The sequence below is a fragment of the Dipodomys merriami genome, unplaced genomic scaffold (assembly GCF_024711535.1).
Source record: "Dipodomys merriami isolate MVZ:Mamm:240054 unplaced genomic scaffold, mDipMer1.0.p SCAF_5, whole genome shotgun sequence".
Classification (NCBI taxonomy): Eukaryota; Metazoa; Chordata; class Mammalia; order Rodentia; family Heteromyidae; genus Dipodomys; species Dipodomys merriami.
In genome coordinates this window covers 79,868,521-79,978,274 of record NW_027206068.1, presented here as the reverse complement: position 1 = coordinate 79,978,274, position 109,754 = coordinate 79,868,521, and the positions used below count along the sequence as shown (strand labels likewise).

General features: G+C 51.6%; 1 protein-coding gene across 3 annotated transcripts; it reads right to left on the bottom strand.

The window, feature by feature from the left end:
• Positions 1-37,712: 37,712 nt before the first annotated feature.
• Dync2i1 (dynein 2 intermediate chain 1) lies at positions 37,713-108,709 on the bottom strand. 3 transcript variants are annotated; one of them, XM_069997210.1, is made up of 25 exons: positions 108,463-108,709; positions 103,665-103,718; positions 102,340-102,754; positions 99,088-99,179; positions 92,199-92,498; positions 84,491-84,546; positions 82,780-82,834; positions 80,406-80,471; positions 70,176-70,253; positions 69,093-69,312; positions 65,328-65,430; positions 61,681-61,810; positions 58,646-58,757; positions 57,178-57,266; positions 55,031-55,160; positions 50,873-51,045; positions 49,906-50,068; positions 47,807-47,920; positions 47,651-47,712; positions 47,121-47,172; positions 43,966-44,026; positions 41,458-41,557; positions 41,153-41,284; positions 38,545-38,768; positions 37,713-38,254 (listed from the first exon to the last, which is right to left on the bottom strand). In XM_069997210.1, the coding sequence occupies exons 1-25, from the start codon at positions 108,475-108,477 to the stop codon at positions 38,032-38,034; spliced, it is 3,219 nt and encodes a 1,072-aa protein (XP_069853311.1). In that variant the 5' UTR covers positions 108,478-108,709; the 3' UTR covers positions 37,713-38,031. The 3 variants fall into 3 exon arrangements, with proteins under 3 accessions (XP_069853311.1, XP_069853312.1, XP_069853313.1); XM_069997211.1 differs by lacking the exons at positions 82,780-82,834; positions 84,491-84,546 and having other exon boundaries at positions 108,463-108,705; XM_069997212.1 differs by lacking the exons at positions 80,406-80,471; positions 82,780-82,834; positions 84,491-84,546 and having other exon boundaries at positions 108,463-108,708.
• Between the last annotated feature and the right edge of the window lie 1,045 nt (positions 108,710-109,754).

The following is a 109,754-nucleotide window of genomic DNA, read 5'->3' as shown; positions in this document are numbered from 1 at the left end:
ACACACGCAGAGCTCTGACACACGCAGTGCTGACACACACAGTGCTGACACACGCAGTGCTCTGACACACACAGAGCTGACACACACAGTGCTGACACACGCAGAGCTCTGACACACGCAGAGCTCTGACACACGCAGTGCTGACACACGCAGTGCTCTGACACACGCAGTGCTGACACACGCAGTGCTCTGACACATGCAGTCCTGACACGCAGTGCTCTGACATGGGGAGTACTGACACATGCAGAGAGCTCTGACACACATAGTGCTCTGACACATGCAGTGCTCCGACACACATAGTGCTCTGACACACGCAGTGCTCTGACACGGGGAGTGCTGACACACGCAGAGCTCTGACACGCAGTGCTGACACACAGAGCTCTGACACACACAGTGCTGACACACGCAGTGCTCTGACACACGCAGTGCTCTGACACACGCAGTGCTCTGACACACGCAGTGCTGACACACGCAGTGCTGACACACGCAGAGCTCTGACACACGCAGTGCTGACACACACAGTGCTCTGACACACGCAGTGCTCTGACACACGCAGAGCTCTGACACACGCAGTGCTGACACACACAGTGCTCTGACACACGCAGTGCTGACACACGCAGTGCTCTGACACACACAGTCCTGACACACGCAGTGCTCTGACATGGGGAGTGCTGACACATGCAGAGCTCTGACACACATAGTGCTCTGACACACGCAGTGCTCTGACACGGGGAGTGCTGACACACGCAGAGCTCTGACACACGCAGTGCTGACACACGCAGTGCTCTGACACACGCAGTGCTCTGACACACGCAGAGCTCTGACACACACAGAGCTCTGACACACGCAGTGCTGACACATGCAGTGCTCTGACACACGCAGTCCTGACACACACAGTGCTCTGACATGGGGAGTGCTGACACACGCAGAGCTCTGACACACGCAGTGCTCTGACACACGCAGTGCTCTGACACACTCGGTGCTCTGACACTTGGGCAGTGTGGTCCCAGCCTCGCTGGACGCCCGTGTTCATCTCTGTCTGTGGCTCCTTCCCCCCAACCCTCACCACCCTGGCTCCCAGCTGGTCAAAGAGCTTCATGGAAGGACCTCCAGTAGGTCGTGCATCAGTCTTCTTTGTGGGGCTTGGGTGAATGTTCCCGCACAACCCTCAGCACCCGGCGGATAACGGGCACCGTGACGCGGCCCTCAGCCCGCAGGGGCTTCCTGGAGAACCAACCCGTCTGCCGGGGCCTGTGCCGGGGCCTGGGCCTGGGCTCTGGTGCTCACATGGCCAGCACGGAGCTGCAGAGGCCGTGGGTGACCGGCAGGGCGGTCTCCTCCAGAGGAGCTGAGGGCTCTGAGGAGGCCACGCCCTTCCCTGGGCCCCGGGCTCAGCCCAGCCAGGGCGCAGTGGCCTCTGAGGGACTTGAGCCTGAGGCCAAGGGGCAGTACGGTCAGGGCAGTCGCCGTGCACCAGCCGCACCGGGGGCTCACCCACGAGCCCTCCATCCTCCTGCCTCACCGAGACCCCAGGCGACTCGGGAGGAAATCAGACCCGCAGGAGCCTGCTCTAGAAACCACGAGTCCAAGTTTGGAAGAGAGCTAACATGCCTACTGCTCACGCGGCGGAGGGGGGAGGAATCCCAGCCCCTCCCGCTCCACGTCCACCTTCCGATCTTAGGAGATCTTGGCCCTAGAAGCAGTCATTTCTATGCTGCTCAACTGTGATTTGGACGCTTTCCTAGAATTTTATGGTGTTGATTGCAGGATTAGTGTGTTCTATTCTGAGGATTATAAATCATTTTGATAATACAGAAATTATTTATAAGATAATTCACTAAAGCGGAACTTGGCCTGCATTAACAGCTGGACCATTGCTCAACACAGACCCAGCAGAGTATCTTCTGGAATGATCTACTTCATATAATAGATGTCAGAGGCTCAGCACAAAACAAAAGCAACCTCTTTGCCTGTTGCTGGTGGCTCATGCCTGTAATCCTAGCTACTCAAGAGGCTGAACTCCAAAGGATCACAGTTCAAAGTCAGCATGGGAAGAAAAGTTCACAAGACTCTATCTCCAAAATCCCCTCAAAAAGCAAGGTTGGAGGTGTGGCTCAAGTGGTAGAGTGCCAGACAAGCAAACAAGCAGAGCGAGAGTCCACATTCAAATACTAGCAGGAAGAAAGTAACTTCTCTCACAGCTCTGGCTGCCTGGGCCTGCAGGTGTGTGAGTAACAAATGACAGAGGCAAACGAGCCAGTGACTCTCACCTGCCAGCTGCACACACCACCGGCCGAGGGCCGCACAGGTGCACAGGTGCGTTTTGTGGAGTGGATGCTGGTGCTCAAGGCTGGAGGACCGACTCCAGGTCACACAGCTCTGAGAAGTCCCGGCGTAGTTCTCAGATCTGCCATGAGGGGCCACTCCTCTGGCCCCATCAGCCCCCAGCTCACAGCAAGACAACAAAATACATGTTAACCCTTCCGTTTTACCCACACACTCAAACTACAAACGAACACGGTCCCTCCTGTCTACTCCCTACTCCAGAATATTTCATGTTACTTCATTTCATCCAGGAAACTCCCAAGAATAGCCATGTTAATATAGGTGCAGATGCAAGTGTGGATTATGGGTACGTCGGTGAGAGAAAGAGGTACGTCGAGGAACTTGTTTGTGGGACCTAGGGTTGGAAGTTCCAAACCCGTGGGACTGGCCATAAATAGGATATAGTCTACAGGCATAGAAGAACTTTCTTCTTCATCATGGAAACCCTAGTATTTGCTTTTAGGATTTCTCAGCGTGGACAAGGCTCTGACATTTATCAAGAACATCCGCTTGCTTCAAGCCAGCTGGGGGGAGCTCATGGAACAGCACGGCGAGGCTTTGATTGAGGAATGTGCTAGAACCAGGTCACATGAACACGTCTCAAAGTGCTGCTACATACGGGAGGCTGGAAATCAGCCGTGGAGGCTGAACGGACCCGAGGCTCGCCTCCCCAAGGCTCTGCCAGCAGATGCGAAGCTGAGGCTGGCGGTGCCGAGCAGCCCTGCTGTGCCCTGAGGACTCACGTGCACCTCGCTCTCTCTGCCAGGCCAAGGCCCCCTTGGATTCTCCATGTTTATGTTTCTTAGTATAAGATGTGGATGGATCACAAAACCTGAGTCCAAGACAAAGCACAAGATGTCCATCTCAAACCTGGTGATGGCCTGTGTCAACCGAGACCTATGACTTATGGCCCCATGACACGCAGGTGCTGATGGTGTCAGCCAGGACCCTTGCGTGCTGAGGGAGGCCTTGGGTACGGGTCACAGGCGTGCCTGCCCCCCAGGGAGCGGATGCCCACCCAGGCATCACCCCAACGGGCCTGTGCCGGGCGGCCGCACCAGGCTGACGCTGGCTGGCTTAGAGACACAAGCATGCACACACACCCTGAATCTTGAGCCTTGCTCAAATGCCACACCCAGCACACAACTCCCTCCAAAGAGGACGCTCCGCAACGCTAACTGCAAGTGTTCACACCTGGCTCTTGTTCTTGGTTTCTCCAGGTTCGAATGCCCAGATCCGTGTAGGCTGGAGCGTACACTGTACCTCACGCTTGCCGCTCACCTGTGTGAGTGCCTGCACTTCCATCGGGAGCTGGGCACAGGGCCGTGTCGGGGCAGGGTTCTGACCGGGTCGCCGCGTCCGGCTGCTCTCTCTCCAGCCCGATGTCGCGGGCGGGAAGCTGCGGCCTCGTCTCTGCACAGTCAGTGCTCATCCTGCCATCCGAGGCCTGAGCTATGGGGGTCTCACAGGGCCTGAGCCACAGCGGCCGTGCCCTGGCCGGGGCACTCCGGAGCCCGGGGCCCTGGGCACAGAGCGCACAGGCGGGCGGCGGCGGCTCTGAGTGCGGCCCGCTCCTGTTTGCTATGTGTTTCTGTAATGAAACACAGAACCGAGACCAGCGCTGTGAGCCGGCACGGCTGACTCTCACGACGGCCACTGGTCGGCCGCCCTTCGCGCTCACACCCGCCTGAGACCATCAGGGACACAGGGAAGGCGGGCTGTGCCCCGGGGAAGGCGGGCTGTCCCCGGGGAAGGCGGGCTGTCCCCCCGGGGAAGGCGGGCTGTCCCCCCCCGGGGAAGGCGGGCTGTCCCCCCCGGGAAGGCGGGCTGTCCCCCCCCCGGGGAAGGCGGGCTGTCCCCCCCCGGGGAAGGCGGGCTGTCCCCCGGGGAAGGCGGGCTGTCCCCGGGGAAGGCGGGCTGTCCCCCCCCCGGGGAAGGCGGGCTGTCCCCCCGGGGAAGGCGGGCTGTCCCGCGGGGAAGGCGGGCTGTCCCCCCCCCGGGGAAGGCGGGCTGTCCCCCCGGGGAAGGCGGGCTGTCCCGCGGGGAAGGCGGGCTGTCCCCCCCGGGAAGGCGGGCTGTCCCCGGGGAAGGCGGGCTGTCCCCCCCGGGGAAGGCGGGCTGTCCCCCCCGGGAAGGCGGGCTGTCCCCCCCCCGGGGAAGGCGGGCTGTCCCCCCCCCCGGGAAGGCGGGCTGTCCCCCCCCGGGGAAGGCGGGCTGTCCCCCCCCCCCGGGAAGGCGGGCTGTCCCCCCCCCCGGGAAGGCGGGCTGTCCCCCCCGGGGAAGGCGGGCTGTGCCCCCCCCGGGGAAGGCGGGCTGTCCCCCGGGGAAGGCGGGCTGTCCCCCCCGGGGAAGGCGGGCTGTCCCCCCAGGGGAAGGCGGGCTGTCCCCGGGGAAGGCGGGCTGTCCCCCGGGGAAGGCGGGCTGTCCCCCCCCCGGGGAAGGCGGGCTGTCCCCGGGGAAGGCGGGCTGTCCCCGGGGAAGGCGGGCTGTCCCCGGGGAAGGCGGGCTGTCCGTGCTGCTCTCGGCGTCCTGTCCCGTCTCTCGGTGCTGGGCGCAGTGTGATGCGGCTAAGAGAACGCGCCCAGGCCGGCCGGGGGGCTGGCCCCCCTCCTCGGCCGTCTGCCTCAGCACGGGGCCGGCGTGACGGGGCGTGACGGGGCGGCGGCGTGACGGGGCGTGACGGGGCGGCGGCGTGACGGGGCGTGACGGGGCGGCGGCGTGACGGGGCGTGACGGGGCGGCGGCGTGACGGGGCGTGACGGGGCGGCGGCGTGACGGGGCGTGACGGGACGGCGGCGTGACGGGGCGGCGGCGTGACGGGGCGGCGGCGTGACGGGGCGGGGGCGTGACGGGGCGGCGGCGTGACGGGGCGTGACGGGGCGGCGGCGTGACGGGGCGTGACGGGGCGTGACGGGGCGGCGGCGTGACGGGGCGTGACGGGGCGGCGGCGTGACGGGGCGGCGGCGTGACGGGGCGTGACGGGGCCGTGGCGTGACGGGGCGTGATGGAGCGGCGTGACGGGGCGGCGGCCAGCCCGCCCTGCCCCCACCCGGGCCTTGCAGCCACCAAGCTGCGCGGGCCCCGCTCACGGGAGCTCCGCGGGCCGCTCACGGGAGCTCCGCGGGCCGCCGACGGGAGCTCCGCGGGCCGCTCACGGGAGCTCCGCGGGCCGCCGACGGGAGCTCCGCGGGCCGCTCACGGGAGCTCCGCGGGCCGCCGACGGGAGCTCCGCGGGCCGCTCACGGGAGCTCCGCGGGCCGCCAACGGGAGCTCCGCGGGCCGCCGACGGGAGCTCCGCGGGCCGCCGACGGGAGCTCCGCGGGCCGCTCACGGGAGCTCCGCGGGCCGTTGACGGGAGCTCCGCGGGCCGCTCACGGGAGCTCCGCGGGCGGCCGCCGAGCCGCGCACACCCAGGCCGGTAAGCGCATCAAGTAAAGCCAGGGTTCGTTGACAAGGGCGAGCGTGAGTTCCCTGCGCGGCGGAGCACAGCCCCGTCTCAAACACCTGGGAGGAGGGCGCTCTCCACCTCTCCACTGCGGCTCTCCCCGCACAAAGCGGGGCCTCCCAGGCCAGCCGGGAACCTTCTCTGCCGGCGCCTGAGCTGCCAGAGGGAAGAGTACGCTCCGGCCCCAGAGCCGCCGGGACCCCGCGCCGGGACCCCGCGCCGGGACCCCACGCCGGGACCCCACGCCGGGACCCCACGCCGGGACCCCACGCCACCAGGACCCCACGCCGGGACCCCACGCCGGGACCCCACGCCGGGACCCCACGCCACCAGGACCCCACGCCACCAGGACCCCACGCCGGGACCCCACGCCACCAGGACCCCACGCCACCAGGACCCCACGCCGGGACCCCACGCCACCAGGACCCCACGCCACCAGGACCCCACGCCACCAGGACCCCACGCCGGGACCCCACGCCACCAGGACCCCGCGCCACCAGGACCCCGCGCCACCAGGACCCCGCGCCACCAGGACCCCACGCCACCAGGACCCCGCGCCACCAGGACCCCACGCCGGGACCCCACGCCACCAGGACCCCACGCCGGGACCCCACGCCACCAGGACCCCACGCCGGGACCCCGCGCCGGGACCCCGCGCCAGGACCCCACGCCACCAGGACCCCACGCCGGGACCCCACGCCACCAGGACCCCACGCCGGGACCCCGCGCCGGGACCCCGCGCCAGGACCCCACGCCACCAGGACCCCACGCCGGGACCCCACGCCGGGACCCCACGCCGGGACCCCACGCCGGGACCCCACGCCGGGACCCCACGCCGGGACCCCACGCCACCAGGACCCCACGCCACCAGGACCCCACGCCACCAGGACCCCACGCCACCAGGACCCCACGCCACCAGGACCCCACGCCACCAGGACCCCACGCCGGGACCCCGCGCCACCAGGACCCCGCGCCGGGACCCCACGCCACCAGGACCCCACGCCGGGACCCCGCGCCACCAGGACCCCACGCCACCAGGACCCCACGCTGGGACCCCGCGCCACCAGGACCCCACGCCACCAGGACCCCACGCCGGGACCCCGCTCCAGCCTTCCCGGAGTCGGGCCCCGGCCCCCGGGAGCCCTGGGCCCGAGCGGGCTGCCCCGGCTGCGTGAGCTCTTGGCCGGGGAGCAGATGGCCAAAGGGCAAAGCAGCCCCTGGGGACAGATACCAACCTCTGTCCTCTGCACACACGGCACACGGTGCTTCTCTCACAGGGGCGTGTGCTGAGATTATTTCTATCACAACACCGGTAATGACAAGTGGTAATCATCGTAATCCAACGAGACTCAAAGTGTCCTGACACACTGAACTCACACAGCCAGGGCCCAGAAAGGTCAGGAAACGGGCCTGGCCCTGCCCAGCAGGCAGAGCGTGAACCAGACTGGCTGAACAGAGGCAGCTCTCCTCCGCCGCCTTGTGCCTGAGTATGCACTCAGTGCGCAGGGACACAGGTATGGCCTCCAGTCCTGCAGGGAACAGTCTGGCTTGGCTGAGGCAGCTCTGCTTGGAGACTGGACACCCCTCCCCAACCTCCAGCTCCCTAGCCCGCTGCCCCAGGCATGGGAGCCTGGCTGTCCACCCCACCGCCCGTGGTGCTCCGTGGCCTCAGCCCTGGGCTCAGGAGGAGAGAAGACCACTATCTCTCAGGACAGCCTAATACACCGGCACATTTTCCCACCAGGGTTGCGCAGTCTTTCATTTCTTGTTGTGATGTTGCTAGGCTGCTGGTCAGAGCAGCTGTGAAGCCTCAGGAACTATTGTCAGGGAGCCGCAGGCTGTGGACCGTGAGCTCGAGTAGGACCAGAATAGTAACAGCAGTCACGCTGGCATCAAGACCGGCCCAAAAAGCATTATTCGTTTTCAGAGCAGCAACCGACATAAAGTGGATCCCTGATGAAAACTCCAGGCAGTGCTCCGATGAAGAACTAAGGAGACCCTTCCCACACCCCCACACACCCGACCCCCTCCTGCCTCCAGTGACAGCCCTACAACGCTACTTCTTGCCTTGCCAACTGTATATGTATTTATGTTGACTTCCTATCTGGGTAGAAAGGTGTCATTTATACACTTCATTACCTGTCCTTCCCCTCTATGACTAAACTGGATGTTAACTCAGATAACCATCAAACTGTGCACAGTCGATCATGCCTGAAATGCCAGCTACTTCTGAGATGGAGATCAGGGGAAGGCAGTTTGAGGCCAGTCCAATTCGAAAGTTAGCAAGACCCCCACCTCCTCCAGTATCTGGGGGTGGTTGCAAACACTGTCCTAGCTACTATGTGGGAAGCATAAACAGGAAGGTCGATCTGGACATAACAGTGAGGCCTGAGTCTGAAAAATAATGAAAGCAAAAATGACTGTAGCTCTGTATCCAGTGGTGGAGAGCCTGGCCACAGAGCTTGGGTTCCTAGCCCATAAACACGCTGCACACATTCACACACACAGAATAAACAAAAAATAAATCACCGTGACATGATTAGCTAGCACCTAAGCAGCCTGACATTTCTGACATTTGCATTTCCCCTCTGTACTGCTACTCATTCCTCCCAGAGACCCTGAACTCTTTCTTCCTTTCTCTTGCTCCTCTTGCCATTATGGTCTTCTTTGGTTTTTGTTTGTTTTGTTTTTATTTTTTCCAGTCCTGGGGCTTAAACTCAGGCCTGGGCACTGTCTCTGAACTTCTTTTGCTCAAGGCTAGCGCTCTACCACATGAGCCACAGCATTACTTCTGGCTTTTTCTGCTTATGTGGTGCTGAGGAATGGAACCCAGGGCTTCATGCATGCTAGGCAAGCACTGTACCACTGAGCCACCTTCCCAGCCCTCTCGTGTCCTTCTTATAACACTAACACATCCAACTTCAACCCTGTGGGGACACTCTTCTACCTAGGGAGCTCCGATCTCTCTCACACCAGCTCCTCGGGCTGGGCTTACTCCATTATCCATCTTTGTTCCAGGTTTGCTGGGCTGCATTCTTTCTTGGACCTCCATGCCTCCTCTGTTCTTGATTTACTGCCTTGTTTTCTTGAGGTGCATCCTCAAGTAACCTTCTAAAAAGTACACCAGAGAAAAAAGCATCTGAGATTATGAATCTACTAAATAACTAGTCTACTGCCATATCTTATTCATAAGTTGTCTTGGCTTGGGTTGAAAGCCCTTCCTCTTGTCAAATGATCAGGGCGTGCTCCTGTGTCTCCTAGTTCCAGTGCAGCAGTGGGGTCTTGAAGCCATCTACATTTCTCCACCTCCACTCCTGCCCTGGTGTCCTGGGCTGCTGATGCCTGCCTTCTCCTTTATTTTCCTGGGCCCTGGTAGCTCCATTTAATCTGAGAACCAACGTGCTTTAACTCGGAATGTCCTATTTTTTCTGCGATTTCCCTCTATTTTATTCATTCTTTTCCCTTAATTCCTGTCGGATATTGATTGAACTGTGAACTGTTCTTTTAAGTCTTGTCATTTGTTCTACTTTCTAGGATGTTTGCTGAATTTCTCGTTTTGTCAGTTTTGACTGGGGTTTCCTGGAGCCTCTCTGCTTCCCCACGTTCCCCCTGTGTTACACCGTTCCTTCAGGCCATCCACGCCGTTCCCTCTGCTTCCGCAAGGTCATCTTCCTTGTTGTTGTTGTGCGCTGGTCCTGAGTCTTAAACTCAGGACCTGGGCACTGTCCCTGAGCATTTATGCTCAAGTCTGGTGCTCTGCTCCACTTCCAGATTTGGGGTTGTTAACTGAGATGAGAGTCTCACTTTCCTGCCTAAGCTGGCTTCAAACCACTGTCCTCAGATCTCAGCCTCCTGAGTAGCTAGGATTACAGGCGTGAGCCACTGGTGGCTAGCCTAGGTCACACTGTTAAGTGGTTATTGGGGTCTGTTGTATGTTGAGAGCTTTGTCACACATTTCCGACCAGTGCTCAGCACACAGGTATCTCCTTCTGGGCTTTGCATTCCCCAAGAACCATCTCCACTTCCCGTGGCAGAGGCCAGGCCGGGAACCTCTGCCTTCTCCAGGCCAGAAGGCTCAGCGGCCAGGGTCTCACTGAGGGTACACAAAATCATCACAGATTCCCGCGTGTGCAGCCCTGGAGGGGTTAACTTGAGCTGACACATCTGTTTTCAGCCCCCCGACTCCACATTTCCTCTGGAGGGGGCTTCAGCCTTAGCCAGCCTGCTTCATGTAAGCCCGGAGGACAGAGCCATTTTCCTCCGGGTGCGAAGCTGGCTGGCTGCCCCGCTGGCCTGGGCAGGGCTGGGGTGACCTCCTCCTGACCAAACTGCCTTCCGCCCCCGTGCACCCTGCCCATAGCATCTTCACGGTCGAGTCCGGCCTTCTCTCCTTGGAAGGTCTGCATCGCCAGGCCACGGGCTCCTCATTCCCGTGCGCTCCATGCCGGCCCTCTATGCTGCACCCCTCCCCTGCTCTGTCAGGCTGACGGCGTGCCACCCGCACATGACAGCACACAGCTCCCCTGCCCCAGCTCTCTCCCCTCTTATGCCCAGCACTCCACAGCCATCACAGGAGGCTCGCAGAGGTGAGCAGCTCTGGGCCGTGCCTGCCTGTCAGAGGGACTCAGGAGTGTTCAGGAACTCTCAGTCACAGTAGGGGATGTGATGCATTCAGCGAACACGGGAGCAGTGACCACGAGCAAAGACCCATCCACACGCAGGCAGAGAACACGGGACCAGTGAGTGTCGGACAGAGCTGTGCCAAGGAAAGTGGGCTAAAGAGACAGGTGGCACCGATGAGATTTCCCAGGGAAACTTCAGTGCAGGTCTCATACAGGGAGCCAGGCGCTTATGAGGGGCAGTGGGGGGGGGGAGAAGGGGGCAGGGAGGGTGTGGACCTCAGACCCTGCTCTCCACTGTGACTGGGGTGACCTCACCTCCGCCTCAGTGGGCCGGATCAGCTGGTCCCGAGGACAGGAAGGCAGCCGGCAGGACGGGACTACAATCAGCAAGAAGAGAAGCAGCAGCTTCTGGGCACTGGTGATTCACATCCTCGATCCTAGCTACTCAGGTGGCTGAGACTCAGAGGATCACAGTTCAAAGCTAGCCAGGGCAGAAAAATCTGGGAAACTCCATTTCCAATTAACCATCAAAATGCTAGACTGAAGGTTTGGCTCAGGTGATAGAATACCAGCTGTGAGCAAGAATCCAAGAGACAGCACCATGCCTCAGAGCTCAAGCCCCAGTACCAGAAGAAAGAAAAAGAAATAAAGAAGAAAATATAATTTAAAAAAGAAATGAAGAAAAATAAAATAAAAAAAGAAAGAAGAAAAAGAGAAGGGGAAGAGAGAGAAAGAGGGAAAGGAAGGGAGGGAGGGAGGGAGGGAGGGAGGGAGGGAGGGAGGGAGGAGAGAGGGAGGGAGGGAGGGACAGCTTGGACTCGCAGTGAGCACAGTAGGGTCTGTCAGAGTTTGATAGGAGTAAGACTCCATATGATTGAAGCTTTGGTGTGGTGTAGAAAATAATGGTTACAAATTAAACAGAGGGGCTGGGAAGGTGGCTCAGTGGTAGAGCGCTTGCCTTGCATGCCGAGGCCCTGGGTTCGATTCCTCAGTACCACATAAGCAAAAAGAAAAAAAGCCAGAAGTGGCGCTGTGGCTCAAGTGGTAGAGCGCTAGCCTTGAGCTGAAGAGCTGAGGGACAGAGCCCAGGCCCAGAGTTCAGGCCCCATGACCAGACCCAAAAAAAAAAAAAACAAAAAAAAAAAACAAAAAAAAACAAATTAAGCGGACGGACAGGACGTAACTGCAGGGTTGACAGGGCCAAGGCTCTGCAGTGAGAAGTAAGACAGCAGCTGGGATTCAGAATCAGTGAAATGTGGTTAGGTAGCACCGGCAGGCTGGTTCTCTATACCTTTATGAATGTGTCTGAGGCGAAAAGTTTACCAGACAATGCCGTTAGCGGCGACCAGATCACAGTACCCAGAATCAAGTACAAACCAAGGTGTGCTGGCGGACGCCGAATGAGGAAGAAGGGCCCTGGCGGAGCTGTGGTGAGGGAGGGACACACCACGCCACCACATGCAAGCAAGCTGAAAAGCGTGACCGCAGAGTTGCTAGCCTCCTGCTCAGCAAGAGGCGGGAGCAGGGCCTGTGGAGCAGGAAGACTTGAGTGGAGAAAGCGGAGGGTGTTTCTTGCAGTTAGAGTGGAACAAAAATAACATGAGCCATCTCATGGAGGGGAGGTGCGGAGACGAAGCCAGAGAGCGGAGGCAAACACAACCAGTCCTAAACGTGCAGGTCACAGGGCCAGGGCTCAAGGGCTCACTGAAAAGCAAGCTCTGCAGAACCGGGCGTCCGTCCCCATGGCCTTCAGGTATACTGCCCCCCGCCGCTGGACTCGGCGGCTAGACGGAATCCCTGCTATGTAGTGTGAGAAACAGTGTGAACAATACAATCACTAATTATTATTTTCACGTTCCTCCAAGCTTAAGGAGTCAAGAAAAGGCAAGCTTCCTCCAGCACAGATGTGCACCGGAGATGGCAACCTCCCCTCCTCCCCCCCAAGTCCTGTGACCCCCGGAAAAGGTTACCAGAAAAACCACGTCTTCAATCATCTGCATGGCCGGTGTGGACGTCCTCCTCACACCAACACCAAGGCCAGCCAGTGCCGCAAAGATGCCGCCACTTTCTCTGTGAAGGAGGTGCTCTTCCTGGCAGGAAATAACCATGCTGGTCTCACCACCAATCCTCGAATGCTTTTAATTTTGAGCTGATGGCCCCACTAAAATCTAGAAACACAGTCCATGCTTCTAATTTTCTAAAACCTCGCCCCAGCAAGCGAGCGCCATGTCCGTCACCACAGACGCGCCCTGGGGCTGGCAGTCTCGGAACCCACTGATTCCCGAGGACGGACAGGGGCAGATGCAGCCCCCATCTCCTCACAGGAGCGAAGCAGGACCGGCACCGTCGCCACAACGCCTGATGAGGTCTGGGCTTCTCAAGCGACCAGGCTGGCTGTGGCAGGCAGGTGGTGATGCCGGAGACCCTTGGTGGTGGAGTGGGGGGGAGGGGCAGAGGGGGGAGGGGCGGGGGAGGGGAGGGGGGAGGGCGGAAGGGAAGGAGCAGGGGAGAGGGGCAGGGGGAGGGGGGAGGGGCGGGGAGGGGCAGAGGGAGGGGGAGGGGTGGGGAGGGGCGGAGGGGGAGGGGCGGGGGGGCCGGCTGCCGCAGGCCCCTCACTATCCCTTCCCCACTATTCCACACAGGTGCACGCCATTGTCCCACAAGCACCGAGCGGAGCATGGCTGTCTTGCCAACCCTGTCCCAGAATGGGCCCTGCCAACATACAATGTCAGCAACACAAGTGTTTTCCTCATGATGACATTAGGAAAAAACAGCATGAAAATTAAGTCTTCTAATGACTGACATGTTTGGAAGAGCTTTTAATATTGTGCCTGTTTCAGGGTAAAGCTTGTGAAAACATTGATTCTGGGTTCCAGATTCTCTTTTCAAAGCAGAGTTGCTGTTCATGGCAATATGTGGAATGAGTATCTGCTCCTGCTTCTAGAACTTAAAACATCACCCAGTGCTGGTAGGCATGTTCACTTGTGCCACGAGAACAGACATCTTTCTCTGCACCATGGACTGTGCTGCTCTTTGTTCTATTCGCCAGATCCGTCTTGCGCTGTTACCAAATTTAAATGCAAATAATGCTTTCTCTCAAAAGCATTCAGGATTCTGGCATACATCCAATAGCGTGAAGCAGAGGTAACAGGGGCACTATGACCCTCCTGAATGCTGGAGAGCAGCAGACACGGCCTGGCACCACACAGCGGGTGCATGGCCACTGCCCCAGGCACCCCACCGGCCAGGCCAGCCCCCGGAAGCTTCTCTGTGCCAGCTAGTGGCTTAAGGGCTGCCTTCCAGGGAACCTGGCTTTCTCTGAGGCTCTAGCTTGATTTGACAACTTATATAAAAGCAAATGAAATTTGTATATCCACACATTATTGTTAAATAGCTGTTTTCACTGATTATCTATGCAGCTTGGCAGCCTGTGGTGAGAGTTGCTGCGTCCATGCTCAGTTCATAATGACAGGCATCATGCCGCAGCTGATGTTGGGTAATGTGGCCTCTTGTCCTTTTGAGATGGAAATTCAACACAGTGGTGCCATAGAGAGGGGCCGTGGGTGGTAGGAAAGGAAACAGGCTGGGAAAGACCGGACAGACGTCACAGGGCTGCAGAAACTCTGATTGGCAGCGAGAGGCACGTGCCCATTTGGCTACATCTTCCATGTGGGAAAGAAGCACTGACACGGAGAGGCATCCTCTAGTCCTGGGAAGGCTCAGGGCCAGGATGGGCAAGGGATCAGAAGGGGTGAGGAGCCGGGAGGATGCACACACAGCGGAGACAAAGCCCCGGGACAGACGCGGGCCACGGGTCTCCTACATCCCACAGCAGATCCCAAACACTGCCAGGAGCACTGTCTGTAGACAGCAATATAAAAACACTGTCATGTTCTCCAGAGTCAGGATGGAGGGGACGGCACTGACACACAGGACAGGACAGGATGGAGAGGACGGCACTGGGGCACAGGACAGGACAGGACAGGATGAAGAGGACGGCACTGGGGCACAGGACAGGACAGGACAGGATGAAGAGGACGGCACTGGGGCACAGGACAGGACAGGACAGGATGGAGAGGACGGCACTGGGGCACAGGACAGGACAGGACAGGATGAAGAGGACGGCACTGGGGCACAGGACAGGACAGGACAGGATGCGGAGGACGGCACTGGGGCACAGGACAGGACAGGACAGGATGGAGAGGACGGCACTGGGGCACAGGACAGGACAGGACAGGATGCGGAGGACGGCACTGGGGCACAGGACAGGACAGGACAGGATGGAGAGGACGGCACTGGGGCACAGGACAGGACAGGACAGGATGGAGAGGACGGCACTGGGGCTCCATCCAGAGGTGCACGTTCACCGTGTAGCTTCATGACCATGTGTGTCTGTCAGTGTCAAAGTTCTCATTTTCTTCCTCACTAAACTCATCTGCACCAAAATAAAAACATGGTTCCAGGTTGAAACAGATGTGTGTGTGGAAAGAATGGAAACGCATCTGGCTGTGATGTTCAAATGCTTTAGAAGACTTCTTGGGAAGTCTGAGCCAAGAACGGGCCTGGGCAGGTGAATGGCGGAAACCCTCCATGTTGGCCGGTGGCCACCCCTCCCTGTCAGATCGGACTGGACGAGCACACGCTCTACAGACCTGAGGACTTTTCAGGGCCTGGGAGGGATTGGGGCCAAGAGGAGCAAGTGGCAGACAGCTGAGGAGTCCCGGGACGCTCACTCCGAAGCCAGTGGAGCCACAGCCCCAGACCTGCTGGACCCGACTCCCGTCCTACAGAGCACTGTGTCTCCCTGCACTTCACGTGGAGCGAGGTCTCAGAGCCCACGGTGGCTCCTTCCCTCAGGAGGAGTAGAAGGGTGGTCACCGGGAGTGCCTTTCTCCCCCCTGAGCAGGACCGGGGAGCAGCCTGGACGTCATGCCCCAGTTACCCAGGAACCTCCCCAAAGGACAGAGAAGCACGCCTTGGGAGCTCCCTGGACCGTCAATCCTGGGTCCAGTCCTGTTGCAGTATGAAAAGCAGTCGTGTGACACCACGTTTCCCAAGTTCGATGCTTCTTCATCTACACTGACAGGTTCAGGAGGTTGGTGTAGAAAACCCACCCCTGGCCAGATGGCAGCTGGCAGTCGCTCACACCTGTAACCCTAGCTGCTCAGGAGGGCAAGATCTGAGGATCGTGGTTCAAAGCCAGCCCAGGCAGGAAGTCTATGAGTCTTTTATCTCCAATTAACCAGCAAAAAGCTGGAAGTAGAACTGTGGCTCAAGTGGTAGAGTACTGGCCTTGAGCAAAAACCTCAGGGACAGTGTCCAAGCCGTGCGTTTGAGCCCCAGGATCCATACAAGAAAAAAGAGGGGGGGGAGAGAAGGGGTGGGAGGGAGGGAGGAAGGGCAGGAGGGAGGGAAGGAGGGAAGGAGGAAGGGGAAGGAAGCAAGCCCCCTTCTTACTGCCAGTGCCCTGGGCTGTGTTCACCCGCAATGCGGATGCAGTGTCTCAGCCCAGCCCCGAGGAAGGAGCGACCCCCTCCACCGCTAGCAGAGGAGGTACTGGCTATGCCTTACGCACGTCACAACTGTTCAGGGTTGAGGACGCTAGCAGCTCTCAACGTAAATCAAAGCTAACAAGAATCCAAGTGAGACATTGGAGACTATCAAGAAGCGTTCCCGATTATGTTCTCTCCAGGGTCTACGAAAGCCTGCCCCGTGAGATTGGGGTGTGAGGAGGGAACTGGCCATCTGCAGCAACGGGTCCTCACAGCCCACCGCGAAGGGCAGGTGCGGCGGCTGGGCACAGCCAGCGCGGGAGGTGGTTAAAGGGGATCTGCGGAGCATCCTCTGAGCAAGCCGGGGCACAGCCCTGGTCATCAGTTAGAAATCCCAGCGCGAGCATCGGCTCCCTGCAGGGAGGCGCTGAGCCTGCGTCGGGGGGCAGCAGGTGCTGTGAACCCAAGAGCCTGAGCTGGTCTCTGGGAAGACAGTGCTGCTCTTCCTCCCGCCACGTGTGGAAGCAGCTGCGGGCTCCCCGAGGGACCCAAGCACCCGGCACTGTGGAAGACACAGAAGAGAACCCATAAATATTGCAAATTGTGACGCGCCGAGACCACAGCCAGACGCCGACGATTCACGCACCACTGGCCCCTGGACTCCCAGCCAGCCTGACTGCCCTGAGATTAGTCTAGGTCAGAGGAGAGGTTTCTTTTCGTGTTTATGTTTTGAACACATTTCAGACCAGCAAGCAAGCAATCATGCCTTCGAACACCTGGGGAATTTGTTCTTCCCATTATTAGCAGAAAGCTAAGTTTAAGGTTTAAATTTTTCACGAGAACTTGAAAACAATGTAAGGAAACAAGTATCTTCTGCTGGCAGAGCACAGGCTGGATACTGTCCACATAACAGGGCACACAGGCCCCGCAGAGGCAGGGGTGGGCGAGTCCCCCAGGGAAGGGGCCCTCGGGGAGAGCGTGCCCACGGGGGAGGGGCAGGGGGCACGCCAGGCTGGGGCAGGGGGCACGCCAGGCTGGGGCCGGAGCGCCCATCCCCCAGCTGCGTCCCTCCGCACAGGGACCTGCCCCAGCGGGAGCACGGCTCTGAGCGACGGGACCGTCCCCAGCAGGAGCACGGCTCTGAGCGACGGGACCGTCCCCAGCGGGAGCACGGCCCTGAGCGACAGGACCGTCCCCAGCGGGAGCATGGCCCCAAGGGACGGGGGACCTGTCTGTCCCCAGCGGGAGCATGGCCCCGAGGGACGGGGGACCTGTCTGTCCCCAGAGGGAGCATGGCCCTGAGGGACGGGGGACCGTCCCCAGCGGGAACATGGCTCCGAGCAAAGGACAGTGAGGTGCACGGAGCTCCTGTGAACTCCAGACAAGAAGCTTCTCGGTGGATCTCCCTCTCAGGGGCTGCCAGGAGAGTTAACCCGGGAGAGTGAGCGTCCACCCCAGGCGGACTTTGCTGACAGCAGTGTGCCTCAGTGGCCTCAGCCAGGAGCACGTGAGAGGGTGGGGCAGGGGGGACAGGAAAAGGAGCCCTCTGAGGCCTGACAGCACGCAAGAGAGCCTCTCACTGGGCCTGCTGGGTCTGAAAACCCAGGCCTGGGGGTGGACGCAGTCCCCACACAGGGGACAGGGGACAGGTGGACGCGGTCCCCACACAGGGGACAGGGGACAGGTGAACGCGGTCCCCACACAGGGAACAGGGGACAGGTGGACGCGGTCCCCACACAGGGGACAGGGGACAGGTGGACGCGGTCGTCCAGGAGAACGGCACCGGGACTCCCCTCGTCCCTGCACTTTAGGAGCCTCAGGCCTCCTCCTGACAGTGGAGTGTGCCCTGGGTGTGCTTGGTTATACCACATCTCCCCCAGGAGCTTTTCCTCTCTGGGGTCACTTTGCTTTATTGTTGGTCCAGTCTGTACTCGGAAATCTAACATGAGAAGCTGTGTGCCAAAATGAGCTAATAATTGGTCATTCAGAGCATTAGGACCTGAGGTGTGTTCTGTATACTCCAAGTGCCGGAAGCCGTAGAGGCCCAAAGGGATTGCCGGACACACACACAGACACACACACAGACACACACACACACCACACACACACAGACACACACACACACAGACACACACAGACACACAGAGACACACACCACACACACAGAGACACACACCACACACACCCCACACACACACACACACCACACACACATACCACACACACACCACACACACACCACAGACACACACACACAGACACACACACACATACACACACACACCACACACACCACACACACACAGACACACAGACACACACACCACACACAGACATACACACACCACACACACAGACACACACACACCACACACACATACCACACACACACACACCACACACACCACACACACACAGACACACAGACACACCACACACACACACACATATATACACACACACATACCACACACACACCACACACACCACACACACACACAGACACACACAGACACACACACCACACACACACACATATACACACACACACCACACACACACACACACACACACACAGACACACAGACACACACAGACATGGATGAGGGTGAGCCATGGGGGCGGGAAAGGCAAGCAGGGGACTTGGGGCCCCGGCGGCTCCGACTGGACAGGCCGCTGCCCCTGAGGAGCACCAGGCTCAGCACAGAGACACCAGCACACCTGGCTTTGAGGACGTGGACTGCAGTTGCCCGTGGCAGACGGCACACACCAAAGCTGTGAACATGTCTAGGGATGTTTATGCAGTTTGCATGCGAGCTCATAAACCCACCTGTGAGACGTGTACATTTCGCTGAGCATTTGTACGGATCTCAGGCAAGGTAAGTGACGTAAGGTAGCAGAATCTAGGCCTAAAGGGAGGCTCAGACACTGCCAGGGAGGGGGCAGACCTGGGGGCATCCACAGGTGGGAAGCGTGGAGGAAGGGCCCACCCTGGAGATGACCGTGGGCTCCCCGCGGGGGGCAGAGCAGGGAAGCGCCCCCCCAGGGAGGGGGAAGCAAACGCTCCAGAGGCCTGGGGGTGGGGGGGAGGGGGAGGGGGAAGGCAGGGATGGAACTCTCAATCAGTGAGCTGATAAACCGTGTGATAGTCCAGCCTCATTCAGAAAACGTGGCTGCAGGCCCTGCCTTTGTTGTTGTTGTTGTTGTTTGGGGGGGGGGGGTCCGATGGTGGGGCCTGAACTCTGGGCCTGGGCGCTGTCCCTCAGCTCTTCAGCTCAAGGCTAGCGCTCTACCACTTGAGCCACAGCGCCACTTCCGGCTTTTTTCTTTTTGCTTATGTGGTGCTGAGGAATGGAACCCAGGGCCTTGAGCATGCAAGGCAAGCGCTCTACCACTGAGCCACCTTCCCAGCCCAGGCCCTGCCTTTTGTGGGCACGGTGCCTTCTCTAGGAAGCAGAGAATTGGAGAGTGCTGCCCGTCTTCACACCTGGTCTCTGTGGCTGGATCTCATGGACTAAGACCCCCTGGAGACACGTGGAACGCTGCAGCAGTCCTGGGGACCCAGCTGGTGCTAGCTGGTCACAGAACGGTCAGGTGGACAAGCGCCCAGGGGTGTAGACCAGCACCGACACCGAGTCTACACTGCCCAGGGCGAGACCAGCCCAGCCTGGTGGAGCACACACATCATCAGTCCTCGGGAAAGAGGAGGATCTTTGCTGCATGTATGTGGAGCTGGGGGCCACACATGGACCCAGTGACTCCCGTCTCCTGAACAGGCAGCTGAGAAGCTGGCCAACGCTCTGTCCTCAAGTCCTGATGATGGGCTTTCTTTGTGTGTGTGTGTGCAAGTCCTGGAACTTGAACTCTGGGCCTGGGTGCTGTCCCTGACCCTTTTTGCTCATGGCTGGCGCTCTACCGCTTGAGCCACAGTGCCACTTAGGCTTTTTTTTTGGTCAGTCGTGGGGCCTGAACTCTGGGCCTGGGCGCTGTCCCTCAGCTCTTCAGCTCAAGGCTAGCCCTCTACTGCTTGAGCCACAGCGCCACTTCCAGCTTTTTCTGCTTCTGTGGTGCTGAGGAATAGAGCTGAGGGCCTCATGCAAGTGAGGCCAGCGCTGTACCGCTGAGCCACCCTCCCGGCCCCTCTTAGGCTTTTTGAGATTAATTGGTGAGAAGAGTCTCACAGACTTTCCTTTCCTGGGCTGTTTTTGACCCATGATCCTCAGATCTCTGCCTCCTCTGTAGCAAGGATTACAGGCGTGAGCCACGGGCTCCCGACTTGACTGTCTTTCTTTCTTAATGAACAACTCTTATTGAAGTTAACAAACATCATCCACTCTTACCTGGTAAATCTGCTTATTGTCAAAGTTTTAGCCCAGAGAAATCACAACTCTGGTGATTCTTCTCTATCAAGTCTATTCCATCACACCAGCAATTCCAGACAACCACTTAATCAATCATGTAAACCACTTCTAATTGACCTGCACATTCCTCTCGCCGCGAATGTCCTGGGTTGCGGTATTTATAGCCTCTTGTGCCTCTTTTCCCCTCCCCAGGGGAGCGGCCGGGGCTGAGAGAAGGCGCCTGGGATAGTGAGAATGTGAGAAGCCACCGTGAAGAGGGCCTGGCCGAGGCCAGCGGGGCTGCTCCGCCAGGAGAGGCAGCGTCTGCCAGTGCGCGGCGTCTGGGCACTGGAAAGCGGCCGTCCAGAGAAGCCTGGCACCGAGCAGAAGCCGCAGCTGCCTCTGGAGATGCACACTTCAAGAGGGAATCAACGACCACCGCGCACGTTATACACACACAGAAATGTCCTAATGAAACCCTAGTACCACCAATGTACATGAATAAAAATGCAGCCCGTGTTTCTTCAAAAAACGTATATGCAGAAAATTAAATTCCATTCTAGTTCAGAATTTCCATCTACAAACATGTTTAAGAAACTTTGCCAGGCAGTAACTCCACGAGGCCAATCACTGCTGGGCGAAATTCACTGAGCCAGTTTTCTCCGGTGGGCATGGACAGAGTCAGGCCAAGGAAGCGGGCAAAGGTAGGGGCAGGAAACCCGGTCAGCACCAAGACTGGGCTCCAGACGGGGCAGGCGCCTGAGCCGGAGGCTGGCTGCAACTACGGGACGTGTCACCGGATATCCACACAGGTCTATCACAGGAACCACCGCCCGGGACAAGCCCCCGCTATCTGCACACCACATCACAGGACGCCTGCACAGGGCAACTTGACTCCAGCACAGGGAAGCCCTGTCGGAAGCCAGGGCTGCCGACCCCTGCCCTGGATAAACGTCGTTCGCTGTGCCTGGGTGCCCTTCCTACCCAGATCAACTCCAGGGCGTAGGCTGGAATGAGCTCTAAAGGCGGCTGTGGTGGGGGTGTAGAACGGTGGGCAACGCTCTGGGCACGAGGCCCGGGACCATGTGCCCACCACGCCTCAGTGCGGGGCTCACACGGCTTTTCCATACAGCCCCGCCGCTGCCGTCAGCGCCTCTGGGACCCTGGCTCGCTCTTTCTCCACGCTCCTCTGGGCTGTCCTCCAGTAGTTTATCCCCATCTCATCTTGATGGGAAACAGTAGCCCTGAGCGTTCATCTGAAGACTTCTCCCACTACCCGGAGCGCTTGTCCAACCCCAGATTCCTTTGGCGCCCGCCAGAGAGTCCGCTCTTCCTCCTGCTCCTGCCTGTGCAGCAGCTAAATGCATCCAGAGCCCGCAGTTCTCCTCTCCCTTCCATTTCCTGAAACCTCCACGCGTAGAGGCCGTCCACAACAAATGAGACTAATTTCCAGACTTTCTGTATTTGGTGTGTCGCTTACTAGGTATAGCACACTTGTGACATTGGGCAGAAGTGTCACTGAGTAGTAAATGAACATGCACCTACTAGGGGATGTGTCTCATGTATTTTGGTGTCCGTGGGCCGCGTGGAGCAGGGTTTACTTCCCCAGCCTTAGGAGGATGGATCTGATCTCTCTGCAGAGCTGAAGGGAGGGTCTGGGGGTAAGGGCTGCAGGCTTGGGAGGCGTGCCAGGGCCACAGATGCAGGCCAAGGTGCGCCTTTGTGAACACCCAGGGTGATAGGAAACACGCAGCAGAATGAATCAACAGCCTTGGAGTCCATTGGTCCTTACGGCTCATGGCCCTCTTTGGGAAGAAGTGTCCACAGGGACAGACCGCCAGAGCCACCACCCCGAGGACAAACCACAGCCGCTCAGACTGCAGGTCCAGGATGGCACAGCAATGTTGTTGTTTTTCCTATAATCGCTCCCAGCTTCCGCCAGACAACACCGCCTTTCAACAAATTGCGAGTTTTACCTGCCACTTCAGTAAGGAGCATGATTTGCATATTTTCCCAAAGTTAAGGGCAGGGAAAGGCTCAGCAGACCACACCAAGATGTAAACAAAACCAACAGTAACTCACGGCTGACTGAGAGCTCGGGCCAACCAAGCCGCACAGCGCGTGTGCAGGAACTTAAAGTTCTTTTGGTTTTGAAAGTTTATTTATCTGCATGTGGTCAAAACTATGTATACTAGGAGACAGTAAAGAAGGGGTGAAATTGTCCAAAAGAAATGTACTCTTTACCTGACTTATGAAAGTGTGACCCCTCTGTACATCACCTTTATAATAAACAACATTAAATATATACATATTATCCATCCGTGAATAAGGCAAACTTACTCTATCATGAGGAGGGCGTAGAACGTGAGCAATGCAGCCTCCCAGAGCTGTGGGTCCACTGGAGCAGCTGAACCACAGCTAAGAGGGCCAGATTCTGAGTAAAGACATCTTGAATTATAAAGGCATTTTGTATTTGTGTATTATATTATTGGGAGACTATTCAAAAAACAGACACCCTGGCCCTGGGGGTATGAGAACTGCAGAGCACAGTGTAGATCTCAGCAAGTTTAAGTTCTAAGACAATCTCTAGCAAGAAGAAAGCAGCAGCACCAAGGGCTGCCTTCGGTCTCTGTGCTGAATTCCAGTTCTGGAAAACAGAAGACAGACGTCTGTGGACGAGCCACACAGGCTGTCCCTCGTGGCCACGCACTCACCAACAGTCAGGCTGCGGCCTGTGGCTGCTGACCACTCTGTCCCCAGCCACACAGGCCCAGGTTGACAGACAGCTCTGGGCCCCGGGGGTTTACAGGGACGCCAGCGGTCTGACCCCTCTCATTGCCTGAACTGGGTTCTGTCGGAGCCTGAGACGGGAGGCATTCGTGATCAGGACAGAACAGAACTCTCACCTCTCCTGGGTGACTTCAGAGAGTTTCTGGGGGAGCTCAGAAGCCACTCGGTCACATAACTTGTCAGGAGTTGTTTCTCCTGATCGTTTGAAGAAGAACACGATTGCTGGCTGAAATGGGACAGCAACAAACATCACTGTGCACTTTCCATCCTCCCCCTGGGAATCTCACGGCGGGCCCTCGGTGCTCACAGCTTGGCCTTCCTGCGATGTCGGGGCGCAGCGGGCTCTGTCCCACGGCTCCCCCCGCTTCTTTACCAGCCAGTCACCCAAGAGCACACCCGGGCTTCGGCCCCCTCCCTCCCCCCCATCCACCCTCCACCCTGCTTACCAGCTTAGCACTGGATTAAACGATCGCTGGTGTGATGGACATCGTTTGTCCTTATTGTTGTGGGATTTTCCTGGCTTCTCACAAACACTGACTGGGCCTGTGCTCTACAATAAATGCACTGTGTTACCATTCGTGACACTCCGATTCTGCCATCGAGGAGGCCGGGCCTTTGAAGGTGACCTAGATGTGCCCAGGGATTCCTTACAAGCTTCAACATTTACTCCAGACAGCATCTGGCATTGCAAACACAACACTAGAGATTTGACTGGAGTGTTTCACCTTTTGCTATAAAAAGAAAAATTGATCCCTGGTCATTTTAAAAGCCGAATTCAAGCCCTAGAACTGGCAAAAAAAAAAAAAAAAAGAAAAAAGAAAAAGCTAAGAAAGCTGTTTAGAGCAAATGCAGGGTTAATGAACCAGGATTATAAGTGTGTGTGGGCATTCACAAGTGAAGGCTGTGCATGTGTGTTTGTCTGCATTGTGTGAACTCTATACATATAGAGCTGAGTGTGCGTGTGTGTGCATACACAAGTAGAGGCTGTGCATGTGTGCCACGTTCATCTGCACTGTGAAAACTCACATGTAGCGCTGTGTATGCGTGCATATGTGCTAATGTACTGCTTATGTGCTGCACTGTGAACTGTATGTAGAGCTATGCATGTGTGCATGCATGCTTGTGTAAGTGCATGTCTGCTGTGTGCACTGTGTACACTCATGTGTGGAGCTATCCATGTGTGCATGTGTGTTCATGTACTGTGTGTGTGTGCTAGATTGTGTGAACTCATATGTAGCCTATGTGCATGTATGTCTGATGTGTGCACTGTGTGGGCGCACGTGTACTATGTACGTGAGCATGTGTGCATGCATGCTAAGAGGTATCTGAGCAAAGTCCTCAGGAGGGACTTCAAGTGTTCAGGAAAGGGGTCTGGGAAGGTGGCTCAGTGGTAGAGCACTTGCCTCGCATGTATAAGGCCCTGGGTTCGATTCCTCAGCACCACATAAGCAGAAAAAGCCAGAAGTGGCGCTGTGGCTCAAGTGGTAGAGCACTCGCCTTGAGCTGAAGAGCTGAGGGACAGCACCCAGGCCCAGAGTTCAGGCCCCATGACTGACAAAAATAATAACAATAAATAAGTGTTCAAGGAAGGGGAGGTAGGCCATGTGACTCAGGAATACATTTTTCTGAAGACAACAGGAAATCTGTCAAGTCTAGGGAGTGACAAGATCCAATCGGAAGCTGCAGGGTGCTCAGTGATTAATGCGTCCTGTGTTTGTCAGAGAGGATCTGTGCTCAAAACACCGGTTCTGCCGATGCCGAGGCCACCCCCGCTGAGCAGGCTTCTCGGGGATCCGCAGGAGCAGCTGCGGAGACAACAATCCAGGCAGAAGGCTGGGAAGCTGGAGACGCACAGACAAGGTTGGACACTTTCTCCAGGGCTGCCTAGAGTCAGGCCTTGCTCGGCTGGGCTGGGCCCTGGCCGGGCAAACACGCCAGCCAAGGCTCCACGTCCCAGTGGCCCGACTCCAGCTACCTGGATGAAGGCAGGGCCATGTCAGGCTCGGACCCAGCTTGTCCGGGCTCTGCCATCTACTAGCTCATGTGACCCAGGACAAGACACACAGCCCAAGCATCAAGGGTCTCACTGAAACACGGGATACACCAGCATCGGTGGCGTGAACTTGACGTAGGCACCAAGCACAGCTCTGAGCTCCTCTCACAGGCGCTTGCTGCGTAACTCATCTGGGCCTCACAACCGTCCTGCAAGGTGGGGAAGGCCGCCACCCTGTCTTTTGAGATGAAGCTTGCTCACAGGACTCTGTGCTGTGGGAGCTGGCACCTGCCCCAAGGTCTACTTCTGCAGTGCACATTTCTACACCACTCCTGCAGTGCACACTTCTCTTCGCTAATCTTTGTGTGTGTGTGTGTGTGTGGCTAAGGGGCCTGAACTCTGGGTCTGGGCGCTGTCCCTCAACTCTTCAGCTCAAGGCAAGCACTCTACCACTTGAGCCACAGAACCACTTCTGACTTTTGCTGCTTATGTGGTGCTGAGGAACTGAACTCAGGGCCTTGTGCATGGGAGGCAAGCGCTCTACCACTGAGCCACCCGCCCAGCCCGCACACCACTTCTCGTACTGGCTCTGATGGATGAACGTGCATGGCTAAGAAAAGCTAATGAGCAAGCTCACAAGTGCTGCTGGAAAGTTGTCTGCATGGTCGCATCACTCAGTGTGGTACAGGTTTCAAAATCTCCATGTCTCTCCATTCTTTCACCCTCCTATGTAAAGGTCAAGGCCCGCTAATGACAGGATGGTCCCCACGTGTCACCCATGGCGGCAGCCTTCGGGAGCCCCGGGCCGGGTCCCAGGTGGCAACGTGACCAGGCGTGGCCCGGCAGGGCAGCCTCCTTACACAGCTCCCGGCCCCTCTGGGGGCCTGCCCTGCGCGCTGGCCAGCTCCCTGTCCACAGCGCGCCTCCTTCAGGCAGCCACATCCAATCGCACAGGGGCCGCCCCTGGCCAGACTCCCATTCACACCGCGGCCGCCCCCGGCCAGACTCGCATCCACACCGCGTCCTCCCCCGGCCAGACTCGCATCCACACCGCGGCCTCCCCCGGCCAGACTCGCATCCACACCGTGGCCTCCCCCGGCCAGACTCGCATCCACACCGCGGCCGCCCCCGGCCAGACTCGCATCCACACCGCGGCCGCCCCCGGCCAGACTCGCATCCACACCGCGGCCGCCCCCGGCCAGACTCGCATCCACACCGCGGCCTCCCCCGGCCAGACTCCCATCCACACCGCGTCCTCCCCCGGCCAGACTCGCATCCACACCGCGGCCGCCCCCGGCCAGACTCGCATCCACACCGCGGCCACTCTGGGCCGCAAGAGGCATGTAACTGCACTGTGTCCGCAAGCTGGATTCTCTAGGAAGTGTCCATGGCAGGGCTCCCCAGGGAGATTCCATTTCCAGTGCCAAAGGTTCACAAAGCAATTGAGGAAATAAAAGCAGAACACAAGATGGGACCTGAAATGGGAAGCACAGGAAACAGCCTGTGCACACTCAGGAGACGACCCTCAGCGAGCGGGGGCCAGCCAGACGGCCTGTGACGGAGGGGAGGGGCGAGCGGGGGCCAGCCAGACGGCCTGTGACGGAGGGGGGGGCAGGCGAGTCCCACACAAGGCACCCTGGGCATCCGGCTGGAAGGTTTCTGCAGTGAAGGACACAGGCATGAAGCTGAAAACAGCCTAAACTCCAGGAGATCTTTGCCAGCTTTATGTCTGATAAGAACTAATATTCAGAATAAAGAATGAGGGCTGGGAAGGTGGCTCAGTGGTAGAGCGCTTGCCTTGCATGCATGAGGCCCTGGGTTCGATTCCTCAGCACCACATAAGCAAAAAGAGAAAAGCCAGAAGTGGTGCTGTGGCTCAAGTGGTATAGCGCTAGCCTTGAGCTGAAGAGCTGAGGGATAACGCCCAGGCCCAGAGTTCAGGCCCCACGACCAGACCCCCCAAAAAATAAAGAATGAAACCCCCCAAAAATCAATAACTTTATTAATGGGAAATGGAGCTAGAGATTTCTCAGAAGCAGCAAAAACAACCAATAAACACATGAAGAAATGCTCATCTCTGAAAATAAATGCAAATTAAAAAAAAAAAAAAAAGATTTCTTCTCACCCAAGTAAGGCTGGCCACCATGGAGGGTGGCGGGATATGGGGGAAGGAAACCGGAACGCCTTGGTGGGGATGTAAGCTAGTGTATCCATGATGGAAGGTCATTTGGAGATTCCTCAAAGCACAGAGCATAGCACTAGTAGACTACCCATGGTCCAGCGGTGCCACTCATGGGCATTTCTCCAAAGGATCTCACGTGAGGATAAAGACACCTGCATATCCACGTTTCTTGCTGCACTATTCACCAAAGCCCAGATGCCCACAATGGATGAGTAGAACAAGAAACCATGACTCTCTATGGAACGGAGTGGTACGCATCCATCAGGAAGAATACTACGTGGTTTGCAGGGAAATGGAAATGTTCCTGGAAAACCTAGTTAAGTGAAGTAAGTCAGGCTCAGAGAGACAAAAGGTTGATGTTTTCACTCATATGTGGAAACCAGATCTAAGTTACAATCACACAGGAAAGCATGCATAGGGCTATGTACGTATATACACAAACAACCCACTTCCGCACCCAGCAGGGCAGCTGGGACGGGAGGGGGGGGCGGAGGGGCGGGGGTCAGTGGAGAGAGGGCAGAAAGGTAGGCGGAAACAGTCCTAAAGTTCAATGGATATAGGTGAAGACCGAGTCCACTAACTTTAGGGGATGAGTGGAGTTTGGGGAAATGGGTGAGAATAATGGAAGGGTGACATGGATCCAGATGCATTTCATAAACTGAAACCCCTTTGCACAACTAAAGATAATTAAAAAGGGAAGGAAAGGAGGAAGAAAGGAAGAGAAAAGGGAGGAGGGAGGGAGGGAGGGAGGGAAGGAAGGAAGGAAGGAAGGAAGGAAGGAAGGAAGGAAGGAAAGAGGAAAGGAAGGAAGGAAGGAGGGAAGGAGGAAAGGAAGGAAGGAGGGAGGGAGGGGAGGGAAGAAGGGAAGGAAGGAAGGAAAGAGGGAAGGAATGAGAGAAGGAAGGGAAGGAGGGAGGGAGGGAGGGAGGGAAGGAGGGAGGGGGAGAGAGGGCAGACAGGCAAGAGGAGGCCTTCACTCCCAAGCACAGGCAGGAAGCCAAGGAGCAGGCAGGGAGGACCCTGTGCACCTGCTGGGGGCTTTGTACACCAGGACTCCCTGGAATACACAAAATGTCTGATGAAAGTACATCCAAGAGAGAGGGAGGGGGAGGGGGATGGGAAAGGGGAGGGGGGGAGGCAGAGAGAGAGGGGGAGGGGGAGGGGAGGGGGAAGAGAGGGAGAGAGAATGGCCCTATGATGCAGTATCAAGCAAAATGGACAATTCACACTAAGAATTGAGAGGCAAAAGGCTGCGGAGGCCTGGAGTCCCGCGTTACCCGTCATCCCCGCCCCCGAGGGCCTGCCTTGGTGTTAAATGCAGTGCTGCAGAGCGCATTACCTGTCTTCTGTAACATGAGCCTCAGGACATCACCTTTACAGTAACAAGACCATTTTACCTTAAAAGCGTGGCACTGTGGAGTTCTAAGAGGTGTCGCTGGGTTCGTGAACTGGTTAAGCGCGTGGCGTCTGGCCTGCATGCTCTGCGTATCTCTCATTTGTGTGTGTGCTGTGAGCCGTTCTCTCCAGATCGCTCTTCACCGTGCTGGGTTCCAGGGAGGCCGGAGGCCCGCCAGCCCCCCGGGGCAGCTCACTGCAACTGCCCCACGTGGTCAGTTCTGAGACAGGACTGTCAGACCACCTCTGACGGTCTCTGAACACACCTGCGGCCTGGGACTTGTTCTTATCATCACCATCCTGCTCAGTCTCCTCTGTTCCCTACGTACTTCATGGATGTGACGCCTGCATCCGCTCAGCCTTCCTCCCTCCACTCCTGCGCTCCCGCCCCCCAAACATGTTCCTGCTTTGGGACCCGTTTTGGCTTTGCAATGCCCTCACAGGCTCTGCCCCTGCTTAACCTATGACCAAGAGCCCTGCCCTGGAGATGGCTGGAGAAGGACGGCGTGATAAACCCCCCTCTTCCACCCCCAAGTCTGTGTGGCATGCAGAGGCGGGCCGGAGGGCCAGCGTGACTGTCCCTGCAGGTCTGCACCAGACACTGCGGAGACGCTCGGGCGGAGGGCGGGAACGCGTCTGCCAGCAGGCGGGGGAGGCTGCCCTGGAGAAAGCCAGTGACAAAGGCGTCCAGTTTCTGGGAGTTACCTGGTGGGTAAAGACGGGATGCTGGCCGGGTCCTGGCACGGCAGCCCCGCCAGGGGGCGGGGGCCCCCTCCAACCAGGTGCCGACACCGTTTCTAAGTCTCCACCCCGGCCGGCCTGCGAAGTCTGAGGATGAGGACTCAATGTCAGTATTACTGAAATACGGGCATGGGGTTTGGAGGAGGCCGCTGGCGCTGCCGGCGGCCGGACTGGGGACGGATGGCACGTGTTTACTTGTGTGTCTGCACCCAGCCTCCGGAGAGGTGCCCCGGCCCCATGGCGCCCGGGTGGTGTTTAGACTGACTGCGGCAGCTTACAGAGGCCGGCGGCTCGAGCTCCCGGGAGGACACGGCACGGAGTCGTGCAGAACCAAGGCCCGCCTCACGGAAACTATGCAAACGTTTATAAACGCTGCAAAGTTAAACAAAACCCTTGTGCGCGCAGCGCAGGCCCTCCAGCTCACGCTGGCCGCCTCAGCCACTGTGCTGCGGGAGGCCAGGCCCGCTTTCCACTCGTCTCCTCCTGGGGCCTGGGCCTCGAGGAAGTGCCTGTTGAGCTGGACAAAAGAGACGGAGCGCCACTCCAGGGCCGCTCCCGGGAGGACTCACTGGGATGAGGGTGTCACTCCAGGGCTGATCCCGGGAGGACTCACTGGGATGAGGGTGTCACTCCAGGGCCGCTCCCGGGAGGACTCACTGGGATGAGGGTGTCACTCCAGGGCCGCTCCCGGGAGGACTCACTGGGATGAGGGTGTCACTCCAGGGCTGCTCCCGGGAGGACTCACTGGGATGAGGGTGTCACTCCAGGGCTGCTCCCGGGAGGACTCACTGGGATGAGGGTGTCACTCCAGGGCTGCTCCCGGGAGGACTCACTGGGATGAGGGTGTCACTCCAGGGCTGCTCCCGGGAGGACTCACTGGGATGAGGGTGTCACTCCAGGGCTGCTCCCGGGAGGACTGAGATTTGAGGTCAGTGTAAGATGCTCACAAGACCTCCCCTCAATCATGACTCCACAGGGGAAGAGTAAATAGGAAAAAGAAAGCTCAGGCATAAACTGAGCATTGTTCACCCTAGCTAAGACATGGAACCAACCCAGAGGCCCCTCAGTGGACGAATGGATGAAGAAAATGTGGTATATATACACAACGGAATTCTATGCCTCCGTCAGAAAGAATGACACCACCCCATCTGTAAAGAAATGGAAAGACTTGGAAAAACCTATGCAAAGTAAGCCAGACCCAAAGAGACTTAGGCTGCATGTTTTCCCTCACTTGTAACAATTAGAAAGCCTTTAGATAGTAAAAAACAAAACGTTACACTTGGACGTGATTAATTAACAGGACTCTATACATTCACACAGTGAGGACACTGTGTTAGCAGAGGGCCACAGGGGCTCAATAGCTATGTGCACATGACCACATAAAACGATGCTTGATCAGCCGGGCACCAGGGCTCACGCCTGTGACCCTGAGGATCGCAACTGGAAGCAGCCCGGGCAGGAGAGTCCGTGAAACTCTCATCTCCAATTAACCACTAGAAAGCTAGGAGGATGGCTCAAGTAGCAGAGTGCCAGCCTTGAGCTAAAAAAACTCATACCCTGCACTGAAGCCCCTACCGGCAGAGAGAAAAAGAAATCACGAGTTCTACAAACATTATTGTGGGTCTACAATAAACAAAGAATACAGAGAAGTCTGGGATGAGGCCTGGGGACTTCAAAGGGCCATTAACTTGATCTCTACCCACGAGACTTCACATAGCCAATGTGACAGATGTACAAACAGCTGAGGTAGACAGAATTAAAGAGGTGCCAAGTAGAAGGATCTGGGTCTGGGTGATGATGGATGGAGGGCATGGCAGGTCTAAGAACCCTTCAAAAGCTACAGTACTTCATTGCCAACACTCTACCCCTTTGGCCACAGCTCCACTTCCAGTTTCCTGATGGTTAGTTGCAGATTGGAGTCTCATGGACTTTCCTGCCTGGGCTGGCTTTGAACCACGATCCTCAGATCTCAGCCTCCTGAGTAGCTAGGATGACAGATGTGCGCCGCCAGTATCTGGCCTGAAAGGAGTTTTTAAATCACATTTCTCTGTGCCTTTTGGTCATTTTTCCTCAAATGTGTGTAAAATGTAAACCAATCTGAGGGGCACTGCTCTATTGTTGCTGTCAAGTAGCACAGTGAAACAGCTGTATAGAAACCTGACCAGCAGGCCTGCTCACCACGGCGCCCGGCTCAGGTGTGAGGGGCGACCCCTCCAAGGGACCCCCGGGCACCCATGCGGTATCCGCCACAGTTCAGGTGCGGGGTGAAACCGGCGCTGACGGCTCAGGCCTGTCATCCTGGCTACTCAGGAGGCTCAGATCTGAGGATCACGATTCAAAGCCAGCCAGACAGGAAAGTCCATGAGACTCTCATCTCCAATAAACCACCAGAAACCAGAAGTTGGTGTAGTGGTAGAGTGCTGGCCTTGAGCTGAAGAGCTCCCTCCCTCCCTCCCTCCCTCCCTCTTTCTTCCTTTCTTTGTTTTGGGTCTGTTGTGGGGCTTGAACTCTGGGCCTGGGTGCTGTCCCTCAGCTCTTCAGCTGGGGAGGGAGGGAGGGAGGGAGAGAGGGAAGGAGGGAGGAAAGAAAAGAAAGAAAAGAAGAAAGAAAGAAAGAAAGAAAGAAAGAAAGAAAGAAAGAAAGAAAGAAAGAAAGAAAGAAAGAAAGAAAGCCAGCCCTGTCCTGTCTCAGGCAGCACCGGCAGCCACACCCTCTGGGGCGAGGCACAGGTTATTGTTACCGTGGACAGCTTTCCCCCTGGGGCAGTACTGGGGTCTGCACTCAGGGCCATGCTTGGCAGGCAGGCCCACTAGCACTTGGGCCACAGTCACAGCTCTTCCTTGCTTTAGTTGTTTTTCAGGTAGGGTCTACCCCTTTTTTGCCGACCAGACCATGACTCCTACCCTCCTGTTGCCACATCCGGTTCAGGAGAGACTTGACACATGCACGTTGCTTCTCACAAGCTGGTTTGGCCTAGAGCTCAGGGACGGGAAGCAGCTGCTGGAGAGTAGACCCGCGCAGCCTGGACGCCACTGGTCTTTGCTGCCCCCGTGTGGCTAGCTTCATAATCACCCTTCACCAAACAGGTGAGGTCTACAGAAAAGCCATGAATATCAACCAAATTTTAAGATGGAATCTGATCGTTAAAACGTTCATCAGTTTCGGTCTTGAACACCCTAGAAAACCGACAAATAAGAACCATAAACACCTCAGGCCGACTACTGCAGGACTGACCCCAGGACCTCCCTTCGTCCCTGGGTGCCCGAGTGGCAGGTTCTGCGAGGAAACAGCATCAAGTTCAGCCCCTGCTTCAGCCCAGGCTGGCTAAGCTGCACTGACAGCCGGGCACTGTGGCCAGCGTCTGGCTCATGAATGAACAGTCCTCCGACACTCACTCTCCTGGGGTCTCCCCTTCCCAGGAGCCTCTGGAAGTCTGCCCACAGCCACACGTCAGCTTCAGTGACCCATAGGCAGAGGGAAGGACAGAAAATCACCCAGTGGACAGGAACCCACAAGCATGGCCTCCACACCAGCGTCTGTGCATGCTTCCAACAGGCCTGCGCCAAACCCCTAACGCCACCTGTGCATCTGACACAGGCCTGCGTCAACCCTGCAACGCAGCCTGTGCATCACTGACACAGGCCTGCATCAACCCTGCAACGCCACCTGTGCATCTGACACAGGCCTGCGTCAACCCTGCAATGCCTCCTGTGCATCACTGACACAGGCCTGCGTCAACCCTGCAACGCCACCTGTGCATCACTGACACAGGCCTGCGTCAACCCTGCAACACCTGTGCATCTGACACAGGCCTGCGTCAACCCTGCAACGCCTCCTGTGCATCTGACACAGGCCTGCATCAACCCTGCAACGCCACCTGTGCATCTGACACAGGCCTGCGTCAACCCTGCAATGCCTCCTGTGCATCACTGACACAGGCCTGCGTCAACCCTGCAACGCCACCTGTGCATCTGACACAGGCCTGCGTCAACCCTGCAACGCCGCCTGTGCATCTCTAACACAGGCCTGCATCAACCCTGCAACGCCACCTGTGCATCTGACACAGGCCTGCGTCAACCCTGCAACACCTCCTGTGCATCTGACACAGGCCTGCATCAACCCTGCAATGCCACCTGTGCATCTGACACAGGCCTGCGTCAACCCTGCAACGCCACCTGTGCATCTGACACAGGCCTGCATCAACCCTGCAACGCCACCTGTGCATCTGACACAGGCCTGCGTCAACCCTGCAACGCCTCCTGTGCATCTGACACAGGCCTGTATCAACCCCGTAACGCCACCTGTATATCTGACACACAGACCTGGGTCAACCCCGCAACACCACCTGTATATCTGACACACAGACCTGGGTCAACCCCGCAACGCTGCCTGTCCATCTCTGACACAGGCCTGCGTCAACCCTGCAACACCACCTGTGCATCTGACACAGGCCTGCGTCAAACCCGCAACACCACCTGTGCATCTGACACAGACGGCCTCTCGTGATTGGAAGGACACTGTCTGAACTATTCTAGCTCAGATACTCTCATGATAAACACATAGGCTTTGCTGATGTAAATTAACATGCTGTAAATGAAGCAAGCGCAAAGCTTGTCGGGTGGCTGGAAGGTAGACAGAGACTGAAGTGGGAGTCACAGCATGTAGATCCACTGTCACGCAGTGCAGGCTGGTTCCCCATCGGATGAGAGGCAGATGGCAAACACCTCTGGGGCGCCGGATGCCGCAGCTCTGGCGGGAGTGGAGGGGTGACCTGATGTGCTGCCTGCACTCTGACAGGACCATCAGCGGGGCCTGGGGACCATCAGCGGGGCCTGGGGACCATCAGTGGGGCCTGGGGACCATCAGCGGGGCCTGGGGACCATCAGCGGGGCCTGGGGACCATCAGCGGGGCCTGGGGACCATCAGCGGGGCCTGGGGACCATCAGCGGGGCCTGGGGACCATCAATGGGGCCTGGGGACCATCAGCGGGGCCTGGGGACCATCAGCAGGGGCCTGGGGACCATCAGCGGGGCCTGGGGACCATCAGCAGGGGCCTGGGGACCATCAGCGGGGCCTGGGGACCATCAGCGGGGCCTGGGGACCATCAGCGGGGCCTGGGGACCATCAGCGGGGCCTGGGGACCATCATTGGGGCCTGGGGACCATCAGCGGGGCCTGGGGACCATCAATGGGGCCTGGGGACCATCAATGGGGCCTGGGGACCATCAGCGGGGCCTGGGGACCATCAGCGGGGCCTGGGGACCATCAATGGGGCCTGGGGACCATCATTGGGGCCTGGGGACCATCATTGGGGCCTGGGGACCATCATTGGGGCCTGGGGACCATCAGCGGGGCCTGGGGACCATCATTGGGGCCTGGGGACCATCATTGGGGCCTGGGGACCATCAGCGGGGCCTGGGGACCATCAGCGGGGCCTGGGGACCATCAGCGGGGCCTGGGGACCATCAGCGGGGCCTGGGGACCATCATTGGGGCCTGGGGACCATCATTGGGGCCTGGGGACCATCAATGGGGCCTGGGGACCATCAGCAGGGGCCTGGGGACCATCAGCGGGGCCTGGGGACCATCAGCGGGGCCTGGGGACCATCAGCGGGGCCTGGGGACCATCAGCGGGGCCTGGGGACCATCAGCGGGGCCTGGGGACCATCAGCGGGGCCTGGGGACCATCAGCGGGGCCTGGGGACCATCATTGGGGCCTGGGGACCATCAATGGGGCTTGGGGACCATCATTGGGGCCTGGGGACCATCAGCGGGGCCTGGGGACCATCAGCGGGGCCTGGGGACCATCAGCGGGGCCTGGGGACCATCAATGGGGCCTGGGGACCATCAGCAGAGCCTGGGGACCATCAGCGGGGCCTGGGGACCATCAGCAGGGGCCTGGGGACCATCAGCAGGGGCCTGGGGACCATCAGCAGGGGCCTGGGGACCATCAGCAGGGGCCTGGGGACCATCAGCAGGGGCCTGGGGACCATCAGCGGGGCCTGGGGACCATCAGCGGGGCCTGGGGACCATCAGCGGGGCCTGGGGACCATCAGCGGGGCCTGGGGACCATCAGCGGGGCCTGGGGACCATCAGCGGGGCCTGGGGACCATCAACGGGGCCTGGGGACCATCAATGGGGCCTGGGGACCATCATTGGGGCCTGGGGACCATCAGCGGGGCCTGGGGACCATCAATGGGGCCTGGGGACCATCAGCAGGGGCCTGGGGACCATCAATGGGGCCTGGGGACCATCAATGGGGCCTGGGGACCATCAGCGGGGCCTGGGGACCATCAATGGGGCCTGGGGACCATCAGCAGGGGCCTGGGGACCATCAGCAGGGCCTGGGGACCATCAGCGGGGCCTGGGGACCATCAGCAGGGCCTGGGGACCATCATTGGGGCCTGGGGACCATCAGCGGGGCCTGGGGACCATCAATGGGGCCTGGGGACCATCAGCAGGGGCCTGGGGACCATCAATGGGGCCTGGGGACCATCAGCAGGGGCCTGGGGACCATCAGCGGGGCCTGGGGACCATCAGCAGGGGCCTGGGGACCATCAGCAGGGGCCTGGGGACCATCAGCGGGGCCTGGGGACCATCATTGGGGCCTGGGGACCATCAGCGGGGGCCTGGGGACCATCAATGGGGCCTGGGGACCATCAGCGGGGCCTGGGGACCATCAGCAGGGGCCTGGGGACCATCAGCAGGGGCCTGGGGACCATCAGCAGGGGCCTGGGGACCATCAGCAGGGGCCTGGGGACCATCAGCAGGGGCCTGGGGACCATCAATGGGGCCTGGGGACCATCAGCGGGGGCCTGGGGACCATCAATGGGGCCTGGGGACCATCATTGGGGCCTGGGGACCATCAGCGGGGCCTGGGGACCATCAATGGGGCCTGGGGACCATCAGCGGGGCCTGGGGACCATCAGCAGGGGCCTGGGGACCATCAGCAGGGGCCTGGGGACCATCAGCAGGGGCCTGGGGACCATCAGCAGGGGCCTGGGGACCATCAGCAGGGGCCTGGGGACCATCAGCAGGGGCCTGGGGACCATCAATGGGGCCTGGGGACCATCAGCGGGGGCCTGGGGACCATCAATGGGGCCTGGGGACCATCAGCAGGGCCTGGGGACCATCAGCAGGGCCTGGGGACCATCAGCGGGGCCTGGGGACCATCAATGGGGCCTGGGGACCATCAGCAGGGCCTGGGGACCATCAGCAGGGCCTGGGGACCATCAGCGGGGCCTGGGGACCATCAATGGGGTCTGGGGACCATCAGTGGGGCCTGGGGACCATCAACGGGGCCTGGGGACCATCACCGGGGGCCTGGGGACCATCAGCAGGGGCCTGGGGACCATCAGCGGGGCCTGGGGACCATCAATGGGGCCTGGGGACCATCAATGGGGCCTGGGGACCATCAACGGGGCCTGGGGACCATCACCGGGGGCCTGGGGACCATCAGCAGGGGCCTGGGGACCATCAGCGGGGCCTGGGGACCATCAATGGGGCCTGGGGACCATCAGCGGGGCCTGGGGACCATCAATGGGGCCTGGGGACCATCAATGGGGCCTGGGGACCATCAGCAGGGCCTGGGGACCATCAGCCATGCTAGTCGGGCTTTTCCCCGAACTTACCCGAGCCTCTTGTAGAGGTTTCAATGTGGGTAACCTTCCACCATCCACAGCTGGATTTGAGCCCTGGCCACTGTGTCAAGAGACTGGTGTATACAAGCGGGGTGAAGAGACTCAACGAAAGCTGGGAGGGCAAGGGAACCAAACAGGGGGTGGAGACAAGAGGAGGAGAGAGGTTGAAGACTGTCAAATAGGTAAGGCACAACAGCGAACAGAGCAATGGCACAGGCTGAGATGGTTACGGGAAAGACAGAGAAGAAGGGGGCGCAGTGAAGGAGACGGGTTGGCTGGAATGCAACCCACATGTATAACTAATAGAAGCTAAATTTTAAAAACAGAGAGATTGAGCTGTGGGGTGGGGCCCGTTGAGAATGAGTCTGTGCGATTTTAAACGAGGCAGAAGAGAGTACAGGAGCACTCTCCCCATCCCGCCACACAGCTGCTGTGGCTGTAACCCACAGCCACATCAGGGCAGGACTCCACCCCCAGCAGCCACCCCGCAACACCAGGCGGCAGATAGCCCCCTCACCCACAGAGACCCTGGACAGGCAGCCTCTCACACCATGACAAATGGTCCGCTGCTCTTATAACCTGGACTAAGGCAGGCCCTGAGAAACGACGCTGGTGCGAGTTTTATTTACCTGTATTATTTCTACACAAAGACAATTTTAGTACTAAGAGATCATGCAAACTGTGGTCAACTAAACAACAGTCAATCAACAGTAAGGTTATGCCCAAGAAAACACAGTTAGCAGAGCTCACTGCAATGGAGGAATCCTTTTAATCTAGTCATGTGTGTACCATTTTATACATGACTAAGAAAAAAGCCCATTTTTCCATGGACTGTTTAAAATCTAGTGATAAATGTGACAGTGTTTTAGATCTGTTTCAAAAATAACTCCTAGAAGAAAAGCATCTGGACATGACTTAATACTTCCTTTGAAGTTCAGCATACGCTAAAGGGTTCATTTGTTTCCAAAAATAGTGATTTATTTACTGGGACTACCGCAGAAACACTGCTGTAAAGCAAACGTATGTACAGAATATACACACAGACGTAGAGCGGTCCTCCGTGCAGTCTTCACGTGCGCGGTGGCCCGCGCGGGCCCCTCCAGGGGTGCTCGCTGCTCCACAGGCCTTCCTGCAGGAGCAGGTGCAGCTGGCTCTGCTCGTCCGCCTTCGGGACTGTCCACTGCCTCTTCAGGTACTGGATGTCCACAGCGCCAGAGGCCCGGGCCAGAGCCAGGGCCAGGAAGCTGCCACCAGCTTTGTCTGACTCACCCGTGACCGTCATGGCCAGCAGCCTACAGGCAAGAGGGGCAGGGGGAGGGTCAGCACAGCGGTCTCAGCCTCTGTGTACGCGTGACCACGGCCAGGCCAGCGGAGCGGGCGCGCTCGCGCTGGGCATCTGGGCAGGGGACGCGCGGGAGGGCTCTGCACCTCCCCATCTCTGTTTTGCTGTGAAACTAAAACCAGTGGGTTTTCCTGTAAGTATTTCAAAGTAAGCAAGATCCAACTTAAACTTAAGTCACATAACTCTACATAACCTAGCAAGCAGGAAGGCGAGGGAGGCTGCAGCTGGGGCTGGGCTCACCGGTCTGGGGAGATGAGCTGCGTGGCCACAGGACCCAGGTCGCTCTCAAGGAGGTCCCAGATGTAGACTCTGGAGGCAGCGTCCTGAACCAGGAACACGGCGGGCCTTGTCGGGGACCACTGCAGGCTGCAGATGGCGGAGCCTTCCGTGCTGCTGTCCCACTGGGCCAGAGGCCACTCCGACGCCAACTGATGGAGCCTGATGCTTCCATCCGAGCAGCCAGCCTGCAACCAGGGCATGGGGGCTGTTTGCACGGTTCTGTGTGTGTGCGTGTGTGTGTGTGTGTGTCCAGCCTGCAACCAGGGCATGGGGACTGTTTGCACGGTTCTGTGTGTGTGTGTGTCCAGCCTGCAACCAGGGCATGAGGGCTGTTTGCACAGTTCTGTGTGTGTGTGTGTGCGCGTGTGTGTGTGTCCAGCCTGCAACCAGGGCATGGGGGCTGTTTGCACAGTTCTGTGTGTGTGTGTGTGTGTGTGTGTGTCCAGCCTGCAACCAGGGCATGAGGGCTGTTTGCACAGTTCTGTGTGCGTGTGTGTGTGTGTGCGTGTGCGTGTGTGTGTCCAGCCTGCAACCAGGGCATGGGGACTGTTTGCACGATTCTGTGTGTGTGTGTATGTGTCCAGCCTGCAACCAGGGCGTGGGGGCTGTTTGCACAGTTCTCTGTGTATGTGTGTGTGTGTATGTGTCCAGCCTGCAACCAGGGCGTGGGGACTGTTTGCACGGTTCTGTGTGTGTGTGTGTGTGTGTGTGTCCAGCCTGCAACCAGGGCATGGGGGCTGTTTGCATGTGTGTGTGTGTGCATGTGTGTGTGTCCAGCCTGCAACCAGGGCATGGGGACTGTTTGCACGGTTCTCTGTGTGTGTGTGTGTGTGTGTGTGTGTGTGTGTGTGTGTGTATGTGTCCAGCCTGCAACCAGGGCGTGGGGATTGTTTGCACAGTTCTGTGTGTGTGTGTGTGTGTGTGTCCAGCCTGCAACCAGGGCGTGGGGACTGTTTGCACGGTTCTCTGTGTGTGTGTGTGTGTGTGTGTGTCCAGCCTGCAACCAGGGCGTGGGGACTGTTTGCACGGTTCTGTGTGCAGTTCTGTGCGCGTGGGGGGGAGGGGGGCAGTACTGGGCCTCGAACTCAGGGCCTGGCACTGTCCCTGAACTTGCTTGCTACCACGTGAGCTACAGCTTTTCTTTTGGCTTTTTGGAGGTTAACTGGAGATAAATGTCTCTCAAACATTCCTCAAACCAAACCTCAGGTCTCATTTCCCAGATTTCAGGCGTGAGCCACTGGCACCCAGCTTGCACACTGCAACCAGAGCAAATGTTCAGCACATGGCTTTGTCTGGTTTCTAAAACGAGCATTGGGCTTTTGTGTTCTGACCCTAAAGCTAACTCATTAAATCTATCCTCACAAATTACACAGTGAGCAGCACCCTCAACTCAAATGCCGCCCCTCTTGCGGCCCACCACCAGCATAGCTACTGAATACCTGCATCGTTATTATTTTATTTCTGTGCTCACCACCAGCATAGCTACTGAATACCTGCATCGTTATTATTTTATTTCTGTGTTGGCACTGGAACTTGAACTCAGGGCCTGGGAGCTGTCCTTTAGCTTTTTGATCAAGGCTAGAACTCTACCACTTGAGCCATAGCTCCACTACCAGCATTTTGGTGGTTAACAGGAGATAAGAGTCTCCTAAAACGTCCTGCCCAGGTTGGCTTTGAACTACAGCTCTCAGATCTCGGCCTCCTGAGTAGCTAGGATTACAGGCATGAACCACTGGTGCCCGACTAATATCTTTATTTTTTAACAGGCTGGATACTATCGAGTCAAGTGCAAGCCATAAGGCTGGTTACACAGAAATGAATAAATCAACTTTTTAGAGTTAATACATCTGCATCCACAGTATGACTATACATTCTCTTTGAATTAAAATTTCCATGAAACAACACTTAGCTGGTTTAGTTAAGCAAAATTTTAGCTTATGAAGATATCTGATTCATCGTTATTCTTTTTAATCCCTGACATACTTAAAAAAGGAAATAAAATGAAGAGTGGAAGTCAAATTCTAAAAAGGAAATAAAAGGAAAAACAAATAAAATTATGCTGCAAAAATAAAAATGAATGAATGAAAATAGAAATCCATGCTGCAAAACCTCATCAGGAAGAGGGATGAGCAGCCGAATGTCTCTGGGTGCTGCGTCTGGTGTTCTAGGACTGCAGATCACCGCTGCAGTCAACCAACCCCTCCCTAAGTTCACGTCCCAAAAGCCTGGTTCTCGATGGAATGGGGTCGGGAGGTGGTAGGCAACAAATACCACCAAGTGGCTTTCCAGGCTGTGGATTAGCTCAGGGGCGGGGTGCCTGACTAGCACACACAGCTGTGGCTGGACAACTACAAGAAGGTACTTCCTTGTGGCTTAGTGGTGAAGTGCTCGCCTAGCACGCATGAAGCCCTGGGTTCGATTCTTCATTACCACATGCACAGGAAAAGCCAGAAGCGGTGCTGTGGCTCAAGTGGTAGAGTAGCTAGCCTTGAGCAAAAGAGGCTCAGGGACAGTACCCAGACCCTGGGTTCAAGCCCCAGGACTGGGGGGAAAAAATTTACTTTCTTACCAAGAATATTGGTTCTCCAAATGGTGAAAAATCAATCACATTAACTTTCACTGGTCTCATACCATGTTGCTGAGGTTTGAACAGCTTGGGGGACACCTTCACATCTTGTCTTGTGCCATGGCTTATAAAACCCTAGTAATAAAAAAGACCAAGCGTGAAGCAAGGAGAGCATGTGGCCTAAGGCTGGACAAGTTAGGCAGCTTATAATAAAAGGAAAGAGTTCATTATCTTATATAAAGATATGCATCAGCTAACCCTGGGGGAAGAAGAGCGAATACCAAGATAAAATACAAACTACTGCTCACCAGGTCTGTGCCAACAATAAAGTGGTTAGAATCTGAAGGCAGAAACTTGACACTCAGTGTTTGTGTAGGTCCCCAGAATTCACTATCTTTTCGGTGAAGACTGAAAGAAAAAAACAGCAACGATGAACAAGTGGCTTGTTTGGGGGACGAGGCCACACCATTCCTTCACTTAGCACTAGCACTGGGTGCGGGTCCTGCCGGGTCACACTTCCTCTGGATGGTAGGTAGTGTCTGTAGACCTTTCACCCTGATCGCCTATTTTCCCTTCAGCTCTGTTAAATCTGCTGCATAACCATTTGTGGTTTTGAATTGCAGAAGCAACAGCCTCACTTCTAAGGGCTCGAGTTTTTAGGGTGCTAATCAATGCGTGTTTTGTAGCTTGGTGGACTGCTGCCTTTTCTTGCTGGAACCTACGACCCAAGGCCACACAGAGTCCTTCTTGCCAGCAGTGTCCCAGTGCCTCTGAGGCCCCTGCTCTGGAACTTGCTGGAAGGCTCCCCGGCCACACCCAACTTGGGATTTCAAGTTCTTCCAAGACAGGGGAGGGAACTCGCTTTCTCCCACGCTAAACAAGTGGGTTCCAGAGCCCCGGTTCTTGCTCCATGCATCAGACAGATCCCAATGGGACTCACGGTGCAAGTGCACAGTGGAGGTTAGCACAGCTCAGCCTGGCTTCCCGGCCTCTGAGCCGCCGCTGGCTGGAAGCTGGCCTCAACTTCCCTCCGTGCCCCTTCACCCATCTAGAGATCGGGTGCTAGCCTTGAGCTGAAGAGCTGAGGGACAGCGCCCAGGCCTAGAGTCCAAGCCCCACGACTGATTATATCTGTATCTATGCATCTCAAATACCTCTCTGCTCTCCCACAGTAGGTGTCTCAACCTCCACTCCTAAGTCAGCAGCCACACTGCTCTTTTCAAAATACAAATCCCAAAATACACTTTGTTGCTTACTACCAGTTAGTTTCTTTCAGACTGTATAAAATATGCGCCTCTCTCTCAGCCCCGGAAGGCTTCTCTGTCCAAAGCCTTTTCCATCATTATTTTCCACACCGATGGTACATGTGCCTTTTCTGGTCTTTAAAACAGTGGCTGAAGCTCCCTCCTAACTGTCACAGACTCAGTACACTCGGGCCTCATCATTCAGACTCATAAACCCCATTCATCCTTTGGGCCTGAGATTGAAAGTCTTTCCTCGATGCCCCAAGCCCTCCTGTGCAAGCTGCAGAGCTTGCACATGTGTGTTCCAGCTGCTCTCTCTAGCTGTGTTTGTTAGCAAATATATATATATATATATATATATATATATATATATATGTTCAAAAGTATATGACAACTATTTTAAAAAGATGCTAGAAAAATGTAATAAGTAAAAAACTAATATAATTAAATTCATATACTTTATATCAAGTTGTAATATTTTATTCAGTCCTATGAAAGTTGACAGATTTATCCACATACAAAATTTAAAATTAACTTATCAAAAATACCATAAGCAAGCCAGGCATCAGTGGCCCACACCTGTGATTTCAGCTTCTTCACGAGCCTGAGATCTGAGTACCACAGTTCAAAGCCAGACAGCGCAGGAAAGTCTGTGAGATTCTTATTTACAATTAACCACAAAAAGCCAGAAGGGGCGCTGTGGCTCAAGTGGCAGAGCACTAGCCTTGAGCAAAAGAAGCTCAGGAACAGTGCCCAGACCCTGAGACCAAGCCTCAACAGACATACCAAAATAAAGCCATAAACAATGCTAGCAGCAAATGTTTAATGATTAGGGAATACTTTATATGAATTAGTATGCTAACTCAGTGAAATTTTACAAATGTGCTGCAACACATAAGGTGTTCTTTCAAATAAGTTAGAAAGAATATACAAAAATCAAAGTGAACCAGGCACACACCTCGGATTACAGGCAAGCTTGTAATCCTAGCTACTCAGGGGACTGTGTATCTGAGAATCATAGCACAAGCCTGCCTGGGCAGCAACGTCTGTCAGACTGCTGTGACTCGAGTAGTAGAGCCTTGAGCTGAAGAGCTCAGGGTCAGACCGCTGTGACTCGAGTAGTAGAGCGCTGGCCTTGAGCTGAAGAGCTCAGGGACAGCACCCAGACCCTAAGTTCAAGCCAAACGACAGACAAAAGGAAAAAAAAATGAAGTGATGTCAATCCAGGTCAAGCTAGGCTATCACCAAGAAGTGACCATTTCACTGCAGCCCACGCCCGCCCCCCACCCCTAAAACCTCATCTACGTTTAACTTCAGGTTTGCATTAAGATGGAATATGAAAGAAACAAATACATCGATTTGTAAGATAGGAAGCACTTTTTTGATCAAAAAGCTCTGAACTTGGATATACATTATTACATTTACTCATTACTAATAAATGAAATAGTAAAAACAGAATGCAAGAGAGTGTGCCTTCATGACATGTGCAGTGAATCCAACGCTACCTTCTTCCTGCCAGACACGGGTCTTGTTGAGAGGAGGGCAGTGTTAGCGCGCAGAGACCAGTCTCACCTGTTACCCAACTGGATCACAGAGCTGTGCACCAACTTGATCCTCCCTCCAGGCAGGAGACCTGGAAACGACAAGCCAGACCAGACGCCGCTTCATACCAGCTTAGCACAGGCCGACCGAACCTGAAACCCTGACTGTTTCAACGGCTCTGCTCACAAATACCACGAAATGCAACTCCCTTCCCGAGTTGGGGCGTGCAGAGAGTGGGGTCAGGACCTGGGGCCGCACGCTTCAAGTCTGGTACAACCAGGGCACGGCAGCACGCACACTCGACACACTCGACACTCCTGACACCCACGGCAGCACACACACTCGACACACTCGACACTCCTGACACCCACGGCAGCACGCACACTCAACACACTCGACACTCCTGACACCCACGGAAGCACGCACACTCGACACACTCGACACTCCTGACACCCACGGCAGCACGCACACTCAACACACTCGACACTCCTGACACCCACGGCAGCACACACACTCGACACACTCGACACTCCTGACACCCACGGCAGCACACACACTCAACACACTCGACACTGCTGACACCCACGGCAGCACACACACTCAACACACTCGACAGTGCTGACACCCACGGCAGCACGCACACTCGACACACTCGACACTGCTGACACCCACGGCAGCACACACACTCGACACACTCGACACTCCTGACACCCACGGCAGCACGCACACTCAACACACTCGACACTCCTGACACCCACGGCAGCACGCACACTCAACACACTCGACACTGCTGACACCCACGGCAGCACGCACACTCGACACACTCGACACTGCTGACACCCACGGCAGCACGCACACTCGACACACTCGACAGTGCTGACACCCACGGCAGCACGCACACTCAACACACTCGACACTGCTGACACCCACGGCAGCACACACACTCAACACACTCGACACTGCTGACACCCACGGCAGCACGCACACTCGACACACTCGACACTCCTGACACCCACGGCAGCACACACACTCGACACACTCGACAGTGCTGACACCCACGGCAGCACGCACACTCAACACACTCGACACTCCTGACACCCACGGCAGCACACACACTCGACACACTCGACACTCCTGACACCCACGGCAGCACGCACACTCGACACACTCGACACTCCTGACACCCACGGCAGCATGCACACTCAACACACTCGACACTCCTGACACCCACGGCAGCACGCACACTCAACACACTCGACACTCCTGACACCCACGGCAGCACACACACTCGACACACTCGACACTCCTGACACCCACGGCAGCACGCACACTCAACACACTCGACACTCCTGACACCCACGGCAGCATGCACACACAACACTCGACACTGCTGACACCCACAGCAGCACGCACACTCAACACACTCAACACTCCTGACACCCACAGCAGCATGCACACTCGACACACTCGACACTCCTGACACCCACGGCAGCATGCACACTCGACACACTCGACACTCCTGACACCCACGGCAGCACGCACACTCAACACACTCGACACTCCTGACACCCACGGAAGCACGCACACTCAACACTCCTGACACCCACGGCAGCACGCACACACAACACACTCGACACTGCTGACACCCACGGCAGCACGCACACTCGACACACTCGACACTGCTGACACCAACGGCAGCACGCACACTCGACACACTCGACACTGCTGACACCCATGGCAGCACGCACACTCGACACACTCGACACTCCTGACACCCACGGCAGCACGCACACTCAACACACTCGACACTCCTGCAATAACAACACACACACTGGACACTCCACACGCCTGTCCCATGACAGCAAGCTAATCCACACTCCTGACACCAATGGAAAACACTGCAGTCAGTGTCCACAGGGAGGGCCGCAGCGAAAGACATCCTTGGAACACAAACACGGGGTCCCTGGCCTCCCCATCCTCCTCAGTGCTCCCCATCCTCCTCAGTGCTCCTCCATCCTCCTCAGTGCTCCCCATCCTCCTCAGTGCTCCCCATCCTCCTCAGTGCTCTCCATCCTCCTCAGTGCTCCTCCATCCTCCTCAGTGCTCCCCATCCTCCTCAGTGCTCCCCATCCTCCTCAGTGCCCCTCCATCCTCCTCAGTGCCCCTCCATCCTCCTCAGTGCTCCCCATCCTCCTCAGTGCTCCCCATCCTCCTCAGTGCTCCCCATCCTCCTCAGTGCTCCTCGGCCTCCTCACACACCTCAGGGCTGTGTTCCCGGCTGCTCCTCTTGTGCCCTTCCTTCATTTCCCTCACCATGTCTGGGACCCCCGGCCATGTGCACTTTGCTCCCTACCCATCCCACTGCCATGCTGGCTTTTGCTCTTTGCTGAAAATGGAGGAAATAGGGGTTCACGTGTACAGGAACCCACACTCTGGGCACGGTGCTGCCTAGAACTCTGGGGGCCGTTGGCGCGGCAGGGCAGCCACCACCCTCACACGGTGGCGGGAGAGCGTTCAGGCTGGTGTTCACAGATGCGGCCCTGCCCAGCAGGCCTGCCCAGGGTCAGCCCACAGGACTGGCAAACCACGGCCCGTAACTGCTATCCCACACCAGGCCCGTCAGCACCAGCCCCACACAGAGCCTTTCCCAGCCACTACCTGTCCACACTCTGACACAACCTGAAAACAGAGGCTGGAGACAAATACCCAGGTAAGGAAACTGGGCTGGAAGCAGAGAGACCAGAGAGTGCAATTCCTGAGCCCTGGGAACCCACACCCACACCCACACCCCAGGGCATCGTGCAGCGCGTACAACAGCGCAAGTGCAGGGGGCTCCATTTTCCGCCCCCAGTCACTTCTTTGCGCGGAACTCCGTGCCATGTGGACCCGCCATCCCTGGCCTAGGGAGAGCCATACAGGGCACACGAACGAGCGCTAGAAAATCAGAAACACAAGGAAGAGGCCCCAGAGCCAAGGAGGGCGCGCAGCCATCAGCGCCCTGTCTCTCGGAGCGTGGCTCCCGGTCAGGGGCAGAGCACAGTCGGAGCACCCCAGCACCTGCTCAACTGATCATCAAACAGAACTGGCTCAAGTAGTTAATGGTAGTTTTACAAACAGGCATATCCTTAAGCTCTGCTCATTTTAGCGAAACCTAACTAAAATTAACGCTTGAGTTTAATAGTTACCTAAATCACTCATTGAGCCTGCATTATCTGCCTTTGGCAGTTCAACAACCACCTGAAAATAAAATATGAAAAATGAGTGTTGGTACATATTGTAATTCTAAGCATTTTATAACAATCTAAGCGAAGAATAGTTCTAACTAAGGTATTATGTATATTGGGTCCCATAATTGCTTTGGAAAAAAGATCGGTCACTAACTGTAGGACTGATATTTTAACTTTTGTATTTCCTTCCTTTGGATCTAGGGCTACTCTCCTCCCCCAGTGACGTTTCACGCTCACGGTAGGACAGTCCCCACATGCGCTAGCTCCGATACCTTGTTCCAGCCCTCCTTCCATATCCTGAAGGCCTGCAGGAGGTCCCCTGGGTATAAGACCCGCCATCCCCTCTTCAGAGCACTAGTAAGCCTGATCCTAGCAAACTGCCTCACCATCCTATTCTTTCCCGAGCTCCCCGCCCAAATTCAGGTGCTGCTCTCCACCCAACCACTTCCACCCCAAGCCTGTGTGTCCAGCCCTGACCTCCGACTTACCCACATATTGAGAATCCCGCTCTCGTCCAAGGAAGCAATATGGAATGATAAACCTGACATTTCTAAGGAAAACAGAAAGAAAAGAAAGTTACCATAACTTAAGAAGTCACGTTTCCTACCTGTAGCTCGCAGGATTTTACAGGAGAGATCACGTACCTTCCTGAGTCGTGAAAGGAGAAAGCACGAAACTCTGTTTTCTGTAGACAGATGTGGCAACAGGTTCTATGGCCCGAAGAGAACTTCGGTGGTTTACCGATGTGAGGATTCCATCTAGAATTTAAGGCCCACAGGGTCCATGCGTCAGTACAAGTCATAGAACTAGCAAGAAATAACACGAGAAATGAAGGAAAAGAAGGGCCATCTCAGAAATGAAGACCACACAGCAGGGGATGCACGCGGCCTCTGGGGTGAAGTCTGGTCACCCACCAGGAAAACACAAATCCCTACTCAATAAAATCACAAAAAGGCTAAGCCGGGCGCTGGTGGCTCACGCCTGTAATCCTAGCTACTCAGGAGGCTGAGATCTGAGGATCGCGGTTCAAAGCCAGCCCGGGCAGGAGAGACCGTGAGACTCCTATCTCCAATAAACCACCAGAAAACCGGAAGTGGCGCTGTAGCTCAAGTGGTAGAGCGCTCGCCTTGAGCTGAAGAGCTGAGGGACAGCACCCAGGCCCAGAGTTCAAGCCCCACGACCGACAAAAAAATAAATAAATAAATAAAATCACAAAAAGGGCCTGGAATGCCTGCTTAGCAAGAGCGAGCCCCAGAGGTCACACCCTGTGCTGCCGACATCAAGACCCTGAGACACACTCTCTCTCCAGAAAGGCAGTGTGTGGCTGGTGAGGCAGGTGCGGGCCTATGATCCCAGCTACTGAGGAGGCTGAGGGCTGAGGATGGTGGTTCAAAGCCAGCCACGCAGTAAAGTCCATAAGACTCTTGTCTCCCCCCGGCAAATGTGTATAAGAAATCAAGAGTGACACTGTTCAAAAGAAATGTACTTCAGTACCTGACTTACGCAAATATAACCGCTCTGTACATAGCTTTACAATAAAAAAAAATAAAAAAAATTTTTTTAAAGATTCTTGTCTCCATTAACCACCAAAAAAGCCTGAAGGGGAAGTATGGCACAAGTGGTAGAATGCTAGCCTTGAACGACAACAACAAAAAGCTGAGGGACAGTGGTCAACCTCTGAGTTCAATCCAGCACAAACAACAACAACAATATTAATAACAATCAAAAAGAAAATAGGCAAAAGATCTGAACAGGCATAAGCAGTGAAGATATACAGTAGACAAGTGCACGAAAAAATGTTCAACATCACTGTCATTAGGGAGTGGAAGTTAAAAACCACAGTTAGATACTATTACTCATGTATTAGAAGAGCTAAATTTAAAATAAATGATAAACACCAGATGTTGGGAAGAATGCAGAGCTGCTGAAACTCTCGTATTTTGCTTGGGATACAAACTGGTATGCACATTTGGATACAGGCTCTTAGATGCAGATGTGTGAATTAACCGAACGAACACACAAAGTAGGAATGAGATTGTGAAACATGAAGCAACACAAAGGAATCAAACGCCTTAAGACATCCGGAAAAAGCAAAACTAGAGAGCCAGAAGATAGATCCGTGCCCGTGAGAAGTCTCAGCACGGCGTCGTGCGCTCCCGAGGGTGGACAAAGGAGGAGATCAGACAACAGAAAGCGGAGCTGGCCTGCAGGCCCCAGGGCCCCTTCCTGTCGGGAAGGGTGTCACGCCAGCGCTGGAGTCAGGCCTGTCCCTCCGAGCACGTGTCACCTCTCTAACGAGCACACTATAGATAAAGTATTTAGAGAAATTCACAGAAATAGGGCAGATTTGCCATGTGCTGTGCTGGCTATGGTGGGCACACAAAGAACCTTTCACCTGCATAAAACTGAGGGTCCTGGTGGGTTGCATTCCCAGATGCATTCCCATTCACCCCCTCGGCTGCCTCAACCATTGATGACGCCACATGAGCGCACACATGCCAATATGCTTTAACTCAAGACTACAATCACAGTCAATCATCCACCAATATTAAAACTAAACTTTATGTTGTTTAGAAATGTTCAGAGTCTACAAATTAAACACACACAAAAATCCCAAGCACGACTGGCCCTAGGTAAGGGCTCCTTGGACGAACTTTATTTTTCTCTACTCATCTGCCCCATGGCTCAGACCCCAGACGTGACCAATGGGGGGTGAGTGGGGCTGGTCACAGATGACACTGACCAGTGGAGAATGTCGGTGTCCTGAACGTCCAGGAGCAGTCGCTCAGCCGCACATAGTGGTGGATTCTGGAGTCTTCTCTCAAGTCCCACACAACCACTGAGCCATGCACTGTCCCCGCAAACAGCAAGAATGCTTTAAAAGGGCTGAAGCAGCAGCACGTGACCTGCAACAAAAATGCAGACAGCTGATGGCCGGAAAACACAACACAGCAGTCACGGAAGCCAAGTTCACTAAGTACGGTATCTGACAGTTTTCATTTATATGGATGAGTGTCACTACAGAATCTTTCCCTCCAGGAAGCCGTAGGATATAGTACACAAATAAAATTTATAGTGTAGTATATGAATAAAATTTAATTTGTGAGTATTTAAATGAAAATCAGGACACCAAACCCCCATGTAAGATTGTAATGGTCACAACTATAATGTGGTTAGCTACATCTGGGTATACAAAATGTGCTTAATAACCTTTCCCTTCAATGCAAGTAAGTGAACCTCAAAAACGGCAATTGCAGCCTCTGCGACTTTATTTACACCTTATATTGCAATGTTCTTGTTTTCAAGGACTAGCACGAGAGAAGGTGTTCATGTGGTTTTGAAATCAGTGGTTCTGAAGTCAGTCAAAAAGGAAGCAGACGCAAGCAGGCAATGTCACCACGGACCAGGTAGACACTTGTGGTGACGCAGATACGGCAGCGGCGTTAAGTAGCACAAGCCACAAAGTGAATTCGTGGGGTTCCACAGCTGAGCCCGGGCGGCCACTCACTGCCTAACTGTGGGCGACCCGGAGCCGCTGCCTGATAACCCTGGCTTCCTTTCAATGAGCTCATCTTGGAATCTCTAGGTTAAATCAAAACCCCTCCACATGTCCTATCACTCGCCAGAACCAAGGCGGAACCGGACCCCGGCGTCCCCACGGTCTCCCACCTGCCAGCACCAGCACGTACAGCCGCCTCGCCTCAGTGTACCTTGGACTCACATATCAGAGCCTTCTGAGGCCCTGAGGGCTGCCAAATGTCCCACACACAGAGGAGGAGCCTGCTGTCCAGCGGCGGGAAGGACGCCCTCCCGGGGACGTCGTGGACGGAGACCACCGTCTGCCTCTGCACCTGAGAGGCATGTAAGCAGAGCACTTCGCGATCTGGAGGTTTTTAAAAAAGGGGCATTTTAGTCACTTTAACAGAATCCATGTCAAATTAACGCACGTTACTCAAATTCCAGCTTATGAAAAGAACAAGCATGGTCCCTCAAAGCTGAACAAATATGAAATCTGGATTGTTGTCAGGCTGGGGTTTTCTTTGCTAGCCTGGGGCTTGAACTCAGGGTCTGGGCGCTGTCCCTGAGCCTCCTTGTGCTCAAGCCTAGCACCCTACCATATGAGCCACAGCACCACTTCCAGATTTATTCTGAGTTCACTGGAGACAAGAGTCTCCGGCTTTCCTGCCCAGGCTGACTTCAAACCACGATCCTCAGATTTCAGCCTCCTGAGTAGCTAGGATTACCGTGAGAGCCACTGGTGTCCAGTGAAATCTGGATTTTAATAAATGACCACACAGCCTACACTCAAATCTGTGTCGATGCTGACCTTGCTGTTTGAGAACCCTTCCCATACAGTGCAGCCCTGCCCACCAGCTCATCACTCAAAGGCCAAAGAGCTGGAATCTCAGCAGGAACTAACAGGAAATGACCCCAGTCCCTTTGTCTTCACTGCTGTTAGGACTCTCAGTTCTCTTTAGAACAGCCCTCAGAGCACTGCCCAGCAAACAGTTCTGCTCCAACACTTCACGGTTGGCAGACTGCCCTGTCCCAGAGCCCCCAGCAGCCAGCCAAACCTCTCCCAGGCACGAAGAAGCAAAGGACCAAAGACTCAAGAAAGAACTTGACAGCACTGCGGCAAAGTCAGAGAAGAGAGAGCACTGTATACGTCTGACCCAGCTGTTCCTAGGTCACACATGTGTCCATGCATGTACACACACGTAATGGCCTACACCATCCACCCTAGAGGTCCAATTCCCCGCCTTCAGGGAGATCTATCCACTCTGTAATCACTTCCAGCTACCGAACTTCAGAACCCTCCCCTAGCAGACCCCAGGCCCAGAACCCCTCCCCCTGCAGTCCCCAGGCCCAGAACCCCTCCCCTGCAGACCCCAGGCCCAGAACCCCTCCCCCTGCAGACCCCAGGCCCAGAACCCCTCCCCCTGCAGTCCCCAGGCCCAGAACCCTCCCCCATGGATCTGAGGCCCAGAACCCCTCCCCCTGCAGTCCCCAGGCCCAGAACCCCTCCCCCTGCAGTCCCCAGGCCCAGAACCCCTCCCCCTGCAGTCCCCAGGCCCAGAACCCCTCCCCCTGCAGTCCCCAGGCCCAGAACCCCTCCCCCTGCAGTCCCCAGGCCCAGAACCCCTCCCCTGTGACCTGAGGCCCAGAACCCTCCCCCTGCAGACCCCAGGCCCAGAACCCCTCCCCCTGCAGACCCCAGGCCCAGAACCCCTCCCCCTGCAGACCCCAGGCCCAGAACCCTCCCCCATGGATCTGAGGCCCAGAACCCCTCCCCCTGCAGTCCCCAGGCCCAGAACCCCTCCCCCTGCAGACCCCAGGCCCAGAACCCCTCCCCCTGCAGTCCCCAGGCCCAGAACCCCTCCCCTGTGACCTGAGGCCCAGAACCCTCCCCCTGCAATCCCCAGGCCCAGAACCCCTCCCCCTGCAGACCCCAGGCCCAGAACCCCTCCCCTGTGACCTGAGGCCCAGAACCCTCCCCCTGCAGACCCCAGGCCCAGAACCCCTCCCCCTGCAGTCCCCAGGCCCAGAACCCCTCCCCTGCAGACCCCAGGCCCAGAACCCCTCCCCCTGCAGACCCCAGGCCCAGAACCCTCCCCCATGGATCTGAGGCCCAGAACCCTCTCCTGTGGACCTGAGGCTCTCCTCTGGAGAACCATGCCAGGGGAACCCTTTGGAACACATTGGCAATTTGCCAGTTTCACTGGGTTCCTATTGATGTGAGTTGGGCAGTTTTCCAGGTGCTGTTTTCCCTGGCACTGTTGCAGAGAGTGGCGGACTCTAGGAACATATGCATCGTGTTTGGCAGAGCTGACGGCGGTGCGCAGCCAGCCCGTGTTCTTTCTCTGCAGCCTCTTGGCGCTGCGAAGTCAGAGACTGCCTAGGCCTCCCCTCCACAGGAAGCACCCGGGCTCCTCCCGGACACTTCCTCACTCACACCGAGTCCTCTGCGATCTTCACTTTGTTTTCTTTGCCAGTCCAGGGGCTTGAACTCATGGCCTGGTGGGCACTGTCCCTGAGCTTCTCTGTGCTCAAAGCTAGTGCTCTACCACTTGAGCCACAGTGCTACCTACATTTTTTCTGAGTAGTATTTTGGCAATAAGTCTCACAGACTTTCTTGCCCAAACTGTCTTCTAATCCCGGTCCTCGGACCTCAGCCTCCTGAGTAGCCAGGATTACAGATGTGGGCTTTTTATCTTCACTTTCTCCTTCACTTTTCTCCTCAGAACTTACCCCTTGCTAAGACATTACATCTTTTACATGTTTAGTCAGCTTGTGGTCCATTTGACCCATCAAAAGATACGTTTCATGAAGGCGTGATTCCTGTCTGCTCAATTCATTGCTAATCCTCTGAGCCTACTAAAATCACTTAATAAATGCATAAGATGCAGGTACTAACAGAAACGACAGGATTCCGTGTACACTGATGTACCGCTATATCTGACTACAGATCTGACACACTAGTGAGTTGAAATCTTAAGTTCACAAAAGTGAAATGACCTAATCAAATAAGAAAGTAATTAAGAACACAAAAGCTTCCATTACTTTCACATACAGAAAATGCCTTAAGACCAAATGTAAATCAGTGTTGAATAAAAGATTCTGCATATAAGTAATGGATGTTTTTATGTATCTGTGGTCACCATTCTACATTGTTCCTTGAGAAAAATCATCTTTTTTTTTTTTTTTTTTTTGTCGGTCGTGGGGCTTGAACTCTGGGCCTGGGCGCTGTCCCTCAGCTCTTCAGCTCAAAGCGAGCGCTCTACCACTTGAGCCACAGCGCCACTTCTGGTTTTCTGGTGGTTTATTGGAGATAGGAGTCTCACGGTCTCTCCTGCCCGGGCTGGCTTTGAACCTTGATCCTCAGATCTCAGCCTCCTGAGTAGCTAGGATTACAGGCGTGAGCCACCAGTGCCCGGCTAAAATCATTTTTTCTTTGCTTCTTTGTGCACTGGAGTGCGAGAACGGGGATTGTCACTGTTTCCAGTACTACAGGTTCAGTGACTTACTGGTTTTCTGAAGGATGATGCTTTTAAGATAAAACACTCTCAAAGAATGTGATTTGAGCGTGTATGCCAGTCCTAGAGCTTGAACTCAGAGCCTGCCTGACCCTGAGCTTTTCTGTTCAAGGTTAGGACTCTGCCACTTGAGCCACAGCTCCATTTTTGGTTTTTAGGTGGCTAATTTTGGACATACGGTCTCACAGACTTTCCAAAGCTGACTTTGAAATGCAATCCTCAGATCTCAGGCTCCTGAGTAGCTAGGGTTACAGCTATAAGCCACTAGAATCTCAAGAATGTGACGATTTTTAAATGAACAGTGAGTGCCATCTTGGTTAATGTTAAAGGAGAGAAGAATGTATGGGAATCAAGTTCTAAACAGCAGGCAGGACAAGGAAAGTCTAGCATAGGTAGCAACCCATGACTGGAGCACATTTACATCCTAATCTTTGGAAGAAAACCCCACTTCTTGGCCTACCTCTGTTTCTGTCACAGCTTTACACAAGCTAGAGCCATATCACTGGCCACATCTGGAAAGACAAAGCTACTAGATATAGACATTTACAACGTATCTTCCAAATGCAGTTTGTTTAAACTGATTTAAATAACTACATATAGTTATACACTGTGAGTGATACCATATGCTTGATTTGTTTAGCCTGTTATGTTCTGTAACCACATTAACTTAAAAATGGTAAATATCTATGTCATTTATTTTGCCATTTTGCAGAACATGAGTCTTTTTCTGCTTTATATACAATAAACTTTACCACTTTAAAACAAAATGCAATATTAATTTCCACTGTATCTTGAGCAGTTTGATTAAGACCTCATTAAGGAAAGGCTTCTTACTTTGAAGGAATGGCAGGTCAGTGTTCAGCTGACAGGAGCTGTCACTAACATGTAGGGAATTGTCTTCAGCCGTGAGCTGCCAACTGGGTCTGACTGACAAACGATCCTCTTCAAGCAAAACAGCAACCACCTTTCAAAAACAAGGGAGTAGTCTTTTTAACAATGCATTTATGTTTTCCAAAAAAAATTACCTTTTCATGATATTACCTTCTGCAAATAAATGCTTGGCCCCACCACATAATAACAACAATAACAAAAAAACCTTACTTTTATTTTTCCTGCATAATAACGGAAACTACAAAAGGTAACTTTAAATAATGCCACAAAATGGCCACTATTTCAACTTCCACATTGTTGCTGTTTTCACTAAATACACTCCTAAAAAAAATCCAGTGTAAGAAACAGAATGAAGATCCAACCAATAAAAAATACATCAGGCGGGCTGGGAAGGTGGCTCAGTGGTAGAGTGCTTGCCTTGCATGCATGAGGCCCTGGGTTCAATTCCTCAGCACCACATAAGCAAAAAGAAAAATGCCAGAAGTGGCGCTGTGGCTCAAGTGGTAGAGCACTAGCCTTGAGCTGAAGAGCTGAGGGACACGCCCAGGCCCAGAATTCAGGCCTCATGACTGAACCCAAAAAAAAGACAAAACAAAAACAAAAAACCATCAGGCTACCACCACTACATGTTTCTGGTATTCTGAGTCAGTATTAAGTCAGGACAACTGATGGTGCTAATGAGGTTAGGTTACCTTTGGGAACTGAAGGGGAAGGGAAAGGATTTGAGATGCTTCACGGATTTCCACCTACCACGGGGTCTCTAGAACATGCTCCCACAATAGTTGAGGGATAACTATTTACATACTCAAAAAACACTGCAATATGGTGAAGCCACAATAAGTAGTCACGACACAGTAACGGACAGCTGTATACCCGAGTGCTGTCTCTTCTTCCTTCCCCATAGCTTTATACTAAAACAGATAATAATAAAAAGTCAAGCCAAGTTTAATGAAGGTTGTAAACTTCAGATCCCTAACAGTAACTAGCAGGTAGTTATAACAAACCCTGAGAAAACTGCTTAAGCTAAATCAACATGGGAATAACAATTTGTCATACTACTTATTTTTGCTCTATTTTAAATGCTGGACTCAAAAATTTTTGAGACTGGGCTGGAGACATGGCTCAAGTGGCAGAGTGTCCAGCTAATATCCAGTGACCCATCACAAAAATACAAAAAATAAGAAACTGTGAGAAAAGTAAGCGTTTTTGAGCCTTGACTTTAGAGTATTAAAATGTTAATAGTAGCTCTTTTAGAGACCCTTTCCTTTTACAGATTGCCACTAAAATATAATTGATGGGTGGTCACCACTCAGGGAAGGAAGGGCCAGACAAAGCGACGGCCCAAAAGGCCCTGACCACTGAGGGCCAGGACTCAGTCACCACACTCCCTTTACCTTTGTAAGTATTTAAAAATCTCCATAATCAGGGGCTGGGAAGATGGCTCAGTGGTAGAGTGCTTGCCTTGCATGCCTGAGGCCCTGGGTTCGATTCCTCAGCACCACATAAGCAAAAAAGAAAAAGAAAAAAAAATCTCCATAATCAGTTTTTAAAATCATGGGTTTATCACATTCACCTTAGAGGTCAGCTTGCTTTGCCAACTCAGGATGTTTGGTTAAGTTATTTTATTGAAGGGGGCTGGGAAGTTGGCTCAGTGGTAGAGCGCTTGCCTTGCATGCATGAGGCCCTGGGTTCGATTCCTCAGCACCACATAAGCAAAAAGAAAAAAGCCGGAAGTGGCGCTGTGGCTCAAGTGGTAGAGCTGAAGGGCTGAGGGACAGCGCCCAGGCCCAGAGTTCAGGCCCCACGACTGGACCCAAAAAAAAAAAAAAAAAGTTATTTTATGTAAGAAGTTAGTATTGTGCAGTCCAAACACATAGATAGTACTTCCAGTAGCACACATTTACCCAGTGTTACTTTGTATACAAGGGCTCAATGAATGTACCACTAATAGTTCATAAGAAAATACATGAAAACAACTGATTCTGGTTTATCTGAGCTATAAAGCATCTAAAGTTTTAAGAACTCCTAAGATTCTGTAGAGAATGAATCTTAAGTGCTTACACACAGGGTAATCACACAACAGAATATACCTGACACGCTGCCCGGAGAAAACTGGATAATCTTGGAGTATCAATCTTCGGTACAATTGTTGCATCAGAGAGACCTCTGTCTCTACTACCTAAAAAGTACAGGTTAAATGAAGTCAGTAAGGCTGACTCCAACACAGTCATGTCATGCTTATATTAGTGTTCACGTAAGTGTTGTAACTATTGAGAGCCCTAAAAGGAAATATCAGAATACTTTGCATTATAGTTTCTAGATCTCTGAATGATTCCCCCCAAAATGCATATTGTTTTATATAAATCTGCAAGCTAAGTCTTATGTAAATGTCTTAGAGAAGGCAGTCAATGGGGCTGGGAAGGTAGCTCAGTGGTAGAGCGCTTGCCTTGCATGCATGAGGCCCTGGGTTCGATTCCTCAGCACATAAGCAAAAAGAAAAAAGCAGGAAGTTGCGCTGTGGCTCCAGTGGTAGAGCGCTAGCCTTGAGCTGGAGAGCTGAGGGACAACGCCCAGGCCCAGAGTTCAGGCCCCACGACCAGACCCCCCCCCCAAAAAAGAGAAGGCAGTGAAAGGAATCAGTGCATTATGTAAGCTTTACATTTAGGTGTACAGATGGAACACCCCTCATCTGAAGAGCTGAGATCTGAAACACTGATGGTCTCCGTTATTCCAGGTAAGGAATGTTCAGCCTGCATTACTTAGCGCAAGGCGAGGGAGTAACAAACCTCTACCACATACACGCATACTACTCCTCAAGAAAAAAATCAGTATTTAGCATTGCCACGGATACCCTAGTAGAATCATGGGACTGCTAGTCTATATTGATGAAGTATGTTGGCAAACCGCACTTAAGAAATAGAATTCGGGCCAGGCGCCAGTGGCTCACGCCTGTAATCCTTGCTACTCAGGAGCCTGAGAGCTGAGGATCATGGTTCAAAGCCAGTCCGGGAAGGAAAGTCCGTGAGACTCTTATCTCCAATAAACCACTAGAAAACCGGAAGTGGCGCTGTGGCTCAAGCGGTAGAACACTTGCCTTGAGCTGAAGAGCTGAGGGACAACATTCAGGCTCAGAGTTCAAGCCCCACGACCGACAAAAAAATAAAATAAAAGAATTCGGGCTGAGAAGGTGGCTCAGTGGCAGAGTGCTTGCCTTGCATGCATGAAGCACTGGGTTCGACTCCTCAGCACCACATACACAGAAAAGGCCAGAAGTGGTGTTGTGGCTCAAGTGGTAGAGCACCTTGAGCTGAGGAGCTGAGAAAGAACTGTATTCGGATGAGGACCATCCCCCAGCCTCAGCGCACGTGGTCTACAAGTGCCCAGTGTGAGGCGGCTGGTTGCAGTATAGAATTTTTCCCTCTGCATTTACAAATCTTTGTTAGTAAAAGTGGGGTATTTCCACAGTCTTACACCAAGAACCACACCAAAGAGAAACACTTAGAATGAACAAGAAACAAAACAACTATATTAAAAAGCACAGGAGCACAGAAGTGTTACCTCCCGAGACAAGGGCACTTTCTCCTGGGTGCTGGGTCCACACTTCCCTGGTCTCTATGTCTTCAGTCTGAATGTCTCTTTCAACATTATCTTCATTATACTGAACATATGCCTTAAAAACAGAGATACAATGCTAGCTTTAACATCAGAACCACTGGCACTACTGAAAAAAAAATTACCTTTTCTGAAAGTTAACAAAGTGTAAAAGTTTCAAGCCTAGCACTCTTTTCACTTGTGTTGAAAATAAGTATCTTTGCCAGATACAGTGGCTCACACCTATAATCCAAGCTACTCTGGATGAATGAGAAAGTGAATTGGGGAAAAATACAGCCAAAGTATTCAATGTACACGTGCTAACATATATGTATACGTGTGATAGCATGTGTGGGAAACAGTCGAAATATTCAATGCACGCAGCATTTGGGGGAATCATCAACCAGAATACTTACTGCACACATGACAGCATATGCATAAACATGTAGTAGCAAATCCGTACATATGTGACAGCAAATGTGAGGACACCCAGTGTACACATGTGACAGCAAATGTGTGCACGCATGATGGCATATGTGGGGTCACTGACCAGAGTACTTAGTGCACAGGTGTGAACATGAATGGTGACATGTGCAAGGTCACTGGTAAGAGTACTCTGTGCACACATGTGACAGCACATGTGTACATTTATGGTGGCATGTGGGGGTCACTGACCAGAGGACTCTGCACACATGTGACAGCAAATGTGTACCTGCTTGATGGCCATATGGGGGTCACTGACCAGAGTACTCTGCACACATGTGACAGCACGTGTACCTGCATGGTAGCATGTGTAGGTCACTGACCAGGATACTCAGTATACACATCTGTCAGGACATGTGTACATGTATGATGGCATATGAAGGTCACTGACCAGGGTACTCAGTGTACATGTGTGCCAGTACATGTGTACATGCATGGTGGCATGTATGGATCACTGACCACCAGAGTACTCAGTGCATACATGTGGCAATCCATAAGTACATGTGTGATGGCAGGCGCGGGGTCACTGGCCAGAGTAGTCAGTGCACACGTATGACGTCATGTGTGTGCATGTATAATGGCATGTATGGGATCACGGGCCAGAGTACTCAGTGCACATGTGTGACAGCATTCGTGTACATGTGATATGTGGGAAAGAACCAGAACTCGGTTCACATGTGTGATAACGTGTGGGAAACAAGATGAGTCTGAGGGGAAAAGGCAGACAGGATGGGGAAGGGTGATTGGTCAAGGCATGCCGGACACTTAAACAGACAGACACATGAACTCATAAGCCCTTCAAGTTCTGAAAAGTACATTAAATAAATAAGATAAATAAAAATAAAATCCTAGCTATCAGGAGGCTGAAACCTGGAGGATTTAAATGCTAAAGTAGAGGTGTGGCTCAAGTGGTAAGGACTAGTCATGGCAAGCAAGCAGAGCAAGAGCAAAAGACAGTCAAAGCCTACTACCAGCACAATCGCCAACCCATAAAATATTATGGCATAAATATAAAGATCCTATAGATTGCTGGATCTCAAACTTTTGATAAATTAGACCTAAGTTCAAAAGTGTTTCCAGAAAAACCACAGTAAACAATTTAGCTTAATTTGAAAAGACTATATACAGCTGCATGTAAACCATACATGTTGTTTGTCAGAACATACAGCTTTGGAGAACCACAATTTTTGTATTTTTAGAAGGTACATGCATTAAACAAGATGTGTTGTGCTCTTAAACTGACGTGGTGAAGTGAACCCCTTTGTATAACTACTTAAGGATAATGAGGAGGAGGAGGAGGAGGAGGAGGAGGAGGAGGAGGAGGAGGAGGAGGAGGAGGAGGAGGAGGAGGAGGAGGCTGCAGCAGCAGCAACTATGTATACTCTGGAGGCTGAGATCTGAGGAACACAGTTTGAAGGCAGCTAAGACAGGCAAGTCTGTTGAGACTGTATCTCCAATTAACCAGCAAAAAGCCAGAAGTGGAGCTGGAGTTCAAATGGTAACACATTAGCTATGAGCAAATAAGCTAAGGGACCGGACCTAGACCCTGAGTTCAAGCCTCAGTACAAGCACGCACGCATGCACGCACACACGCGCACAAACACACACACACACACACACACAAGTATTACTTCAGCAAAGATAATTTTGTCACTATTAGCCTTAAGGTGAGGAAAACTACCAAAGAAACTAATCTACTCAAGGTCAGAGCAAATGTGCTGCTGCAAAACTAGACACATCTTCAGCTTCACATTGTGACCTTTCAGAAAGTATTGTTCATAGAGTATACCAAACAGACGATATGAATGCTGTCAACACACATCAGGAATATGTAAGAAAAATGGCAAGTACGATGTCAGACTTCACAGACCTTATATTGCAAAGCCAGACCACTTCCTAAGTAATTAAAACCTAAAATCACTACTGGAAAGAAGAAAATGTTGCATCATGGATCGCAGTAACTCTGGAAAAGAAAATAAAGTCCAGTGTAAGTTACCCTGGCAGGGTTTATGTAGAAAAGAGGCAGACAGAGAAAGAGGAGGAGGAGCCGGAGGAGCCGTGTTAAGTCCGACAGGAGAGCAGCCTGGCCTGTGGACAAGAGTGAAGGCTCTTGGAGATGCGTGGACCTTCAAGTGAGTCCAGTTAGAGAAAGCACAAGCACTGAGATCACTGCACTGTCGATCTTTTCTGTCGACAACTATGGCTGTATATACTCACCAGGAACACAAGACCAAAACAAACTTGGCACTGTTTCACCTTAAATAAATCATCTGTGCGTGTGACATTGTACTAAAGGGTCCGTGCCTCTGCTGTCTGCCATGGGCTCTCACGGCCTCAGCACACCTGGGGAGTGTGTACTCACGTCATCTCTCTAGTTAATGAACGCCATGTGGTGAAAGGTACCCTTTCTCCTTCAAACTGCACTCGTCACTCCCCACCCCAAAATTCTAACATTCTCAACAGTACAAACGTGCACCTCATTTGCATTCTGTCACTTAGCAAGCACATGTTGTACTAACCTGCTTGGTATTTTTTTTCCCAAAGTTTCTGATATACATATCATATTCATTTACTGGAGGCAAATCCAAGAGGGAGAAAGTGAATGAAAAATCTAAGTCGATAAGCCGAAGTAGTTTTGTACTTCTTGTCCTTTAAAATGAATTGGAAAGAGAGTTACACTGAATAATGTGCACAGGAGGAACAGGGGATCTTAGCAATTGATGGAGGTAACTGGCAAGGACTTACCTTTCATTTCAGTGTGAACCCGCAGGATCTAGCTGTTTAGAATAACTAAGTAGCTGCTGTACAGTGACTATGTAAAGAACAGACCACACTGACTCGTGATGTGTTGTCTTTGCTCAATGCAGGGCACCTGAGACCAACACAACGTCCAGGGTGTTGGGCTGAAGACGTGATTCGGTGGCAGGAGGCAAAGTGAGACTCAACTCTCGGAAGCACACAAGAAAGTGTGAAAATCCTTCTTTTTTTTTTTTTTTTTTTGGTGGTGGTGGGTCTTGAACTCTGGGCCTGGGCACTGTCCCTCAGCTCTTCAGCTCAAGGCCGGCACTCTACCACTTGAGCCACAGCGCCACTTCTGGTTTTCTGGTGGTTCACTGGAGCTAAGAGTCTCATGGACTTTCCTGCCAGGCTCCTGAGTAGCTAGGATTACAGGTATGAGCCACTGGTGCCTGGCTAAGATCTTTCCTCTTTTGATTTCTCCACTGACTCATGGCTTATTAAAAAGAATGTTTAATTTTGTAACTTTGGGGGACTTTCAGTTTAATTCCTTATGGTCAGATGATGTGTTCTATTGTTTTAATCCCAAGTTCACAGCACAGGCTCTCCTTGGGCTCTGAGGGACTGACAGGGGATGAGAAAGAAGCCTGTCGGCACGGCCTGTCTCCTGACCGGCCTCTGGCATCATCAACGGAACCTCACTCCCTTTGCTAGATGTGTGTCACAGTCATGAAGTCCGACACCGGAGAAGAGAGGGAGCTGCTGTGACTACCGGACGGTGTGGCTCACAAGACTTTGGGAACGGTGTGTGGGAGAGTTTGGAGAAGCCCTAAAACACACTGAGCAGAGCTCAACGGATGGTGCTGGGCTGCCCACAATACCAGATGCGGGCAGGGCTGCGGAGTAACTGTTCGGGAGGCTTCAATTGGGGACTGGACGAGAGCCAGTCCACATTCTATTGTCCAGGCCCTGCGACTCTGTGGAAGGCTGACTTTCGACGCAATAACGTCATGAAGCCAGCAGGGGACGGCTGTGGCGTGCCTACTGCTGGCTGCTCTTTGCCAGTTGACAATAAGATTGTAAGCAAGAAGTACAGCAGAAACATTCAAATTGGCAGTCTGCCCAGAAAGAAGCACATGTAAAGTTTGGATAAGGAAAGCATGGCTGAAAAGATTAGAGACATTAAAAGGAAACCGAGTGCTGAATCAATAGGAAAAATACCTCAAGGGTCCTCCCTTCCGCCAGACTCCATCAATGGAGGGGGGCTAAGGTAGAAGGGGTTTAACTCATTTGAAATATTTCCTGCCTGCCTGCCTGCCTTCCCTTCCCTCCCTTCCCTCCCTCCCTCCTTCCTTCCATCATTCCAATCTTCTTTTCCCTGCCTTCCTTCCTTCCTTCCTTCCCCTCCCTTTTTTTGCCAGTCCAGGCACTTGAACTCAGGGCCTCATCCTCTCAGCTTTTTTGCTCAAGGCTGGTGCAAAGAGTCTCATAGACTTTCCCACCTGGGCTAGCTTTGAACCATAATCCTGTATTTCAGCCTCGTGAGTTGCTAGGATTACAGACATGAGCCACCTGGCACCTGACTTGAAATACTTTTCTTTAAGAAGGGAACACTGAGGTTCAAACAGAGACAAGGTTATCTATAAAAGTGTTTCCTACATCCATCCATTCGGGTGCCACGGCCCAGGTGGGCCAGGATATGGCTCAAGCTGGCAGACATTGGCATTATACATGCGAGGTCACTGGAAGGAGTCTGCTCCCCTGGGGCTGTCCCTAGTGGGTAACTGTGAGGGTGGAGCCTAAGGAGCAATGGAGCCCTAGGACACAGGGATGGAGGAGAGGCCAGGAACACAGAATGTCTGCAAGGGAAGCCACAGGCAGCGGAGAAAGGCCACGCAGGCTGCTGGAAAGGCCGCAGAGTTTGGACTGCCTAAGCCCTAGGAAGCTGGTACTATGCTACTGTAGGACTCAGACGGCAGAGGGTTCCTCATTCCCTACTGGGTTACACCCTTGCTTTGGTCTCATTCCTCTTTTCTATGCCTCTGACCCTCCCTTTTGGAATGGGATTGCTCACTATGAGCGGCTGCATGATGTAAATATATAACTACAATTGAACAAGCGTTCAGAGATAAGGGTTTGTCTTGAGAAATAAGACTCTGAACTTGGACTTTTGCACAATGTTGGAACTGTGAATACCTTACAAACTCTTGGAGATGGACTAAGTGCCTTTTTGTGGTGCAGGGGATATGGGGTTTTTGGTGTCACCGGTGGGATGCTGTGACTTAAGGAATGGTGTCAAGCTGCCTGGATAGACTACAATGATTTATCTTGATTGTCAAATACAATGGATTATCAAGTACCTATCAGATCAGCAAAGCACACCTCGAGGTGTGTCCCTGAAGGCTTCTTCAGAGAGGATTAACTACGTGGGGAAGATTCATTCTGTGAGTGGGTGGCAAGCACCATGCATTTAAAGCCCATCAGCGCAGAGGTTTGGTTTCCCGATCACCATGAGGGAGCTACTCTGCCCCCCACCTCCCCGTCATAATGACCTGAGGCCTTGGAGACTACGAGCCAAAGACGTTCTTTCCTCACTTAAACTGTTCTGTATGCTACACTAACACAGCAACAGTAAGTCTCTCAACAGATGCTGATTCTGATCCTTTCTCCTCATCTGTGTGAGGGTCCTGGGACACACAAGCATGCAGCCCACGTTATCTAGCATTAGTGCTCTTAGTCCCAGTCCTCAGTTCATTCTTCACCTGACAGGGAAGACATGGTAGCGATACTATGTGAGCAATACAAAGTGAGCTAGAATCACACCCTTTAGCAGCTTTCTGACCCCCAGACTTGTAAATGTGTAACTGTAATCTAGTCTGAGCCCAAACTGGCCAGGATGCCCAAGGAGATATTAGATGGCAAGCACTAGTACTCAGAAGCTAGTACCTGCACTCTAAGCACAACATATGAACATACAAGAGAACTTTAATGCAAATAAAAATATATCTAGGGGCTGGGAAGGTGGCTCAGTGGTAGAGTGCTTGCCTTGCATGCATGAGGCCCTGGGTTCGATTCCTCAGCACCACATAAGCAGGAAAAAAAATCCAGAAGTGGCGCTATGGTTCAAGTGGTGGAGCACTAGCCTTGAGGTGAAGAGCTGAAGGACAGCGCCCAAGCCCAGAGTTCAGGCCCCACGACCAGACCCCCCCCCCAAAAAAAAAAAAAAAAAAAAAAAAAAAAATATATATATATATATATATATATATATAAACAATCACAGTGAAAATAAAATGCATGGCTCTATTTTGAAAAGCAGGTTGAAGAAAAGGATTACTGAAGAATTACTAGTCCTGAGGCTGATCCTTAGTAATACCCCATATATACACACAACCGTAACAACCAACTGTGGCAGAGTTCCCAATATACCTACTTTTGTTTAAGGGCCTGACTTCGGCTCTTTTGACGGTGTGAGGCTGTTGCAAAATCCACAAAAATTCCACAAACAGGAGTTCTGGAAGGGGAAATGTTTGCATCTGTACAGAAAAGAAAGCTGTTTTGTGACAATGAAATATTACTTCTAACCCAATAAAAACTCAAATCAAGATTAAAACAACTAGAAGCATACATAACACTCATACTCATGTCTTTTGTCCCCGACGATAAATAACAATAAACAGCCTCTGTATTTTAAAGTTCTGCTCTTGCTGACTTTATCTAAAACATCCAAACAACAAGGCAAGATTTACTGATCATCTTTTTTTTTTTGGGGGGGGGGGTCGGTCATGGGGCTTGAGCTCTAGGCTTGGATGCTGTCCCTCAGCTCTTCAGCTCAAGGCGAGTGGCTCTACTGCTTGAGCCACAGTGGCACTTCCGGTTTTCTAGTGGTTTATTGGAGATAAGAGTCTCATGGACTTTCCTGCCCCGTCTGGCTTTGAACCACGATCCTCAGATCTCAGCAGTGAGCCACCAGTGCCTGGCCTGATCATCTTTTATATGTGCCAATCACACCACTAAGAATCTTAGAAATACTTAAGGATAAAGGATGTGGTCTTCAGCTCACACCTCACTCAGCCTGAAAAACAAATTTTTTTACTGCTAAAAACACAAAGATTACATGGAAGTCGCCCTTTAAATGTGGTTTCGCTGAGATTTCAGTACCTGCAGTCAATTAGTCTGAAGATATTAAGTGGAAACTTCCAAGAATAAGTCAATCTTAGGTTTTAGAAGTATGCTACTTTGAGAAGCCTGGTGGCTTCCCCTGTGCCTTCTGAGACAAAGCCCCTCTGTGCAGCACACTCACCCCTTAGGCACTACCCCCACCCAGTCACTTCCTAAGGTCCGCTTCCAGACAACTATCTTGGAATCCTAGTGCTGCCAAAGAGAAGCGTGAAGGGTTTCCCTCAAGTGCAATGGTGAATTTTCAACTTCAGGGAAATTTAAAAACCATAGGTTGAGATTGCCATAATCTACAGCAAAACAAATCTCCTAGCCACAACACTGAGAAGGAACATAAAATTCATGCTGCCTTTGCTGTTGCACCCCAAGCTGCCAGTTACAGGTGCCGTGAATGAGGGGCCTGGCTAAGATGGACACGTGCTGTGATGAGTGGGGGCTAAGATGGACAGGCGCTGTGATGAGTGGGGGCTAAGACGGACAGGCACTGTGAATGAGGGGGGGCTGGCTAAGATGGACAGGCGCCGTGAATGAGTGGGGGCTAAGATGGACAGGTGCTGTGAATGAGTGGGGGCTAAGATGGACAGGTGCTGTGAATGAGTGGGGGCTAAGATGGACAGGCGCCGTGAATGAGTGGGGGCTAAGATGGACAGGCGCCGTGAATGAGGGGGGGCTAAGATGGACAGGCGCCGTGAATGAGTGGGGGCTAAGATGGACAGGCGCCGTGAATGAGTGGGGGCTGGCTAAGATGGACAGGCGCCGTGAATGAGGGGGGGCTAAGATGGACAGGCGCCGTGAATGAGGGGGGGCTAAGATGGACAGGCGCCGTGAATGAGGGGGCTGGCTAGGACGCACAGGCACTGGCCTGGTAAGCAGAAGACATGAACAGCAAATGGCTTCAGTCATTGGCTGCACCACAAGACACTGAGCCGATGAAGACTTCAGCAAGGGGTTCCCTGACATGCGGGGAGGGGTGCCGCGCCACAAACTGCAGCCAGGGACTGTCACCCAGCTCAGGGGCAGGCCTGGGCTGAAAACTAAACATTGCCAGGAGGCTCTGTCTGCGGAAGCAGCAGCTGCTGCCGCAGGCGAAGCCACTGACAAGGCTGGCTGAGGAGGAGAAGGATGCCCGATGGAAGCCACCTTCCCAACAGCACAGGGGCGGCTCCGCCGTGGGCCGTGGAAGGGCAGAGCACCTGGCAGCCCTCCGTCACATGATAAGCCCAGATGCAGCGCAGAGCTCAAGTCTCATTAATAACACACCATACACCTGACTGTCCTTCATCCGTTTACTGTGAAAATGAAAAGGTCGAGGTGGTGTTTATCTCGTGTTTACCACGCAGGACCTCACCGCTTCATGCCTTCACCAGGTACACCTGCCAGCAGTGGTCACATCCAATTGGCTGTTGACATGGAGGACAGAAGCTACTTTGTTTTTACAATGAGACGCCTGGGCCCTAAGTCTACACCACGCGGAGCTGGGGAATCACTCTGGCAGGAACCAGAAATGTCCATCAAAGCTTCAATGGATAAGTTACATCAGACACTGTGGGAGGGCTTATGGAGAGAAGTCAGCGACAGGTTGAAAACGCTTCCTGGGACCCACCGGGAGTCAGGAAATTAGCGAGCAGACAACCTGGTAGAGAGGGCGTGTCAACACTCAAGCAAGCAGAAGAAAACAGAGAAGGCTACTGACAAGCACTGAGGAAGGAGAAACTGGAGCCATCTGCTGAGTCACCTACAGGGAAGAGGAAGAGGAAGAGGAAGAAGAAACGTGGACATCCCCAAAATGTGTTGGCATTTCACACTGCACAGACATGAAAGAACAGAGCTACAGAATGTGATCCTCACAAACAACACATCACTAAAATCACCCTGCAGCAACACTTCAACAATGAGCTAAAAAATAAGAGACCACAACTTCCAATCACAATCTTCTCCCAAAAGGTCTCTGAAAAATGTCTTTATGTGCAGCTCTAGGCCATGGCCACTGTGAGTCCTGACGGATGTATAAGTATATATAAGACTATAAGGATACGTAAGTATCAATGTCGGGAATGAATGCCAAACACTGGTTATTCTTAGATCCGCCAAGATGGGAACTCTAAGAATGGACTCTTGCCTCTCCTCAGCAAGTCAGAACAGGTGAGTGGCGTACTGCTGACCCTGCCCACAGCGGGGCACGGCGGGACTGTAGGTCCAGCTCAGACCGCCGACACAGCCAAAACGAGGGCGCGCCCTTGCTCATCCAGGGCCGGTACCCACGGCCTCCAAGAAGTGCTCCTGGCTATGTTTATCCACTCAGCGGTTTACCTCGGAGGCAGGCGACAAAATATTAACGATTACCCTTTCAGACTCCCATTTTTGGATTATACTACGCTAAATACTAATTATAATTAAATGGGCTCATTACTGGCTACAAGATCGTTTAAAGCGGTCTACTATTCGTTAATACTTTAATAACTGTTCTATTTTACCTTTAGTGCTATTTTTAGGGCTAATTTTATCAAGTTTCCCAGCTTTCCTTTAAATGACTTAAAAACATTTATTCTTACTCTCACATGTAGCTTATTATGCCTGGAGGCCAAGAATGTCGGGGAAGCACAGGCCTGGCAGAAGCTCCCAGGCCGCCCTGTGGGTGGCGTCTCTGAGCCCTGTGGTGCTGAGGGAGCCGCCTGCCCAGGACTGCCTGCGCCTTTGTGGAAATCCAAGGAGACACCACCAGGAACGAGGGCTCGTGTGCAGACTGTGCAGGGCAGCAGGCCGGGCAGCAGGCCGGGCCCGCCTCTCACAGCCACCTCCGACCTCAGTGCTGGGCAGGATGCAGCTCGCAGCCCCTCCTTACAAAGTGACCCTTCCCAGGCACAACGCCCCCACGCATGGCTTGCAGAAGGGAGCACCAGGGCCTGCTGTCACCATGCTGCACAGTGTCCTGTTACCTGCCCACCTGGGTAGGCCCCAAGCCACTTCGCACACGGCCCCTGGGCTCTTGGACACCAGGGATCACCACCGTCTCACGTACCTGCCCGGGACTGCTTTTCGTACTCCATCCGACTTTGCTTTGGAAAACGTTTTGAAGATAGCTCGCCAATCCTTTCGTTTTCTGCATTGATGGCTTTCTGAATTTCTTGTATTTCTCTCTTCTGGGCTGGAGGAAGTTCCTCACTTTTTTCTTGTGAGTCAGGGTCATAGTTGCTCTCATCATCATCTCCATCACAAACTTCAAAGTCATCCTCATAATCCTACAAACAGTGATAAGGATTTGGGCACTCTTTAAGACAAACGTGTTCACACTCCAACAGAACAAAATATCACCCTGTACAATCTGAAATTGGCAAAGTCTCCTTATAGCCAAGGAAGTTCACTGATTTTGATGTTATACATTATAAATCTGTAAATATCACTGTATTTGTCTCTCTAAAAGTAAAACACAAAATACAGAGCCAGGTACACTAAGAGATGAACATCTGTGCTAAGAGTGAACGTGTGTATCTGCTTATGGTTAGATAAATATACATGCTTGAGTGCCAAGCACTTAAAAACAAGTTTAATTATAAAGTCATTTAACTACATCATCTTGGTCAGCTTTAATGGAAATAACTTCAACCAAACCTTATCCAATATTAAGTATTAAGAACAATAAAGAGAAAAATGGTTACCTAATTATATATATATACATATACATATATTTTCATATGTATATATTTTTATATATATATACATATATTTTTATATGTATATATTTATACACACACACACACACACACACACACACACACACACACACACATATAAATAAGCTGACTTTTAAGAATTACTGTTAAACTGAGAAAAAACTTTTAGGCCAAGCACCAGTGGCTCACGCCTGTAATCCTAGCTACTCAGGAGGCTGAGATCTGAGGATTGTGGTTCAAAGCCAGCCCAGGCAGAAAAGTCCGTGAGACTCTTATCTCCAATTAAACACAAGAAAACCAGAAGTGGCACTGTGGCTCAAGTGGTAGAGTGCTCACCTTGAGCTTAAAAAGCTAAGGAACAGCACCCAGGCCCAGAGTTCAAGCCCCACAACTGACCAAAACAAACAAAAAAAAATAACTTTTATACATACTTCAAAATCATCTTCAAAATTGGCTGAAATTTCATCAGGCCCAGCATTCTGTAAATCACTGGCTTCCTTTTCAATTTCCTGGGGCATAAATTAAGCAGGAAATAAATTTAATTATAAACTTAAATATTTCAAGGTTAGAAACAAGTATATTTTCTGAGACTCATTTGATATTACTGATTTTATAATATATTTATAAAAGTAACATCCATGTAACAATATGCTAAAGCATTCCAAAATATTAGAAGGATAGTGAAAGTTTCAACATAAACCAGTAATAAATACTTGAGAATTTAACCTGATTTAAGCAGTATACCATGAATACATGCATCAAACGTACAGTATTCACATTAATATATACAAGTTTAATACTTGGCCTGGCTGAAGTGGTAGAGCACTTGCCAAGCAAGCAAAAGGCTCTGAGTTCAAATCCCAGTACTATCAATAAGTAATTTTAAAAACAATTTTTTTTGTCAGTCCTGGGGCTTGAACTCAGGGCCTGGGCACTGTCCCTAAGCCTCTCTGTGCTCAAGGCTAGCCACAGCTACCACTTGAGCCACAGCACCACTTCTGGCCTTTTCTGCTTCTGTGGTACTCAGGAATTGAATCCAGGGTTTCATGCATGCTAGGCAAGCTTCTACCATTAAGCCACATTCCCAGCCCAATAAATTTTTTTTTTTTTGCCAGTTGTGGGGCCTGAACTCTGGGCCTGGGCGCTGTCCCTCAGCTCTTCAGCTCAAGGCTAGCTAGCGCTCTGCCACTTGAGCCACATTGCCACTTGCGGCTTTTTCTGCATATGGGGTGCTGAGGAATCGAACCCAGGGCCTCATGCATGCAAGGCAAGCATTCTACCACTGAGCCACCTTCCCAGCCCCCAATAAATATTTTTTTAATTATCAAAAATAAAAAATTCAAGCCAGGTGCTGGTGACTCACACCTGTAATCCTAACTACTCGGGAGGCTGAGAACTGAGGATCATGTTTTGAAGCCAGACTGGACAAAACAGTCTGAAAGACTCTTATCTTCAGCAAACTACTCAGGAAAAACTTAGAAGTGGAGCTGTGGCTCAAGGGGTAGAGTCCTAGCCTTGAACAAAGGTTCAGGGACAGAGCCAAGACCCTGAGTTCAAGTCCTGCACACACAGAAAAGTTCAAAAGGGGAAGAGGAAGAGAAAAATAGAGGGATAAAATACCCTATTAGCTTACATATGTGATAGAAATGGTTATAAACAAATCTTTTGGGGAAAATCTCTAATGTACAAGTGAACTGCAATATGTCGTACCCGTGTATCACCGTGACCTTACTCCCCACTTTATGGAACATGCCACCTGTACTGTCAACAGCAAACAGCAGCACAAGTGACCGTCCAGGCTCTGCCTCCATTGCCACAGATTCCTCGTGCAGGGCACACCTGAGTGGCCACCAGCAGGGACAGGAACAGACAGACAGACAGGCCCTGGTGTGCACCCCGCCATGGCACGTGCTGGGCACAGGAACAGAGAGTAGACAGGCCCTGGTGTGCACCCCGCCATGACACGTGTTGGGCACAGGAGCAGACAGACAGACAGGCCCTGGTGTGCACCCCGCCGTGACATGTGCTGGGCACAGGAACAGACAGACAGACAGGCCCTGGTGTGCACCCCACCATGACACGTGCTGGACACAGGAGCAGACAAGACAGACAGACAGACAGGCCCTGGTGTGCACCCCGCCGTGACACGTGCTGGGCACAGGAGCAGACAGACAGACAGACAGGCCCTGGTGTGCACCCCGCCGTGACACGTGCTGGGCACAGGAGCAGAGAGCAGACAGACAGACAGACAGGCCCTGGTGTGCACCCCGCCGTGACATGTGCTGGGCACAGGAACAGACAGACAGACAGACAGACAGGCCCTGGTGTGCACCCCGCCGTGACACGTGCTGGGCACAGGAACAGACAGACAGACAGACAGGCCCTGGTGTGCACCCCGCCATGACACGTGCTGGGCACAGGAGCAGACAGACAGACAGACAGACAGGCCCTGGTGTGCACCCCGCCGTGACACGTGCTGGGCACAGGAGCAGACAGACAGACAGACAGGCCCTGGTGTGCACCCCGCCATGACACGTGCTGGGCACAGGAACAGACAGACAGACAGGCCCTGGTGTGCACCCCGCCATGGCACGTGCTGGGCACAGGAGCAGACAGACAGACAGACAGACAGGCCCTGGTGTGCACCCCGCCGTGACACGTGCTGGGCACAGGAACAGGGAGCACAGACAGACAGACAGGCCCTGGTGTGCACCCCGCCGTGACATGTGCTGGGCACAGGAGCAGACAGACAGACAGACAGGCCCTGGTGTGCACCCCGCCGTGACACGTGCTGGGCACCGAAGTGAAGCGCAAGTCCTCTCGAGTCCTGCAGTGATGCTGGGTCAGGCCTGGTGGTGGCCCGGAGATCTCCCCCGGGGCCTCGCGTGGTAAGTAGGGTTTGCTAGGAAAACCGAGTAGCCGCACTGCAGAACCCAGGCCAACGGATGATTCTGAAACTACTTTGTCTAGACGGGCACACACCTGTAACCCAGACGTTCAGGAGGCAGAACAAAGAGGACCAGGGTTCCCAGGCCAGCCCAGGCCCGCACTGAAATACAAAAAAAAAGGGCGGGAGGGCTAGCTCAGGGGCAGTACTTGCCTACTCGGCTCAAATCCAAGTACCACAAAAGAAATACAATTTCCTAAAGTTGCTATTCTCTTAGGTGCACTTGCCCTATCCACAGGCTGCTTGCTGGGACTCTCGCTCCACACACCCTATGATCACAAGCACCACTGGACCCTCTAGGCCTCTTTCCTGCCCATCCGACGTGCCAATCTCCCTAGGCCCGAGTTCCCTCCATCCTGCCACCCTCAGCCTGGCTCTCTGGTACCACACATGCCTCTTGATTCACATGGAGTTCAGAGGTACCTTTCTAGGAAAGCAACTCGGCCAAACCACATCCATGTTCAGAATCCAGATAGCTGCCCACCAGCTGCAGCCGACAGTCGGAACAACTCCCTGGTCAGTCAGAGGAACTGCAGCTTCATCCTAGAGGTGGGGGAGCTGTGATGGAGCCACTGTACTGCCCTACGGCAAGAAAGACAGGAGGAGCAGGGGGGCAAGGGCTGGAAACCACAGAGCTGGTAGAGAGGCCACCATGATGGTGACTGAGCCTTAAGGGAAAAAGAAAAATCATCCCACAATATGGAGCAGATACATTTGTCATCTAAAGATAGGCAGAAGGGAGAGAACAAACTCAGGGCAGATGGACACAGTGCGTGTCAAGATGGAAGGAAGATTCAGTGTAAGACGGAGCACAGACTTAGAGCTCAGGAGCGAGACCAGCGAAGTACCCAGATACACCACTTTCACCTCCAGCAAAATGCCATGCTATAAACGATGTCATAGAACTTATCCATCATGACACCCCTCTATACCTGTAAGCTCTGAGTATTAGTAAAGATACCTCACTGCCTCTAAACAGGTAGCTTATTCATTTTGTGTGTTTGAAAATACCAATAAACCTATAAACCCCTTGCTCAGCTAACTGGGAGAAAAAACAAAGAACCCAAGTGATGAGAACCAGAAACAAAAGAAAAGACATCACTACAGATCCCAGGGATACCCCAAAGATATCTAAGGAGTACCAAGAGTAATTCTGTGCCCACAAATTTGATAACCTAACTTACACATATACATATTATACATATACAATATGCATAGGTCTGTATCTCAAAAAGGAATTGACTCAACTGTTAAAAGCCTTCTGAAAACAAACAAAAACCAAACAAAACAAAAAAAAACAAACCCCAGCCCAGTTAGTGGGTGCTGGCAGGCCTTCACAACGGCGCCCAGCCCAGTTAGTGGGTGCTGGCAGGCCTTCACAACGGCGCCCAGCCCAGTTAGTGGGTGCTGGCAGGCCTTCACAACGGTGCCTTCTGCCAACTCTGCCCTCCTGGAGGAGGGGGCGGCGCAGCGCGCTGCAACTGTATCCCGGGACATAAGCAGAGGGGCTTCAGTAAGGCCAACACCAGCCGATGCCACAAGCCTAGACACCGTGAGAACGGAAAACCACAGACCGGCATGTCTTATAAATGTACATGCAACAGTCCTCAAGCCGTGCGCAGCAGCTCAGGCCTGTCATCCTAGCTACTCGGGAGGCGGAGATCTGAGGATCGCGGTTCAAAGCCAACCCAGACAGGAAAGTCCCCATGAGACTTTTATCTCCAATAAGATAGAGCACTCGCCTTGAGCAAAAGAGCTCAGGGACAGCACCCTGGAACTCAGGTTCAAACCCTACAATTGACCAAAAAATAATTATCCAGGGGCTGGGAAGGTGGCTCAGTGGTAGAGTGTTTGCCTTGCATGCATGAGGTCCTGGGTTCAATTCCTCAGCACCATATAAGCAGAAAAAGCCCAAAGTGGCGCTGTGGCTCAAGTGGTAGAGCGCCCGGGCCCAGAGTTCAGGACCCACGACCGACAAAAAAAATAAATAAAATAATAATTATCTACATATACCAGCTGGGATTTATACTAGACAAAATTAGTTAAACACTCAAAACTCAATAGAATCTGCTAGGTATGGTGGTGCATCTCTCCGACTCAGTACTTGGGAAGTTGTGGCAGGAGGATCCCATGTTCAAGGCCTGGCTGGCTTCACAAAAAGACCCCATCTCAAAATATAATCATTCATTATATTATTGATTAATTAGAATCCATCCATCAACAAGTTAAAAATCACATGATCATATCAATGGGGGGAGGAAAACATCTATCAACATCTCAGCACACCTTCATGATAAAACTCAGCAAATCAACAATAATTCTTTCTGTGGCAGTGCTGTGGCTTGATCTCAGGGCCTAATCCTCTTTCCAGCTTTTTTCACTCCTGTAGGGCACTCAATCAAACCACGCCTGCTCGTCTGGCTTTTTACTGGCTCATTGGAGATAAGTCTCCAGCCTGTTTGCCCAGGCTGGCTTCCAACCATGATCCTCACATCCCAGCCTTCCGAGGAGGCAGGATTACAACCATAAGCTACTGACATCCACAGCTCTTCAGCTGTTAATAAGAACACATTCATGACCTCCTTTTAAGGAGCTGAGGTGAGTGAACAAAAACATGGAGGAAGACTCACACATGCTTCAAATCACAAAAAGTTAAACAATACAAAAGGTCTTAAGATACTCTGTAGCGTGATTTAATAATTTCACAATGTAAATATATGAAAGCATCACACTTTATACCATAAAATATAAACAATTGTATTTTAATTAAACACACTTTAAAAAACATGAAGGTCATTTCTACAAAGAGATACTCATATTTCCTATATGATCTAAACTTTAAAACTGAAATTTTATTTTATTGAAAAATAAAAATCCCAGGGCAGACACGGTGGCTCACACATTCACGCCTGACTGAGAGAAGAAGATGAAGAGTTTTGTGTCTGGAGGCCAGCCAGTCACACCTGTAATCCCAGTAAGGAGGAAGGCTTTAGGTAAGAGGCTCCCAGTCTGAAGAGAGAAACTCCCAAGTTTTCTCACTAAGATCAGGAATGAAGCAAGAATTTTCCTCCCACCAATTCTCCTTGACATTGTGCTGAAAGTTCTAGCTAAGGAAAGAGAACAAGAACAGGAAAAAGGTATACTGACCGAGAAGAAAGAAATAATTCTTTACTTACAGATACAACTATGCTGAAAATCAAAACAAATGGAAAACAAAGAAAGAACAAATTTCTTGGAAGTTGGTAAGGTTAGCAGATCAAAGTCTACTGCTTTCTATAAACAATGAACTAGTGGAATACAAAATTAAAACACAAAACCATTTATACTAACACATCAACCTCAAATACTCACTCAGGTGTAAAGCAAACAAACTTCTACACAATCTATGAGAGCAGACAACCACGCTGTGGTTTGAGAAAGAACTAAATAAATGAAGAAGAATCCCAAGTTTGTGGGCAGAAAGGCTCAGTACCCCCAAGATGCCGGGCCTGCCCGCTCACCAGGGAGTACTGCAACCCCAGCCTTTTGGTTGGGCCAGCAAGTTGCTTTGTGGAAAACAGCAAGGCAACTCTAAAGTTGGCTAAGAGAGACAACCAAACAGAACAGTCAACATAATACTGACACAGCTTGATGTCAAGACAAGACTACAGAAATGAAGACAGTATGGAGCAGGCCGCAATGGGGCAGCTACATGCAAAAGTCACAAAAATTGACTTAAAATGGATCCTACACCTAAAATTCCCAGAAGATAACTCAGCAAAAATCCTTGATGACTGTGGCGCCTTTTCAGATATAACATGGATTACAGTTCAATCCATAAAATGAAAAATTGGTAAACTGGACTTAATTATAATATGAAAAACATATTCTATGAAAGCTATGTCAAGAGAAAGGAATGATGGGCCACAGATGAGAGAAAGTATTCTCCAGAAATGCAAAAGATCTCCTAAAACTCAATGGTAAGAAAGTAAACAGCCCAAGGAAAAAAAAGGGCACTGGTGGACTGACAGCTCACATCTATTTAGGAGGCTGAAATCTGCGGATAGAGATTCTTATCTCCAATTAGTAAGCACAAAGCCAGCAGCAGAAGTGTGGCTCAACTGGTACAGTGCCAGTCTTGGGCAAAAAAATTAAGAGCAGAAGGCCCTGAATTCAAGCCCCAGTATTGGCATATACACACACTCACAGACACACACAAAGAAAATGAACAAGTGACCTTAAAAACACCTTATCAACTAAGATGTATAAGTAGATGGTGTGTAAATATAAGAAAAGGCATTCGAAATCATATCAGAGAAATGCAAAGTAAAACTGAGATACACTATACACAGACTAGAATGCCCAAAACCTTATCCTTGGACACACTAAATGACAGTAGGAACATGAAGCAACAGAGCCAGTTTGAATACAAGAGGAGCTGGTCTGGCAGTGACTTAGGAAACCACGTAGATAGACCCCACACACTCCAGCAGCCTTGGTACTTGTTATCCACCTAAGTGAGACGATATCTGTGACCAAACACAGAGAAACTACACACCAACATGCACAGGCGCCTAACCCAGAAGCAACCAAGATATCCTAAAGCAGATAATGGTCTACCAGGTACCAGAATATGACTCAGCACCAAAAAGAAAGAAGCAGGGCTGGGAAGGTGGCTCAGTGGTAGAGTGCTTGTCTTACGTGCATGAGGCCCTGGGTTCGATTCCTCAGCACCACATAAGCAAAAAGAAAAAAGCCGGAAGTGGCGCTGTGGCTCAAGTGGTAGAGGGCTAGCCTTGAGCTGAAGAGCTGAGGGACAGCGCCCAGGCCCAGAGTTCAGGCCCCATGACCAGACCCCCCCCCAAAAAAAAAAAGAAAAGAAAAGAAAAGAAAGAAGTTGCCAAGACATGGAGGGCTCCAAAGCACACATTACACATCCCCATGTGACAGACTCTGCATGGCTCCAACTCGACAACATTCTGGAAAAGGTAACACTTGGGAGACAATGAAAAGACGGGAGTGAGGAGCCTGAGAGGGAGGCGGAGCAGAGAGGAATTTCAGGGCTCTGGATCACTCTGAATGACACAAGTCACACATCTGTCTAAAGGCACAGACCGCTCGACCCAGCAGCAGACCTGCTGAGCCACGGACGCCCAGTGGATGTTTGTCAATTGTAACCAATGTAAGAGGAATAATGAACAAGTTCTTAATAAAGGAAACGGGTGTGGGGGCAAGGCAGGGTAACAGGATCTATGACGGATATCTGCTTAATTTCTCCATAAATGTAAAACTCTTAAGACACCAGGGATATGGGCAGCTTGGGGACAGAGACTTGACTTAGCATACATGAGATCCTAGGTTCAACCTCTAGCACTGAAGCAAAGTTAATTAAAAGGAAACTGAGGCAAGCGCAGTGGCACACCTGCTACCCGCTGGCTGAGGTGGGAGGGTGGGCTGGGCACTGTGGGGTAGGGCAGTCGGGGCAACACAATGAGGAAAGCCCAGGTAGCAATCCCAGCTACCTGGAGGTGGAGAATGAAGCGCTGCAGTTCAAGGCCAGCCCAGGTACTGACAGCACAAGGCTATCCGAAAAGCAAACTAAAAACCAAAGACTGCATGCATAGCTCTAGTGGTATAGCACCTGCCCAGGAAGCACAAGGTCCTGAACTACATCCTCAGTACAGTACACACACACACGTGCACACGTGCATGCAGACACACATACATGCGTACACATGCACACTCGTGTGCACGCATACACTAGTGCACACACATGCATGCCCGCAGATGTGGACACACGAAGATTAAGAGTCACTTTTCTGGTGCTGGAGTTTGAACTCAGGGCCTGGCACTTCTCGGGCAGCACTCATCCTGTTAGTGATGCTGGCTTTTAGGTTGTTTTTCAAATAGGGCCGAGCTGGCAGCCAGCCCCGGACAGACTGAGATCCTCCCTACATCTTCCCATGCTTAGCTGGGAATGATCAGCACACATATTATCACAGCAAGCTACTGGTTGAAATGTCTCACTAAATTTTTGTTTACACTGGCCTAGAACCATGATCCTCCTCATCTCTGCCTCCTGGCTAGCTGGGATTACAGGCACAAACCATTGTACCCAGTAAGATGACAGCGGGTAGATGTTTACATACCTCCAAAACTTCTTATTCATGTCCAAGCTCAGTAGGTACCAGTGACATGCTCATGAACTATTGCTAGCCGGGATTTGGAACAATTCATTCACCCAGAATTCATTCACTACAGTTCCCACTAGTGTGCCAGGTACTTGGCCAGTGAGTACAAGAGGAAAACACAGACAGACACGGTCACTTCTGCACAACACTAGACGAACACTACATGACAAACCAATGTGAGCCAGAGAAACCAGGGCTGCTCTTCTGCTCTGTGCCTAAGCTTCTACAGGAGACAAATGGAAGTACCTGGGCCTCCTACTACGAGAACACCAACACACCATGACACCCGGCTCTCACCTGTGCTCACAACACCTGGACCTCCTCACTACAAGGAAATGACACCCGACTCTCACCTGTGCTCACAACACCTGGACCTTCTCACTACAAGGACACCAGCACACCATGACACCCGGCTCTCACCTGTGCTCACAACAGCTGAACCTCCTCACTACAAGGACAGCAGCACACCATGACACCCGACTCTCACCTGTACTCACAACAGCTGGACCTCCTCACTACAAGGACACCAGCACACCATGACACCCGGCTCTCACCTGTGCTCACAACAGCTGGACCTCCTCACTACAAGGACAGCAGCACACCATGACACCTGGCTCTCACCTGTGCTCACAACAGCTGGACCTCCTCACTACAAGGACAGCAGCACACCATGACACCCGGCTCTCAGGTGTCTTAGGAAAAACCCCTCTGCTCCCAGTTCCACTGCTGCTCCTCCCCTGTTCCCCTCCCCCCTGCACCTCCCTCACGTTCTTCCAGCCCAGGCACACCAGCATGTGCACGGTTGCTGCTCCTCCCCTGTTCCTCCCCCCCCCCTCCTCCCTCACGTTCTTCCAGGCCAGGCACACCAGCATGGACACGGTCACTGCTCCTCCCCTGTTCCTCTCCCCCCCCCCTGCTCCTCCCTCACGTTCTTCCAGCCCAGGCACACCAGCATGTTCACGGTCGCTGCTCCTCCCCTGTTCCTCTCCCCCCCCCCTGCTCCTCCCTCACGTTCTTCCAGCCCAGGCACACCAGCATGGACATGGTCCCTGCTCCTCCCCTGTTCCTCTCCCCCCCCCCCCTGCACCTCCCTCACGTTCTTCCAGGCCAGCACACCAGCATGTTCACGGTCGCTGCACCTCCCTCACGTTCTTCCAGGCCAGCACACCAGCATGTTCACGGTCGCTGCTCCTCCCCTGTTCCCCTCCCCCCTGCACCTCCCTCACGTTCTTCCAGGCCAGGCACACCAGCATGGACACGGTCGCTGCTCCTCCCCTGTTCCTCTCCCCCCCCCCCCTGCTCCTCCCTCACGTTCTTCCAGGCCAGGCACACCAGCATGGACACAGTCGCTGCTCCTCCCCTGTTCCTCCCCACCCCACCCCACCCCCACCTCCATCCTTTCCTTCCCTCTGCCTGTCAACAGGACCAACCTCTATCAGCCCAGGGCTCTCAAGTAAGTACAAGTGGGAAAGTCCTTTGTCCCGCCAGTCAAATGAGCAGGCTTGTGCCTGGTGGAGTTATGAAAACGTGAGAGGCACTCTTACCACTGGTTCTTCCCCTTCCTGGTGCTGAGGCAGCGTCCACAGTGAGGCACCTTCTTCCCGGCTTCGCTGGAGGACAGAGGATACAACAGTCAGCCAGGAGACAGGGCGGCGGCGGCCCCTGGGTCCCCACCCAGCTTCTCCCAGGGAGGGGCCAAGATCAGCAGTCAGGAGCAGCCTGTGAAACAGGTGCTTTGTGGCTGGTAACTGTGTGACTTAGGGCAAGTGACTGAACCCCTCTGTGCCTCAGCCATTACCTCTGAAAAATGAAAATAACCTCTATATGGCTCAATGGTAGAGCGCTTGCCTTGCATGCATGAGGCCCTGGGTTCGATTCTTCAGCACCACATATGCAGGAAAAAAAAAAGCTGGAAGTGGTGCTGTGGCTCAAGTGGTAGAGCGCTAGCCTTGAGCTGAAGAGCTGAGGGACAGCGCCCAGGCCCAGAGGTCAGGCCCACAATCGGACCCCTAAAAAAATTTTTAAAAAAGAAAAAGAAAAAAGAAAATAACCCCTACACAGAGCCTGCACAGCATGATGGAAGATGCATGTTGGAATTACAAGTTTTCAAGGCAGAAGGGTCCACAAGACTCTGTCTCCAAAATAATCATGAAAAGGTTATGATGGAGGTACAACTCAAGTGGTAGAGTGCCAGCAGAACAAGCAAGAGCAAGCAAGCACAAGACCCTAGGTTCAATCCCCAAGACCAGCCAAAGTAAGGAAGAAATCTGATCTGCAGCCCAATGGCCAGACATGTGACCTACTTCATAGAAAAGACTGCCAATCAGACTAAAGAGCCAGGGAAATGCAGCACCAAATTATGACCTAAGATCAAGAGTTCTGAAACAATCAAATAAAATTCAAAATATGTCTGCCACATTATCTACCACAACAAAACCAAACACTAGAAAAAAGGGTTTGGTAATAAGTAAGCACGAATCCCATGGCCCCTTCTACAGTTATTCTTTTAGATAGTCTAAGCTGGCCAAGTGGCGTGTGCACGCGGCAGTGCACCGCGCGTGAGGCAGGGGCAGGAGATGGCCAGTCTGCCTGAATGACACAAGACCCTGAGTCAAAACTCTTTCTGGAAAACCATGATGAACACCAGACACCACGCTGAACATGAGCTACTTGACTTGTGAGTGAGGACTGGAAGGGGGAACTGTCCAGAAAGAAATGTGCATCTGTACATCACCTCTGTACATCACCTTTACAGTAAGAAATAAAAAATAACCAAAATGATGAAAACAATTTTTACCATAGTAATTTAAGATGACATAAAAAAATAAAGACCAGCTGGGCACCTATTTCTCAGGCCTATAATCCTAGCCTGTCATCCTAGCTACTCAGGAGGCTGAGATCTATGGATCACGATTCAAAGCCAGCCCGGGCAGGAAACCGGAGTGGCGCTGTGGCTCAAGTGGCAGAGCGCTCGCCTTGAGCTGAAGAGCTGAGGGACAGTGCCCAGGCCCAGAGTGTAAAAAAAACATAGCACTAGCCGGGCGCCGGTGGCTCACACCTGTAATCCTAGCTACTCAGGAGGCTGAGATCTGAGGATCGAAGTTCAAAGCCAGCCCAGGCAGGAAAGTCTGTGCAACTCTTAAGTGGCGCTGTGGCTCAAGTGGTAGAATGCTCGCCTTGAGCTGAAGAGCTGAGGGACAGCCCTGGCCCAGAGTTCAAGCCCCACGACCACGACCACCACCAATAACAAAAGAGTACTGTTTATATGCAATGTAAAAAAACCTAGCACTTGTTACAGTTCTCACTGGACATCAACATAATTTCACAAGGCAACTTACAACAGGGAAGCACCGTGAGGAGGGGACACAGGTGTGCACTGGACACAGAGCCCGGGGAGCTGGAGCTCCTCTGTGCAAAGATGCTTGCTTCTGCGGGGTCTCTCACTGCCAGCCTCCTTAGCCAGCTCTACTAGTACCCAAACGGAAGGGCTAAAGTCTCTAGTGCCGTAAACTGTTTTTTCCCTTCAATTCTGTCAACTTTTGCTTCTTAAATGTTGGGGCTCTCATTAGGTTTGCATTCATTTAAAGAGTTATATCTTCTTGCTTCGCAAATTACTTGGTTATTGTGAAATACACATTTCTGATAACACACTCTGTCTCCAGGTCTATTTTGTCCGGCCTTAGCGTAGCCCCTCCAGCTGTCTTCCAAGTTCATTCAACAGCTTCTTTTTGCCAGTCTTATTTTCAATCTGTTTGACTCTTCTAATTCAAAGTGAGTCTCAGGTGTGCTGAGGCATCGCACTTATGTACATTATTTGTAGATGCCTGTCTTCAGCTCTGTTCCCAAGGGAAACTCAACGAAGACACAGGGCAAATCTTACATAGTAAAACCCACATGTTCTCAGTAGAGACTTCTTACCTTCCTCCTTGAATCTTTATCCTTTCCAATACTCCTTACTAAATTCTCTGCATGCCTGGAAAGCAAACATGATCAAAATCAAATTTTACTTTTAAGTGTAGACTTGTAAGGAGTAAGGAATTTTCCAGGCATGCGGGTAGCACATGCTTATTATCCAGCACTCAGGATGCTGAGGCTGGAGAGTTCAGTTCAAAGTCAGTGTGTGCTACATGCAAAAACCCTGTCTCAAAAAGCAATGAAAGGAGAGGGGCGCCACAGGCTCACACCTGTCATCCTAGCCACTCAGGAGGCTGAGATCTGAGGCCTGCTGTCTGAAGACAGCCGGGGCATGAATATCCACGAGACTCCTATCTCCAATAAACCAACAAAAAAACAGAGGTGTGAGTCAGGCGGCAGAGCACCAGCCTTGAGTGAAAAAAATCTGAGGGATAACACCCTGGCCTTGAGTTAAAAAATAAACAAATAATAAAACTTAAAAATAAAATATTTTCCATCTTAGTCAACTGCTAAAGGTTAGAAAAATCATGGTTTATTAGAACTATGAAAACTAAAATATTCCTAATATTTTTATTATTTCAGGAACAAATCAATACAAAATAATATCTTCAGCAGACAGAAGAATCTATGCATCTTGACCAACATTTGTATGTATGTCTGTACATCAATCCTGAGTACTAATTTATGTTTAATATAATAATGTTCAGTTATAGGTTCTATTCCCAGAGAGATACTCTCTATTTTTAATCTTATATGTTAGTTAAGATTTAAGGGTTTTCAAATTTTGAATTGATTCTCAATTTTTACAACCCACATTCTTCCCAATCAATAGATCACAGAACTGGGCATGTATTCTAACAGATTATCAGTTTTAAATCCAGTAATTTGGCTCCCCAGGACTAAGTTCTAGCCTTGTTCAAACTGGTAAAAATTTTGCAAAGACATTTAAGCAAGCTTGACTAAAGTATGAAAAGGAAGTACAAATTACCATGGTCATAAACAGCAGATTAAAACCTAGTACTAATGTCTGGGGTATGGCTCTGTGGTAGCACATTTAGCACAGCGAGGCCTTAGACTCAAACCTTACCACTGCAAAATAAAATACAAAGTATTTAAAGTAAACTACAACCTAGGGCTTCTGTACAGACTTAGTTTACATATGAACTCCAATCTGCAATCCACAGAGTAGGTTATCAGCATCCTAGTTTCACTGAAAGATCACTCTTGAGGCCCACATGGGCCCCAGCACCAGCTGGCCGGGACCTGTCTTAGGCCTGAAGGCTCTCTCTCTCCCGCTCACTCACCCACTACCAACACTGGACAGGAGACTTGCACAGTGTGTTTTTTGTGGATATGAGCCGGAATGAATGTGCTCACACCTACAAGAGGGGCTAGACCAGCCACCTGCAGCCGTGACTTCAGGTGAGGTGGGGCCATGGCTGCTCCCATACCAACCAGTCTCCCGCAGAGTGAACACTGATTCTCTTAGTTGGCATGAGACAATATTCAAAAAGCTAAAAAACGACTCGCCATTTATAATAAGTGTCTAGCTGCTCTAGTATACCTAAAGTATAATTTGGTGGAGTTAAGTCTACAGAAAACAAAGTACAACTATAGGTTATTACTATTTACCATCTGTAAGTAAGACTAATTTTTAAAGCATTCCATTAGAACTGTATTAAACTTAAGAGTCAACAGAACGTGTCCTCCTTACTGGCTGCCAGGCCCATCTCTTTTCAAACGTGCACCTCGATTTCTGTGTTCACCATTCTAGCAAATGAAGAAAGAATTCCATAACCATTAAGTTGTACATTATAATGAATTAAGAATAATTAATAAATTTAAAAGCAAGTGTGGATTTAAAAGTTAACAGCATCTATGCTACAAGTAAATGTTAAGATAACTATTTTTGCTAGCTATCTTTAACAAATTAGGTAACTCATGTATTTTATGAGTAATTACATTACATCAGTATGTAAAATAATTGTGGCCATCCATTTCACATACACAACATATTTAGTAACAAACCTAACAAGTGCCTCATAATACACACAATTATAGACTTTCAAACATATAGGATGCATCTATTTCAAGGGCCTATTCTCCTATAGAAAAAAAAATTAAACAACCTTCTCTTGAATTAAGTGAATTTAAATATAGGATTAAAACTATTAGATTATAGCGGGCACTGGTGGCTCACACCTGTAATCCTAGCTACTCAGGAGGCTGAGATCTGAGGATCTTGGTTCAAAACCAGCCAGGGCAGGAAAGTCCATGAGACACTTATCTCCAATAAACCACCAGAAAACTGGAAGTGGCACTGTGGCTCAAGTGGTAGAGCGCTACCCTTGAGCTGAAGAGCTGAGGGACAGTACCCAGGCCCAGAGTTCAAGCCCCACGACCGACAAACAAAACAAAACAAAAAACTATTAGATTATAAACCAATAAATGCTGGTGGGCTGCTGAAAAGAGAGATCAAGAATTGGACTTCCAGAGGAAGCACTAAGAGGAAGTTTACAGTCCCGGCAGCCCTAAGACTGTGTAAAACCCTATCTGAAGAATAACCAATGCAAAAAAAGGCTGGCAAAGTGGTTCAAGTGGTTGAGCATCTGCCTAGCAAGCACATCTCCTAAATTCAAACCCCAGTACCACCACCAAAAAAAAAAAAAGATTTAGACGGATTTATACATTTGGCCTGTCAGTTCTAACATTCTTAGAAAACAAAGATGTAGTTAAGACTTAACTAGCTGGATGTACAAACCTATAATCCTAGCTACTCAGGAGGCTGAGATGAGAGAGTCTTGGTTCAAAACAAGTCTAGGCCTGAGACTGTTATCTCCAATAGCCAGCAAAAAACACAGAACTGTCAGCCTTGACCAAAAAACTATAGAGCATGAGGCCCTGAGTTCAAGCCCCAATACTGGTACTAAAGAGCTTGGAACACTGCTCAAAAAGAAATGCACTCATTATCTGACTTGTGTAACTAGAACCCCTCTGTACACCACTCTCACAATAACAATTTTAAAAAAGAGCTGGAAAACTTAACTCCTAAAACAAACATTTTATTCATGAACAGGCAAATCAAATAATCATTCTCAGAAGAAATAAAATGGCCAACAAGCATACAAAGCAACGTTCAGTCTACTTAGACATTAAGGAAATACGAAACAGGCCAACACTGAGATTCCAACACACCCTAGTCATAAGGGCGATCATCCAAAAAGCAAGCAGTAACAAATGCTGGTAAGAGTAGGGTGAGGAGACTTCCAGTGGAAATGTCCTTAGTGCAGCCACGACAGAAATCACTGTGTAGGCTCAGCTAGGAATGGAGCAGGTTTCCAGCACAGTTCAGGTAGCAGAGTACTATCTGCCTAACAGGCACCAGGTCCTGAGTCCAAACCTCAATATAGAAAAAATAATTGAAAACCCTACTATATGACAGTACCCCCTGACCTTTTCTACTATACTCCTGGGAATATAGCCGAAGGAAGGCAAGCCAGCAGATAATAGAAATTATATCACAGCACTATTCACAATAGCCAAGCTAGGTGATCAGCCTAGGTACCCAGTAATCAATGAATGGAGAAAGAAAATGGGATACATATACAAATGCAGTATTGCTCAGCAATAACGAAGAACGAAAATAGATGGAAGCCAGGGCCAGAGGCTCACACCTATAATCCAAGCTACTCAGGCTGAGGTCTGAGGATCACAATTCAAAGCCAGCCTGGCAGAAACGTCCATGAGACTCTTATCTCCAATAAACGAATGAAAAAACGCTGAAAGTGGAGCTGTGGCTCAAGTGGTAGAGTGCTAGTCTCGAGCATGGAGAAGCTCAGAGACAGTGCCCAGGCCCTGAGTTTAAGCCCCAGGACTTACAAAAAAAAAAAAAGAGGTCACCAGTCCATGACATTAGAAAACATCTTGTCATCTTCATCATGCTTAGCTATACCCTTTTCATCTCTAATTGATTTAACTGCAGAACTGAACATGTACCTCACTGGCTCAGTATATACTCATCATACATAAGGCCTTGGGTTCCATCACCAGCACAGAAAAAAACCATAAAGAAAAAGCAAGCAACTCCGAATGCAACATCTCCTAAAACAGAACAATGTTCTTCTAATCATGGCATAGTGTATGCATATACAGAAATATCAGAATGAAGCCCTGTAGTCCAACTGACTGATGTAAATCAAAAATGTGAAAGGCCTGTGAGTTAGCCTTTCTAAAGAATTACACTGCTTGAGTTTTCCCCTGAAGTATTTCAGTTAATACTTTTGTGTATACTTGCATACCTACTAAAGCATTTACTTATTTATTTACAACCTAATTCTAGCTTCCACATATGTTAAGTGAAGTAACTCAGATTCAGAAAGACAAACACTATGTGTTTTCTCCTAAACGTAGATGTTAGATATAAACTATAAACATATACAGGGTCATATGTGCAAACAGACTAAAGAATGGTATACTTGGGAAGATTCTAACTGTAACTTCTCTGAACAACTAATGAATTGTTAAACAAATGAATACCAGGAAACTGAAACATGGCTTTTCTTGGGGGGGGGGGGGGGGGGGGCGGGGATAGGAAGAGGTTAGATGAATAGAAAGGAAAGGGTAGACAAATATAGTCATTGGGCTGGGAAGGTGGCTCAGTGGTAGAGCGCTTGCCTTGCATGCCTGAGACCCTGGGTTCAATTCTTCAGCACCACATAAGCAAAAAGAAAAAAGCCAGAAGTGGCGCTGTGGCTCAAGTGGTAGAGCGCTAGCCTTGAGCTGAAGAGCTGAGGGACCCAGGCCCAGAGTTCAGGCCCCACGACCGGACCCCAAAAAAAAAAAAAAAAGACAAATATAGTCATTATATTCAATATACATTTGTAAAAATGGTATATAATTTGAGGGTATACGTGAGACTGAAAAATATGGGGGAGAATGTTGAAAGGGGTGACATCAAGATGCACTGTATTCATATTCTGACTTGAACTACTTGTACAACTACTTAGACTTTAAAAGTTTAAAATAAAAAGATTAGATTGTCAGAAAAGAAAGTAACATGAATTACAGGTGCTCCATCAGTTTGTAAGACAGAAATCTGAAACAGCCATCAGTTTGGTTCTAGAAAGATCTCTGAACTGTGTATAGTTATTTAGGTGAGTGGGTCAGGACCCTGTCATGAGAAAGACAGAAGGAAAATCAATCCCTTCACAATACTCTTTCTAGCAACGAATGGGAAGTGATGGTCAGGGGAAGATGAGTCATTCTAAGCAGGTGATGTCAGTCAAAAGACCGCCAGCGCTCCAGCCAGGCTTGGAGATGTGGCATACCCGTGCATGAGAAGGGAGCGGAGGCTGTGCGGACACTGTCTGTTATTCCTGAATAAAAATGTGGGGTGGCATGCAACAACCATCGTAGCTGATAGCGTATTTCTGAGTGACAGCCGTTGGTTGGCACAGTCTCATTTCCAAAACATGCACAGTCTTTATCATTTCTAAGGACAATGATTAAAATGCTCTTTCATACAAAAGGTGGAAGGAAGGGAGGGAAGAAGGATGAAAGCAAGCAATAATCATCTGAAAACAGACTGGCCTGTTATTAATAGTGCCCCTTGCACTTTATAGCACCATAGGACAAGTATAACAAACACCAGATTAACGTAACAACTAATCCAAGTCAACACAAAGAAAAAGAAAAATGTGAATTATATAACGATCAAAAGTCATTCCTAGCCAGGCTCATACCTGTAACCCTAGCTACTCCATAAGCTGAAATCGGAGAATCAAGGTTGGAAGCCAGGCAGACAAATCCAAAACATTTTATCTCCAATTAACCAGCAAACAGTGGAGGTGTAGAGCTAGCAGTAGAGCACCAGCTATGAGCAAATAAGTTAAGAAGAGTATGAGGGTTGGAGTTCAAGCCATAGCCCCAGCACCAAAGGGGTGGGGAATCATTCCTAATGTCATACTGGGAACCTGTTTGATATCATATCCTTGGCACCTACAACAGTCAAGTTGTTTCAATGGGAAAGTTTGTGCCAGGCATGGTGGCTCACACCTATAATCCTAGCTACCCAGCGGCAGAGACTGGGAGAGCCCACTTGGAGACAATTCACCCCGACCAATAGAGCTGGGAGTGGAGTGTGACCAGTGTGTGGCCCAGGCTTGCCAGGCGTAGACGTAGACCCGTCTGAAAATAAAGCAAAAGAGAAGACACCTGCCTAGTGGTGCAGAGCTCTGAGTTCAAGCCCCAGTGACTCCAAGAAAGAGGAGGACTTTATCAAGCACGGAGAGAATTCTTCTGGGACAAACTTTGAGGACAGTGGCTTAATAATGATGCATGTTCTTCACTAATTTTTTTTTTCATTTACCCTTAAGAGTAAAAGCCGAATGTATGTATTAAGACGTGTCAGAAAGGCATTTGTAGGGCAGAACTAAACAGATGCAACTCAAGCATGTATTTCTAGTAACCAGACGTGACCTATGCATGGAACAAGCATGGTCAATGAGATCTACCGACAAGAACGGGGTGTTCAATATAGTTCGCTGTATGTCTGAAAATAATCAAATAAAAATGCTGGGAGGGGGGCTGGGAAGGTGGCTCAGTGATAGAGTGCTTGCCATGAATGCCTGAGGCCCTGGGTTCGATTCCTCAGCACCACATAAGCAAAAAGAAAAAAGACGGAAGTGGCGCTGTGGCTCAAGTGGTAGAGCACTAGCCTTGAGCTGAAGAGCTGAGGGACAGCACCCAGGCCCAGAGGTCAGGCCCCACGACTGCCAAGGGGGGGGGGAGGGGGGGGAGGGTGAAGCTGGGAGGAAAAATAGGAAGTTTTGGTCTACAGAAAGAAAATTTTAGACCAAGCAGAATGCATACCTGGGTCCAGGAACCCCCGAGGCACCGTCTCACAGAGGCTCTCCACGGTGGGACAAGGCACCGGGTCAAGGCCCCAGGCGGCCGAGTACAGGGTACGTCCCTGCTGCCTGTCTCACACACGGGCAAGACTGGCACGGTCTCCCAGCTGCTAAGCCATGCACCCAGCACCCTGACCCACAAGGAGGTGACAGTGGGGCTTCAGCACAGCTGTAGGGAAAGGCAATCAAGACGGAGGGCTGACTACAACTCACCATGCATCACTGCTAAGGGCACACCAAGGTCATAGCACCAGGCGCGACCTGCCCCTACCACAGGTGTTTCTGGGCTTAACTGCTCCTGCTTTTAATGCTGTTTTTTGGACCCTATGCTTTCATGGACACTGGCCATGAAATCTATATCCTGTGTCTACAGATTTTATCTCCCCCAGCCTGGGACATCACCCTGAGATTATATGCCAAGAAGCAAAACAATGAAGTCACAATAGCTCCAGACTATCTAAAAACAGCCAGAGTGCACGTGAAAACAAGTCACTAAAGTGAGTCTATAAAATATTAAGCAATTACAGGGATGAATTCAACATACAAAAAAGGAAATCAGATCCTTTGCCATCGACAGTAATACACTCTTATTCTGGTTCTGGGTTTTTAGTAAACGTATACCAATTCTGTGTATAACTGTTTTATAAGTTATTCACTTAATTCTCACTTTAAAAACATTAGCTTCCTTAGGTTTCAAAATTTCATGTCAAAGTTCATTTACACCAGGGTGTGCGGTCCGTACAGCTGAGGGCCAGTGCCTCGGGAGACTGAGATAGGAGGACCGCTCCAGATAAGGAGCAGCTCAAAGCTCAAGTCTGAGCAACACAGTAAAACCCCGTCTTGAAAAATGAAAGTATGCTTATGACCAAATCAAAGATATGGATCCTTATTCCTTAAAAGATAAATAATCTCCGCCTCCGATCACAAAGCAGACCTGCATCACATCTGTACCAAGATGAGTACTTGCGAGTTAATCAGGAATGTCAGCTTGGTTTGAAGGAGATCACTGAAGGTGTCTATAGAGTGTTTCCAGGGAGGGTCAGGTAGAGGGGCAGACGTCCCCTGAATGGGGCTGCACCATCCCATAAACAAAAGGGGAAGGGGGAAAGCCCACAGTGCAGGGACACGCTCTGACTCTCTTACTCTGAAACCATTTCTTCTTTCCCGCCTGTCTCTCCGCTCCCCCACTCCCCCTGTGTCCTAGCTACCCTGAGGTGAACAGCTCTGCCACTCCAACACAATGGTTGAAATCTCTAAAGCCATAAGCCAAAAAAAAATGGGGCTGGGAAGGTGGCTCAGTGGTAGAGCGCTTGCCTTGCATGCCTGAGGCCCTGGGTTCGATTCCTCAGCACCACATAAGCAAAAAGAAAAAAGCCGGAAGTGGCGCTGTGGCTCAAGTGGTAGAGCGCTAGCCTTGAGCTGAAGAGCTGAGGGACAGCGCCCAGGCCCAGAGTTCAGGCCCCACGACCGGACCAAAAAAAAAATAAAGAAAGAAAAAATAAATAAATAAATCATCCCTCCCTTCAGTTGTTTACGTCACATCTTTTGACACAGCAATAAAAACTTAGCAACTACTAAGCAATGAACCTTAACTTTATCTAGCCAAGTTATTTGTCTACTTACTTATTTACTGACAGTTCTGGGGCATGAACTTGGGTCCTGGGTGCTGTCCCTTAGCTTTTTTGCTCAAGACCAACACTACTACTTGAGCCACATGTCCACTTTCTGGCTTTTTGCTTGTTAACTTGAGATACTTAGCAATCCCACATTAGCTCTGAACCACAATCCTCAGATGTCAGCCTCCTAAGAAGCTAAGATCATGCATATGAGCCACTGGTACACTGCAGTCTGACTACGTTTAAATACAACTTTTTCTCGGTGATCGTTGGTTTCACGATGACTATACCAGTAACAAAGAAAACACATTTTTCCTTGTGTGTAGAAGCTAGACTTAGCTTAATCTATATGTAAATACCTTGGGTAGTATATAAACCAAACAGTATATTCCTCAAAAAAGGCAAAGTTCAGCAAAATAAAACACCAGGGGTGCAGAGAGGGAGGGGGAAGGGTGAACCAATGCAATCATAGTATTCAGTAGACACTGTGGAACATGACCGTACCTTGTGGGCAGGGAAGCGAGGGGGAAACTAGGGAAAGCAGGAGAAGATTGTCCAAAAACAGGAATGCACTCATTACCACACTTACGAAACGGTAATCCTTCTGTATAACACCTTAATAATAATAACGACAAAACTGTATTTTAAAATAAAATGAAATGAAACACTAGGAAGCAGGTACTTTGACTGACAGAGTCAAGGGAAAAGGGTGGACAAATGAGGAGGAGAAGATGTCTATCCCACAGAATTAAGAAGGGTAGGGAACGGGTGTGAACACTGAAGGGCGATACTGAGGTAGTGTACTCATAAACAGCTTTTTTCAATGGCAGCTCCCTGTACAGTCAACTACTTAGAGATAATAAAGGATAAATTTTAAATGAGGTTTTTAAGAAGATACCTTGGACTCCTTCTTCTTATGCTCTTCCTTGGACAGTCTCTCTTTCCTCTCAGTGTGGTTTCGATGCCTCTCGTCATCAAGGTCCCGATGCCGTTTTTCTCTGTGTCTCTCTTCCCCTTCCTTGTCAGTGAGAAAGTTCCCCTTTTCTTTCGAATGTTTTTCTCTCTTCTCTCTTGTGCTGCCTTTTTCTTGGTGTTTCTTTTCTCTATCTACTTCTCTAGGCTTTCTATGTTTTCTCTCATCTTCTTCTTTATAAAGCCAGAACTTGAGAGGGTTGTCTTTATTGTCACCATACTGCAACTGAGGGGACAACAGAGAGAAGTGTGTGAGCAAATGAAAACACGTCCTCGGCCTTCTACGTGTTTCGGTAAGAGACCACCAGGAACAATCCTTTAACTACCACTGTCAACCGTATTCACACCACTGTTCCACTCGCAGATGCTGCTGGCCACCCAACCTCCAACACCAGAGAGTTGCCGAAGCCCAGTGCACTCTCTCTGCCGTGGTCACAGGGTCCAGCCCCCCAGTGGGATGGTTTGGATGCTCCAAGTCCCTGGAGGGCCCCTCTTGGTCCTCCGCCACCCTGCACCCTGCATGAAGTCTTCATAACTTCTCTAGGCAAATGGCCACTTTGCCAAATGCCACAGTTTTTGTAATGACACTGAATCGCCTACTTCACTATCCCATCTAGATGGGAGTCTTGAAAATGAGGACCACCCCTCATTAGTTATCTATATAACCCTCAAACATTGCAGAGACTCAGTACATAACTGGTGACATCAACTTAAGTTGTCCAACGATTGTACAAGGAATGCTCCAGCCAGAGCTCAGTGCTGACAGCCGCCGGTCAGCCCTGAGGCACACCTCACCCCAGCCTTTCCCACAAGGTCCCCTCTGCTCATCCAGGCCAGGGTCTCTGTCCTTGCTCCCTGTGGTCCCTTCACTTCCCCTGGGATCCCGGCAGCCTCCTCCATTACCTGACCGAGTATAACTATAAACCTGAGACACTGCCAAAGGAAACCTCATGGGAATTAAAGACAAGTCTAAAAACAAAGTTAAAGATCCAGAACAAAAAGCAGACAACTACTTACATAACTCTAGAGTGGGAAAAGGGCTCACCAAGCATTTCATCAACAAGACGACAGACTTGTTCACTTCGGAGTTTACACGCTGGGCCCAATAGCTCAAGGATTAATCCTAACTACATGTGTGGCAGAGATCCCGGGATCAAAACTTACAGCCAGCCTGGTCACGACTACATCTTACTCGTGGTACCTGCCACCCAGCAAGAGGGGAGGCACGCTGCTGGGTGCCTCACCACTGGCTTGTCACCCCAGAGACAAGGGGAAACACAGACAGGGAGCTACAATCCACACCAACCTGGGCACAGAGCACCACTGGCTTGTCACCCCAGAGACAAGGAGAATCACAGACAGGGAGCTACAATCCACACCAACCTGGGCACAGAGCACCACTGGCTTGTCACCCCAAGACAAGGAGAATCACAGACAGGGAGCTACAACCCACACCAACCCGGGCACAGAGCACCACTGGCTTGTCACCCCAGAGACAAGGGGAAACACAGACAGGGAGCTACAACCCACACCAACCTGGGCACAGAGCACCACTGGCTTGTCACCCCAGAGACAAGGAGAATCACAGACAGGGAGCTACAATCCACACCAACCTGGGCACAGAGCACCACTGGCTTGTCACCCCAGAGACAAGGAGAATCACAGACAGGGAGCTACAACCCACACCAACCTGGGCACAGAGCACCACTGGCTTGTCACCCCAGAGACAAGGAGAATCACAGACAGGGAGCTACAATCCACACCAACCTGGGCACAGAGCACCACTGGCTTGTCACCCCAGAGACAAGGAGAATCACAGACAGGGAGCTACAACCCACACCAACCCGGGCACAGAGCACCACTGGCTTGTCACCCCAGAGACAAGGAGAATCACAGACAGGGAGCTACAACCCACACCAACCTGGGCACAGAGCACCACTGGCTTGTCACCCCAGAGACAAGGAGAATCACAGACAGGGAGCTACAATCCACACCAACCTGGGCACAGAGCACCACTGGCTTGTCACCCCAGAGACAAGGAGAATCACAGACAGGGAGCTACAACCCACACCAACCCGGGCACAGAGCACCACTGGCTTGTCACCCCAGAGACAAGGAGAATCACAGACAGGGAGCTACAACCCACACCAACCCGGGCACAGAGCACCATTCTGTCATTTTTTGTTGTTGTTGTTTGTCGTGGGGCCTGAACTCTGGGCCTGGGCGCTGTCTCTGCACTCTTCAGCTCAAGGCAAGCACTTTACCACTTGAGCCACGTGCCACTTCTGGTTTTCTAGTGGTTTATTAGAGATAAGAGTCTCACAGACTTTCCTGCCCAGGCTGGTTTTGAACCATGATCCTCAGATCTTAGCCTCCTGAGTAGCTAGGATTACAGGCGTGAGCCACCAGCACGTGCCCAAGACAAAAGGGCTATGGAAGAGTTAGCTCCATTGGGATAGAACCAGACAAACTCAGGGTCCTGAATTCAATCCCAATTACTGCAAACATAACGACAGACATACACATATACATATATAAATAACCCACAAGTCAAATTCAAAACAAAACAACAACATAAATGCCTAGCAGAGATAGCCTTTTAAAGTAGGCTTAAAAAAGTAAGATAGCCGGCATCAGTGGCTCACACCTGTAATCCTAGCTACTGAGGAGGCTGATATCTGAGGATCACCGTTCAAAGCCAGCCCGGGCAGAAAAGTCCGTGAGACTCTTATCTCCAATTAACCACCAGAAAACCGGAAGTGGTGGCTCAAGTGGTAGAGCGCTCACCTTGAGCTGAGGGACAGTGCCCAGGCCCAGACCAACCAAAAAAAAGAAAAGAAAAAGAAACAAACAATCCAGGCTGGGAATGTGGCTCAGTAGCAGGCATGAAGCCCTGGGTTCGATTCCTCAGTACCACATATATAGAAAAAGCCAGAAGTGGCACTGTGGCTCAAGTGATAGTGCTAGCCTTGAGCAAAATTTGAAGCTCAGGGACAGTGCTCAGGCCCTGAGTTCAAGCCCCAGGACTGGCAAAAAGAAAGAACGAATGAACAAAAGAAAGAAAGAAAACCATCAAGAGCTGGTGAGAATGTAGTGTGTGAGGTAGAAACCCTTGTTCCCTGCTGATGGGACTATAAACTAATGCAACCTGGAAATCAGTAAAAAATTAGAACTGGACCTCCTATGATCCTGCTATACCCTCAGGCACAAAATCTAAGGAGTGTGAATCAACACAATCACAGCACTATTGACAATAGCCCAGCTGGGAAAACAGCCTAAGTGCCTATCAGCCAAGGAGAATGAATAAAGAAAATCCAGTAAATGCATAACAGAGTATAGCCTTAAAAAAGAAATTACCCCTTGGGGCTGGGAAGGTGGCTCAGTGGTAGAGCGCTTGCCTTACATGCATGAGGCCCTGGGTTCGATCCCTCAGCACCACATAAGTAAAAAGAAAAAAGCCGGAAGTGGCGCTGTGACTCAAGTGGTAGAGCGCTAGCCTTGAGCTGAAGAGCTGAGGGACAGCGCTCAGGCCCAGAGTTCAGGCCCCCCAACCGGACCCCAAAAAAGAAAAAAGAAAAAGAAAAAAAAAGAAAGAAATTACCCCATCTGCACAAAAATAAATGCAACCAGAAACAATCATGTTGACCAAGAGAAGCCAAGTTCAAAGATCCAAACAGTGTATGTTTTCACTCATGTGTAGAAACTACAATATAATAGGATATGAGCACAAGGAGGATATGAGCACCAGAGTTGGGATGAAGGGGGAGGGGAAGGATACAGAGGGTGACACGGTATGCAGGTAGAGGAAGACAGCATAATGAAACCCACTAAATAGTCTGAAAAGGGGGAAGGAGTAGATCAAGAAAAATGTGGGGGGCTGGGAAGGTGGCTCAGTGGTAGAGCGCTTGCCTTGCATGCTCGAGGCCCTGGGTTCGATTCCTCAGCACCACATAAGCAAAAAGAAAAAAGCCGGAAGTGGTGCTGTGGCTCAAGTGGTAGAGCGTTAGCCTTGAGCTGAAGAGCTGAGGGACAGCGCCCAGGCCCAGAGTTCAGGCCCCACGACCGGACCCAAAAAAAAAGAAAAAAAGAAAAATGTGGGGGGCTGGGAAGGTGGCTCAGTGGTAGAGCGCTTGCCTTACATGCATGAGGCCCTGGGTTCGATTCCTCAGCACCACATAAGCAAAAAGAAAAAAGCCGGAAGTGAGGCTGTGGCTCAAGGGGTAGAGCGCTAGCCTTGAGCTGAAGAGCTGAAGAGCTGAGGGACAGCGCCCAGGCCCAGAGTTCAGGCCCCACGACCAGACCCCAAAAAAAAAAAAAAAGAAAAGAAAAAGAAAATGAAAAATGTGGTACATATACACAATGGAAGAATTTTACTCATCCATTAGAAAGAATAATATTCTATCATTTGCAGGGAAATGGATGGGCCTAGAACAATCATGCTAAGTGAAGTAAGTCAGGCTCAGAGACCATCAGCACCATTTTCTCTCATGTGTGGGAGCCAGACACACAAAACACACACAGGGCTTTAAGCTCAGGAGGAGAAACAGGCTTTCAGGAGAGGACAGTCAGAGGGGCCAGCAGGAAGGAGGGAGCTACCAGATTTGATGTACATTATGTAAAGCCTAACTACGTAGCTTGAGGGTAGTAGGCATGGGATGGGGGAAATGGAGGAGATAATGGCAGGGGTGATCATGACCAAGACTAACTACTCATAACCTGATTTACGGAATTAAAATCATTTGTACAACTTCTTAATCACAATTTTAAAAAGGAAAAAGGGGGGGAAAAAGCTAGTAGGGAAGATTTCAAATGTTCCTAAAACAAAGAAATGCAAAACAGTCTGAGATGTTGGATCTGTCAGTCACCTGTTACAATGTTGCAATCATTTTACACATGGTACAGGTATTAAAAACACTGTGCTGGGCACCAGTGGCTCATGCCTATAATCTTAGCTACTCAGGAGGCTAAAGATGCAAGGACTGCAGTTCAAAGCCAGCTCAGGCAGGAAAGTCTATAAGATTAATTAATCAGACACACACACAGACACACAGAGGCAAAACTGGATCTGTGACTCAAGTGGTAGATCACTAGCCTTGAGGAACAAAAGCTCAGGGACAGAGCACAGGCCCTGAATTAAAGCCCCACAACTAGCACACACACACATACAAAAAAGTAACACTGCACCCTAAAATATGAACACTTACGATATGTAATTTAAACTACATTAAAAAAAAATTAAACTTTCAGCTGGGTGCCAGTGGCTCACGCCTGTAATCCTAGCTACTCAAGATGTTGAGATCTGAGGATCATGGTTCAAAGCCAGCCCGGGCAGGAAAGTCTGTGAAACTCTTATCTCCAATAAACCACTACAAAACCGAAGTGGAGCTGTAGCTCAAGTGGCAGAGTGCTAGCTTTGAGCTGAAGAGCTGAGGGACAGCACTCAGGCCCAGAGTTCAAGGCCCACGACCGACAAAAAAAAAAAAAAAATTAAACTTTCAAAAATTTCATTATCTTGTAGCTCAAATTAGCAATATTAAAAATTATAATAGTTCTCTGTGATGTTATGAATAACTATATAATTCTTATGTAAAAACAGTGGGTTAGGTTTATATTTTTTTATCTAATCCATTCATTTCCAGAAATTAACCATAAATAATTAGAAATAAATATAAAAAGTTCACACAATGGATGTCTTTATACTTAAAAAAAAAAATCAAGCAACCTAAGTGTCCAACAACTGCAGATAGGACAAGTAATCCATATGACTAAATATTAATTACAATTCACTCAAATACTACCAAAAATATCATAACTCAGGAAAATACTCAAGATGTATTAAGTTTAAACTAATATAAAGCAACAAAACGCTGTTGTCTTTAATGTACTATGCAATTTCTTGTTTCTATTATATGTTCTTCCCCCTATGGTATATCCCTTGTCACTGGACTTGATTTTGGTATGCTGGTATCATGTGTGTCTGTGTGTGTCTGTGTGTGTGTGTGTGTGTGTGTGTGTCTGTGTCTGTGTGTGTCTGTGTGTGTGTGTATCTGAATTAGGGAAGGGAAAGGGAACAAGGGAGTGAGATAGAAGACAAGAGGGAGGGACCATTTCAACAGCAATATTCACAAGACAAAATGTTGGAAATGATCTGTACAACTTGGGGGTGGGGGAAGGGAAAGTATGAGAAAAATGAGGGAAGGGGTAAGAAGTTTGACAAGAAATGTACTTATTGGGGCTGGGAAGGTGGCTCAGTGGTAGAGCACTTGCCTTACATGCCTGAGGCCCTGGGTTTGATTCCCCAGCACCACATAAGCAAAAAGAAAAAAGCCAGAAGTGGTGCTGTGGCTCAAGTGGTAGAGTGCTAGCCTTGAGCTGAAGAGCTGAGGGACAGCGCCCAGGCCCAGAGTTCAGGCCCCACGACCAGAACCACAACACCAAAACTTAAAAAAGCAACAAAAAACAAATTTAAGGAAATTACATAAACACATTCATACATACATAACATACATACACACATACATATATATGTATATATATGTATACATACATATATATATATATATATAAACAGGGTAGGATACATATACTTAAATATTATCAATAATCTCTAAGTGGGGAATAGTTTTAGTTTTATTATTATCTGTGTCTTCAAAACTTGCTAAATTAAGCAAGAGTTAGTCTTAGAGAAAAACCAGGAGACCTCAAGAGAAGAGACTGACTAGCCCTGGGGCTTGACTCCTTCGCACCTACTTCCCCGGTAACCCCCCAGGCCTGCGTAGACAGGTAGAAAGCCCTTCAGTGGGCCACCCGGCTACCTTTCTCTCCCGGTATCTTCTTTCTCTATCTTCATCGACCCTCTCAGAATCCTCATCTCTCCTTTCTTTTTCTTCAATTCGTACTTTACTACCTAAAAAAAACAAAAATATTGAACATATTTTTAACTCTCCCAAATTTTAGCTTATAAAGGATTGTCTAACAGCTTGCTGATGTTACTACAAATACTGTTAACAAATAGTTTAAGGTAGTCTTCAACAAAACACATTTCCAAACACAAGAGTGACAGGCACTAGTGGCTCACACCTGTAATTTTAGCTACTTAGGAGGCTGAGATCTGAAGATCAGAGTTCAAAGCCAGCCTGACAGGAAAGTTCCCCGAGACTCTGGTCTTCAATAAACTCCCCAGAAAAGGCCAGAAGTTGTGCTGTAGCTGAAGTGATAGTGTGCTAGCCTTGAAACAAAAAAGCTCAGAGACAGTGCCAGGGCCCTGAGTTTGAGTCCCAGAACTGGCACAAAAGTATGACAAGTTCTAGTGTGTAAACTTCAAACAGAATAAAATAGGCGCTAAATATGGCAATCTAAGAAACAGTTATGAATTTTTTTCCCTTCTTCTTGCTAAAGCAAGCTGGCAAATGTGTAAGTCGTACCCATGGTAGTCGAAAGGGGCACCAACACCCGCACAAACATCTTTAGGGCTTCTGTGCCCAGAAACAGAGCTGCATGGACAGTAGAGCTGTCTAAGAAAGATCAGCCCTGTTGGCCAAATTTTTAATCAAGTATGAAGCCCAAAGGAAATTCCTTCTCAGCAACAGCCCCCCACAGCCTCCTGAGACCCCCTACTGGGGAAACAGAGGCAAGAGGAGGCTCCAAACATGGAAGGGGCCCACCACGAGGGAGGGGAGGCTGAAGCATCAGTTACGGGGCAAAGTGAGGATGTTTCCCACAATCTCGAGAGAAGCCACTGGCAGGGGGAAGCAGGGAGAATCTATGCTATCTAGCAAACCTGAGAGGGTGGATAGCCTGTGATTCAGAGGCAAGGCCCAGCTGGGCCCTGAGTCTGAGAAAGCTAATGGATAAGTGTCATTTAGACGGTGAGACTGGATGAGTGAGCAGGAAAGGTAGGCCCTTGACAAATGGAGATGTACAAGGAAAATGAATGAGGAAACAGATCTATGGGTGATGACAGAAAGAACTTCAAAGAGTCTAACTGTATAGCTGGCCTTTCCATCACATCTTAAATACTGTGCTGAAAAAATAAGAGCAGGAAGCACAAACAAAAAGGATGTTATTAGATATAACCAGGAGGGGCTGGGAAGGTGGCTTAGTGGTAGAGCGCTTGCCTTGCATGCCTGAGGCCCTGGGTTCGATTCCTCAGCACCACATAAGAAAAAAGAAAAAAACCGGAAGTGGCACTGTGGCTCAAGTGGTAGAGCGCTAGCCTTGAGCTGAAGAGCTGAGGGACAGTACCCAGGCCCAGAGTTAAGGCCCTACCACCGACAAAAAAAGAAAGAAAGAAAGAAAGAAAGAAAGAAAGAAAGAAAGAAAGAAAGAAAGAAAGAAAGAAAGAAAGAAAGAAAGGAAGGAAGGAAGGAAGGAAGGAAGGAAGGAAGGAAGGAAGGAAGGAAGAAAGGAAAGCAAGAAAGAAAGAAAAAAGAAATAAACAAGATTGTCAAAATAATAATTCAAAAAAGCATTAAGCTGTAAAATAGCAGTTACTGTTAAAATTAATTAGTGGTAATTCAACCCATCAAACTCCATCTTAGTTATTCACACAACAAAAATAAGGCTATTTCTGCTGGGCACTGGCGGCTCACATCTGTCATCCTATCTACTCAGGAGGCTGAGAACTGAGGATCATGGTTCAAAGCCAGCCAAGCCAGGAAAAGTCTGTGAGACTCCTAGCTCCAATAAACCACTAGAAAACCAGAAGTGGCACTGTGGCTCAAGCGGTAGAGTGCTCGCCTTGAGCTGAAGAGCGCAGGAACAGTGACCAAGCCCAGAGTTCAAGCCCCAAGACCGACCGAAAAAAAAGGAAAAAGAATATAATCTGGCACTGGTGGCTCACACTTATAATTCTAGCTATTCAGGAGGCTGAAATTTAAGGATCATGGTTCAAAGCCAGCCCTGGCAGGAAAGTCTGTCAAACTCTTATGTCCAATTAACCACCAGAAAATCAGAAGTGGAGCTGTAAGTCAAGTGGTAGAGAACTAGCCTTGACCACAAAAACTCAGGGACAGCGCCCAGGCCCTGAGTTTAAGCCCCATAGTTAACAAAAAAAATTTTAAAAATTAGGGGCTGGGAAGGTGGCTCAGTGGTAGAGCGCCCGCCTTGCATGCATGAGGCCCTGGGTTCGATTCCTCAGCACCACATAAGCAAAAAGAAAAAAGCCGGAAGTGGCGCTGTGGCTCAAGTGGTAGAGCGCTAGCCTTGAGCTGAAGAGCTGAGGGACAGCGCCTAGGCCCAGAGTTCAGGCCCTACAACCAGACCCAAACAACAAAAAAAAAAAAGTTAAAAAATTAAAAAAAAATATATATATATATGTAATTCAGTATAACATACACATTGGAGGGAGGAGAGAAGAGAGGAAAAAGGAGGAGAGAGGGGAAAGAGAAAAAGAAATGGGAGAAGGGAGAGAGAGGAGAGAGAGAGAGAGAGAGAGAGAGAGAGAGAGAGAGAGAGAGAGAGAAATAGGGGCCTGTACCTACAAAGCCAAAGCCTTCATAAATAAATAGGAGAAAATAAAATGATGCCAAATGCCCTGAATAATAAGAATATCTAAAAGAAACACTTTTTTTTTTTTTGGTCAGTTATGGGGCTTGAACTCTGTGCCTGGACACTGTCCCTGAGCTCTTCAGCTCAAGCCAAGCACTTTGCACTTGAGCCAAAGCGCCACTTCTGGTTTTCTGGTAATTTCTGATGCCGGGCATCAGTGGCTCATGCTTGTAATCCCAGCTACTCAGGATGCTGAGATCTGAGGATCACAGTTAAAAGCCAGACTGGGCAGACTCTTATCTCCAATTAACCACTAGAAAACCAGAAGTGGCGCTGTGGCTCAAGGTAGAGTGCTAGGCCTAGAGTTCAAGCCCCACCACCGACCAAAAAAAAAAAAAAGTTTCACAGACTTTCTTGCCCAGGATGGTTTTAAACCATGATCCTCAGATCTCAGCCTCCTGAGCAACTAGGATTGCAGGTATGAGCCACTGGCGCCCGGTGGGAAACACATTTAACAAAATTCTGTAGCCAGTCCAGTGGGTTCAGGTGAGTAAGGACTCACCTGAGTCCTTACTCACCTGAGCGGGTCTTCTTGTCTGCTCTGTCCAGCAACTGCCGGTCCCGTGCCTCCCGGACCAGGATGTTGTGGTAGGCGGCAGTCTGCTTGATCTCTTCTTTCCTAGGCCTTCTATCCCTCTCTTTTTCTCTGTCCTTTCCCCTGCCGTGAAGCCTTTCTGCGTCTTGTTCCCGGTGTCTCTCTTTCAGCTTTTCTTTCTCCCGGTCTTTGGTGTCTTTTCTCTTTTCCCTGTGCTTCTCTCGATCTCTCTCCCCGTAGGGATTCTCCTTAGAGGTATAGAGGTCTCTGTGCCGAGCATCTCGGTCTGGGTCCCTGTACTTGTGCTCTTTGTATTCGAGGAGGTCCAGTTCTGAATCCTTGTGCAGCTTCTTGTCTCTATGTTTCTTATCTTCCTTTGGACTACCCGATTGTACAGCCTGAAACAAGAAAGAAGCTCTTCCTTGATCAGGAAGCTTTACTAACGATTCCCTTTACTACTAGAAATCTATACTTACTGGAAAGATCTTTAAAAAGACACTGGCTGCAAATTCTTTCTAATCCCAGCAGGACCTGGGCAGGGGTGAATGAATATTCTTGTCTTGTTTTGGTTTGGTTTTTTGTCCACTGTGGGGCTTGAACTCTGGGCCTGGGCGCTGTCCCTCAGCTCTTCAGCTCAAAGCGAGCGCTCTACCACTTGAGCCACAGCGCCACTTCTAGCTTTTTCTGTTTATGTGGTGCTGAGGAATCAAAGGCCTCATACATTCAAGGCAAACACTTACTACTGAGCCACCTTCCCAGCCCAATGACTATTCTTATAGTACTGAAGCAGTTACATTTAGAATGCATATCAGACAAGTTCGTGTTTACCGGAACACAAATCTAGATAAATACTTGAGGCCAGGATGGGCTGGGGATGCCAACCAGCAGACAAAAATTAAAATTAAAGGCCGCCTGTAGTACAAAAAGGACAATGAGCTACATTTAAGTGCATGACACGTAACCACCCCTTGGCAATATACAAAGCAAGGATCTTTCTTATGAAACTCTTGGGAGGATTTAATCTCAATCCCAACCTTCCGCCCCCAACCATGCGCCTGGAGGCACAGCAACACCCACTCCACAGCTGGGCCCAGGAGCTGGAGCTGGCCTGGGGGTCAGGCTGGACAGCCAACAGGACACATCCCAACCCGAGCCCTGCCCACATAGGGGTTTTAAACACAGGGCTTCATCATCTGTGAGTCCAAAATGCCTTTGAAATGAGCCTCATGGAACCAGTTATGCAGCAGTATGAACCCAGGAAGCCATCAAGTCCCACACAGCCCCAGCTTCAGTCATTAAAATCATTACCCAAAGGTGTTTCCTGAGGTCCTCTGCCTTCCAAGTATCATCTTTAGTTCTTCTCTAAAAAGAAAAGCAAAAAGAATTGTTAAAGTTCAAAATATAAAACCTTAGCCAGGCACTGGTGGCTCATGCCTGTCATCCTAGCTACTCAGGAGGCTGAGATCTGAGGATCGCGGTTCAAAGCCAGTCCAGGCAGGAAAGTCCATGAGACTCTTATCTCCAATAAAAACTGGAAGTGGCTGGGCGCCAGTGGCTCACACCTGTAATCCTAGCTACTTAGGAGGCTGAGATCTGAGGATCACAGTTCAAAGCCAGCCCAGGCAGGAAAGTCTGTGCAACTCTTATCTCCAATAAACCACCAGAAAACCAGAAGTGGTGCTGTGGCTCAAGTGGTAGAGCACTCGCCTTGAGCTGAAGAGCTCAGGAACAGTGCCCAGGCCCAGAGTTCAAGTCCTATAACCAAAATAAGGTGTGTGTGTGTGTGTGTGTGTGTGTGTGTGTGTGTGTGTGTGTGTGTGTGTGTGTGTGTGTGTGTGTGTGTGTGTGTGTGTGTGTGTGTGTGTGTGTGCGCGTGTGTGTGTGTGTGTGTGTGTGTGTAATTATAGATATATCTAACTTGGGTGTCTTCTAGTGAGCTTTCTTTATTATACTCTAAATCAACAGCAATCATTTCTGATATGCTAGAACACACACAACTGCTTATCTACTGAAAGGTGGCAGAAAGCACCTGGAGGACCACTGTGCAACCGACTCTGTATGCCTGGGTGTAGCAGCGCATACATGTAATCCCAGCATATGGGAAATGGAGACAGGAAGACCTCTAGTTAAAGGCTATGTAGAAAGAGGATATCTCAAAATAAAAAGATCATAGGAGCTAGGAAGGTGGCTCAGTGGTAGAGTGCTTGCCTTGCATGCATGAGGCCCTCAGTTAGATTCCTCAGCACCACATAAGCAGAAAAAGCCAGAAGTGGGGCTGAGGCTCAAGTGGTAAAGCTCTAGTCTACAGCTGAAGAGCTGAGGGACAGCGCCCAGGCCCAGAGTTCAAGCCCTAAGACCAACAACAACAAAAAAAAAGATTATAGGAACTTGGAATTTTTAAATATATTCACCAAGCTAAATTACCCTAGCTACTTCAAAAATTATTAAATATTGCAAAATAAAAGAGATAATAGCCTGGTCACAAACTTACAGGCCCCAAACAGCTGTTCTGACTGCTTGTCAGGGTTGGCCTGTGATCAACACTGTACTACCCTATCAGACAAGATCAGCAATGGCTCCAAGTGTCACCTGTCCAATCCTCTGCCATAACTCCGGTCTCGACCCTAACAGTCACAAGCCGCAAAGCCACGTCTGACCTGTGTCAATGGCACACAGGCAACATCACTTGCCCAAGCACGGTCTCTAGTCCTGTGGACCCAGCATCAGGTATGGCGTTCACAATGTCATCACCTACCTCCAAAGGACACCAGCAAGAGTCCTCACACCACAGCTCGGAATAAGATACTACTGCACCTCTTGCCATAACCAAGATATGGAAATAGCCTGTGTGCCTCCAACAGACAAATGGATCAGGACAATGCGGTAATATACACAGTGGAACTTTTATTCATCCATTAGGAAGAATGGTATGACACTGTTTGCAAAGACACAGATGGAAAAATTATGCTGAGACAAAAAATGCATGCTTTCTCTCCCATGTGGAAGTCTGATAGCACTGAGTCTGTTCTACACAGGGGAAATGGACTTCAGATGGATTCCTTCGCAGACCTGGCTAACAGACTAAAAATGGGAGGAGGGTTGCCCTTTGGGAGCCTGTGGAGGCTGCTGAGAACAAACAGGATGCTGAAGAGCTGGCTGATTTACTGGTTTCTTTGAGGCAAGACATTATTCTACTTGGGCAATAGACATGATATGTGAACAGGGCAGAAAACAACAGTGACTCCTGGTGGCAAACAGAACAAAACCATAGCCATCTGGGCAGGGAACTCGTACCCATGGAAACAGCAGCATGGCTTGTGCCAAATTCTGACACAACCTCCCCACCACGGCCATTGGAAACCAAATCCATATGATGCTGTATTCCACCAGAGTTTAAAACTAACAAAAAGTAAATAAAGTGGATTGTGCACTTGTTAAAAAAAAAAAAAAAGCAGGGTGCCGATGGCTCACACCTGTAATCCTAGCCCTGAGCTGAAGAGCTGAGGGACAGCGCTCAGGCCCAGAGTTCAAGCCCCACAACTAACAAAAATAAATAAATAAGCCAGGTACCAGTGGCTCACACCTGTAATCCTCGCTGCTCAAGAGGCTCAGATCTGAGGATGACGGTTCAAAGCTACCCCAGTCTGTGAGACTTTTTTTCCCCAAGGGCTGAGGACCAAACCCAGGGCCTTGTGCACACCAGGCAGGCGCCCTTCCGCTGAGCTAAACCCCCAGCCCCTGTGAGACTTTTTATCTCCAATAAATTACGCAAAAAATGCTAGAAGTGGACCTATGGCTCAACTGGTAGAGCACTCAAGAGCTCAGGGTCAGCACCCAGGCCCAGAGTTCAAGCCCCACAACTGACAAAAAAAAAAAAAAGTGGGATAGAGAGATATCAGATAAAGACATTAAACTGGTAACAACATATTATACTCAGTATCACGGTATCACGGACAGCGGAGAAAAAAGCTGAGCTACACTTCTGTACAAGGTGACATATAAAGGGAGAATGGGGGAGTCAGTCTCAAGGGGAAAATCTGAAAGGCTGGCCAGGATAAAAGCAGTCAGGCCAACAACATCTACTAACTAATAATTACCTAAGTTAGGATTCTATTCTCCAGAGAATGCAGGCAGAGGTCTCTTCCTGGAGCGCACATGCCAAAGGAATGGCCCTCAGGCCTTGGTGGAGAGGCTCCAAAGACTCCCCAAGCCTATTCACCTACTGCTGGTATAGCTGTTCCATTAAGGGAAGTCAAGGGCCTACCCTCACATGACAGCTCTGGGCTGTTCCAGAGTGATAAGGAAACCTAGGTTGTCCCAGGAACTCATCCTTTGGCTGACACAGCTCTGTTGTTTGGTCAAGGCTCTTGGCAGTCCTGGATGAAGGGTTCATACGGAGAGTCTATACAATCCTCAAGGGAGCCCCATAACTGGACTAGTGAAGACCAATCTTTGGAAAGCCCACCTACTTTTCTAAAAACAGCATGAAATGGTACTGCATTGTACCTAAACAGTTCATCACTCATATCCCATATCAAAATAAAAAGGATACAAATTTATTTTATCCTAAGGATGACCAAAATATACAAAAATATACTTATATCTTTTAAGTTCTGATTAATAAGTTTCTACTTTAAAAATGTCCATTCAACTGCTGACCATAAAGCTAAGATCCAGAGGATAATAGTTCAAAGTCAGTGAGAGTGGATGAATCCACACCTGTCCATCTCCAAAATAATCAGCCACCAAAAAGAAGAGCTTGAGGTGTGACTCAAGTGGTAGACTGCCAACAAAGCAAGTAAGTTGAGAAAGGAGGAGGCTCTGATTCCATCAAAAGAAAAACCAAAGTCCATTAAATATGTATCACAGGCTGGAGGTTCAATTCAGTGTTGTAGCATTTGCCTAGTATGTGCAAGAGACAGAGTTCCATCACCAGCACTGAAAAGTAAACACACATATGTATGTGTGTATGTAAAGCCTGAAAGGGGCTGAATGGAAAAAGATTCCAATAAATTGCTATATACAATCCAAATACCAAGAAGATCCTAAACCTTCTAAAGAGAAAGAAAATGGTGCTTAGATATCTAATCACACAAAGTGGTTGACAAATAAAATGCCTTCAAATTTTGCAGATTATTTTATCCTAGAGTTCTTTGTAAGCCTAAATGACGACCTCTGTTTTTAGAGCAGTTTCCTTCCTATCTATCCTTGAAAAGGGGAGCAGACTCATTAAAGATGAGAGCACTGGATCCACTCGCGACTCATTAAAGATGAGAGCACTGGATCCACTCGCGAGCCTATCCAACGTATACAGGAGAGGAATTCACAGCAAACGCCCCGGGGTGGGGGGGGACCCCATACCCGCCCCAGGGGGACCACCCCCTCCCGCCAGCCCATCCCCCCCAATCCCGGGAACCCCCATGCCCCGCCCCAGGAGGACCATCCCGCCAGCCCATCCCCCCCGCCCAACCCCAGGGGAACCCCACCCCCCCCCCCCGCCCCAGGGGGACCACCCTCCTCCCTCCAGCCCATCCCCCGGAACCCCCCACCCCTCACCCCAGGAGAACCACCCCGCTCCCGCCAGCCCACCCCATGCCAAACGGGGGGAGGGAACCCCACACCCCCCTTCCACCAGACCATTCCCCCGCCCAACCCCGGGGGACCAGCCCACACCCCGCCCAACCCCGGGGGACTCTCCCACCCCCTGGTCCCAGGGGACCCACCCCTCTCCTACCATCACATCCCCCCCCGGCCAACCCCGGGGGACCCCCCCACCCCCCTTCCGCCAGCCCAAACCCGGGGCACCCCCCACCCCCCGCCCAACCTCGGAGGGGCCCCCCCACCCCCCGCCCAACCTCGGAGGGGCCCCCCAGCCCCCCGCCCAACCCCGGGGGACCCCCCAGCCCCCGCCCAACCCCGGGGGCCCCCCACCCCCCGGCCCGGGGCCGTCCCCCTGCCCCGCCCCGCTCCCGGGTCCACTCCCTCGCGGCTTGGACCCCGGGTCCCGCCGACGCCCGCCGGCCGCCGCGGGAGGAGCGCAGGCCGCGGCCGCGCCGGCTGCCCGGCCCGGGGCGCGCCCTCCCCTCTCCCCCCCGCGCGCACCGACCTTCCCGGGCTCCATCGCTCCTCGAAGGCCCCGGCGGCCGCGGTCTCCCCGGTCCGGGCCGACGCCGGGCCCGCCCGCTCGCCCCGCCAGCCCCGGCCGGCCAAGGCCGCTCCTGCGGGCGGGCGTCCCCGGCTCCCAGCAACCGGCAGGCGGGGCCGCGAGCCGCGAGGGCGCTACCCGGCATGCTCAGCGGCCTCCCCCGGGCGCCTGCGCCCTGCGTAGCCCTCCGCAGGCCCGAGTAGCGGAGGGCCGAGCGGCCGCCTCCACACCGCGGGTCGGGGCCGGCTCCGGTCTGGCGCGGGGCGGGGCCGTGCGCTGCCTCTGGGCGGGGCCGGCTCCGGTCTGGCGCGGGGCGGGGCCGTGCGCTGCCTCTGGGCGGGGCCGTGCGCTGCCTCTGGGCGGGGCCGTGCGGCTGCCTCTGGGCGGGGCCGGCTCAGGCTGCCTCTGGGCGGGGCCGTGCGCTGCCTCTGGGCGGGGCCGTGCGCTGCCTCTGGGCGGGGCCGTGCGGCTGCCTCTGGGCGGGGCCGTGCGGCTGCCTCTGGGCGGGGCCGGCTCAGGCTGCCTCTGGGCGGGGCCGGCTCAGGCTGCCTCTGGGCGGGGCCGTGCGGCTGCCTCTGGGCGGGGCCGGCTCAGGCTGCCTCTGGGCGGGGCCGGCTCAGGCTGCCTCTGGGCGGGGCCGTGCGGCTGCGCGGCCTGTGGCCCGGCCTGGAGGGGTGACGCGGCTGCTCGTTGCCCTGGGGGAGAGGAGGAGGGCTCTTGTGTTTGCGCAGCCGCCTTGGATGGGAGCCTCCTGCGGGACGCGCGCCAACGCGGCAGACACGGCTGACACGGACTGACACGGCTGACACGGACTGACACGGCTGACATGGACTGACACGGCTGACACCGCTGACACGGCTGACATGGCTGACACGGCTGACACGGACTGACACGGCTGACATGGACTGACACGGCTGACACCGCTGACACGGCTGACATGGCTGACACGGCTGACACGGCTGACATGGCTGACACGGCTGACACGGCTGACATGGCTGACACGGCTGACACGGCTGACATGGCTGACACGGCTGACACGGCTGACACGGACTGACACGGCTGACACGGACTGACACGGCTGACACCACGGCTGACACGGCTGACATGGACTGACACGGCTGACACGGCTGACATGGACTGACATGGACTGACACGGCTGACACGGCTGACATGGACTGACAAGGACTGACACCGCTGACATGGACTGACATGGACTGACACGGCTGACACGGACTGACACCGCTGACATGGAC

What these genes read in the sequence shown, in the direction of transcription:
- Dync2i1 (XM_069997210.1), bottom strand. An exon ending in AGGCTCAATGAGTGATTTAG is followed by an intron (nt 44,027 to 47,120) that starts GTAACTATTAAA and finishes TGTCGTTTCCAG; the next exon opens with GTCTCCTGCCTGGAGGGAGG. An exon ending in TTATTGTTGGCACAGACCTG is followed by an intron (nt 41,285 to 41,457) that starts GTGAGCAGTAGT and finishes TTTTATTACTAG; the next exon opens with GGTTTTATAAGCCATGGCAC.